At 34.7% G+C, this 144,179-nt stretch overlaps 4 protein-coding genes across 18 annotated transcripts; 3 read left to right on the top strand and 1 right to left on the bottom strand.

The window, feature by feature from the left end:
- The first annotated feature begins 19,225 nt into the window (after window positions 1-19,225).
- LOC18437483 (protein NRT1/ PTR FAMILY 4.5) lies at window positions 19,226-28,183 on the top strand. Its single transcript, XM_011626307.2, has 5 exons — window positions 19,226-19,319; window positions 19,422-19,639; window positions 23,351-23,794; window positions 23,949-24,076; window positions 27,260-28,183. Exons 1-5 carry the CDS (start codon window positions 19,226-19,228, stop codon window positions 28,116-28,118), a joined length of 1,743 nt encoding a protein of 580 aa, XP_011624609.2. The 3' UTR covers window positions 28,119-28,183.
- A 43,302-nt stretch (window positions 28,184-71,485) lies between these two features.
- LOC18437487 (oil body-associated protein 2B) lies at window positions 71,486-76,238 on the top strand. The gene is made up of 5 exons (XM_020669237.2): window positions 71,486-71,562; window positions 71,764-72,085; window positions 74,245-74,327; window positions 74,640-74,754; window positions 75,696-76,238. The coding sequence occupies exons 2-5, from the start codon at window positions 71,806-71,808 to the stop codon at window positions 75,983-75,985; spliced, it is 768 nt and encodes a 255-aa protein (XP_020524896.1). The 5' UTR covers window positions 71,486-71,562; window positions 71,764-71,805; the 3' UTR covers window positions 75,986-76,238.
- Window positions 76,239-80,333: 4,095 nt separating this feature from the next.
- Window positions 80,334-88,026, bottom strand: LOC18437486 (uncharacterized). Its single transcript, XM_088854942.1, has 4 exons — window positions 87,972-88,026; window positions 87,276-87,869; window positions 86,105-86,633; window positions 80,334-80,701 (listed from the first exon to the last, which is right to left on the bottom strand). Exons 2-4 carry the CDS (start codon window positions 87,572-87,574, stop codon window positions 80,549-80,551), a joined length of 981 nt encoding a protein of 326 aa, XP_088711068.1. The 5' UTR covers window positions 87,575-87,869; window positions 87,972-88,026; the 3' UTR covers window positions 80,334-80,548.
- An 18,381-nt stretch (window positions 88,027-106,407) lies between these two features.
- Window positions 106,408-140,560, top strand: LOC18437496 (beclin-1-like protein). Of its 15 annotated transcripts, none has more exons than XM_088864782.1 (9): window positions 106,408-106,546; window positions 106,657-106,902; window positions 108,656-109,101; window positions 110,533-110,657; window positions 117,778-117,826; window positions 126,830-126,901; window positions 129,172-129,318; window positions 138,970-139,119; window positions 140,137-140,560. In XM_088864782.1, the coding sequence occupies exons 2-6, from the start codon at window positions 106,758-106,760 to the stop codon at window positions 126,833-126,835; spliced, it is 771 nt and encodes a 256-aa protein (XP_088720908.1). In that variant the 5' UTR covers window positions 106,408-106,546; window positions 106,657-106,757; the 3' UTR covers window positions 126,836-126,901; window positions 129,172-129,318; window positions 138,970-139,119; window positions 140,137-140,560. The 15 variants fall into 15 exon arrangements, with proteins under 15 accessions (XP_088720908.1, XP_088720895.1, XP_088720902.1 ...); XM_088864744.1 differs by having other exon boundaries at window positions 106,409-106,546; window positions 126,787-126,901; window positions 129,172-129,274; XM_088864753.1 differs by having other exon boundaries at window positions 106,409-106,546; window positions 126,787-126,901.
- Window positions 140,561-144,179: the final 3,619 nt, after the last annotated feature.

Here is a 144,179-nt window from a genome sequence, read left to right as displayed (position 1 = left end):
TCAAACTAAGTAAATATGAATTTTAGCTTGAACAAGTGACATTTTTCGGACATGTAATATCAAAGAAGGGTTTATCAGTTGATCCTTCAAAGGTTGAAACCATAGTTAATTGGAAACAACCAAATAATGTATCTGAAGTTCGAAGTTTTTTGGGATTGATAGGATATTACAAAAGATTTGTTGAATGAGTCTCTCGAATTGCAACCCCATTAACTCGATTGACATAGAAAAATGTCAAATTTGAGTGGACAAAGGAATGTGATGAAAGTTTTCAAGAACTAAATCTCGATTGACTTCAATACCTATTTTAGTTATTCTTGAGGGGAGTGGGGGATTTGTGATTTATAGTGATACTTCACATAAAGGCTTGGGCTATGTATTAATGCAACATGAAAATGTAATGGCATATGCATCCAGACAGTTGAAAGAATATGAGAAGAAATATCCAATTTATGACTTGGAGCTGGCTGCAATAGTATTTGCTTTGAAAATTTGGAGGCATCATCTATGTGGTGAGCAATTTGAAATATACACAGATCATAAGAACCTGAAATAACTCTTTTCCCAAAAAGATTTAAATATGCGGCAGATAAGATAGATAGATTTCCTAAAAGACTATGATTGTACAATCTATTATTATTCAAGAAGGGCTAACATTGTGGCCGACGCTCTAAGTAGGAAATCTACAGGAGTTTTAGCTCATCTAATGATCCACGAAATGAAATTGTTAGAAGAAATAGTAGATTGGCATCGGGCTCCATCCTTTAATGGTGTGGTAAGTATAATTGCCAATTAATTCATCAGATTTGGTTGGCATAAAAGGAGGACCCTCAGCTTATAAAATTTGTAGAGGAAGTGAAGCTGGGAAAGAGAGAAGAATTCTCTATATGCAATAATAGTCTGTTGTGATTCAGAGGTAGGGTTTGTGTCCCGAATGATGAGAGTGTAGAGAAAAATATCTTCGAGGAAGCACATCACCCTCGTTATACGATACATCCTGGGAGTACTAAGATGTATCAGGACCTAAAGAAAACCTTCTGATGAATTGACATAAAAAATGAGGTAGCACTATTTGTACCAAGTACCAACATGCCAGGAAGTAAAACCATAACATCAGAAGCCCGCTGGGTTGTTGCAGCCCTTACTCATGCTAGAGTGGAAGTGGCATCACATTTCTTTGGATTTTATCTCCGGCTTGCCTAGAACAAGTTCAAGACATGACAGCATTTGGGTCATTGTGGACCGACTGGCCAAAGCTGCCCAGTTTCTACCGATCCGCATGACCTATACTTTGGATCGACTAGCCCATTGTATATTAAGGAAATAATGTGGTTACATGGAGTTTCGATCAGTATTGTATCAGATAGGGACACTCGATTTACTTTTAAATTTTGGGCTAGGCTATAGTCAATCATGGGGACTAGACTCACCTTTAGTACCGTCTTTCACCCCAAAACTAATGTACAATCAAAGAGGACCACCCAGACCTTGGAAGATATGCTAAGGGTCTGTGTTATTGGCTTTATAGGATGTTGGGATGACCATTTTCCCTTGATTGAGTTTGCTTATAACAATAGCTTCCAAGCCAGTATTCAGATGACATCATATGAAGCTTTGTATGGAAGGAAATGCAGGTCACCCGTCTGTTGGGCCGAGGTTGGTGAAAGAAAGCTTTTGGGGCAAAAAATCGTCTAGGTAACCTCAGATAAGATAACATTATTTCTAGAAAGTCTTAAAACAACTCAGAGTCGACAAAAGAGTTATGTCAATAACTGACGGAAAGACCTTGAATTTGAGGAAGGTGATCAGGTTTTCCTAAAGGTGTCGCCAATAAAGCGCATCATGAGATTCGACAATAAAAGAAAGTTGAGCTCTCGCTACATCGGACCCTTTGACATCTTAGAGAGGGTTGGAAGCGTCGCTTATAGACTTGCCTTACCTCCCGAATTAGCAAACATCCATAATGTCTTCCATGTATCCTCATTACGGAAATATCAGCTCGACCCATACCATGTCCTGAAATATGAATCTTTATCGATCAGGAAGGACCTGACCTTCATTGAGCAGCCAATTTTGATACTGGATAAGAGGGTGCAAGTGTTGCGCAACAAGGAGATTCCTTTGGTCCGCGTATCGTGGTAATACTATTTGAGAGAGGAGTCGACTTGGGAACGAGAAGACGAAATCAGAGAAAAATACCCCTATCTTTTTCAGCAATCAGGTACACAAATTTAGAAGACTAAATTTTTTTAAGGGGGGAGAATGAAACAATCCTAAACGTTTTTTAACAAAATAAAAAATAAACAACTCTTTATAGTGTGATGGTCCATATAGGCATTGTTGTCCTTAGGGGCCATCACCACTCTTATTCCCTTTTACCCTTTAGCTTTTCCTTTCAATTGCCACGTTCTTTAGTTGACGTGGATTTTCAACATTACATACTTAATATTAGTATTGCACGTCATGTATGAGCTGGAGTTTAATAAAGTAATATAATAATAAGTTTTTAAGAAGTTAAATAGAAAGAGGGGTGAGGACTCTCGCCGTATAGAACTTCCTCTCTCGCTCTCCCTCTTACGACCGTAATGAACTCATTCTCTCTCTAGCTGAATTTTACTGAAAGTTCCCTCTCAAATATTATAGGTATGTGACCTCGTTGTCCTGAAAAATAATCTTTTTAGTAAAAGTGTGATATTTTATCTATTATTAAGAATTTTAAATGTTGTAAATTATTAGAAATAAATTTATTTTTCTTGTCTATTGTTGAGAATTTTAGAAACTGTAAATTATTAGAAATAAACGTGATATTTCCGCTGTTAGTAAAATTGTGAGATTTCCTTCTATTGTTTTGAACATTTAGACACTGTAAACTTCATGTGCAAATGACTTCATTCTCCTATAAAATCATTATTCAAAAAATTGATTGTTCTACACTTTATAGTATTGTCACTACTGTAAGATTCACGCATTTATGTGTTTAATTTTATTTTGTCCATCTAAACGTTATCTATTTCTATGAAATGATAAGTCTCGAATTTGCATTTCGATAAATTGTGATAATTCCGTATTTAATTTTACGTTCTCATAAGAGTTCTTTAATTGATAGTAGACTGTATATCATGTTACATTTTGATAATGCCTTTCCGAACTGCTACCTTTCTGAAATTATTGCCCAAAATGTTTGACTGGCAACTTATAGATATTTCAATGAAAGTGATTGTTATTAATTGCTTCAAGTGAATGCACATTAATGATTTCAATGATACTTTGAATACATGATATTACTTCTTTATGATGTTTAAAGAGTTTTAAAGATAATTTAAGTATAAGTAGACCTATCCGGTTATACCTGTAGGGACTATTTGGACTCATCCGGTACACCGGTGAGGTATGTTTGGACCTAGAGGGATTATTTAGATGTATTCAGTTACACCAGTAGGGACTATTTGGACTCATCTGGTACGTCAATGAGGTATATTTGGACCTGCAAGGATTATTTAGACCTATCTGGTTGCACCGGTAGGGACTATTTGGATTCATCCGGTACATCAGTAGGGGCTATTTGGACTCATCTGGTATGTCAGGTATCCCGATGAGGTATGTTTTGACCTGCAGGGATTATTTGGACCCATCCAGGACACTGTTGGGGTATATAGGTGACCAACTTGGGATGCCAATAGGGTAATTTGTGAAATCCTTTGAGTAATGCATTTCTGTTAAAATGTTTATATGAATTTCAATCATTTGGATTATGTTTAATTGCGCATTTCTGAAAGTGAAATTGTTATCCATAAATGCTTTTGCTATCATTGTTTTTAATAGATCTCCCTTTTTGAAAGTATTGATATCTTCCACCCATGGTTATGTTTGAGGACTATGATGATTGCTTACTGAGTAGCCAAACTCATCAAACTATGGTAAATTATTTTTCGGGTAATTGCAGTCTCATAGTTTGAATGCACAGCAGGACCAGCTTGTGAAGAAATTGTAGTCATGACTAAATTCTCCTTTGTAACTTTTGATTTTGTCCTATCAACAGATGTATATCTAAACCTTCATGTTAATATTAGTTATGAGTAGACTTTGTACAGACTCTTAGAAATGGAAAATTTTGTTTTACAGCAATAAATGGTGAAGTTTAAAATTTTGTTTTATTAAGGATCGACTGTCACATCTCAAGGATTCTAGTGTTTTAAAACTTGTGGTGTGACACTTTAGCTGTAACGGCTGCAGTTAAGTCAATTTTTCCGAATAATAATCATCACATTTGCAAGTGGCACATCATGGGAAAGTTTAAAATACATCTAAGTCATGTTGAACGTGTGCACCCATTATTCCTAGAGGAATTTAAGAAGTGTATTGCAGCCCACGCCGTTGAGTAATATAAGGTAGATTGGTTGGCTATGATTCAGAAATATGATCTTCAAGAGGAAAGTTGGCTCAAGTAGTTGTATGGTTAAAGTCAATGGGTTGATGCATATATAGCTGATAGGTTCATAACCGGCATTAAAACCACACAACGAAGTGAACGGTTCAAACGTCATTTAAAGATGTATGTCACTTCTGGTGCAGGTTTGTAAAAATTCATGCATGCTATTGAAAAGTTGCAAAATAAGAAGTTTATCAAATAAAAAGAGAAATATAGTAAAGATCTTACATACACATGTTCCAAAGATAGCCTTTCTTATCAAGGAGCATGCAACAAAGACATACACTCAGAAAGTAATTGGAAAGCTCCAAGAAGAGGTGGTAAAGTCCTTAAATTGCCTTAGCAAATTAATAGAAGGCAATGCTAAATATACCAAATATAAGGTGAAAGACATTTGCGGCGTGCCAATCCCTCGGACATTTACATTCATTGAATCAGGGAAGGAGTGTACATGCACATTCGGTTCTTTGAGCACGTTGGAATCCCTTGTTCACATATGCTTAAAGTGTTCAACATGATGAATGTATTGAAGATCTCATCTAACTACATTTTGAGCCGGTGGACAATGGAGGTGAAGAAGGGCGTCAAAGACAAATGTGGTGCTAGTAGTTCGATTGTATCTAAATTTCCGAGTTTCATTCGATGTCATGAACTTTATGACCTTGTGAGAATAATTGTAGAACCAGTATTAAGAAATGATGATCTATTTAAAAAAGTGAAGTTGGGTTTTTCCAAGTTAGCTGAGGAGGTCAATGCAACAAGAGAGTCTTTATCGAATACTCATGCACCATCAGCCTCTACTCATTGCAGTATCGCTGAATACGAAGTATATGGCACCATTAGATCAGTCTATACCTCCCCTTTTGTATTTGATCCACCATGTGTACGAGCAGTTAGACGATCAAGGACTAAAAAGAGAAAGCCTTCAGAGAAAACCTTCATGGGAGGAAAAGCTTCTATGCAAAAAATACAGTTGGAGGAAAGGCCACCCACTGGAAGGAAGTGCAAAGTTTGCAATAGGAGTGGACATAACAAGAACAATTGTTCGGTAAAATTGTTTGGGATGTAAGTGCTTGATTGTTTTATGTATTGAACATAATAAATATAATTATTTGTATTGAGCTTTAGTTTCCATTTATCTTCTGATTTACATACTGGACTTACAATACATCTGTCTCTTATAGAGCCACTCAGGATCTTGAACCGAGTTGAGGCGTTGACAAACGTAAGGGATGCAATTGCATGGAGGATATGACAAATTACGGGATTGCATTCGTATGGAGGATATGGCAAATTGCAAGGGCACATATGTTTAAAGGATTTTTGGATAGACTAATTTTTTGAATTTTGGAGACATGTAAATACCCCCTTTTGTAGTTGACTTTGGGGTTTATGTGAATATTCAATATTTATGTTATTTTTTAGGCATGTAAAGGACCTTGTGGTGCATGTAAAGGACAGCATTATCAAGCATCTAAAGAACCATTTGGTGACTCTTTTGTAACATCTGTCTGACCCGTTGGTTCAATAACCCTTTCTCTCTTGCCAATATCTATTGACATGAAATTCTTCATCCATATTTAAAGACTTTTTAGCCTAAGAAAAGTCACTAAAGTCACAAAATTAAAGCCGACACAACTAGCCAAGAAACAAGAAGAGAAAGTAAACTACAAAAAAAGTATTGTAACCTGCCAAAATTGCATATTGTTGCTGGAATTGTTAAAATACCCACAAACCATGGGTATCACAACACACCCGTTGAAGCATAAGCACTCAACCTCACCACCCATACAACATGACACAGGTCTGAATTGAGACTCAAATATTTAAGAGGGCTAACTTAGAAGTGCAAATATCATGAAAGAAAATATATAATAAGACACAAATCTATTATTTACAATCGTGGACTCAATTCTCTCATTGAGAGTCTCTGCCAAAACTTTGCCCATAAAAAATGCATCCAAAAAAGCTGTGCTCTCAAATTAATGATAATTATGTAATCAGTATTCACTGCCTTCACAAAATATCAGCACCCATATCAAAAAACTGGGACAAATACCATATACATAAGAGATCGATGCAAAAATATATTTACAAGTAACGTCATAAAATTCCATTAAGTTCAATAAAACTTTCCAAATTTACTACTACATTGCGGGACTGCACAATGACTGAAGTTTCTCCACTAATTGTGGCCCCTACGTATTGGCTTAAGCTTCTCCAACCTGCTTCATAATATCCCTTTACCTTTCCCAAGGGGACCATCTACATTGCTACAACCACCATCTGGATCGCTGCTCTCAACTCCACGACATAGGCGTCTTCGAGGGCACAACACCCGTCTAACCTCCTCAGATAGCGCTGGTGTAGGAATGGGCTGTGTTGAGATCAGATCTTCTGATCAGGAGCTAGTCCCTCCAATGTCCCCAAATACATCATCACCCTCATTATCATCATGAGGCTCATTTAATGGAATAGGACAATACTTGGATAGGTAACCAAACGCCTCAGTGGCCAATTCCCAATTCTCGGATATGATATTGTCTCTCAAGAGCTCTGTGTTATGGTAGATGTCATCCCACTACATTATAAAAGCAAATGTTAATTAGCAAAAATGACAAAACAATGGTTCTTAAAGCACTTCAGCATAGAGATGTGGGTGGCCTACCACATTGTCTTCACCTTGGTAACCTTGAAGGATTGTATTTGGGAGTCCTTGGTAGGTGGTAATTATGGATAATTAGCCTAGTTTTGAGTCTGTACCAGGCTACATACTCCTCTGATGGCTCATCGTCAGCCATGTCACCCCCTCCCTGACACATATTTTTTAATCTCCTCTCCCATAGTGTGATATCAGTTTGTAGCTCAGATGCCCAGCTCTCAGGATTTTGCCCATGCTTCTCTCTCCTTTGCCATTGCAATGGGGCAACAAGAATCAACTGGCGAAAACGAAACTGGAGAAGGATGTGATCTGGCATGTAACCCTCACATACATGGCCGAATATAAGGTATGTACGACATAATCTCGTTGCACATACCTCCCTCACATACGCTTGATCATGTTCATCCTCCTCTCCAATGTCAGGCTCGTCCTCATATGGGGTCCAAGACACCAGCAGAGGCATTGTAAATTATTAGAACGAAAGGCATTATAAAATATTACAAAAAGAAAATTTATATTGATGTGAACTGGAAAAATTAATATGTAGCAAGTAATTAACAAAGGAGTTTCTTACACAAACCTATTCAGGTTTAATATTATCAAGCTCTTGACGTTGTGTGGGAATAAAATGTCGCGTGTTCACCCATCTTCTAGGAGTAGCCCATCTAAGGGCTCTAGGCAATTATGCTTGAATCTGTTTGGGCTCGGGTCAAAACAGCTTGATGTGCTCATATGCCCAACATTGAAATAGATACGTTTAAATCACATATGTGAATAACTTCTCATTGTAAAGACATTTTTTCATTAAATTAAGCACATCCAAGAATATAAAGCATATAGAAAAATGATGTACGGGTAACAATGTTGCTGAGCCACTCAAATGACGGTGGTTGGAGTTAATGACCTTTGACAAACTCCGAAACAAGAATGCCAGTGCAGTTGCACCCCACACATACCTCTCAGCTACATCAATGTCATCGAATAGCTGCAAGTATATCATCGGCATTGTGCCTTGTGTCGAATCAGAAAATATAGTTATGCCTATCAGATAGAAGAGGTACGCATGGGTATATCGTAGTAAGATCCTCAGATTATATGTCCGAGGCAGCACATTGAATTTTTCCCTCATCCATGTCAGTTTAATGTTTGTAGCATATGTCCCTTTGTAGTTTAGGGGAAAAAAAAAAAAAAAAAAAACCCTTACTTTTCTTCATAAAATCGTGACTCAAAATCGAAAATCCACTACAAATCCACCAAAATCAACACGAAAGTTGTACAATTTCTGAGGAATAACACAATCACGAATAATTTCGCTCTTATTTCATACAAAATAGTGATCTATTTCATCTGTAATTCAAAGAATAGCGGAAAAAAAAAAAACACAGGAAAATCGCAGACCCAACTTGACATCAATCATTTGAACTCGAAAATTCACCTCAAATCGAACAAATTCGATCTAATTGAATAAGTTTTATGATAAATAACACAATAAGGAAACAAAAACCTATAATATTAACAAATTATTTGGAAAAACTTGAGTGCAATCGATTCAATGGTGGAAAATCGATCTTCTTACCTGTTTTTCTGCAACCATGGCTTCAAATCCAAATCTGAGTAGTAATGGACCAAAATACTCACAAGGTATGATTAATTTCTCCTAAGTAACACTCTTAAGATCAATAACCCTCAGATTTTACAAAAAATAACATCCTATTTTGCTTGAAATCAGAGAAATAGCAGAAACCTAAAAAAAATGCGTTGTTCTTCATAAATCCGCCGATTTGTGATCGAAATTGAAGATCAACTCCAATTTATCGAATGTTAAGGTTGAAAAGCTAAATAAAAAAGCAGAAATATTCGATTCACATGCTGAAAAAGCACAATAATTATAAAAAAAAATGCCAAATTTTGATGATTCCATCACACTGTTCACCCGCGTTTGAACAGTGACTTGAGTGATTTACTGTTGGGAATCACCCAGTTTTCTCTAGACACAGGTGATTCCTTGTGTTTTGCTGGAACCGATACAGGTGTACCGATTCCCGAGTCGAACCGGACGTCTGGTTCGACTCACCGACTTTTTAAACACTGCTATAACTATAATTTATACAACAAAAGCATGGGGGCAGGAATATGTATTTATATCATGTTTCAAAAACAATATGCCAGCTTCTCTTAAAATAACTCCTAGCAATTCAACATCGTGAACAAGCTCTCTTGCTCAACAGTAACACGCTGAAGTATCATCAAACAACATATGGATCATGTCCAACAAGCCTGAATAACACAATCAATTGGGCAATGGGAGCAGTTATTCAGTTTTGTATCATGGGTACACTATTAATTTCACATCCAAAACACCAAATAACATCATGTGATCAATATCAGACCCTAAACCTTTTAAAAAAGGATATCAGGAAAACCGATAAAAAGGAACCTTTTAAAGTAAATTGAAATCATAATTACAAGTTTATATGCAAAAAGGGCAAGATTGTGACGACTCATAGTAAAGAGTCTGAAAATGAACATTGTCATATCCCTAAAATAAAAAAAGTAATATTCTAAAAGAAAAAACATTGAATTCCATTGGACAATAACCATAATAGTATTAATTATAATAATAACAACATCAGCTCAAAAATTTTAGCTAATTAACAACTCCTTGATGGATTTTAAAAAGTAAAAAAATAAATACGATCATATACGAATACTCAAAAAAAAAAAAAATGAGAACCATTATTCATTAAGTGCAATGAGGTATAAAACCAAAGGCTCACCAAATTGTTGTTCGTATTATAAAAAATCCAAAACCTTGATGGCAATGATCTCATTCAAACGAATGCATAATGTCCTAAAAAATATTCACTCTCCTATATGTACCTTTTTAAGTATTTTTTATGGTGATTTAGTGAGTAATTTTTTTTTTCTACTCACTGATTTTGCATCTAGCACTGTGAAACAGATGGCTTCATTCACAAATTCCATCTTGGGATATAATCACAAATTTTGGTCTTATTTTAGACATCAAAGAAAATATTGGTGTTTATTCATGATAAGGGTTCGATTTAAATTGTGATAATCTGAAATCACTTAATTTATTTTTATCCAAACCCAAAATTTTCTCTCCCATATGTAGTTTTCTCTTCCCTTTTCTGTGATTATGATTTCCTCTCCCATTTTTGGTGATTTATTAGGGAAAAGCGTAGGGTTTTATTGGAACTCTTCAATTTGGGATCTACTAACAAATGTTGAGTTGGTTTTTCTAGAAAAAAAGGGTCTTATTCTTGATTTGGGATTGTTGTTTATTTAGAGATTGTGGCTTCGTTCGAGCAAAGAAAATCATACAAATGAGGATAAATGCAGGCGATTTCACCATGGAAATATGACGGAAATATGAATTGAATTTTTTTTTTACTCAGAAAATAAAGTTTTCTAATCAAAGTTAGGGTTTTTATTGTGATTTACAGACTATAAATCAAATTAAAATGCAGTTAGTCACCGATTTCAGTACCCTAATTCTGAGTCCAATGTTTCTCAATGTGCTCTTTAGATGTTAGCAGCTGCAACTACTCAGAGACGAGAGCGAGCCACAGCTACTAAGAGACGAGGGCAAGCGAGAGAGAGGGAGCTTCGTAGAGAACACGAGGGAAGAAAGGGGTATGGTTGATATAAGTGATTTAAAAGTTGCCCACCAACTTGGGCAAGTCGACAAGGGGAGTTCGTCACCTCTACGGTGAACCGCCCGAACAACCTGAGTCTCTACAGTGAATCTTCTAGAAAAACGCTCGAATAACCCGAGTCTCTACAATGAACCTTCCAGTAAAATTCGCTACAGTGAACCTTCTAGAAAACGCCTGAACAACTCGAGTCTCTACAGTAAACCTTCCAGTAAAATTCGCAATTTGCTACAATGAACGAGTCTCTACAGTGAACCTTCTAGAAAAACGCTCGAACAACCCGAGTCTCTACAATGAACCTTCCAGTAAAATTTGCTACAGTGAACCTTCTAGAAAAACACCTGAACAACTCGAGTCTCTATAGTGAACCTTTTAGTAAAATTCGCAGTTCGCTATAGTGAGCCTTCTAGAAAAACGCCTGAACAACTCAAGTCTCTACAGTGAACCTTCCAGTAAAATTCACAGTATCTCCCGAACCAGCGTAGTATGACATCATACATTTGTTTTCAATTAGGGGGACTCTATCATGGCGAGCTGATGTCACCACACTGACCATCACGAGACCCCATGCCCCATTCAATTGTTATTAACGTTCTGGTCCTCAAGTCTTTTATACATGTTAATTTTCCTTGAAGTTTTCGATGTGGGATAATTCCCACTGTAAAAGCTTGAAAATATAATATATTCTTTTATTCTGAAGGTTAATGCAAGAGGTCTCTAGTTCGAACCTGGGCAACATTCTTTTTTTTTAAAAAAAATAAAACATACCATCTTTTTATTTTTCTTGTAAAAAACAAATTATTTTTGTCAAAAAATAAAATAAAAGGTACCTAGACAATACCATCTTCTTATTTTTCTTGTAAAAAAAAAAAGAAAATGTATTATTAAAAGTATTTCTTATCAATAAATAAATAAAAGGTAATACAACAAGTATCATGTTTTTCAAGCATGCATTTGAGCTGCGACTATCGTAAGCTTAAATTAGATATGTAAAGGTAATACAATATAGGCTTGAAGCATATTAGCTCTTTTCTTCCCTCTCATCTATGATTTCCTATTGTTAGAATTTTTTTTACTTAGGAATAAATAGTCTAATTATATTTTTTATTTTTATAACATGGTAGTCTTTAACATAAATCTAGGAATATTAATTTAAAGACATGGTTCATACAATGAGGCTATTTGAAATCTCTATCTCTCTCTCTCTACTAACAATATCTTCCACTAAATTTATTTTAGAAACCTAAAAAACTAGATTTTTGAAAAAAAATTGCATTATAAAATTATGCAATGTACTATTTTTTCTTACAATTGTCAATAATATATTTTAAATTAGATGATATTATAAGATATTTTGGATTTGTTATTATTTGTATAGTAAAATAATTTTAAAATGTAAACCAACAATTTCAATTTAAGTATATAATATTATAGTTAGCTAGATTGTAATAATTTTGGATTATAGTTAGTTAGGTTGTAATAATTTGGGTTTTTTTTAAGTGGATTAGGGTTTTCTGCCATTTCAAGATTTTGGTGGCCATTTTTCATCGATTTAATCAATTCTTTGTTGTACTCTATGTATGATGATATACTTCATCCATGATAATTCTATGCTTATCTTTTTGTGTGATATAAATTTAATAGTTAACAGTAGTTCATACGTAGAAAGAACATATCAATATTCACATATTGATGCAAAACAATGAAAGTTCTTAATGGAGTACCCCCATTTCCTATTGCATTCCTAAAAAACAACATTTATAATAAATTTTCATAAATTTTTTCAGATGTTTTTTAAGGCTAAATCCGACTGATTCAGTCGATTCTCGATTCGGATCACTGAGTCATCGATCTGGATGGGTTTTTGAGGTGCCCGATCTGGGGCACCGATCCAATTTTTAAACCTCTGGTTGATATTATCAAGCTTTTCAACCAATCGCTCTTTCACGCACGGGGGTTTTAAATCACTGCCTTACGTTTCGATTTAATTTAACGGATGGTGGATAAGGGTTGGTGAAAATACTATTCCCTATTGCCTATAGGGATTGGGGAAAGTTTTCCATATCTAAATGATTTATTAGATTATAGTGTATTAGATTATATTATAATAATATTAGCGGCAGTTTAAAAAACGGATCGGTGCCCTGGATTGGGCATCCCAAAAACCCATCCAGACTGATGAATCGGTATTTCGGATCAGGCGGAATCGGAAATTTTTGTCTCAAAAAATCTTTAAAAAATCACTATAAATCTCTAAAAATAGTGTTATCTTAATTTCTAAAAGAATTTAGGAGTGATGCATTACTTATTTTCATTACTTTGTAAAAATAGGTGATTATTGAGATGCTGTTTTTCTATTTGGATGTTTGTATAATTAAAACAAATTAATTAATTAATAAAATATAAGACTTGGTTATTATTGTAATTAGTATAATTATTAATTACAATATTATAATAAATGTGATTCAAAAAACAAGGGTATGACCCTCACAAATAAATAAATCTAATATATAATAATTAGTGTGGATAGAAATATATAATTTAGAAATATAAATTTACAATAATATTTTAATAAAATTAAAAATTAAATAAATAAATTCATACTTGCAATGTGAGGTAACTAGTTACAAACACTTCCATATTATAAGATTAAAAAATTTAATTTCCCACATAAATTAGTATCACATCAAAGTATCAAATATTTATTAATTTGTTTTACTTATCCAAAATTATTGCAACTTAAATAATTATAATAATATACATTGAAATTGAAATTGAAATTGTTGGTTTATAACTTTATATTTTATAATTATTTTACGATACAAATAAAAATATAAAATGTCTTATAATATCATCTAATTTAAAAAATATTATTTACAATTATAAGAAAAATATAAATTTACAATACTATTTTAATAAAATTAAAAATTAAATAAGTAAATTCATACTTGCAATGTGAGGTAACTAGTTACAAACACTTCCATATTTTAACATTAAAAAATTAATTTCCCACATAAATTAGTATCACATCAAAGTATCAAATATTTATTAATTTGTTTTACTTATCTAAAATTATTATAATTTAAATAACTATAATAATATATATTGAAATTGAAATTATTGGTTTATAACTGTATATTTTATAATTATTTTGCTATACAAATAAAAATATAAAATGTCTTATAATATCATCTAATTTAAAAAATCTTATTTACAATTATAAGAAAAAAATAATACATTATAAAATTTATATTATAAATAAATTAATAAACAATATACAAGATTTGGTTATTAATAAATTTTAAAAAATTATATTTGTAATGTCGGATAATTGATAAAGCAACTTGAAATAAATTGTAAAGTGGTATGAATTAGTGTTATTTTTCTCTTTTAAACTATCCTCTAAACTAATTTTTTTTAATATCCAATAGACTAGAATTTGTATATATATATATTTTTAATATCCTATGAGCTAGTACTAATTTTTTAATCCTAATTAACTAACTAATTAATTATTAATCATATAATGAATTAATCCCATGAGATAATAGCTTAATAGAGTTTTTATGTTTTTTGGGTAAGTAAATTTAAATTTTTTTGATAAATGATAGGGTGATGGGCACCCAATTATTATTTTTAATAATTTATTTATTTTTTTATCATCTAATTTAATTGCCACCATCGGACGTACAACCTTCTTATTCATGAAGGGCATATATTGTCGTGCGTACACCATCGCACGTATACCATCTCACTGCAATTTATCCCAAGTTAACCAGCATTCTTATTCATGACGGGGTGGTTTTTTAACTCACATGAATGAGCAATGTGGGAAGAAAGAGTGTACACCATCTCACTACAATTTATCCCAAGTTAACCAGCATTCTTATTCATGACGGGGTGGTTTTTTAACTCACATGAATGAGCAATGTGGGAAGAAATAGTGCTATTAAAGAACCCAACCATCGTAAACGATTAAATGTTGTCTGGGGCGCGTGTATGGTATTGCACACTGAAAGTTGTTGCGTGCATGTGGGGGTTGGTCCAGGCTTACGCATGCTACATACGCCGGTACAAGCTGATGTAAGGCCTTTTATTGGGCAACCTCAAAGGCTAGCGTCCCATCATCACCTCACGCATATAGCTCTTTCTGTAATTTTCCTTTTTCGATCGAACACCTGTGACACGCACAGTCATGAGTCCAAGAGTGGGTGGGTTGTTTCCTCTTCTTAACGTCTCCTACCCCTTATTTTTCTCACAAGTAAATAATATATTTTAAATATAAATAAAAGTAATTTCAATTTTAGTATTATTTCATATAATTGAAAATAGAAAAAAAAAAAAGGGATAAAAAATAGCTAAAAAATACAAATTAAGATAGATAAATAATATGGTTGAAATCATAGTTTATTAGCAGAAAAGAATTATTTATGGATAACAAATTACTTGAAAATGTGAAAAAAATTCGTCTCTTTTTCCTCTATTTATTTATTTTTCTTTTAGTTCTTTGTATTTTCTGTCTCTACTTTTTTTGCGCTTCCAAAACCTAAACCTAGTATGAAAAAATATTTAGACAATTTTTATCTAATAGAAGCCCATATCTGATAATGGAACAATAAATTCTTACTTTTTATCTTTATAGCGTAAAAAGTTATTTCAATGGTTAAATGTAACATCATGTGCCATGCACATGTATATTACTAGTATTTTTTACACAAGAAGGTCACAATATTAGCCATTGGATGTAATATTTAATGGATTGAAGTGTGTCACAACATTTGAGAAATTTTGTTTCTAACATTGTGCCTAGTTAATGACACATTCTCAAACACCCGATTTCACATCTAACGATCAATAGGTGTTGTGACCTTCTTGTACTAAAAGTAAATTGTCTCATCCTCTACATTTCCTTATAATAACATATACTATTTTATTAACCGAGTCGGATCTCGATAGGATCCACCTGTACCCATATTTTATCCAAATAGGAGTTCGGATCGAAAGTTTAGATCTGGATCCGAATTTTGGGTCCAAATCTTAGATCCTACCCGGATTTGAATAGGATTCAAAATTCGAATTTTGGATCCAAACCAAGTAAATTCTCAACCCATGTTTATCTCAACTCTAGCAATAATGGTTTTGGATCCAAACTAGGTAAATTCTTAACCGTATACTTATTTCAATTCCGCTATTACTAGTACCCGGCCTAGTGGAGTATTGTGTTAAATTAAAAGATCGTAAAAGTCTTTGCCACATCTCTACCATGAACCTGATCCAATGATGAGTAATCGATACGATATTTTCGCATCTACCTCCACCGCATACCAATCACACCAAGATTACAGTTGTGTATATAAAATTATACTCTATTTGCTCTCAATATTTTATCTGTTAATATTTTTTGTTTTTATTAAGTTGTACCGTGTGCCTTTCCCGTTGTTTATTTGTTCACAAACTGAATGAAAGGAACATGAGATAATAATAATAATAAGTTTACTAATTTTATTGTTTTGATTAATTTAATCTACTTGTCATTACCCCCATCAACAGGGTCCATACCGACAACATGCACGAGCTGACATGTGAGATACCCTACCACCATTAGTATTTTAGGAAAGTATATAATGATACTAGTTATCTTTGATATAACATGGTCATAATTAATCTTGACTATTAGATGAGAAATTAAGAGGTTGTATTTATTCCATTGACTAAGCTTAAATTTTAAAGGAATTTTTTTTGAACTTTATGACACACCCAAACTGACAGATTTCACGTCGGATGATCATAAGCAATTGTGACCACATGTTACTTTTCACCAATGTTAACTCGGAAAGAGCCACTAAAGTGACATTCTTGAATCTTTTTGAGTTATTTCTAATGCTACATGGACACAGACACAGATAAGTTTTATGAGACTGGCTTAAAAAGTAGTTACAGTGGGAGACAGCCCTACAAGTCCAAAGAGTTTTGGCTCATTGTGGTGCAGAGAAGTCATTAGAATAGTTTCATTCAAGCAATTATACTATGTTCCCTCTGGGGCATAGTTTACTTTTATTACCTTCATACTTATTTGAGAAGATTAATTCAATGAGATTTTGAGAACCATTTAAGAATTACTAACTGATTATTCTGAATTTTTTTTAACACTTAGATCTCATCATTTAAAAATTGGATGGTCTCCCTTCAATCTCAATACATTATTTTTTTCAAGTGCGTATGGCGTACAATTAAGATATTTTTTATACTAAAGTTCAATTAAAGAGATTACATATTCAAAATTTGAGATCCTAAAATTAATTCTAGATGGGTTTTTACTCGAGCGAATCAAAGAGGATTAGAATATCTTTGGCTTCCATAATGATCTCCAATTTTCTTGTGAGAAAAAGTGTTTTGAAATTGAGCAGTTATTTAAAACGTCATCCAATCTCTCTCTCACTATCACTCTCTCATATATAGAGCTGTGCAAATTCTATTAGAAAATCTCCTGGCCCTGAAATATTAGTTCTTTACGTCTTTTTCCTCTTCCATCACCCAATCTTTTACCGCAAGTATATTCTCTCATTTCCCCTGCAAACAACAAAGAAACAGGCTAAAATGAAACATCAGGCCAATGAACAAGTAGTTTACTCCAAAAGGAAAGGTCATGCAGGCAGCTAAGGGACGCCAGGATTGTTACTCTCATAATATAATTCACAATGTGTAGGACAAGAAATTTCGTTCTTTTCCCATTGAACTCTTTCCACATTAAAATTTTGAGTTATTTATGCAAATTTTCGCAAAAATTAACCCGGCGGACTCACACCACTTTTTTTTTTTTCAAAGATACCCCTCGGTTCCGATGTTACTAATATCGGACTGATTTTAAATTGTATTTCTTTATTTGTTCTCACCCAATCCTCGGACCGCTTAGTCTAGTGAGGTATCTGAGTTTTAAGACCTTAGACCGCTTAGTCCAGTGAGCGGTCTGAGGTTTAAGATCTCAGACCACTATCTTGCGGCAATAGGGCACAGAACTACCAGTCCGTAGTCCTAAACCTTTGTGGTCCTAAACCTTTGACTGCTTAAACCTTGCTAGTGGTCCGATATTTAGAACATTGAGTTGACTACATCCTCACGAAAAATTAAACAAAAAGGCATTTAAAATCAGTTTGATGTTAGAAACATCGGACCAATAGGCAATCGAAAAAAAAAAAATGCGTGTTGACCGACCTTGCACATAATTTTTATCAAAAAATAGAGCTTTTTCTACTTTCCCTTTTGTTTCGTGTCCATACGTAAATAACTCTTAAAATTTCCAGAACACCCACAATTAGTCAAATTATCAAAAGTAACTTCATATCCATGAGAAAGGGCCACAATGGTCATCTGTTTCCTACAATGCACAATTTCCACAAAAAACCATAGTAAAGAGAGGGATCATCGAGGTCCTCTTCTTTGTTCGTTTACTTTAACAATCACCACTGGAGGCAGTGGGCAAACGTTCGCCAAACGTTAAAGAGTAAAGCAACACCACAAAAGGCCCACATAAAATGTAGTCTAAGGCATCAGAAATTCTTACGATGGTCTGAAAATCTATTTCGAATCCTGATTATGAAATTTGAAGCTCCAAAATGTTTCAAAATATTGTAGATCTAATGATTTTTTAAACACGTGAAATGAATGGTTCAGATAATGTGTTACATGTTACATGATACACTTATTTTTTCATACACTTATTTATTTATCTTTTCATATCCTTTGTTGTCTAGACCGGGATGATCAATTTGAACGTTTTCCTAGATCAAAAATACATTTTAAGCTCGATTTTGAGGTGCAACTTTATTTTTCATTATAAAGCCTTTGCTTTAAATAAACTTTTTCAAATATTTTATCTAACAGGTCTTTGGAGTTTAATGTGTCAAGCTTCTCCACTTGGGTTTCATTGTTATATGAGAGAGACCCTAGAAGCTAAAAGAGCACAATTCATGGCATTCAAAGGCCAAAATGGAAACTTTAGAATCAAATGTGGTTATTTTAGACAATTGAATAATTTCATGGACATCTTAATAACCTGTCATAAGAAACATTGAGATAAATTACCCAAGTTGTATTTTTTACACATTTGGCATATACTTCTTGCTAACTAATCGTTGATTTGGTCTCAAAGATTCCAAGACCCCCAATTTTTAATTTAGGTTTAGATTCTTTTTGTCATAGAACCTCCAATCTATTTATATGTGTATGAGCATTCTAGATTTGAGTTATCATTCAAGTCCATCACCTCTTTCTTAGGGTTCGAACCATGGTAATATTTGCTAATCGTTTAATATTTACAAATCTATGGTAGGAAATATTATATCCAATTTTATTTGTTAAAAAAAAAATTTAATTTTATTTGCTGATCAAAGGGTTGCGGGTACAACCGCTTGTTGTGAAATTTTGTTGCAGGTCAAGGAGCAAGGACTTGCAACCAAGATGAGTGAAGAGGTTGAAGGTAAGGTGGATTGGAAAGGCAGGCCAGCAGCAATGGAGAAGCATGGAGGATTCTCTCCTGCTATGTTCATTCTAGGTGGCCTCTCTCTCTCTCTCTCCTCACACACATACACTCTCTCTCTCACTCTCTCATTATACCTAGCATTCAAACTAACTTATATGTTTTCCTCTATGGCAGCAAGCTTTGCATTTGAGAATCTGGCCACCTTAGCGCTTGCTGTGAATTTGGTGACTTATTTCAATGCAGTGATGCATTTTGGCTTGGCAGAGGCTGCAAATTCGGTGACGAACTATATGGGGACTGGTTATCTTCTTTCTGTGCTTGTCGCTTGCATTGCTGATGCTTATGTTGGCCGATTTAGGACCGTTCTCATAACAGGCTGCATAGAACTCCTGGTTTGTTCTCTTAAAATTCACCTGTTTGTTAGTATTATATTTGTCCTAAGATAAGAGGAACATAGAGGTTTCTAAGGCTGTGTACGTACGCACACGCACACACATATAAAACATAGGTACCATGGCCTTCCCAAACCTGAAGATCCAAATACACAGACAACATCCTTAGTGAAACCTTAACCTATATCTAGGAGGATGTTTTGAATATTAGATGGATGCGATCCAATCTCTTTAGAAGGGAGTTGGGAGTTTTCATACTATTTAGACTGACATTTCAAGCAGTAGTGATTTTTTTTTTTTTTTTGGTAGTTCAGTAGTAAGAATCGAACTTGAGATATGGTGCTCCTAAACATAGAAAAATCAGCTGCTAATCACTCATGGCTGAGTGAAATTTGCTTGCTCAAATCTTGAGGTTGGGGCCACCCAACCCACTCACAGTGGTGCAATTGTCATGGTCAAGTCTAGCATGTCCCCAAGAGCGCATGCGAAGCAATTCTCATCTCTCGCTTTCTCTCCGTCTCTCTAGGTATATGTGTGTGCAATACATCTGTTTGCCTCACCACAAAGAAATTTACGTTCGTACCTGTTTTTTAAACGGTTGTAATGAGAAGGGCTCAAAATAGGCCAAGGATGGGTCCACTAAATTTTATTTCATTTTTTTGACAAATTTCCCCAGTTTGATTTTTTAATCATCAAACCGCTGGGTATCATCAATTGCCCATTTAAACCTTCAGTTTTTCTGAAGGTTTAAGGCAGTCCGATGGTAGCGGTTCGATATTTTTAGCATCGGATCGCATTTAGACCTTAGTCTCTAGCTTTTTCGAAATATTACATGGCTTAAAAAAACAAAAATAATGGAAATTATTTAGTTTCTTGAAGTAATATAGAAAAAATGTGACTTCGTAAGAGTATTTAAATTTTGGATTTCTAAAAACTAAGAGAGCTAAATGGTAAAGCCAAAGTTGAATATTGGATTTCCGTAAAAGCCACTAGTATTTCCCAATCTTGCAGCGTTAGGAAGTAGAATAAGGCAATCCCTTTTTCCATTCTTAAAAGCCTTTTTGGAATAAGATTGAAGTTTCTATAGAGGAAGAGCACTAAATGGAAAAACTGTTAAAGGAAAACCTACTTTGGCCACCGACATTTAAGAAAAGAAGATCCCGATTTGGATTGGAACTAGCCCATCTGGATCTGCAATTGTCAAGGACGAACTGGTTCCTGCGAAATATCACGAACCTATTGGTTCAACCATGACAGGTTCAGTTCTGGCCAGTTCTCTAACCGAAGCAGCCAATTCTTTTTAATTATATTTTCAATTTTTAATGACAAGTTCGATAGATTGTATCACTGATCTGAATCGCCGATTTGTTGAACCAGATTAGAAATTTGGATGCGCGATCCCGGTCACGTATCCATTTTTAAAACCTTATTGGCCACCTTAGTTTTCAATAACTTAAAGAAAAGGACAACTTTCTTTAAAGTTTATAATCATTAATGCAACATTTTAAATTTAATAACGCCTTACCTCATAAATATTTGCCGCCTCCCAACAACCAGATTGCTTTATAGATTATCCAAAATTTAATCCCTTCAATTCCCTTAGATCTTGGGATCGGGTCCAGTGTGTCTAAGTTGCTGGCTTGACAGCGCACCCTAGTACTCTCATTATTCTTATTATTCTTATTATTATTATTTTATTTTATTTTTATTTTATTTTTTGTGTTGTTTTTGGGTGATTCGGCGGGGATGACGAGTCCCTGTCTGTTTTTTTAAATCGTTAGTAGATTTTTAATGCGTTTTTTTAGAATGGATTGGAGTCGTGGTGGTAGCACTATTTGTGAATTAACACGAGCAGGCATAAGGCTAGGTTTGAAACCTATAACATGTTGAAGGTGTGGTAAAGTGCAGACAGCTTATAGGGTAATTAATTATGGACCATAAAAATAGTTACTTATTATGAGCATAACTAATTATAGAAACATTTAAAAATATATATAAGTGAAGTTTTACAGTATTTCACTCATAGTTTATCACCGTCTAAAGTTCATTAAATGACCACATTTGATAGTATTTGGATTTTACTAATTGCTTTATAAATCTAATTAGCCTCAAATTTTGTGGGAGTGTGAGCTTTAGTAAGAGGCATCTAAATAAAATATAAAATAGTTAAAATAATAAAAATGACGTAATTATCCCTATGAATATTTCAGTGATATTTTTGTTATTTTATTTTTGTTAATCATTTTTAATATTTTATTTAGGTACGAGATAGTTAGATGTGCACACAATCCTAACTTCAAATAAATTTAATTTCTAAAAATATTAAAATATAAATATTATTAGATTATCATGGTCGTTTGATGAACTTTAGATGGTGACGAGCCATGAGTGAAGCAGTATAGGAATTCACTCATAGGTGCTTGCAAGTATAATTCATTAATTATATACACAAAAATAGTTACTATGGGAAAAGAAGAAATATAAAATGTACCCTTGAGATTTGATCCCTTATCTCCTACGTACTATCTGATACTAATTATAAAATGAGAAAATATGATAAGATTGTCCACCTTTGGTACAAGTTACAATCACACCTAGCTATCAAATATAAAATCGGATGGCTAGGTGTGTTCTATTGATATGCATAATTTTCAAAAAATATTTTCGCTAATTATATGACATGTTCTTAGAGCGCAAGTTCAAATGTAATAGCTAGAGATGATTGTAACCTTCTTATATGAAAGCAAACTCTCATCGTATATGAATACCTTTGTACCTTGATATTTGCTCAAGGCAATACATTTAGGGAAATACTGTGAGGGAGTCTAGATTGCACAGACAAAGGTTAAAAACATCTCAAGCAATGATATAAATTCCTACAGATTATTGGGTCTGCCCAAAGTCAGAGAAATTTTATTTTTTGTGAACTTAGAGAGCATGATCAATGACACATCCCAAGCTAACCCACTTTTAGATTTGAGAGTATAGGATATTTACCTATGACCACTTCGTCGATTTCATGTTCATCTAATTATTCTAAGACATCTACAAATTTTGAGGTCAACGAAAGAAAATCCTATGTGCAAAATTTATTTTTCCATTGGCTGTTTAGAAATTTTTAGAGTGATTTACGTAATGGACCTTAAAATTAAGTAAAATGCAAAATTCCACTTATATGTGAAAATTACAAAGAAGGTTGATCAATCAATCTGCTGCTTTTTTTTTTTTTCAAAATTGCCCCTTGGTCAACCCAAATTTTTATTTTTTATTTTTAGTTTTTTCATTAGTAAGCCACTGCTACGAGCTTTAAGGAACTAACCTACTAATGAAAAAACTAAAAAAAAAAAAAATACATTAAAAAAACTTTAAAAAATCAAAATTTGGGTTGATTGAGAGGCAGTTTTGAAAAAAAAAAAAGAAAAAAAGCATGGGTTGACCGACCTTTATTGTAATTTCTACATATAAATAGAGCATTTAGTAATTTACCTAAAATTTTAGAGTATGTACGTAAATTACTCAAATTTTTTTAAGTAGGATTATAAACCTTTTTAGTAGGATTATAAGGTGCAATAGTTGGTGACGTATATTAAAACTATTTGTATGCATGCATGTATGTGTATATCTGAATGCTAATCTGCAAATTTCTATTTGGGTATGTGTTGATACATGCATAATTCAAGTAATTTTGATAATATATTTATTATCCAACAGGGATTCATTTTACTAACAATTCAAGCTCATTCCCCACAATTGAAGCCTGCACCATGCAATATATTTGTCCCAAACTCTACTTGTTCAGACATGAACAAAGGCCAAGCTGCAATGTTATTCTCTTCTCTATACATGATAGGACTGGGTTCGGCTGGGATTAAAGCAGGCCTACCATCTCATGGGGCGGATCAATTCGACGAAAAAGATCCCGAAGAGCGAAAGCAAATGTCGAGCTTTTTTAATTGGCTCCTGCTAAGTGTATGCCTCGGTGGAGCAATGAGTCTGACATTTATAGTGTGGATTCAAACAAACAGAGGTTGGGATTGGGGCTTTGGGGCTTCTGCAGTTGCAATGCTCATGGCAGTTTTCATTTTTGCTTCTGGTACACCAAATTATCGTATTCAAGTTGTCAAGAAAACCAATCCACTTATAGAGATTGTCCAGGTACTGTGGTTTATTGAGCTTCAGATTTGATTGTAAGGTATTTTGATAAAACCAACCCCCTCATAGAGATTTATATCAGAGGGTTTGTGGATTTTTTTTTTTTAATTTGGAAATTTTACAGTAAACTTAATTTCTGTGTTGGGTTTTATTGAAGGTACTTCTGGTTTCACTTCGGAACAGAAAGCTACAACTCCCGGAGAACCATGAAGACCTTTATGAGCTCAACAAAGACAAGGAGTCTGCAATAGAAGTAGAATTTCTACCTCACAGAAATATTTACAGGTTTATTTTCAATCAAAACTTAATGCATTATTTGTTACTAGGTTATCCTTCAATAAAAACTTAATCGTTATATATATATAACCATTTATTTTTAACACAAGAAGGTTACAATCATCGACCATTAGATTTGAAATCATATGGTTGAGGTTGTGTCATTATTTGGGTACAAAGTCCAAAATAAAATTTCTTAAATGCTGTGACGCACTTTTATCTATTGGATTTCACATGTAATAGCCAAAAGTAATTGTGATATCCTTGTACAAAAAGTAAAGAGTAATTATCCTATAGGACCCTCCCTTACCCATGTGTGTAGGACCCCAAAAGATCACCATTAAATTTGGTACGAATCTCTAAAAAAGTTATCACACGAGTATCAGACTTGACTTTTTTAGATATCCACGCCAAATTGAATGGTGATCTTTTGGGTCCTATACATATGGGTAGGAGAGGGTCTTATAGGATCATTTCTCAAAAGTAAATAGTCTCATAGTATATATATAAGTAATGATCCTATAGGACCCTCCCCCACTCATGTGTATAAGACTCTAAAGGATCACAATTAAAGTTGGTACGGATATCTAGAAAAGTTATCACATGGGTGTGGGACTTGATTTTTCTATAGATCCATGCCAAATTTAATGGTGATCCTTTGGGGTCCTACACACATGGGTGGGGGAGGGACCTATAGGATAATTTCTAGATATATATATATAGGGAAAAGTTTATATAGAGTTGCAACCTTAAAATGTAGAATCACATATGCACCTCAACAATCTATCAGAAAGGCAGTTTTAATGTTGAAAAACCTTCTAATTGATCATCTCGACATCGAGATGTATGAATATTATAAAAAAAATGTTTTTGAGTCTAAAAAATAGTGCACCTTGCAACACATTATCTAGACTGTCTAGTTTCTAGATTTTCATATGTTTATAGATCTTCTTGATTTTAACTATTTTTGGAGTTTAAAATTTTCTAATTAGATATGAAAATAGTTTTTAAGATAATCCTAAAAAAACTTTACAACAAAATTACATGTTATGATAAAATTTGGAGGTGCACCTTAATTGGATTGTTTAAGGTTGCAACCTTATAGAAACCGCACATATATATATATATATATATATATATATATATATATATATATATATATATATATATATATATATATGAGCAATGATTTCATGCGACTGTTGTATAGTAATATGATGCAACAACCTTAAAAAACCATCTTATGGCCATTTGTTTGATTCAAAAGTTTAAATATACACTCTTTTCATTCTAATGAACAATTATGAAAAAAGAAAAAGTTGAAAACACAGCCTAGAAAGTATTTTTTTAGCCAAATTAATATTGGCCGTTCATTTTGATAAGATGCTTAGATTTAGGCCTTAGAAGAATTTTTTTCATTTCTAAGTTTTTGGATGGCTTTATTATCATTAGATGAACAATGTTAAAAAAAGAAAAAAATGATTTTGAGTTTATGAAGGCTAAGATCTTGAAATTCGCAAAATGAATGGTCTAGATTCGTTTTTAGAGGGGACTCATTTTGACTATATCTAGGCTTCAAATTGAACTTTTTTTTTTTGTGGGGATTGATTATTGAGATGAAGAGAGTGTGTGCAAAATTTGAAGTCATACAAATACCACAAACATGGTCTTTTAGAAGTGCCGTTGCATTATACTATGATACAACGGTTGCATTGGATCATTGGTCTATATATATAGAAAACTCTTCCCAACGCCTATAAGAAAAAATGAACAGTGATTGCACCTACCCTCATCACCATCCAAACTTCCTCATACGATCACAGTTGTCCGGTACTTTTTTATTTTTCATTTTTTTTTTACAAATCCAAATTACTTAAAATTTAGAGCGTGTGTACATTTTACTGAGGCGCACCTAATAAACATATGAAAAAATAATAATTCACAAAATCTAATTTGACCAAAATGCCCCTAAAAATTTATGGGGGTATTTTGATCAATTTATATTTTACGAATTATTTTTTTCATATTTTTATTACATGCACCTCCCTAAGATGTACACACACTCTAAATTCAGATCATTCCGATTTGTAAAAAAAAAATAATGAAAATTGAAATACTACCGGACAACTTTAACCTTACGATGAAGTTTGAATGGTGATGAGGGTAGGCGAAATCACTGTTCATTTCTGCTTATATATATATAGGGCAAGCTTTCTATGCTTTCCCTACAACATAAAAGTTCAATTCTCCCCCTTATCCAACCGTCCATTCTGAATGGAGGGCTAAGATTGCCCCAATCACAATGTCATGTCTTTACACTATTTTATTTTTAATGTTTTTTCTATAAACTATTTTGATGCCAAATTTTGCATGTCCATTCCTCTGTTAAACTCACACTAGCGAAAAATATAAAAATAATATTTTCAATAAAATAAAATGACCAAAATAACCCTAAAAGATTCAACGGGTATTTGGTTATTATATTTTATCAAAAAATTATTTTTAATAATTTTTATAGGTAGGCCCCAATGAGAAGATGGCACGTACCAAATTTCATATTCATACAATTTGTATAAAAAAACTAAAAATAAAATATTTTGAGACGTCGGATCTAAGATCAAACGGTGAGAGGCTCTCTTGATCAGAATTGGACGGCTGCATGGTAGTTGGAGGATAGAACTTCTATGTTGTAGGGGAAGCATAGAAACCTTTCCCATATATATATATATATATATATATATATATATAGACACATACTAAAAAGGAGCTCACCTATCGACACAGCAAAGTAGACAAGGATTTCCAAATTTTTATTTAGGGAAAGTTTCCCTAAAATGTTTTCATATTGCACTATTCAATTTTTGCATTGCTTTTCAAAAAATTTCAAAGTTGAAACTCTCTTTTATAAACTGCTTTATTTTTCTAGCTTAAATTCTTAAGAATACAAGTAGTACACCAAATCATATCATTTACTTTAAAATTAAGTTTACTTGTAATGTAGTAGTGCTCTGGGGAGCTCCTATCAAACTACACTTTCACTCTAAGAAAACAACCAAATTAGACAAGAATATGAAATAACATTTATATATAAATTCCATTTTATAAGTATAATCTTGTTTTGACAATCGTTTTATAAGTATAATCTCTCCAACCAATGATATACCTCTCCATTTTTTATTTTTTTTTTTCCAGATTTCTCGATAAAGCAGCAGTGAGACGAACTAACGAGCCTCTTGAACAAGCACCAAGCCCATGGAAGCTCTGCAGGGTGACCCAAGTGGAACAAGCAAAGATCATATTCGGCATGGTCCCCATATTCTGTTGCTCCATTTTCATGAGCACTTGTTTGGCCCAACTCCAAACCTTTTCAGTCCAACAAGGCCTCACAATGGACACACGCATAACAAAAACATTCAAAATCCCCCCTGCTTCATTACCCATCATACCCTTAGTGTTCATGATAATTCTCATCCCTATTTACGATCGTGTAATCGTCCCTTTAGCACGAAAGTTTACTGGTCACCCGACAGGTATTACGCACTTACAACGCATAGGGGTCGGACTCGTTCTCGCTGCTATATCCATGGGAGTTGCTGGCATAGTGGAAGTTAAGAGAAAAAATGTTGCTTTGAAACACGGTATGATAGATGCCTTGCCGGTATTGCAACCTTTGCCCATAAGCACATTTTGGTTGACATTCCAGTACTTCATATTTGGGATTGCAGACATCTTCACCTATGTTGGTTTATTGGAGTTTTTCTATTCTGAGGCACCCCCAAGCATCAAATCTATCTCGACTGCGTTTCTTTGGTGTTCCATGGGGCTTGGGTACTTCCTTAGCACCATATTGGTTCAAGCAGTGAACTTGGTCACAGAGAGGACGAATGGAGGCTGGCTTAGTGGAAACAATTTGAACAGAAACAGTTTGAATCTGTTTTATTGGTTTCTTTGTGCTCTGAATGCCTTAAATTTCTTCCATTACTTGTTTTGGGCCAAGAGGTACAAGTATAGGCCCCAACCATTTTTAAATGCTGAAGCAGAGAAGGTATGAAAATGTGATATTCATCAAGGGTCTATTCAAAAGGTAGGAATGGATGTGGATCTGTTGTTTGGTTATATTTTGGTGTATTGAAACATTTCAAATTTATGTATGTGATATTAGCCGTATTGAATTGATTAATGTTGGGATATGTTTGTACAGCCAAAGATGTGCTGTTTATCCATTGTCAAGAAGTGATTTGATGAATTTCTTGAGAACAATATCTCAAGTATGGACATACACACTGCACCTTTAGGTTCATGGAATTTGCGGGACTGACTCGTTCCACATGTTCTTTATGACCACATAAAATATCTAAAGGAACAACTTACCCAAGAAAATATCTAAAGAAATAAGAAAAAAATTGTGCAAAACATAAATAAAGGACGAGCAAGTTTGGTCATATAATTACATATGCGTGTGGGCGTGTAGTTGATAACCACCTAAAATACAACACAAATGAGTGCCCAAAGACATTCAAGGCATATTTGATAACTTGAACTTCTAGCTCCGAAAGCTGGAAATTCTAGTTTACCATGGCACTTCTTTATTTGTTGATAGGAAGTGCTACAAGTAACTGGTTTTAGGAAGTTCTAGGTTCTTGAAAAATGGGAACCAATAGCTTCCATCGCCTCCATTGAAGTCGCTTAAGCCCTTTTTTTCTTGGAAGTTCACCTCTTGCTTTCTTTTTCACTTTTGGTATCCTTTCTCTTTCTAACTCTCTCTAATTCCTTTCTTTATCTCATATACTTTCTCTCTCTAAATCTATATCTAACCATTTCCTTTCTCTATCTCATATACTTTCTCTCTCTAAATCTATATCTAACCATTTCATTTCCCTATCTAGATATTCCTTCTCTAACCATGCCCGCTTTCTCTAAAACTCTCTCTATAATGCTGCCCACCCTTTCTCTCTCTAGCTCATCTCTCTTTAGATGTGTCATTTCTCTCTAACCATTCCTTTTGTCTCTAATTATCTAACTCATTTCTCTCTCTAACCATGCCTTCTCTCTCTCTGTAACAATGTCCTGTATCATTTCTCTCTCTAACTCCTCTCCCTTTCTCTTTAAATGTACCCTCTCCTTTTAACTCTTTTCTCTCTCTAACCATGTCTTTTTCCCTTAAATTTTCAATCTCTAACCCTACCTTTCTTTTTAACTCATTTTTCTCCCTAAATGTATCCTTTCTCACTGATCGTGTCCATCCCTCTCTCTCCTCTCTCTCTCTCTCTATATATGTGTGAGTATGAAGCCATAAAGCCTCAATTTGAAGTTTTATTAGATCATTATGAAACATAATCTCGATACTCAAGAACTTTCAGACAGATTATCAAACATGTATTCTAGAACTTCTAGATATCAACAGTTTCAACTTCCAAGGAACCTTAATTTCAAGGTTCTAGGAAATCCCTAACTTCTAGTTACCAAATGTGCCCTAAGGGAGGTGTTTTTATGCAAAACATTTTGTCACCAATTTTCAAAAGAAAAAGAAAAAAAAAGGATTTCGATTAAAACTCCAAATCAATTCCCCTTCAAAGACCAATTCTGAGCTACCTATTTGAGGAAAGAAGGATTTAGGGTTTTATAAGCTAGAATCAATTTTCTATTTTTTATTATAACTATCTACAAGGTGATTCCAAGAAATATATAAAGAACTAACCATATCTCGAATTCGGTAGTTAGGTAAGATCATAGGATCATTTTTGTTAAATATTATCAAATATTATTGCGGTAAACATATTTGGAGCACCATGGTTGGCGTACACTCGAGAATTTAGACTTCTGGTATTTTCAAAGGGTGTAATCGACAAGGAAAACTACCTCGTTTCTTTTGAATGTTAACAAAATTCATTCACTATATTTTTATGCGTACAATGCGCAAAGTGTATAGTTCAAACCCTCAATCTATGCACATACAAAACAAAAAGGAAAATGGTTTGATGTGGCTGCAGCCCTATCAAAATAAGTAAAACCTCACCTTATAATTCATCAAAAATTACAATTCAAGTGTTGAAAAACCTTTAAATCGATCATCTCAACTTGAACATTATGGTAGTGAAAAAAAAAAAAAATTAGGATTTCAAGTTCTAAAAATAGTGCACATTGCACCAAATCATCTAGACCATCCATTTCACCCTAGAAACAAGTGTTCAAAGATCTGCAAGATCTATACCATTTTTTTAGTTTCAAATTTTATTGTCGGTATTGGAAATTAATTTTAGAGCCATCATGAAGATTTTCGCTCCCCAAAGTGCTTTTCAGATAAGGATTTAAGGTGAAGCTTTATTTTGTTTTCATAATGCCTAGGCCCGGTAAAAACTTCATCCAAAAAAAAAAAGGGCAAAATGCAGCAGGCAAGCAAGAAAAGAGAATTGGCATCATCATATTTCATCCCTTTGAACGAGAATGATCCATGTTCAGGCTATCTATGCCTCTGTAATCAATGGATGCATCCTTTCTTTTATTTTTTATATTTAATCAAAGTTACTCAATTTATTGAAAAGCAAGAACTGCACAAAAGGAACTACACCGTCAGACACAGCTAACGAAGGCAAAGACAAACCACTATAAACATGAATGATTGAATAATTTAGATCGTGACTTCACCGCACACATTTTTCCTATTGTGAATGTTGATTAGCCCCCCGATCTCACGAAAATACTAGTTTCTTTATTTTTCTCCTTCTTAATGTTCTGAAATAAAACTTGTTTTTGGATAAAATTGGACTGTATTTCATCCTTTTTTATATCCAGTACCATAGTGTCCCGAGCATTCTTTCACCATTTTACGACATTTTCTTAATCTTCCACCACTACAACTTGTAAAAAGCAACACGTAGTTGCTCTATTATTCCTCTCTTTCTCTCTCTCGTTCATTCTTAAGAAGCGGTGCATAAACAACCATAGGAAATAGGCGCTGAGCATGTTGCTATTTTTAGCAATATGGTATGGCTGTACAAAAGAATATAAAAGGGGTAGAGGAATGAAGGTATTTTTGCCGTTGGGTTGAGCATGCATGAGTTAAGGATTTGAATAGTGAGGGTGAGGGTATAAGTTTTTACAGAGTATATTTTGGGTGGTTGAATGATAGAAATATTTTCGTAATATTTCTTTTGAATAACAAAGCAGGTGTTTCTCTCTCTTAGTAGTTGTGTCATATTTTACAATTGGCATCAGAGCTTCCACAAAACTCTGTAATTGGTATCAGATCGGATTCAGTCATGGGCCATCATGAGTGAGTAGTGAGACGCTGTGAAGCCGATCAGTCAGGGACCAAGCATCTTGGTATTAGGATAGAGTCCGATCATATCAATCACGATGGCGGATTTCGCGAGTGTAATTGGACGGGTCAAGAAACTAAACCACCAAAATTACAATGACTGACGTTCGTGCATAGAATGTGAGGTTGTCAACGGCAACGAAACTGCTACACCAAAAGGAAATAATGCCAAGACGCTGCGAAGATGGCGCATAAAGGCCGGGAAGCCCATGTTCGTGGTGAAGACAACAGTACAAAGAGAATTGTTGGACCACATTCGAGAAGCCACCATACTGAAGGAAGTCTAGGACACGTTGGCAACACTATTTGCCAAGACGAATGATGCTCGATTGTAGTTTTTGTAAAAAGAGCTTGGATCGGTGTCCCAAAGGACTATGACGATCAATCAGTACTTCACAAAGGTGAAGCAACACTTAGTTGTATTTGGCCTAGTAAAGCAACACTCGGTCAGAGGCAAGAGGTACATGCTTACTTTCATCGATGACTATTCAAGGTATGTGTGGGTGTACCTAATGAAAGAAAAGTTTGAGGTCATTGGAAAGTTTAGGGAATTCCAAACAAAGGTCAAGGGGGAGATTGGCCAGAAGATTCGGTGCTTACAACTGATAATGGAGGAGAGTACACATCGATAGAATTCCCAGCCTACCTGAAAAAGGCTAGCATTCAACGCTAGCTAACCTGTCCCTACACCTCACTTCAGGAGTAGCTAAACGAAAGAATCGGCATCTGGCTGAAACATGAAGAAGTATGTTACATGCTAAAAATGTGCGCTTCAGATTTTGGGGAGAGTGTATTAAGGCAACGATGCACATCATCAATCGGCTACCTCAACCAAAATTGGGATTCATCACACCATACGAAAAACTTTGGAAGATCAAAGCCACTGTAATTTATTTTAAAGTATTTGGTTCTACATTCTATGTGCTTATTCCAAAAACTTTGCACAACAAACTAGAGAAAAAGACGCTACGGTGCATATTTGTGAGATATGACACTGACAGGAAAGGATACAGGTGTTGTGACTCTACAACCAACCGATGCTACACATCATTGGATGTGGTATTCTACGAAGCATCATCTTGGTGGATTCCAAAAACTGCAAAAGTATCTGATACTAGAGAAGAACAAAAACTAAAGACCAAGGAGACTCTAGATGGAGAGCATGAGGAACAAAAGTAGGAGAACGAGAAGCACCATAGTTCACCCGTCACACCAAGAAGATCTTCCAACCCATGGAAAGATGGTGTCCACCGGACAAGGACACCTGAGGAGACTTGACCAAGTCAACTAGAAGAGGTCATTGAAGAGCCTCAATTATGATTCTCAACCACAGTAAGAAGAGCAAATCCCAAATACGTGGATGTTGCACTGGTTGAGATAGATGATACACGAGAACCAGTATCATACGAAGAGTCCCATCAAAGTACTTAATAGCAAAAAGCTATGGAGAAAAAATCTTTGCACTAGAGAAGAACCAGACTTGGGATCTAGTTCCTAAGTCGAAAGGGGGTTAAGCCCATCTCTTGTGGATGGGTATACAAAGTAAAGACACATGTCGATGCGTCGATTGAAAGATATAAGGCAAGACTAGTCGCCCATGGTTTCTCACAATTATATGGGATCAACTATGAGGAGACTTTCAGTCATGTGGCCAAAATCACAACAGTATGTATACTGCTTGCACTAGCAACTAGCAAGTCATGGAATTAGGGCAAATGGATGTGAAGAATGTTTTTCTTCATGGAGAAGTAGATCAATATATATATATATATAGCTGAAAGGTTTTGAAAGCATGGATCGACCAAATTATATTTGCAAGCTTAAGAAAGCCTTATATAGACTAAAGCAAGCACCGAGGGCCTAGTATGGAAAGATTGTTGAGTTCCTATTGTAGAATGGATACTCTGTCACACCTGCTGACTCAAGCATGTTTGTAAAAGTCATAAATGGCCAACTATTATATGTTGATGATCTGATTATTACAAGGGATGACACTAAGGAAATCTACCACACAAAGAAGAATATGTCAGTCAGATTTCAAATGAAGGAGCTTGGAGAGTTCAAATATTTTTTGGGTCTCGAAATTGATCAAGTCAATGAAGGACTCTTCTTGTGTCAACAGAAGTACACCAGAGACCTATTACAAAAGTATGAAATAATTGATTGCAAACCAATGTTGACACCAATGAAAACAAATGTGAAGCTAAGTATAGCTGAAGGAGAACATCTCAAGGACCTAGCTATATACATGCAGATTGTCGGCAACTTGATCTATCTGACATTGACTAGGCCTGATGTTGCACATGTAGCCGAAGTAGTTATTCGATTCATGCAAAATCCAAGGAAACCTCATCTAGAGGCCATTTGTAGAATCTTGTGAGATTTCAAAAGTGCTGCTGACTATGGATTGTAATATAAGAAGGAAAAATGTAGGCTAACTGAGTATTGTGATGTCGATTTTGCTGGTGACCAAACGACTTGCCGATCTACTACTGGATATTCTTTCAGCCTCGGATCAACAACAGTCTCTTGGTGCAGTAAGAGATAACCCATTGTTTCCTTGTCGACCACAGAAGTGAAATATAGATCTACAACAATGGCTGCACAAGAATTCACTTGGCTAACACTATTTTTGGAAAATTTACATCAACCAATTGAGAAACTAGTGTCACTTTTCTGCGACAATCTATCACCAATTCGACTGGCTAAAAACCTTGTCTTCCATGCAAAGACAAAGTACATTGAAGTACATCATCATTACATACAAGAGAAGGTTCTAAATGAAGAACTTACCTACAAGAGAAGGCTCTAAATGAAGAAATTACACTGACACCGATTAGAACTGAGAAACAAGGTGCCGATATATTTACAAAAAGGCTTGATGTTGCAAAATTTACCAAACACATATAACAACTCAGCACGATTATAAAAAGGAAAAACAATACAATGAAGTTGGTGCAACTCAGTGTTAAGGGGGAGAATTGTAAAAAGCAACACGTAGTTGCTCATTAATCATCTCTCTCTCTCTAGTTCCTTCTAAAACGGTGGTGCATAAACCGCCATAGGAAATAGGTGGTGGGCATATTGCTATTTTTATGGTATGGCGGTGCAAAAGAATATAAAAGGGGTAGAGCATGTACGAGTTAAGGATTTGAATAGTGAGGGTGAGGGTGAGGGTGAGGGTGTAAGTTTTTAGAGAGAGTATATTTTGGGTGGTTGAGTGATAAAAATATTGTTGTACTATTTATTTTGAATAACAAAGCATGTGTTTCTCTCTCTTAATTGTTGTGTCAGATTTTTCAATTGGTATAAGAGCTTCCGCAAAACTGTATACAACTTTCTCAGTGGTATCTGTTTAGTAACCTCAATGCCATAAGCTCCGGTTCATTTGCTAAACATGACTGTAAAGAACCAGAGTAGTTTGAAATACTACTGCCATTATGAGCCTTGTTAAAATAATACTGCCATTTTTAAGCCACCATAACTTGTTTGTCCTTCTTGTCCTCTAGAAATTCCATTGAAGTTCAGTTGACTCATTCATCAAGCGGTTTCTCGCATCTATCTGACTTTCTTGATTTCCTACTATGAGAAAATGCAAGCATATACAAACTTTTCATTTTGTCTTCTTTTGTTACCCCCCATAAACTCTTTCGATGCATAGGTGCAGCATACGATGGTAGCCATACCATGTCCTTGACTTCTTTCACTTCTTACAATTTTTCTTCTAAGGGGTGGGGTGTTTAGAACTAACCCCTACACCCAAACAAATGTTTATAGTGGATCGCGGTTGCACCTTCGGACCCCCTAGAATTCTTATTTTACATCTCGAAAGAGTTTGATGATTGCACTTTCAAACCACAAGGGGTGGGGTGTTTAGAACTAACCCCTACACCCAAACAAATGTTTATAGCGGATCGCGGTTGCACCTTCGGACCCCCTAGAATTCTTATTTTACATCTCGAAAGAGTTTGATGATTGCACTTTCAAACCACAAGGGGTGGGGTGTTTAGAACTAACCCCTACACCCAAACAAATGTTTATAGCGGATCGCGGTTGCACCTTCGGACCCCCTAGAATTCTTATTTTACATCTCGAAAGAGTTTGATGATTGCACTTTCAAACCACAACAAGCACAAAGTTTTAAGGGGAAATTATAGATACCTCCCTAAAATGAACTTTGCAGACATCCTTCCCCCCCTAATACTTTTAGTATTACATCTACAACCTAAACGTTGTTTTTTCTTGCTTTTACTCCTCCAGTCAAAAAGTGAAAAATATTTAGAATTAAAATACACTTCTCTTCTCTCACTCTCTCTACCTGCCCTCTCTCTCTTTCTCTCTCTACCCGCCCCATCTCTTTCTCTCTCCACTTGCCTTCTCTCTCTACCCCCTCTCTCTACCTGCCCTCTCTCACTCTCCACCCCCGCTCTCTACCCGCCCTCTCTCTATCTCTCTTTCTCTCTCTGTCTACCAACACACACTCTCTCTCTATGTTGCCTGCTTATCCTTCTCCGCCCTCGTCTTTCCTCTTGTAGAAGACCCACTGAGTTCTGATGTCTCACCCCCACAATATTGTTGCCGCCATGCTCTAGCGAGCTGCAACATTTCGTTTGGCTTCCAAATAGGGCTCATATACTTGTTTTTACGATTAAAATCTGACAGATCTTTTGATGAAGATCTCTCGAATTTTAACACCTTAAACTAATAAAATAGATGTAAATAAAGTGGTAGAGAAAGTGGGACTGATCAAATTCAGATCTGAGACCATATTTGCCCAAAAATGAGCAGATCTACTTTCATATCTGTGGCAGAGCCAGTATGATCCAAAGCATTAAAATACGATTTTAAGACAAAGTTAACATATCAAAATAAATAAAAACAGAAATAAAATAATATAAGAATAAATAGAGAGAGGAAGAAATAATATCAAATCGGGCCGGATAGCCCCGGGTTATTGAGCCTTCGAGGGCTCGCCTGTATCAGAACCGGTCCTCTTTGCCTCTCTGATTTGGATGTTGACCAGCAGATCTCTGGTGTAGAAAGGTTAGATCTAAGGTTGTTGTACCCTAAGTTTAGTTTTGATCTAGGGATGTTGTGCCCTATATCTAGGTTTTCTCAAGCTTGGGGGTTAGGGTCTCAAGAGGTTAGGGTTTCTGTCTTTCTAAAGCTCTACGGTTTCAAAATCTATCTATTTCTCTCGGGTCTGGAGGAAAATTTCATTAGTTTTCTAAGGGTTTTGTGATCTCTAAAGGTTGAATATGAATTCTGTGATTTTTTGTAAGTTTTTGGGATTTTTTTGGATTTTTCTTATTTTTCCTATTTTTTGGTAATTTTTCTAATTTCGAGAATTTCTAAGGTTTTTTTTGTCTCTTTTTCTCTCTTCTTTTGGGTTAGGGAGATAAGGTATTTATAAGATTTAATTGGTGATTTTTTCTAAATTTTTTGGATTTTTTTTCGGAATGTTTTTGGATTTATTTTGAAGTTTTAGCCTTATCTAATTAAAGAAAACTTGTTTACTGCATCATCAGATGCGTTGATTGCATCATCAGCCCGCATCTGGCCTGTTACAACCCGATCCGCGGCCTGACAGTTGGGTCTCACAGGGACTAAGTTATCATTTGTTATATCTTTTTATCCGTACGTCCGATTCAAATGATTCTTAGACCGTTGGAAAACTCTTGGGCTCTACTTAAAATTGGGATAGGATTTAGGTAGTTTTAGGATAATTAAATTGGGTCTACTAGGATAATGTGTTCCTAAGGGTTCATAAAACCATAAAATTTGCCATATTTTAAAATGGGGTGTCTACAGTTGCCCCTCTTTGGCACTCCATGTCCTTCGAGGGATAGGTGAGTGGCAAAGAAGTAAACACTTTGGTGTTCCTTGTCCTTCGAGGGGCAAGTGAACGTCAAAGATAGAGCAGAAATTTTAAATTTCTTCTTGAGATCACGTGGTCAGGGGGCACACCAACTATTCGTCCAAGTCATTGCGCTCACCGAGCTCACCCACCTAGGGTATTTTTCCTCCTAAGGTTTTCAGTGTGAGATGTTGGTGAGTTACACAAGCTTGAAACTCGAGTTGGATTTTCTAGCCATACCACTTACCTTCAGGGGTTTGTGTAGTTTGAATTTTTAATCGTGCCATTTTCTTCGATCTCCTTACGGTTTCCTAAAGCTTTCTATAGGAAGAGACATGTCTGGCCAAATCCGCAGTGAGAGACGAGGCAGCAACGCGGTAATCATCATATACGGGTGTCTAGGCTCTTTCGTTTTTTTAAGACTTTTTTAGATTTTTTTTTAAAGTAGGGGGAGATTTGAAATAGAACCCGGAACAAGGACAGGTTATGATTTTAACAAAGAAATTAAAGTTTTTGGAAAACACAGGATATATAGTGAAAATTTTGAAAAAAGAAAGATATTTTGAAAACTAATGTTGGTTAGCAGTTTAACTCCTGCAACTATAGAGCCCTCTAAGCAGTTTAGTGTCATGCAGCGATGGACTATACACCGGCCATTTTACGCCAATACGATGATAGACGGAATCCATTGAATAGAGTGGTTGTGCCATGGATACATCTGACTTTTTTGCATAATACGGGGCTAGACGGTACCTGCCTCGGCTCTTTTACATCGCACGATTTTAATTTTTTTCCATCGAACAGGGTGGTTGTGTTTTTGATACATCCAACCTTTCACGTCATACAGGGATAGATGATACCTGCCTTGGCTCTTTTACGTCGCATAAGTTTGAGGTTTTCCCATTAAAATAGGGTGGTTGTACCCTACATACACTCGACCTTTTACGTCAAACGGGGATAAATGGTACCTACCTCAGCTCTTTTATGCCACACGAGTTGATGTTTTTCCATTGAAATAGGGTGGTTGTGCCCTGGATACACCCGACCTTTCATGCCATACAGGAATAAACGGTACATGTCTCGGCTCTTTTACGTCACACGAGTTTGACGTCTTTCATGTCTCTGCTCTTTAACGTCGCACAAATTTGACGTTTTTCATGTCTCTGCTCTTTTACATCGCACGAGTTTAATGTTTTTCTGAATTGGACTTTGGGATATCATATGCACACACGAGGATGAGCATGCCTCATTTTTCCTCAGGGGATCCAGCCAAGAGAAAAACGCTCCCAAACTAGCCAATATCATCATTGGCGAGGTTCACCCATCTCCGATATGTGGTAGTTGGTAGTTATACTCATACAACCATGGAGTGCCTGACTAGTTTTAAGCCTTCATAACAGACATAGGAAGTTGGCTTCGAGAACGATGCCAGATCGACTAATAGTTTAACCTCTTGCAGTGATGGAGGAAGTCCTTTCTAAAAGAGTTTTAAAAATAGAGGGTTTTAACAATCAAATTGAAAAACACTTTTAAAAGAGACGGGCCTTATAGTTTTGCCACATGTTGCCCCTATGGTGGTCCTTATGTAAGCGTATCGGATCCTTACTTGAATCTTCGAGACAAGGAATCATCAAGTATTTCTTTATCTTCCAACCTCAACTCTTGTATTGCAATTCAATGAGAGTTCTCTGAAGTTTTGAGCGAAACAGAGTCCTGAAATATACGATACCACCCCTAGGTGTTCAGAATCTCTTTGGATTTCCAATTTCGTTCCTCCATCACTCACCTTTCAAAGTTTCAGAAAATCTAGGTTCTTAACAATGTTGCGTCAGGCTAATGTTTATTGACTTTCTTTTAACACCACTTTGACTCGGGGGGAGGAAGATAAAATGTTTAGAGAGAAAAGACTTTGGAGAGTAGAAGGAAGGAGAGAACTTCTTTTTTTTTATCGCCCTGTGGTCCCTTTTGGGTGTTCAGCCTGGTAGCCTTTTTTTCCAACGCTTGGAGTTCCTTTCGGATTTTCAGCCCAGTGGAATTTTTTATATTTTTTTATTGCTCCGGGATTCCTTTTAGGTGTTCAACCCAGTAGCCTTTTTTCCAACGCTTGGGGTTCCTTTCGAATTTTCAGCCCAGCGGATTTTTATTTTTTATTTTATTTTGAAGAGAAAAACAGTTACACAGGAAGAGGGGGAGGAAGAAGAAAAGTCAAAAGGTGCCCCCTGTGTTTCTTTTTCTTTTTTTAGCAACTCACAGTAAGATCATGTAAGAATTCAATCATCTTTCCCTCCTTTAAGTGGCAAGGAGGTTCAAATATTAGTCTTCCTCTGATTTCCTTTAACCCAAGTTGGCATCCAAAATCTCTTTGACAATGGTTGCTGAGTCTCTGTTGAACTTTTCCTTTAAACTGCTCCACTTGAACTTTGATTTTGGGACTACAAATCACTCCAAGTTTCCTAATCCCTCAGCCTTCTGTATGCACAGAGAGGCATATCAGGGTTTTCCCATTAATTGAGTATTTTATGTTACACATTAGGCGTTAATGCCTTTTGAAATATGAGGCGAAGAAGTCTGGTGCAGGTGGCCCTGGTGGTGGGCCCCTTAGAATTTCCAAAGGTTCGACTTCTTTTTATATTTGAGGTGTTGGCCCCTTGTTTGGAAGCGTAATGGGAGACTCTGAGGTGTGACCCCTTATTTGGAAGATGATCCCTTCTCGTTGATCTGGATCACATCAATTTCTAACACGTCGTCCACATCATATTGATCCCTCTTATGTAGGTCGTTAAGGTTGTGGGGTGAAGGGCTTCCTTTTAGGACTTTATCATTTTCCCCCTCACAAGTTATTGTCCCAAAATTAATATTTTTCTTGTCGTCATGGGCTTGGGAATCCTTAGCTTCAAAACCTTGGTTGAGCTTATGGTCAAGTTCATAGTTCTCTTGCGAGTTTGATTCGTTGCCACACACGTGTGAACCCTTTATTGTGTTAACTTGGAAGTACGTGTTGAAGGGTTCATATGCTCTAGTGTGGCTCTCGATGATAGGGATTTCTTGTGTCACTTTTGAGAGTGTATATTGCAGTGGAATTCTATATGCGATACCCCTTTCTTTTCCCCTTTCTTTGGTTATGGGCTTGGAGCTAAGATCATCCTCGCTGCTTTAATCTTTAGATATTAACTCCTGGGTGAGGTTATGCTTGTTTTGTTCTTCATCTACTGGACTTTCCAGTTGATTTCTTCTTGTACTCCAAGTCCTTCGTGGATGGTCTTTGGGTTTGGGTACAACTTGTGATTCTCCTGAGTTAATCAGGTTGACATCAGATTTGTTTGTCGAAGCATCTAAAGTTTCTGGTTTTTCTATATCATTAGCCTCTTTCTTTCTGACACTTATCATGCCATTATCAATGAGGTCTTGAACTCTATGTCTAAAAGCTCGACATTCCTCAGTGTTATGGGCATAGTTTTGATGTCAATCGCACCATTGAGATGCATCACCTCCATGAAAGGAGGAATCTTGGCTTCTGTCTGTAATTCTATGAGCATTGCCTTAAGCAACTTCTTCATGACATCGGTCATAGGCTCATCCATGGAAGTGAATTCCCTTGGTGTAGAAGTCTGCATTCTCCATGTGGTAGAATGAATTTTAGTCTTTCCATGTGAATGGTTTGCATAAGGATTGTTTCTATTGATAATGTTCATTTCTCTTTCTTGAGAGGGTTTTGCGACTGCGGCCTTATCTTCCTTGGCTCGCTCCTACCGTGATACTTTTTCAAGAATAGCGTTAAATGAGTAAGGGACTGCCCCCATATTGAAGAACATGACATATTCTGGAGTCGTGTTCTCTAATGCGAGAACATGACTTTAAGTTGGTTTGGTCGGTCTCGCAGTGTGTAGACCATCTATAAGTAAGCGTTGATGTGTGTCTCAAGATCCCCTTTCCTTGGAAATTTGTTTCTGAACTATGGCATCACAAATCCCACTGGTAGATCTTCTAGGTGTCCTAGAATTTCTTGTACATAAGCTTTAGGAGTTGAGAAATCTCATATTCTCATTTTTTCTAAAGAGTCTTGAAGGTGTTTCATACGAGTGACTTGAGTCGTCATTATAGCTGTGAGCTAGCTCGGTTGTATGGTCTGTTGAACCTAACTTTGTGGTATGTGGCTCGTATAAACTGGTTGTTGAGCCCATGTAGCTGGTTGCCCCAAGGACTGAGCCTGAGGTTGAACTTGAAGTGCCTATTGTCGACTTGTAGACTCACCCGAGCTGAGTTGGGTCAGAGCATACCCATTACTCGAAGGTTGCACAACTTGGCCATGCAAGGAGGCTTGCAGGATAAGATCACCACTTAACTAGGATGGACGACTCAAGCTGCTATGACGACTAGACCTCTAACCTCGGATGGCTAGGTCTACCTGACTCTGACCTTTATTGAATGATCTATCCCTAGGGTTAGGGTATTCTCTTGCCTCAGCACTGGACTGAAAGAGTGAATGAATGTCATAGCTACTGCCAGATGGAGTCTGCCCTCTAGGTAGTCTTGGGCTCGAGTGATGATTAGAATTAGACCTCTGGCTAGTACTGGATTGGATTGGCAGGCTAACAGCCTTAGGATTATTATGGTTTGAGCCAAAATGTTGGAGTTGGCCTAAGGCCCGAGCTTCTAACCTGACTTTCATGGATTGAGTGCGCTGGATGGTGTATCATCTATTGAGCAAGTCTTGAAAGTAAGCATGCACTTTAGGATTGTCTTTATATCGAGTTAGGTCAAAACCCTGATCTTCACTGGCGATGGGTTGCTTGGGTAGACTTTCCCTAGTTGTATATGAACCCACTCGCCTACTAACTGGCTGATTATCAAGACTAGAATGTTGGGCTGCTAATTGACTATCGGGTTCACACGGCTGAGATCGGCTGATTCAAAGATTTTGGTCGGGGCCTTATACTTGTTGTGCCGACTGGATTTGAGGTTAACCCCTATGTCTTGGACGATTGCCCTCAGCCTGACCCCTTGGCTATTCAGGGTATTACGAACCTTATCAACCTATTAGCTCGTGACTTCTAAAGGGTGGTGACCTTGAAGGTGGCTTAGACGGCTAGGTTTGGTTCTATGTGGGTCGAGAGTCGGCTCACTGACACGAATGCTATGGATGATTTGTGAGGGAGCACTGTGACAGTGCCTCTCGGACTGACTAGGTTCTCTGGATCTAAAATGAGTTGGGGCCATAGGGTGAGACCTTGCTTTGCTATGAGCTTGGGTCATGATTCCTAGACTCGGTGAGATCTAGACTCGACGCCTCAGGGTAGACCTAGTCTGACTCTAGGGGAAAAAACCCCCCTAGTCTGACTCTGGAACCTAGACTTGCTAGACTCAATGGATTTTGGTTCAGATTCTGAACTAGGGTAAGCTTAGTTTAGATCTAGAAGCAACTCTATGCTTAGACCTATACTAAAACCTAGACTAAGATCTAGACTAGATGGTGCACGAGTCTCGGCTTGGACCAAGAGTGGGTCTAAGTTTGGAGGGGAAAGAAACCCTAATGTATTTTTTTTTTTTTTTATTTTGATGAAACACAGTTAAACTAATTATGATGAAAGTAGGGAAAATATGATTTCAGTCAAAATTAACAAACTAAAATAAAATCAAAAGGGCAGAAACAGAACAGATCTATCTGAAGCAAAATATTTTTTTTATATTTTTAAAAATTTTATTTTAGGTCAAAAATTTGTCAATAGGGATCCAAAAGTCATTGGAATGGTTTTGGGAGGTCCTAGAAATTTTGTAGGAAACTTGCAGTTGGGCGACACAGGTGGTGTCGCCCAGGCGGCACTACAGGTGTCGCCCAAGCACAGCTGGTGTTGCCCAAAAAAATTATTTTATTTAGTTATTTATTTATTTATTTATTTATTTATTTATTTATTTATTTATTTATTTATTTATTTTTATCTTGTTAATGTCGATGAAATAAGACTACTTTAACCTTGGAAGAAGCAGGAAAAAAAAATATTTATGATTAAATAATTAAAATAAAGTAAAAGCAGAAAGCCTAGATTGAATTGAAAAATATTATTTTTATATTTTTTAAAATTTTATTTTGATATAAACTTTTTTTGTGCAGTCACAAAAGAGACCCTAGAATAGATCCGCAAAGTTTAAGAGGTTTATGAGACATTTGAATAAAATACGATTTTCAGACAAAATTAATAGATCAAAATAAATAAAAACAGAAATAAAATAATAAAAAAATAAAAACTAGAGAGAAAGAAACAATACCAAACCAGGCCAGATGGCCCGGGGTTCCTGAGCCTTCAAGTGGTCGTCCGTATCAGAAACGGTCATCTTTGCCTCTCTGATTCGGATGTTGACCAACAGATCTCTGGTGTAGAAGGGTTAGATCTAGGGTTGTTGTGCCCTAAGTTTAATTTTGATCTAGGGTTGTTGTGCCCTAAGTCTAGGTTTTCTCAAGCTTGGGGGTTAGGGTCTCAAGAGGTTAGGGTTTCTGTCTTTCTGAAGCTCTAAAGTTTCAATATCTATCTGTTTCTCTGTGTTTCTTTCGGGTATGGGGGAGATTTTCCTTAGTTTTCTAAGGGTTTTGTGATCTCCAGAGGTTGAATATAAATTTTGATATTTTCTTTAATTTTTTGGGATTTTTGGTGATTTTTTTCTAAATTTTTAGGAATTTTCTAAGGGTTTTTCCTACTTTTGGTATTTTTGAGTAATTTTCGTAATTTCAAAAATTTCTAAGGTTTTTTTGGTCTCTTTTTCTCTCTCCTATTGGGTTACGGGGAGGGGATATTTATAAGATTAAATTGATGATTTTTTTAAAATTTTCTAGAGTTTTTTCGAAATTGTTTTTTATTTATCTTGAATTTTTAGCCTTATCTAATTAAAAAAAAAGTGGTTACTGCATCATTAGATGTGTTGACTGCATCATCAGCATATGTCTAGGTTGTCGGGCCCGATACAGCCCGGCCTGCAGCCCGACAATTGGGTTTCAAAGGGACTAAATTGTCATTTATTATATCTTTTTATTCGTAAGTCCGATTTAGACAATTCTTAGACCGTTGGAAAGATCTTGGGCTCTACTTCAAATTGGGATAGGATTTGGGTACTTTTGGGGTAATTAAATTGGATCTACTAAAATAATGTGGTCTTAAGGATTCAAAAAATCATAGAAATTGTTAGATTTTAAAATGGGTTGTCTACAACTTGCCTTTCGAATCTAAAGAAATTGTATCAGCTTTGCTTGATCTTGACCAAAACCCATAGAGAAAGAGGGCTGAGGTGAGGTTGTAAGGGAGAAGGGGGCAAGCGAAGATGACGAGCCTGCTGCTGATGAGTCATCAAATTTCATTGAGAAAAAGGGTCGAGGTGGTTGTGATACTAAATATATTGGGAGAAAAGATGTCTACAAATTTCATTTTTGGGGCATCTATAATTTTTCAAGTTTAACGCGTGTGGAGCAGATTGAAAACAAAACCGTCGAACCGCAATATGCTTGAATAAATTTTTATTTCTCGGGCATGTTTGATAATAGAAAGTGTCTTTTTGGAAGTTTAGAACTTCTTAATACTATTCAAGTTTCGTGTTTGATAAAAAAATTGAACTTCAAACAAAACTTCAAGGAACTGTTCAAGTTCCAATCTTGCTTTAAAAAAAAGTTCCAACCCAAGGGGAAACTTATATATATATATATATATATATATATATATATATATATATATATATATATATATATATATATATATATATATATATATATATATATAATATAATATAATAAATAAAAAGCACAATATTATTATTATTATTATTATTATTATATATTATATAATATTACTGTATATATATTATATAATAAAAAAAAAGATTAATAAAATAATTCACGATATAATATATCTTATATAATACAAATATATGTCAATAAAATAAATATAAAATACACTATCTTATATTTTACATTACATTATATATGATATATGTATATATTTTATTGTATAATATATAATATACTTTTTTGCAGAATATATAATATATTTCATTATATATCATATTTTATTTATATAATAGATATTTATAATATTATATAATAAAAATATATATTAATAGAATAAATATAAAATACAATGTATAATATACTATATTATTTTATATAAATATATATTATATAATAAAATAAATATAAAATACACTATATTATATATTATACTACGTTATATATATCATATAAAATATATATTATATATTTGTGTAATATTAGATACTTTTATATATATATTAAAAATAAATATAAAATACAGTATATTATATATTATAGTATGTTATAAATATGAGAAATGTTCCTATAGGATCCTCCCTCACCCATGTCTGTAGGACCTCAAATGATCACCATTAAAATTGGCACGGATCTATAGAAAAGTCAAATCTCACACCCATGTGATAACGTTTCTAGATATCCGTGCCAACTTTAATGGTAATCCTTTTTGGTCCTACACACATGAGTAGGGGAGGGTGATCCTATATGATCATTACTCTATAAATATTATAAAATATAATAGATATTTATAATATATAATAAAAATATGACTAATGATCCTATAAGACCTTCCCACACCCATGTGTGTAGGTCCCCAAAGGATCACCATTAAATTTAGCACATATGTCTAAAAAAGTAATCACATAGGTGTGAGACTTGAATTTTCTAGAGATCTGTGTCAAATTTAATGGTGATCCTTTAGGGTCTTACACACATAGGTGTAGGAAGGTCTCATAGGATCATTACTCTAAAAATATATATTAATAGAATAAATATAAAATACAATGTACAATATACTATATTATTTTATGTAAATATATAATAATAAAATACATAAAAAGGACATTATTATGTTATATATATTATAAATTTATGTAATATAATATATTAATTATATTATATATATTATATAATAAAATAAATATAAAATACATTATATTATATATTATACTATGTTATATATATATATTATATAAGAGTAATAATCCTATTAGACCTTCCTATACCCATGTGTGTAGGACCCCAAAGGATCACCATTAAATTTGGCACAGATCACTAGAAAATTTATCACATGGGTGTGGGACTTGATTTTTCTAAAGATCTGTGCCAAATGTAATGGTGATCCTTTGGGGTCCTATACACATGAGTGTGGGTCTCATAGGATCATTACTCATTATATATATATATATATATATATATATATATATATATATATATATATATATATATATATATATATATATATATATATATATATATATATATATATATATATTTATGTCTATATTTTAGCAAATTCTATTTATATTGCTATTTATCATGAAATAGAAAATCAGACTATGGCAATCTAAATAATATAACAAGAAAAATAATAATATTAAAATAGAAAACGGGGCTATATCTAATATGATCCAACTAGTATAAACAATATTAAAAATTTCAATACTAAAGATTAACTTTATTTGCATAACACAAACTATATATTACAAACTTGTAAATTACACAGACTGTAAATCACCAAGCATTAAAACTTACAGATTACAAATACAGAAGCTGGTAAACAGCTTCCATTCTTCTAGAAAGTAGGTTGGTAAAGAAGCAAGATTATAATCACACATAATCAAGCATAGGTAAACGAAATACAGAAAGAAGAATGATACAGAGAGATGTTACCCGAGAAGTATTTGCTCGGGCTGAGAGAGGAGAGAGAGAATGAGAGAAGTGAGAGAAGATTAGATCAGATAGAGCTCTGATGAGGGAGACTATAAGAGCTCTGGGAAATTTCTTCAATGCCTGAGACTTCGACCTTCTGCCTCTTATATAGAGATCGGACTTCTTCAAATTCTGAATTCTGGTTTGATTCTTTGACAGGTGGTGTTTAAAGAATGGAACATTGGTGAGTGGAGCGTCGGTGGATTCTCTGTGTCGGGTAGGTGGCGTCGGTGGATACACTCTGTCGGGTAGATGGAATCTTGAATAGTCGGTGGACGATGATTATTTTGTCTTTTAGCGTCGGCGGACACTGTAGCTGCAGGGCGGATGTTGACTAATTTGGCTTATAGTGTCGGTCGACACTGTTGCTACAGAAAAAGTTGTCAGATGCTGTCGAGTGATACTATTGCAATTTGTTGAGGTGGAGAATACTGTATTGTCGGCTTATCTTCGGGCTTCCATAGTTGGGCTTTTATTCGGGTTTCTGAGAGAATTCGTCATAATCTTCTTCAGTGTCTTCTTCTGGTTGTGAGGAGGATTCTTTTTCGGCTTCTTTTTCAAAGAGAACTTATTTGGGTTTTCATATTGTGGTAGAGATGGCTCAGGTATTCGTTTCAACTGAATTTTGTCTGGCTTGAGGTTTTCAGCTTTGAACACATCCCACCATTTGATTGAAATATTCTTTCCAAGTAGAAGAATATATTCAAAATTATTAGTATTATTTTTTGATATTGCAAATTTCCATTTTAATATCCATGGTATCTGAAAGATAGCCATGAAATATATATGGTAGTCTACATTGGGATCTTTCCCATTGTATTCCACAAACCTGGCCTGAGATAGTTGGATTTCCTCTGGCAGGATTTGAGATTCTGATCCCCAGATTGACAACCAGTTTCTAAACCATGCAGGAAAAACTTCAAAAACTGGCATTTTGAACTGAATGAACCATGTATGAGAATTTGTATTATTCTGGATAGCAAATACTTTGTGCCAGGCATCTATATATTCTGAATATCGATAAAATTTATTGTAAAATTCATGTGCTTGGAGTTTCTTTGCTCTAGAAAGGTAAGAATTCCATTCACTACAAGGTAATATCCGTCTAATTTGAATTTTGGAATATGCCACAAGCTTAATATTTTTATGAAAATAATGAACCAAAGAGACAGATCCTGTTTCCAGTAATACTGCCTCGTACCATTCACAAGTTTATTCCCATTAGAGGGATTGAGATTTTTGAGCAAGTATAGGCTGACTACTTTATTTGGGTCAAGAACAACATGCTCATATTCTATGACAGCTTCAGCAAGAAATATAGTTTCTTCATATTGGGATTTTTCAGAAGGTGATACCTTCTTAGGAATGGGTGACTGTATAAAAATCGGAGTGTGGGAATAGGAAGGTTGGCTTGAATATTCAGGGTAGTTTATTATAGGACTAGATGGTGAGAGTGGTGGAAAAGTTGATATTGGAGATTCCCCAGAAGGGGATGGAACAATGTCCATGGGAGTTTTGCCTTTGCTTTGGCTAGTCATTTCAATATTCTGAAATTAATATCAATTGTATTATAAATTTTCTATTAATATAAGGAAGTGGCTGATCCCGGTCCCCCCTGCAAAAATTCACGAGTCAAAAAGTTAAGAAGGTGATTAGAAGAGCCTTTTAAATGTTCAATAGTAAAGTCAAAAGAAGAAAGTATGGCTTGCCATCATGCAAATATTTGTTTAGAGACAAGATTTTGAACGTCTTTAAGCAGAACATCGCGTGCTGCTTTACAATCAGTTCTAATTAAGAATTGGGTATTAGGAATGTCACTTTGAAATTTAATTACACAATGAACAATTGCTAATATCTCCTTTTTTATTGTAGAATAATTTTGTTGTGTACTATTCCAAGCCTTAGAGGTATATCGCACAAGTTGTTCATTATTATTTATTTTTTGTTTAAGTATACCTCCTAGTCCAAGTTCCGAATCATCACATTCTATAATTTTAAATGCATCAGGATTTGAAAGAGTTAAGCAAGGTAATTCTCTGGCCTTGCTTTTGAGCCTCTGAACTGCCTTAGTGTGTTCTTTAGTTCATTTAGGAGGATTTTTCTTTAATCTATCATATAAATGTTTAGCTTCAATTGCTAATTTTTTATAAAAGTCGGCGATGTAATTCAAGCATCCTAAAAATTGCTGTAATTTTATTAAGTATTAAATCAGGAAACTTGTCTACAAATTGAATTTTTCTTTCTATTGGGACAATAGTTCCTTGATATATGTTATGACCAAGAAATCTTATTTTAGTTTGACATAAACTAATTTTCTTAGCAGATACAACCAAACTTGCATGCTTCACTGCATTTAAGAATATATTGATGTGCTTGAAATGTTGTTGAATATCCTCTGAAAAGATTAATACGTCATCAATATAAACTATCATAAATTTAATATAAGGATTAAACACATCGTTCATTATTTCTCGGAATTCGGATGGAGCATTCTTTAGTCCAAAAGGCATAACATTCCATTCGAATTGACCAAAGGTACATTAAATGTTGTTTTATACCTGTCTCTTTCAGCGAACTGAATTTGCCAATATCCCGATTTCATATCAAATTTTGAGAATATACAAGCATTTATTAATCTATCTAATAAATCTTTCTTATTTGGTATTGGGTATCTTATCCATTTAAGAACTTTATTTAATGGTTTGTAATTTATTACAAGTCTTGGAACTCCTCATTCTTATTCAGCATTATTTTTACATAGAATGCAACACAACTCCATAAAGAAGACCTTTTTCTTATTAATCCTTTATTTAGTATTTCGTCTATCTCTTTTTTACAAATATCTAAAAGTTTTGCATTCATTTGTATAGGTCTAGCTTTAGTAGGGATCTTATTTTCATCAAAATTATCCTCATATGGTAAACTTATTATATATTTTTTCCTATCCCAAAAGGCATTGGGTAAGTCATTGCAAACTTCTGTTTCTATTTGTCTTCGAAGATTTTCAATTTTTTGTTTATTTTCTGAAAGTAATAATTGTTCTTCTATTATCTTGTATTTGACTTCTATTTTTAAAGAGCATAAAATGTTTTCTTTATTTTCAATCCATTGTTTCATATTATTGAATTCTTTTAATTTTGGTTTATCAACAAATTCAAAATTAATTTTTTGTCCAATTATATTTGATTCTATACCAGTATGGTCTATTATCAAAGGATACAGAAGGCTTAGAAATGGTGTTCCTAAGATTACTTATTGGCTTAATCCTTTGACCATAACGAAAGGTGTTTTAAAGTAATGTCCATTATTGCAAACAGCTGCATTAGATAATTTATAATTTATAATAAGTTTACTTCCATCTGTTGTATTAAGTATTTGAGTAGTTTTATCAAAATATTTACGAGGGACTAATCCTTCATTAATACAATTTAAATCTACATCTGAATCAATTAAGGCTAAAGATTGAAAGTTATAGTCGTTATCAATAATAATCTTTACTAGTGTAAACCATTTTTGAGTAATTACTTTATCTATTAGATTTAAAGAATTATTGCTTTCTATTTCTTTTTGTCCTGAGGATTCAGATTTGTCTTTGATAATCTTTTTGCCCTTTAATAATTTATCAAATTCTAATTCATCATCTTCAGATAAATTTTTTTAAAATTCTGTATGTAATTGAAGAATCTTAATGCTATTTTTTAGCTGTTGAACTTCTCATTTTACTTCCCTAATCTCTTGTCTTAGTTCAGCAATAGTAGGTTCTCTTTGATCAACTTCTCTTTTACCGATTCTTTTGAGTATTTCAGATAAGCTATAATCTTCTGATGGTTTTATTAATGGACTGGGTTTATTTTTTTATTTAGCTATTGCTATAAACTGAGATATTATTTCTCATTTATCATCTGGGTCAGATATTTTATCTATTATATCTAGAATCAAATTCTCTTCTTTAGTAACAATATTGCAAAAACAAATTTTTAATAGATTTTTTGAATCAAAACTATCTGTATTTGAGCTACTTGATTCTGATGTCCAAATTAAGTTCTCATCTTCTATATTTCCTACTAAGAAATCAGAGTCTTGACTAGATGATGATGAATAATGTTGTATATTTTACATTTTATATCTTCATCAAGCATAAGAGCATCTATTTTTTTTTTATTTTGCAATTACTTTCCTAGTTTTCCACATGTATAGCAGATTGGCACTTTTCTTTTTCCCTTATTGTATGTACCATAAAATTTCTTCATTTTTTTCTGTTTTGTTTTTCTTAGATTTCTTTTGTTTTTCTAATTTATTTCTTTTATCTATTTTCCTTTTAGTTTTATGTATTGTATTTGGAGAAGTGTTTATACTATATCCAAATTGTTCATAGAAATCCCCTAGTTCTTTCTTTCCGGTCATTTTCTGCTTGCCTAATTGCTTTCTTAATTTAAGATCCGTGCATAATGTTAATCCTTTTGCACATATTTCAGCAGAAAGTTCTCTTAAAGTGTAAGCAGAATATGGTATTCTTCCCCCATTTCTATTTTTTAGCCTAGTTTTGACTTTTTTCCGCAAAAAGATAGTTTTGACTAAGTGATGCAGAATAATTGGGAAAGCAATTAAAATATATAGGTCTGCTACAAAGACTTGATTCAACTATTCCTAATAAAGAATCATTAAATTGATTATGCCTAGTATCTCTTAAGCAAAAGAATATAGAATTATTCAATCCTAGTCTTGTGAGTGGCTTAACTGCAATTTGTATTAAACCTATATGTAAATATTTATATTCTTTTTTCAGGTGTGATTGAATTATTTTATCCGATAATAGTTGGAAGTTCTCTTGTTCACTATGAACAGATAGACTTTGTTTGACTGTTTTTATCGAATGTCCACATTTTAATTCAAATGTGCCTTTTCTATAGATATCTTTCACTGGGACTTTAAGTATGCTCCAATTTTGGATCTCATTTTCAATATCATCAATCATAAAAAAACTTTTAAGAAACTATGAATATGGTCATGGCTCTGATACCAACAACAAACCAAGCTCTATATTTTAGCAAATTCTATGTATACTGCTATTTATCACGAATTAGAAAATCATACTATGGCAATCTAAATAATATAACAAGATAAATAATAATATTAAAATAGAAAACGGGGCTATATCTAATCTGATCCAACTAGTATAAACAGTATTAAACAGTTTAATACTAAAGATTAACTTTATTTGCATAACACAAACTGTATATTACAAACTTGTAAATTACACAGACTGTAAATAACCAAGTATTAAAGCTTACAGATTACAAATACAGAAGCTGGTAAACAGCTTCCATTCTTCTGGACAGTAGGTAGGTAAAGAAGCAAGATTACAATCACACATAGTCAAGCATAGGTAAGCGAAATACAGAGAGAAGAATGATACAGAGAGATGTTACCCGAAAAGTATTACAGTATTTCAGGTAAGCTTTTAACAATTGCTCGGGCTGAGAGAGGAGAGAGAGAATCAGAGAAGTGAGAGAAGAATAGATCAGATAGAGCTCTGATAAGGGAGAGTATAAGAGCTCTGGGAAATTTCTTCGATGCCTGAGACTTCGACCTTCTGCCTCTTATATAGAGATCGGACTTCTTCAAATTCTGAATTCTGGTGTGATTCTTTGACAGGTGGCGTTTAAAGAATGGAACGTTGGTGAGTAGAGCGTCGGTGGATGCTCTGTGTCGGGTAGGTAGCACTTAGTGTGTTCTTCAATCCATTTAGGAGGATTTTTTTTTAATCTATCATATAAATGTTTAGCTTCAATTGCTAAATTTTTATAAGAGTCAGCAAATTGAATTGCTCTTTCTATTGGGACAATAGTTCCTTGATGTATGTTATGACCAAGAAATCTTATTTTAGTTTGACATAAACTAATTTTCTTAGCAGATACAACCAAACCTGCTTGCTTCACTGCATTTAAGAATATATTGATGTGCATGAAATTTTGTTGAATATCTTCTGAAAAGATTAATACGTCATTAATATAAACTATCATAAATTTAATATAAGGATTAAACACATCGTTCATAATTTTTTTGAATTCGGATGGGGCATTCTTTAGTCCAAAAGGAACATTAAATGTTGTTTTATACCTGTCTCTTTCGGCTATCTGAATTTGCCAATTTCTCGATTTCATATCAAATTTAGAGAATACACAAGCATTTATTAATCTATCTAATAAATCTATCTTATTTGGTATTGGGTATCTTATCCATTTAAGAACTTTATTTAATGGTTTGTAATTTATTACAAGTCTTGAACTCCTCGTTCTTTTTTAGCATTATTTTCTATATAGAATGCAGAACAGCTCCAAGGAGAAGAGCTTTTTCTAATTAATCCTTTATTTAGTAATTCGTCTATCTCTTTTTTACAAATATCTAAAAGTTTTGCATTTATTTGTATAGGTCTAGCTTTAGGAGGGATCTTATTTTCATCAAAATTATCCTCATATGGTAAACTTATTATATATTTTTTCCTATCCCAGAAGGCATTGGGTAAGTCATTGCAAACTTCTGTTTCTATTTGTCTTTGAAGATTTTCAATTTTTTGTTTATTTTCTGGAAGTAATAATTGCTCTTCTATTATCTTGTATTTGACTTCTATTTTTAAAGAGCATAAAATTTTTTCTTTATTTTCAATCTTCTGTTTCATATTATTGATTTCTTTTAATTTTGGTTTATCAACAAATTCAAATTTAATTTCTTGTCCAATTATATTTGATTCTATACCAATATGGTCTATTATCAAAAGATACAGACGGCTTAGAAATGGTGTTCTTAATATTACTGATTGGCTTAATCCTTTTACCATAATGAAAGGTGTTTTAAAGCAATATCCATTATTTCAAACAGCTGCATTAGATAATTTATAAGTCTACTTCCATCTGCTGTATTAAGTATTTGAGTAATTTTATCAAAATATTTACTAGGGACTAATCCTTTATTAATACAATTTAAATCGGCACCTAAATCAATTAAGGCTAAAGATTGAAAGTTATAGTCATTATCTACACTAATCTTTACTAGTATATACCATTTTTGAGTAATTACTTTATCTATTAGATTAAAAGATATATTGCTTTCTATTTCTTTTTGTCCTGAGGATTCAGATTCGTCTTTCATAATCTTTTTGCCCTTTAATAATTTATCAAATTCTAATTCATCATCTTCAGATAAATTTTTTGAAAATTCTGTATGTAATTCAAGAATCTTAATTCTATTTTTTAGCTGTTGAACTTTTGATTTTACTTCGCTAATCTCTTGTCTTAGTTCAGTAATAGTAGGTTCTCTTTGATCAACTTCTCTTTTACTGATTCTTTTGAGTATTTCAGAGCAGCTATAATCTTCTTATGGTTTTATTAATGGACTGGGTTTATTTTTTTATTTTGCTATTGCTATATACTGAGATATTATTTCTCGTTTATCATTTGGGTAAGATATTTTATTTATTATATCTATAATAGATCTTGGTTTGTTGTTGGTATCAGAGCCATGACCATATTCATAATTTCTTAAAAGTTTTTTATTCAAAGTCTATTAGTTTCTACTGGTAATAGACTTTGAATAAAAAACCTTTAAGAAATTATGAATATGGTCATGCCTCTGATACCAACAACAAACCAAGATCAATATTTTAGAAAATTCTATTTATGCTACTATTTATCATGAATTAGAAAATCTATTAAAAAATTGTTTTTGAATTACTCTTACTAAAGAAGAGAATTTGATTCTAGATATGAAATCGGGATATTGGCAAATTCAGATTGCCAAAAGAAACAGGTATAAAACGGCATTTAATGTACCTTTTGGTCAATTCGAATGGAATGTTATGCCTTTTGGACTAAAGAATGCTCCATCCGAATTCCAAAAAATAATGAACGATGTGTTTAATCTTTATATTAAATTTATGATAGCTTATATTGAGTACGTATTAATCTTTTCAAAAGATATCCAGCAACATTTCAAGCACATCAATATGTTCTTAAATGCAGTGAAGCATGCAGGTTTGGTTGTATCTGCTAAGAAAATTAGTTTATGTCAAACTAAAATAAGATTTCTTGGTCATAACATACATCAAGGAACTATTGTCCTAATAGAAAGAGCAATTCAATTTGCTGATAGGTTTCTTGATGTAATACTTAATAAAAATGAATTACAATGATTTTTAGGATGCTTGAATTACATCGCTGACTTTTATAAAAATTTAGCAATTGAAGCTAAACCTTTATATGATAGATTAAAGAAAATCCTCCTAAATAGACTGAAGAACACACTAAGGCAGTTCAGAGGCTCAAAAGAAAGGCCATAGAATTACCTTTCTTAACTCTTTCAAATCCTGATGCATTTAAAATTATAGAATGTGATGCTTAGGAACTTGGACTAGGAGGTATACTTAAACAAAAAATAAATAATAATAAACAACTTGTGCGATATACCTTTAAGGCTTGGAATAGAACACAACAAAACTATTCTACAGTCAAAAAGGATATATTAGCAATTGTTCATTGTGTAATTAAATTTCAAAGTGACATTCGTAATACCCAATTCTTAATTAGAACTGATTGTAAAAAAGCATGCGATGTTCTGCTTAAAGATGAAACAACAAACCAAGATCTATTATATCTAGAATCAAATTCTCTTCTTTAGTAAGAGTATTGCAAAAACAATTTTTTAATAGATTTTCTGAATCAGAACTATCTGTATCTGAGCTACTTGATTCTGATGTCCAAATTAAGTTCTCATCTTCTATATTTCCTACTAAGAAATCAAAGTCTTGACTAGATGATGATGAATTTTCTTCATTCGTTAAAATAATATTGTATATTTTAGATTTTATATCTTCATCAAGCATAAGAGCATCTATATTTCTTTTTATTTTACAATTACTTTTGTAATGTCCTAGTTTTCCACATTTATAGCAGATTGGCATTTTTCTTTTTCCTTTACCATAAAATTTCTTTATTTTTTCTGTTTTGTTTTTCTTATATTTCTTTTGTTTTTTTAATTTTTTTCTTTTATCTATTTTCTTTTTAGTTTTATGTATTTTATTTGGAGAAGTGTTTATACTATATCCAAATTGTTCACAGAAATCCCCTAGTTGTTTCTTTCCGGTCAATTTCTGCTTGTCTAATTGCTTTCTTAATTTAAGATCAGTGCATAATGCTAATCCTTCTACACATATTTCAGCAGAAAGTTCTCCTAAAGTGTAAGCAGAATATGGTATTATTCCCCCATTTTTATTTTTGAGCCTAGTTTTGACTTTTTCCGCAAAAAGATAGGGTAATCCAACGATAAATTTCTCTTTTCAGTGATCAACACCGCTATCTTCTCTAGTTAGTAGTCGAGAGAAAAATACATCTTTATACCATTTATAATGTGATAAGGTATGACACCTTAAATTAGATAATAAATCCTCAGTTCTAGCTTCTAATAATGAGGTATTGCCAACGAAATGAAGAGTTATTGTATATATTAAAGTATTGACAACATCACTTTCGCTACATGGTATATCCTGATTTTGTTCATTCTTTACAATCAATTGCCTTGTGGCGTTTAGGATTTAATTTTTGGCGGTTTCATTCATGTGAAAGTCCCACCAGCCTCGAAGCCATCCTGTAAAACCACAGACTGTGGCTTTGGCTACTTCTTGATCGTGATTGCCTGCTATTTTACAGGCTGATGCATACATTGTCATATGCTTCATAGTATCAAGTATTTGATGGTCGAACATACCATCAATATTCCATTTGACTATAGTTCTACCCGAATAGGAAACAGTATGTGATATCAAATCTTCTTCAAATTGAATATCTACGGGTGTAAGTCTAGTATGGTACAGTTTAACCTGAGCTACTGGTCTCCATTTTGACCCATACGATATTCGTTCAATATTTTGATTTTCTGTAGACTGTGAGCTTTCTTTAAAAGCACTTTCTGTATTTTGAATTGTATTTTCAATTATTGGTTCTTCTTGCAGAGTCATTACTGCTGATTCTTAAAGTATTATCCCTTTTCCTTTGCTCTCTTTTATTTGTAGTTGGGCTAATTTTGAGACTAACTGATTTATAAGTTCTTTATTATCGTCTTTATTTCTTACAGTGAATCTTACAGTGAATCTATTTTTATTTATTTCAGGAGGTGGTTTAAATATGATTGATTTTTCCTTTTCTTCCACTTTTTCATTTGGCTGACTTATTAAATTTTCTATTCTAGATGTTTGTCTGCCTATTGATTTTAAATAAAGATTAGTATAATTATTTTGTTCTATAATATGTGGTAATAATTCCATTCTATCCATATTTTCTCCAGGGGCCATTTTATATGGCACAGCTTTAGTTTTTTGAATGTCTTTAGAATCTGCCGTTCCTTTTATTAAAATAGGCTTTTCTGGAGGGTGTATACTGGTAATAGTTTCTCCATCACTAACCTGATATGTTTGATATTGAGATTCTAAAGTATTTACTCCAAAGTCTGGAATACAAACATTCTTTTCTTTAAGTAAAGTTATTAACCAATCAAAGAAACTTATTGTTTGTTTCTATTTTTTCAAAAATTTATTATATCTCTTATGAATTATAATTATCAATTCTTGTAAAAATTCTTTTAAATACCATTCTCTTATTTTTTGTATTTTGATCAGACATGTTATCATTTCTAAGAAATTCATAATCTCCTTCATCTGATATTTGAAGAGTTAAAACATAGAGATCTAAATCTGAGAAGGGTTCATCAGAGGAACTAGATTCTATGGGTTTACATTCAGGAATATGTATATTACTTCTAGTTCTAGTAAGTCCTTGAATTTTAGGTTCTTCTCTATGAGAGATAATAGAAGTAGATTTTCTAGCTAGTATTTGGCATACTAATTTTCTTGTCATTGTTTTTTCTAATACTGCTAGTTTCAAACTGAAGTTCGACACTTCCATCAGGGAATTCTATCATTTGTTCTGGGTTATTATGAACAGGCGTTTTATATTTCTGATTTTCATTTTGGATGGACCAAGTTTTTGGTAATGCTATTTGAGACCAATTTAGAGTTTGTGGTATTATAGCATTGGACTTTTCAACATTTGTTTGAAAAAATACCGTCTTTCCTTTAGTATCAATTTGCATCACATTAGGATTCAAAGTATTCATTACTTTATAATAGATTCTATATATTAAAGCTATATTCTGAGATCCTGGGTTCATATCAAACCCTTGAGTCTTTAGGTTAAGCGTTAAAACCTTGAGAATATTTGGATCACTAAGTAATACAGAATAATTGGGAAAGTAATTAAAATATCTAGGTCCTCTACAAAGACTTGATTCAACTATTCCTAATAAAGAATCATTAAATTCATTGTGCCTAGTATCTCTTAAGCATCAGTATATAGAATTATTCAATCCTAGTCTAGTGAGTGGCTTAACTGCAATTTGTATTAAACCTATATGTAAATATTTATATTCGTTTTTAAAGTGTGATTGAATTATTTATCAGATAATAGTTGGAAGTTCTCTTGTTCACTATGAACAGATAGACTTTGTTCGACTGCTTTTATCGAATATCCACATTTTAATTCAAATGTGCCTTTTCTATAGATATCTTTTACTGGGACTTTAGGTATGTTCCAATTTTGGATCTGATTTTCAATATCATCAATCATGATTTCTTCTTTATTTTTTATTCTTAGAGTACTACTAGTAGGTGCTAATACTTTATTAGATAGGTTCCTAATAAAATTATCCATCAAGGTTACGGATGAATACGCTTTAGTCAACCTCTTACGTCTTCTACGTCCTTAGCGGCTCTCTCTGGCCTAAACGGACAACTGATTGGGCGGCAACACGTTTCACCTCTCGGACTAACGTTTGGATGGTTAATTTTTTAGGTTCCTATTTAATAAGATACTAGTTTCTACTGGTAATAGACTTTGAACAAAAAACTTTTAAGAAACTATGAATATGGTCATGGCTCTGATACCAACAACAAACCAAGATCTATATTTTAGCAAATTCTATTTATACTGCTATTTATCATGAATTAGAAAATTAGACTATGGCAATCTAAATAATATATCGAGACAAATAATAAGATTAAAACACAAAAACGGGGCTATATCTAATATGATCCAACTAGTATAAACTGTATTAAATAGTTTAATAGTAAAGATTAACTTTATTTGCATAACACAAACTGTATATTACAAACTTGTAAATTACACAGACTGTAAATCACTAAGCATTAAAACTTAAAAATTACAAATACAGAAGCTGGTAAACAGCTTCCATTCTTCTGGACAGTTGGTAGGTAAAGAAGCAAGATTACAATCACACATAGTCAAGCATAGGTAAACGAAATACAGAAAGAAGAATGATACAGAGAGATGTTAGCCGAGAAGTATTACAATATTTCAAGTAAACTTTTAACAATTGCTCAGGCTGAGAGAGGAGAGAGAGAATGAGAGAAGTGAGAGAAGAATAGATCAGCTAGAGCTCTGATGAGGGAGAGTATAAGAGCTCTGGGAAATTTCTTCGATGCCTGAGACTTCGACCTTCTGCCTCTTATATAGAGATCGGACTTCTTCAAATTCTGAATTCTAGTTCGATTCTTTGACAGGTGGCGTTTAAAGAATGAATCGTTGGTGAGTGGAGCGTCAGTGGATTCTCTGTGTCGGGTAGGTAGCACATAAGATGTCGGTGGATGCTTTTTGTCGGATAGGTGGCCTCGGTGGATTCCCTCTGTAGGGTAGATGGAATATTGAATAGTCGGTGGAGGCTGATTATTTTGTCTTTTAGCATCGGCGGACACTGTAGCTACGAGGCGGATGTTGACTATTTTGGCTTATAGTGTCGGTGGACACTGTTGGTACAAAAAACGTTCTCAGATGCTATCGAGTGGTACTATTGCAATTTGCTGAGGTGGAGAATACTGTATTGTCGGCTTATCTTCGGGCTTCCAAAGTCGGGCTTTTATTCAGGTTTCTGAGAGAATTCGTCATAATCTTCTTCAGTGTCTTCTTTTGGTTGTGAGGAGGATTCTTTTTCGGCTTCTTCTTCAAAAATTTGTAAGAGTTGCCTTTGTAACTCTTCCTTTGTAGCTTGGGGATTTCTTTTTCTCATTTGTTGTATATATTCAGAGAAGTTATTTGGGTTTTCATATTGTGGTAGAGATGGCTCAAGTATTCTTTTCAACTGAATTTTGTCTCGCTTGAGGTTTTCAGCTTTGAACACATCCCATCATTTGATCGAAATATTATTTCCAAGTCGAGGAATATATTCAAAAATATTAGTATTAATTTTTGATATTGCAAATTTCCAATTTAATATCCATGGTATCTGATAGATAGCCATGAAATATAAATGGTAGTCTACATTGGGATCTTTCCCATTGTTTTCCACAAACCTGGCCTGAGATAGTTGGATTTCCTCTGGCAGGATTTGAGATCCTGATCCTCAGATTGACAACCAGTTTCTAAACCATGCAGGAAAAACTTCAAAAACTGGCATTTTGAACTGAATAAACCATGTATGAGAATTTGTATTATTCTGGATAGCAAATACTTTGTGCCAAGCATCTATATATTATGAATATCGATAAAATTTATTGTAAAATTCATTTGCTTGGAGTTTCTTTGCTCTAAAGGGGACAGAATTCCATTCACTATAAGGTAATATCCGTCTAATTTGAATTTTGGAATATGCCACAATATTAGTATTTTTATGAAAATAATGAACGAAAGAGACATATCATAGTTCCAGTAATACTGCCTCGTAACATTCACGGGTCTTATTCCCATTAGAGGGATTGAGATTTTTGAGCAAGTATAGGCTGGCTACTTTATTTGGGTCAAGAACAGCATGCTCATATTCTATGACAGCTTCAGCAAGAAATATAGTTTCTTCATATTGGGATTTTCCAGAAGGTGATACCTTCTTACGGATGGGTGACTGTATAAAAATCGGAGTTTGGGAATACGAAGTTTGGCTTGAATATTCATGGTAGTTTATTATAGGACTAGATGGTGAGAGTGGTGGAAAAGTTGATATTGGAGATCCCACATAAGGGGATGGAACAATGTCCAAGGGAGTTAGTCATTTTCAATATTTTGAAATTAATATCAATTGTATTATAAATTTTTCTATTAATATAAGGAAGTGGCTGATCCCGCTCCCCCTTGCAAAATTTCACAAGTCAAAATGTCAGGAAGGTGATTAGAAGAGCATTTTAAATGTTCAATAGTAAAGTCAAAAGAGAAGAGTATGGCTTGCCATCGTGCAAATATTTGTTTAGAAACAAGATTTTGAACGTCTTTAAGCAGAACATCGCGTGCTGCTTTACAATCAGTTCTAATTAAGAATTGGGTATTAGGAATGTCACTTTGAAATTTAATTACACAATGAACAATTGCTTATATCTGCTTTTTTATTGTAGAATAGTTTTGTTGTTTACTATTCCAAGCCTTAGAGGTATATCGCACAAGTTGTTCATTATTATTTATTTTTTGTTTAAGTATACCTCCTAGTCCAAGTTCCAAAGCATCACATTCTATAATTTTAAATGCATCAGGATTTGAAAGAGTTAAGCAAGGTAATTCTCTGGCCTTGTTTTTGAGCCTCTGAACTGCCTTAGTGTATTCTTCAGTCCATTTAGGAGGATTTTTCTTTAATCTATCATATAAAGGTTTAGCTTCAATTGCTAAATTTTTATAAAAGTCGACGATGTAATTCAAGAGTTGTAAAAATCGCTGTAATTCATTTTTATTAAGTATTACATCAGGAAACTTGTTAGCAAATTGAATTGCTCTTTCTATTGGGACAATAGTTTGTTGATGTATGTTATGACCAATAAATCTTATTTTAGTTTGACCTAAACTAATTTTCTTAGCAGATACAACCAAACCTGCATGCTTCACTGCATTTAAGAATATATTGATGTGCTTGAAATGTTGTTGAATATCTTTTGAAAAGATTAATACGTCATCAATACAAACTATCATAAATTAATATAAGGATTAAACACATCGTTCATTATTTTTTGGAATGCGGATGGAGCATTTTTTAGTCCAAAAGGCATAACATTCTATTCAAATTGACCAAAAGGTACATTAAATGTTGTTTTATACCTGTCTCTTTCGGCTATCTGAATTTGCCAATATCCCGATTTTATATCAAATTTTGAGAATATACAAGCATTTATTAATCTATCTAATAAATCTTTCTTATTTGGTATTGAGTATCTTATCCATTTAAAAACTTTATTTAATGGTTTGTAATTTATTACAAGTCTTGGAACTCCTCGTTCTTTTCAACATTATTTTCATCATTATTACAAATATTTCAGCATTAGGATTAGAAGAACCTGTTATATTTGATCATACAATAGAAAACATGGAAAATGCTTTTACAGAAAACCAAATAAACAGTCCAGCAATTCAAAGAATAGCTTATGGAAAAAATTGGAAACCGGCTACAGCCATACCTTATCATCTTAGACCAACTCCAGTAGATATTCAATTTGAAGAAGATCTCATATCACATACAACCTCCTATTCTGGAAGAACCATAGGCAATTGGTGTATTGATGGTATGTCAGAACTTCAGATACTTGACATCATGAAACATATGACCATGTATGCATCTGCATGTAAAATGGTAGGAAACCATGACCAAGAAGTAGCCAAAGCCATAGTTTGTGGATTTACTGGTTGGTTACGAGGTTGGTGAGATTTTCATCTCCCTGAAAATACCAAAAATCAAATATTAAATACTACTCGACAATGAACAATAAAAAATGAACAACAACAAGATATTCTCTATTCTGAAAGTGATGCAGTTAACACTCTTATTTATACCATCACTTTACATTTTGTGGGGAGTACAGGCCTCCTCGAAGCAAGAACTAAAGATTTACTATCCAATTTAAAATGTCCAACCCTATCACATTATAAATGGTATAAGGATGTATTTTTCTCAAGATTATTAACCCGAGAAGATAGTCAATTGGACCACTGGAAGGAAAAATTCATCGCAGGATTACCATACTTAATTGCTGAAAAGTCAAATATTTCCTTCCGAAAATATTATCTATTTTTGACCTTCTCAGCAAATAAGTATGGTAATCCTGCGATGAATTTTTCCTTCCTGCGATCAAATACCGACAAAAGCTAGACCGATACAGATGAATACTAAATTATTAGAATTTTGCAAACAAGAAATTGATGGATTAATATCTAAAGGATTAATTAGACCCAGCATTTCTCCTTGGAGTTATGCTGCCTTCTTGTCACACCCCAAGAATTTACAATACTATTATTCCTGAGATGTGACGGATAAAACATATATACATCTATTGATAGGACAAATTTACAGTGGCGAGGTCTTACAAAGTAAATAAAGAAAGCTAGCACAACAACAGTATCTTCCAAGGTTGATCTTGACTAGCACTCAAAATGAATCCGCAGTTATCCTGAAAAATGTTTACCATAGTTTGATGAGTTTGGCTACTCAGTAAGTGATCATCATAATCCTAAAAATAATCATGATTGAAAGATATCAATATTTTTCAAAATGAGGTTTATTAACAGAAATGCATCAACAGTTTCACTTTCAATAAATGCATAATTAAGTATAATCCGAGTAATTGAAATGCTTATAACACTTTTAACGGCAGTACATAATTCAAAGGATTTCACCAAATACCCTACTGGCGTCCCAAGTAGGTCACCTATATACCCCATCAGGGTCTTGATGGGTCCACTTAATCCCTATCGGCGTCCCAGATAGGTCCACTTAATCCCTGCAGGTCCACTTATACATCACCGGCGTACCGGATGAGTCCACTTAATCCCTACCGGCGTCCCAAATAGGTCCACTTATACCTCTCCGGCGAACCGGATGAATCCACTTGCATACTTAAATTATTTCTAAATCTCTTTAAACATTCGAAAGCAGCAATATCATATACTCAACATATCACTGAAATCATTAATATGAATTTCACTTAAACCATTAATAACAGTCACTCTCTATAACATTAAAAAAATAACCAATCAAATATTTTGGGCTCAAATTTAGAAAGGTAGCAGTTTGTAAAGGCATTCTAGCATAATTGCCAATTTAATATGCAATGAAAAACTCTTATAAAAATTCAAGAATATGGAATTATCACAATTTATGGGATATCAATCCACAAATAAACATTTCACAACAATACTATAATCAATTGCAAAAATGTCAATTTTTTTAAATAATAAGGCAGTCATTTGCACATGAATTTTACAATGTCTAAATATTCAAAACAGTAGAAAGAAATACCACAATTTTACTAAAAGCAGAAATATCACATTTATTTCTAACAATAGACAAGAAAAATAAATAAATTTATTTTTCTAATTTACGGCATTCAAAATTTCTAACATAGATAAAATATCACAATTTTTCTTAGAAAGATTATTTTTCAAGATAATGAGGTCACGTGCGCATAAAATTTATCGCGCCTAAAATTCATGATAATAAGCAGAAATAATTATTTCATTTTATTTTTAAAAAGAGTGGATTATTTTTCTAGACAATGAGGTCAATTACACACAAAACTTATAAAATAAAGATCCTAGACGGAAATATCACTATTTATTAAAAATAGACTATTTTTCAGAAAGACGATGTCACTTACCCACAAATGTTTGAGAGGGAGCTTCCGATAAAAAATTCGGTTCGAGAGAGGAGTTCACTGTGTTTCGACCAGAGAGAGAGATCTCAAAATTTTCTAGGGTGGGAGTGCTCACCTCCCCTATTTAAATTCTTATAACGTATTATTATAATATTTTATTACGCTCTACCTCATACCTGAGGTGTCGCGTTAAGCGTCTGCTTTCAACATACGAAAACCACGTCCGCTAAAGGACGTTGCCAGCTGCAAGCAGCAATTGCAAAGGCTGCAAACAAAAGCAGCAGCAAAAGTTTTAAACCAAGTAAAAGTTTTTGAAAATAGTGATGGTCCCCAAGGACCATCATACTCAAACAGACCATCACCTATTTAAAAGCATCTTTTCTCCTTTTTTTTTTTTTTTTTTTTTTTTTTTTGAAATTTTAGGATTGTTACACTTCTATGTCAATAAAAATGCAGAAAAAAGAAAGCAGGGTACCCAGATTAGTCATAAATTATAAACCCTTAAATAAAGCACTCCAATGGATAAGATATCCTATACCTAATAAAAAAGATTTATTAGATAGACTAATAAATGCATGTATCTTTTCTAAATTTGATTTAAAATTTGGATATTGGCAAATACAGATAAAAGAAGAAGATAGGTATAAAACTGCTTTTAATGTCCCTTTTGAACAATATAAATAGAATGTTATGCCCTTTGGATTAAAAAATGCTCCATCAGAATTTCAAAGGATAATAAATGATGTATTTAATCCTTTTATGAAGTTTATGATAGTTTATATCGATGATGTATTAATCTTTTCCAAAAATATACCCCAACATATAAAAGATATCAATGCTTTTATAACTGCGGTAAAACACTCAGGACTCACCATATCTGCAAAAAAGATAAGTTTATTCCAAACAAAAATTAGATTTTTAGGACATCATATATCCCAAGGAACTATAATGCCAATCGAAAGATCAATACAATTTGCTGATAAATTTTCAGACATAATTTTAGATAAAAAAGAATTACAAAGATTTTTAGGATGTCTTAATTACATGTAGACTTTTACAAAAATCTTGCAATAGACGCAAAACCTTTATATGATAGATTAAAAAAAAATCCTCCTCCATGGAAAGATATCCATACTACTGCTATTAAGAAAATCAAAATAAATCTAAAGAATTACCTTGTCTATGTCTTTCAGACCCAAAAGCTTTTAAAATCATTGAATGTGATGCATCAAAATTAGGACTAGGTGGAATATTAAAACAAAGAGTTAATAATATTGAGCAATTAGTCAGATATACTTCAAAATCTTGGAAACCTACACACCAAAATTACTCTACTGTAAAAAAGGAAATTTTAGCTATAGTACATTGTGTAACCAAATTCCAAGGTGATATTCTTAATTCTTCATTCTTATTCATACTGACTGTAAAGCTGCAAAAGACATTCTTGCTAAATATGTGAAAAATTTAGTGTCCAAACAGCTCTTTGCTAGATGGCAAGCTATCTTATCTGCTTTTGATTTTACCATTGAACATCTTACAGGTATTTCTAATGCGCTACCTGACTTTTTGACACGAGAATTTTTGCAGGGGGGCAGAACAGACCACTCTGACCCAACCGAATTATCTTTAAGACTTCAATTATTTAATAAAAATAAAAATATGGATACCAACAAAGGTAAAATGCCAATGGATATAATCCCAGCCAATTCACCCAATACTTCAGCATCACCAACAAGAACTCTGGTACCATATTCTCCATCTGACCCAAATAGTCCAATGTATCCCATATACTCAAGCCAACCTTCTCCAATATCTCCAAGAACACCGTTATTTTTACAATCCTCTGTCCCAAGAAAAATAACAACCAAATCTCAATATGAAGCAACCGCTTTTATTGATGATATCATTATAGAAAATAATCAAATGGCTGAAGACCCAAATATTCTAGCCAAACATTTGCTTTGCAATAACCTTAATCCTTCTCTTGGTATCAAAACCAGATAATGGTTTGAAATGATACTACTTGAAACAGGATCAGTCACTATTGAGCACTACTACCAAAAGAATTCCAGAATAATATCATATTCCAAATTACAGATAAGAAAGATATTACATTTTCATGACTGGGGCTCTGATCCATCAAGGGCAAAAAGATTAATATCCCCAGAATTCCCAAATAAACATTTTAGATATTCAGAATATATAGAAGCCTGGCCTAAGATTCTCATTGTTCAAAACCAATACTATTCTCATACTTGGTTCTTACAGTTCAAACTCCCAGTAACATACCCATTTCCTAACTGGTTCAAAGACTGGTTTATGATATGGGGACCCAGAACCCAAATAATGCCCGCAACTTTGCAAACATCTCAAGACACTTTCATAAAATTTAATGGGAGCAATCCCAATATAAATTATCATATGTATTTTGTTGCACTATACCAGATACCATGGATATTTAAATGGCAATATGCAATTTTCCCCAATATAACTAATAATTACCATTATATACCATATTTGGGAAAACAAATATCTGTAAAATGGTGGGACGTTTTTGTCTGTCACCAACTTGAGCCTAATAATATTATTCTCAAGCAAATACCACTAGATAATATATCAACTTCATCAGACAACCCAAATAATCTCTCTGAATATATATCCATGATGAAAAGAAAGAACCCACAGGCAACAAAAGCAGAACTCGAAAAAGAGCTACAGAAGATATTTTCAGAAGAAGCTGAGACAGCTCAAGAAGAATCAACCTCAGAAGAACCAGACTTAGAAGAACAGTCGGCCCATGGGATGTCACAAAAACCATCTCTATACTGAACATGGCCCGACCCGAGTAGCTGCCACAGCACAAGATTCCTTCTTATCGACAACACGTCAGCAATCAAATCCATCCAATAGTGAAGATTCCATCAGAAGCCCACCTGTCACCACGACAAGACATAAAGATACAACACCAACATAAAAGACAAAAAAATGAACAGTATAAAGTCAAAAGTAAATAGTAAAAGTAGATTCCCAATCTACTTTTCCCTGACAGCATCAAATCCAGTCGCCACCTGTCCCGACCAAAGTCATCTTCTCCTTTACAGCTCATCCTCCATGAATGAGACATTCCAATCCGCCTAAATAATTTTGGCATCCGCCATCTATATGAGGAAGACAAAGGCACTCCCCAAGATAGGGTCAGACGGAGTCTTCTTCTTGCTCTCTGCTATGCTCTTCTCCCTCTCTTATAAACTTTCTTCTCTCTCTCATATAAGCTTTCTCTCTGTACTCTGCTCTTCTCTGTTTATATATGTATATGTATATGTATATGTATATGTATACGTATACGTATATGTATATGTATATGTATATGTATATATATATCTATGGAAAATACTACACAATGCCTATAGGAAAAAATGAACAGTAATTTCACGTACCCCCATCATCGTCCAAAGTTCATCATGCGGTCACGATTGTCCGGTAGTGTTTCATTTTTTATTTCCTTTTTTATAAATTGGAATGACTTAAAATTTGGAGCCTATATTTATCAAAAATAGGGAAATATTCGAAAATTATAAAAAAAACATATTTTACATGAAAAACATTGACCAAAATACCTCTGAAAAGTTTTGGGGATATTTTGATCAATTTATTTTTTGCGGATAATTTTTTTTATATTTTTATTAGATGCGCCTCAGTAAGATGTACATAACCTCCAAATTTCAAGTCATTCTGATTTATAAAAATAAAATAAAAAATAAAATACTACCAGACAATAGTTACCGCGCTATGAAATTTGGACGGTGATGAGGGTAGACAAAATAACTATTCATTTTCACTTATAGGCGTTAGAAATACTTTTCATATATATATATATATATATATATATATATATATAGTATATCATATATTATAGTATGTTATAAATATTATATATTTATATTTAAATTATTATCAATGTAAATATAAATATAAGATGTTTACCATATATCCCAGGAGTTATCAAACAAAGAACTATCAACTTCTTAACTTCTCAGGGAGACTATCAAACACAGAAACCATGAACTTCTTAAATAACTTCTAATTTATAGTTCATCAGGAACTTCCAACTTACAGTTCATGAACTTGCTTCCAGTTATTAAACAGGCCCTTATTGACGTTGCCTCTAGATTGGTATTTCCAAACCACCTAGGTATTGGTTAGTTCCTTACCACCCTTACTAACAAAATTTTAAAACTTTGAAAACTAGGTTTGTTGGGAGGTAATACTTTCAAAGTAAGGATAAAATTGTTGAAAAAAAGTCAAAAATTTAAAACCTCAATGCGATATGACCTGAAATATGGACATATACATATAATAAGGTCATTTACTGTAAAATCAAATGGTTGGGGATGTCATTGACCGGGTAAAAGGCCCAAAATAAAATTTCTTCAATATTGTGGCATTTTAATCTATCAAATTTCATATCCAATGATGACTAGGAATGATCATGATAACTTTCCTATAGTGTACAACTTTATTTTTTATCTACGTATAAATTTTTTGCAAAATTATTTTATAATCACTTTCAAATCAAGGAAGATTATGTCTCTACCATCTTTAAATATTAAGTGAAATCCACCTTATATACTATTTTTATTTTTTTTAATTTTTCCCCTTAGTCAGATGATCTGAACATCAAACAACTTTTCCTATTTTATTTTTATTTATTTTTCTAAGATGTGGGGTTGTCCGTCTGGCAGACAGGTTGGGGTATATGTATGATGTTTTGATATGTCTGATATTTCCAATATTGGACTATCCTAAAGTTCGGTAGTTTAATGTCCGAAATGTTATACCACCCTATAGCACTTTTGTTTTGTGGTCGTCCCGGTGTTCAAAACATAAGACAAGTCTCTTAGCATACAATCCTAGAGCAGTATAATGAGGTTCCAATATTGCTAATATCCCACTATCAGCGGGGTTTTTGTCATTATAGAAGTTCAAATTATTGATGGTCCAATGTTAGCAATATCGGACCACCATTTAATTATGACATCAGATGTTCGTAACATCACACCATATGCTAAGAGACCTATCCGATGTTTCGAACATCGGATCGACCATGCTATATAGGGTAGTACAATGTTTGGGAATTACCCAACTTTAGCGCTAATCAATGTTGGAAATATTGGAGATACCCCTAATTGTTCCCAAGCAAGACGGACAATCCTACACTTTGAAAAAAATTAAAAAGCATAAAATAAAAAAAATGTTTGATATTTGGAACATTGAATGGAGGAACAAAATTGACAAAAAAAAAAAAAATAGTGGGCATGTTGGGTGGACCTCCACGTTAAATTTACTAAAAAATATGGACCTCTACTTAATAAACCTATTTAAATATGGTTAAATATGAGTACATATGTACTTTTTTAAAAATTGATTTTATATATATATATATGGTTAATTTATCAAAATATTTATTAGAGATAAAAAAATTAACATTTTATCTGTATTGTTTGACTTAATTTCAAATACCTAACAAAATACATATGATTATGAATTAGAATGGTTGCAAAGATATAAGATATTAAAGTATATATGTCTAATAAGTGTTACCATAAATTTTTTAAGAGAAAATTACACATATATCCGTTATATTCATTGTTATAATGATAATAATACCTTTTAGTTTTCAGTATTACAGGTATATCTGTTTTTTTAATTTCGAAACGATTTAAAAAAAAAAAAAAAAAAAGGACGGACTGCGTATTTTTTGTTCTTCAAAAACGAAAATCGTTAAATATTTCAGTTTTTCAAAAACCAAATCTAAAAAGTTATTGATTTTTGAAAATCCGAATTTATAGCTTCGATTGGCAGGAGTCCAGCTCTTTGAGAACCAGGTTCTCACTCATGGTTTCATCAATTGGGTTATAGTTATTGCTCTCATCAATGGCGTTGAGGCCTCTCGCTATTGTTGTAACTCTCATTTGATGAAGAATCAGAGCACCCAAAGCCATGGGTGAGAGAGATTTGGGTTTCGTAGAGAGAGAGAAGGAAGACGAGGAAACTTTTATAAAAGAAGAGCCCCATGGACTGAGAGTGAAGCCTAAAGTTAAGGGAGTTGTTAATATACTTGGTTGTCATGCCTTCATTTCTTGATGACAAATGGTGCTCGGAACTGTTGCATGGTTATCTTCATAGCCTGTGAGAGCTATTTTTGGAGAGAGAAACAAAGAGAGAGGGACATTGACGTTATGGGGAGGGGGATGGAAACTTGAAACTCTGACAGAGCAAAAGAATTTTGCAGAAACCCACATGTAACCAGAGGGAGAGATTTTTTTTCGCATAGAGATTACTGTTGGTTTCAAATTCAACATATAGAGGAATTGGGTTTTTGAATAAACAAGTTTAGGTTCATTTTGGGTTTTGAAAAATCGAAAATAGATGGTTTTATTTTTTTAAAAAAAAATAATTCTAATAACAGAAATTTAAAAGTAATTTTATGATAATGGCAGAATTATACATTTTTTTTTATTTTTTAATATATATTTTAATAAATTGGTGGAATTGCCCAATCATTGAATAACTGAGCCGACCAAACCCATACTCTTTTTTCTTTCCAAAACAATTTTACGCCATAACTTAATTTAATTATACAAATGAATTGGATTAAAGGGAGCACCATTTTGTGATGTAAACCTGTCCAAATCCTGAGTGTTGTGGTACGGTTTCCTATGCCACGTTGGTTCCATGCAACAGCCAAGTGTTGCAACCATGCACACATGCACCAAGGTGCTTCCTCTCCTCTTGGCTATATAATAATACCATTTTCAGGTCATGTCAAACCACTTGTGTTTAGATTAAAGGGAGGCAGCCTCTTTATCTTTTCCTTTAAGAGGTTTTAATAACAACAGTTAAGGTAATTAAGCTTTGTGTTCTTAGTATAATAAGGTAATTAAGCTTTGTGTTAGTATATTTAAGTTGATCTGGTCTCTTTGGGTGCTCATTAATATTGTAATTAGGTTACCTAATTTATGTTCAGTAAGAAGAATTGACAGTAGTGACAATGAGGTATTTGTTTCCTCAGTAGTAGGCAAGTTAATTCTGTTGTGGTGTGTAGAAAGAGGAGATACAGCAGTTCTAGGCATAGGAAGGCAACAACATGGCTTCGAGCGACATGCCTCGAAGAACAATGCCTGCTGGAGATGTGCCGATCCCAGGCGAGCCCCTGTCGGTTGAATCTCAAGTGTTGGAAAGAGGGGCACAAATGCTGCAGTCGTTGAAGCCCGTGAAACAGATCCAACAGCATGTTTGCAGCTTTAGGCTTTACTCACATGACCTTACGCGGCAGATTCGTGCGCACCACTATGTCGCCCGTGTAAACCAAGACTTCTTGCAGTGTGCTGTCTATGACTCGGACTCTTCGGATGCCCGGCTCATTGGTTAGTTTGTTATTTCTTTTCTTGGGTGTTTTCAATGATTTTTCTTTTATTTGTTTTGATTCGGAGAGGAGTGTTTCGGTGAACTTCGATGAATGGATGAAGGGGTGGTTTCGGCCATTTGGTGGTGGAAGGGAGGGGTTGACAAAGGAAGCAGCATTTGGTTATTGTTGATGATGGGCAGTCTGGTACCTTGTGATTTTCACTTGGTTTGGGGGTGTATTTGATTCAGAAGAAACCACTCACATGGTCCAGACTAACAGACCCTTAAAGCTTCACCTTCATCACTTGTCATGGTCCAGACTAACAGACCCTTAAAGCTTCACCTTCATCACTTGTCACCCAATCAAACGGTTCCATGGTTTGATTATGCGGCAGGGAAGGTTTGTTAGGTACAATCAAATATTGAAATTGTTGGAAATAATGGGCGTAGGAAAAATTGGGGCAATAGAGAAGTTTTTTTTTGAGGAATCCACAAACAATAAGAGCAAGATCTCCCTATTTTTCAGGTGCTTTCTTGAGATGATATTTGCTCTTTAATATAATTATCAGTGTGCATGAGATTCTCTGGGTAAATTTGTTCTTGGGATGTTTGAGGTTATATTTTGCAATTGAAAACCAGTTCTATTTAGAGAGAGAGAGAGAGAGAGAGAGAGAGAGAGAGAGGGGGGGTTCCCTTACCATTTAAGTGGGGAAAGGTTCCCCTACCATTTGAAAAATGGAACTAAAGCCTGCAATCGGCGGGGGAGGGGGGGGGGGAGGTTCCCCTACCATTTAAGAAAGTGGGATTGAGCTTGATAAGCACTAATGCATTATCTAGTTATAACCATTGCAGGATCATCATTATCATCATCATTAGATTTTTCCCCATTCAGGGTTGGGTCCGCCATTTTGCTTTATTAAGGTTCGTCTTGATGTCTTCTTACACTACTTTCAACCATTTACTCTTTATCCTTCTTGAGCCTTCTACTTGAGTCGATTTATCTCCTAATAGATGTTGTATTGAGTCTGTGATGTTCATTACCAACCCACCTAAGTTTACGATTTCTCACCTATCACCTATTGGAGTTACACCTAAGTTTTTTTAAATATGTTCTTTCTAAATTTTATCCCTTCGTCTTGCCACTCATTCATCACAACATCATCATCTTCACTCATCTCGGTATGTTGATTCTTAACCACCCAACATTACGTCGTCTCAACCATCCTATAGAACTTTTCATTTAACTTTATTGGTATTTGGAGATCACATGGATTTTCAGTAGCTTCAATTGCACATCTTTCCATGTGATCTTCAAAGACCAATAAAGACTGCAACCGAAGTTACATGAAATGGAAAGATGTGCAACCGGTAACTTCGATTGTACATCTTTGCATTTCACCCACCCAGAGTTTTAATTCTATATGCAACATCTTTTTCAATTTTTCTATGTTTCTATATTACAAATTCAAGATATTGAAGGTATGCTCTTTTTGGTTATTTTTTATCCGTCAATCTTAACTATTTTTTCGTCTCTACTCATATTATTATTGAACTTGCATTTCGAAAGAGTTATTCTAGTCATTTATAATCATAGGTGGATTTTGTTTTGAAAAACACTCTGTATTCCTACTAAGCAAAAACACTTGACAAAATATTCCTACTAAGCAAAAACACTTGACAAAAATGAATGCCCAATGAGCCGTGAATCTTATACGGAAAGTTCAAGTTCATGAAACTGAGTACGAGTACAGTCGTCCCTTGTTTTGCATCTAAGGGGGATCTGGTGCAAGTGAAGTTACCCTGGAGAAACTTTCCCATGGCGTTGGTATACCCTTTTAATTGACCTTGCACTCATGGACATCTTGGAGAAATATCATATTGTAGCAAAAAATAAGATGTGCTCTCCAAGTTATTCTAGTCATTTCAAACAATCCCAGGCAGTGGGTAATAACTAGTGGCACAGTTATTACAGGGTACCTTAATTAGCTGAGGGTCAAGGGCCCTCAAGTCATTTGAAACAATCTTAGGCAGAGGTCATTAGCCAGCGGCACCCTTATTGTGGTAGGGTACCTTAATCAACTAAGGACGTAGGACCTTCAGATGACTCGAGCAATAGGGGTTGCTTTTATTATCAACATTCTCATTCTTCTAAAATGGTGCTTATTGAATTATTATACAGGCGTGGAGTACATTGTATCTGACCGGATCTTCGAAAGTCTGCCGGATGAAGAGAAGAAATTATGGCATTCTCATGCCTATGGGGTATGTATGCATCATTCGACATGGTTTTATATGTAAATTTTTGTACTTTATCTGGGTGAGTAGTACTACTACCAAAGAATAGGAATGAGCACGCTTGTTGAATAATGAAGCTTCATAGAAGTGCTGTGTTCTCTCTTTTTCCAGTTTAGAAATCTCTATTAACACACACACACTGCAGAGTAAGAACATTAGTATTGCTTAGATACAACCAGGCAATTATTATATTTCATTGCAGTCATTGCAAGATATGTATCTTAACGTTAATGTTTTTATTCCTCATTGAGATTTTAATTTATGCAAGTTTGCCGGCAGATAAAAACGGGATTGTGGGTGAATCCTAGAGTCCCTGAGATGTTGCAGAAGGCAGAGCTGAGGGAAATGGCAAAGACTCATGGAAAGTTCTGGTGTACATGGCAAGTGGATAGAGGTGAAAGCTCTGTTTCTCATTACTTTCCTGTTTGTTTGCCTTCTCTGATCGTGAGGCCTTTTGCAAGTTTGAATTCCTTTGGAGCTATCAGCTTACTTCACCAACGCTGCTTTTATTTAGTTATTTACATTAGGGTTTGCAAGCTATGTTGGGCTAGCATTTTAGTTTTAAACAGTGTACTCGGACTAGTCTGAGCGACTGGACTCGGCCAAGCAACTTGAAGGTTGAGTTTCGAAGCTGTGTATAGCTCGGGGATATTTAAAAAATTCAAAAATTTTTCTAAAGAACATAAAATTTGTTCGGATTGAGCTGCCAATTTTTTGTGTGTGATCGTGTTTTTTTTATATTGTTGGTGAGTTTTTTTTTTTTTTTTGCAATAAATCCCTATTTTCGTATGTCACCCATTTTTGAATTGTTAAAACTCCAACTGTAAATCTGTTTTCTAAATCCATTTTGCTGATACTTTCTAAGCTCATTTGAGATTTTCAAGGATTTTTTTGTTTTATTTTTCTTTTAATACATTTTCCTTTTTTTCAATTTTTGGTCATTTTTCACAATTTATTGAGTGCTTTTCATCCCTGTGGCTGAGTTATCCGGCATGGCCCTTGGCTGAGGAGTTTTTCCTGACACTGGTTTTAAGCATTCTAATAAAAATTCGACAACCATCCGTCAGGCATTATTTACCTCTGAAATGATGCATATACAACGGAGGATGGTTAATATTCAAAAAAAGAAAAAAAAAATGTTCATTAGGATTTGCGATTTCACTGTGTATTAAATTAAGATTTTTGATTCATTGTATATTTAAATGTATCAGTACTTCTGTTTTAGCCTCTCTTGGTTTCACATATTCACAAGTAATCTCACCATTTGAAAACAATTACAACCAAGGAAAACAATATTAAAAGCAAATAACATTTTCTCTCTAAAACTCGAAATAGGGGACCGGCTCCCAATGGGTGCACCCGCCTTAATGATGTCTCCACAAGCGATGAACGCCGGGTTAGTAAAACCCGAGCTTGTGAAGGAAAGAGATGAAAAGTACGGGTTATCAAGTGAAGAGCTCAAAGAGAGCCGAAAGGAGATCGAAGAACCCGAGTGGATACACCCTCTCGCAGACTATTGGAAACAACATCCCAAGGGCTTTGCTACCGATATAGTCGAAGCCGATATGGTCACAATGCCTGGTCAGCCAACCCCTACTAAACCTGCTGGGATGGCTTTAGTTTGAGACTTGAACTGTGGTCATAAAGTGTTTCACCATGTAAATAGCAGACCAAGCAGGGTGGAGAATTAAGGTTCTTGTGCATGATACTTGAAGACTGATACTAGGTCGCCTGGAATGTCTAGTTTTATGGCTTATTTTTTCTTGTGATCTTTTATTTGTGGAACCATACTCGTGCTTTCAGATAATTTGTGTGTCTAGAACCTTCTTTTTTATCTTATATGTGAAATATGTGTGGCCCATAATGGATGGTTATGCTCGCGGGTGTTCATTGCATGATGATCCATATAGTTTCCGGTTTTGATGATTTCCTATCAAGGTTGTCTCATCCCGGCCGGCCTGGCCTGCCACGCTTGGACCAAGGCCAGCTGTGGCCGGGCTTCCTGCTTGAATAGGAGCCAGGACGGGCTTGGACCAAGCCGGCCACGGCCACGGCCACGGCCAGGCTTCCCTCTTTCTCTGGGAGAGCTTTTTGACGCTCTTATGGGAGTGTTTGGGAGTGCTTAAAGTGAGCTTCCACAGGAGCATTTTAATACAGGTTAGGGATAAAAAAAATGCCCCTGGACAGCCTTTTGTATTTGTAAAAATTGGGGAAATTTATCTAAGTCACCTAAAATTTTAATATTTTAACTCGCATTTGTTAGTTTTAATTTCAAAGTACCTATAAATTTTTTTTGAAAATTTATATAAATAAGGTAGGGAGTTTTTGTGAGGTTCAAATTTTTGTAAATTTTTTCAGGTTTTTAAAAAATTTTGCATTTTTTTTTTTTTTTTTTTTTTTTTTTTCGAGCTTTACAATTTTGGTTTTTGTTCGTCTGTTCTTCCGTTTATGACCACCGGGGATTCTCAGTTTTTGGGGTATTTTGAGAAGAGAGATCGGGGAGGGAGAGAGAGGTCGTAAAGAACGAGAGAAGGTGGAGGGAGAAGTACAAGCACAAGGGCCTGCAAACCTAGCACGGATTTAAATCTCGGGAAAGGTTTTTATACTTCCCTTTTCCCCTATGCTTTTTTTGCCATTTAACCATAATTTTGATAGAAAAAACCCGATTTTAGATCCGATGTCTCAAATTATTTTATTTTTAATTTTTTTTATATAAATAGTATGAATATGAAATTTGGTATGTGTCATTTTTTTATTGGGTGTAGTTATAAAAAATATTAGAAATAATTTTTTGATAAAATATAATGATTAAAATATCTTTTAAAATTTTTAAGTGTATTTTGGTTATTTTATTTTATTGTAAATATTTTTTTAATATTTTTTACTCGTGAGAGTTTAATAGGGGATTGGGATAGGGGATTGGGTGTTCAAAATTTGGTGTCAAATATTGTAAATATTTTATTAATATTTTTTTGCTCGTGAGAGTTTAATGGGAGATTGGGCATCTAAAAAATAGTTAATAGAAAAAAAATTAAAAATAAAATAGTGTAGAGACGTGACACTGTGATTGAAACAATTTTAACCCTCCATTCGATAAAAGAGAGAAACTATAAATTTTATTTTATAAGGGAAGTATAGCCTTTAAATCTCGACGTCCCGTGCACTGGGGAAAATAGCGTTGCATTTTAGCACCGCAAAAATCCATTCTGTACAAGGGGAGAAATATGAAAAAGAAATGTTAACAGTCGTAAAAAGAACCATCTATTTTCAAAGTTTTTTAAGTGCTTGATTTACATTTTTTTAGAGTTTTAATTAGGGATGAAAATGTAACTTTGGTCATGGGATTGATGTTGAAACTGTCTTTTAGTAAGGGTTTTTCTTATATTGATTGTGTGTGACGTTTGACGGTGAGTTTTAATATACGGTTTGTCTAGAGTTAACTAACTCTTTAAAATTTTAAAAAATCAATTTGTACCTGGTGGTATTCTCAAAATTTTTTGAGAAAGATGGGAAAATATAAAAATAAATATTATGTTTGTTCTTTCCTGGGAGATGCACTCGATGATTGCAGTGAATTTTCCAGCACTACACTGCCTGCGCATCAAACCAGCAACTTGAGAGATTTCAAGTGGAGGAATGATGACATCAAACGGCTGGGGCGTTGAGAAGGCGTGGTATAACAACACAAAACAAATCAAAAAAGATACTAAATGATACTAATGAAGAGAATGTGCCGCGGAGGCAAGCCTTAGGAGCAAATATGGGTTTCAATTGGTGGACATATGACAAAAAGCTCTAATTACTAATCCGTTAAGTTATTACTATCATGTTCGTTTTTTTTCTTGTCAAAACAGAAATTTAAAAAGAAAAGATGACTTTATTTTTTTGGTTACTGAACAATTGAATTTAAAATATTTTTGATTGTTTAATCCAAAATGGGCCAATTTCAGTTTTTGAAAATTTAAAATTTTGTTATTCAAGAACATAATTTTTTTTTCTCTTGTGGGTCTGTGTATCCTCTCTCTACATTACATGGGTAAAAATAGTTTTTTTAAAAAAACTCCCTTTTTCACCGAGGGTCCTTGGGTAAGTTGATAATCCCTAAGATTTTTATTAAATTTAAGAATTTAGGGGCTCAAACTAGTTGTTTCCCATTGATTTTATGGGATAACCATGACTTCAAAGAGATAGAAAGAGCGTACGCCACAAGATTTCTTCTAATCTTCTACTCTCATAATCCTTAAAAATTTTCTAAGAAATTTAGAGGCTCAGTTGTTCTTCTTTAATTTTATGGGATAATTATGAATTCAAAGAGGTAGAGAAATTACACCACAAGAGAGAAGACATTTTACGGTTGTTGAGACAAAAAAGGTAAAATCATCTTCTTCTTTTTTCTTTTTTTTTAATTTCTGTTTTTACCTTTTTTTTTAATTTCTGTTTTTACCTAAAAAAATTTAACACAGTAGTAATAACGGAAACTATTTGATAGAATCGTAATAACAGAAACTATAAAAGATATATATTTAAATTTTCTTAAAAAAACCCGAATTCAAGGACTCAAATGTTCTAAGGGAATAGCTCATTGCGTACCTCTGCTCATTAGGTACTGCAGGAAAAATGATTGGAGATGGGAGGACAATAACCTTATGGTTTTAACAAATGCCCTGGAAATAGTCAGTGTTATCAATCAATTTCCAGAGGTGTGTAAGAAAATCAGTGACCCAATAGCCATGGTCCCTCTACATGGGCACGACAAAAGGTTTGGTCAATTGATTGCCGCTATAGAACGCTGAATAACAGCTTCATTGAAGCACTGTTAACATGTCAAAGTGACTCTTCCATCGGCTCCCTATATAGAATATTACTCGGTGACAGAGCCCACATTTTCAACCCTCCGGCTTCTAAGGCCTGCACCCTCTCCGACCTACATAAGGTTCAGGCCATTGGACGACTGCTATGCCAAATGAAGCTCCTAACTCTAAGCAATTTGAGAAAACGAGAGTAGATTCTGCCATGTTTAATGTCGAAGAAGATGAACAAGGAGTGCAATCACTCACCTTTTCCTGAGCTGCCCAGCAGTGAATAACCTGTGGTATCGGGTATCAAGTCTAGTTAGATTTCAGTGAACCATTCAACAAATGCTGTGCAGCAACTCTTTGAAGAGTGGATGTCCCCGCCAGTTTCAACGATAAGTTGCATCCTAATAAAATCTCTACTGTTTTCAGTACTTTTGACACTTAAAATCGGAGGCATTTGCCAGACCAGAGTACGGAACAAGTAAATTTGAAAGGCGTGATTTTAAGCACAGCAGCAGAATGGGCTCGTCAAAAGAATGACATAACTGACAAAACTTGGGATTTGATTAACTTGAGCAAGAAAACGAGTTAACCAGTGGATACCACCACCACAAGGAAAAATCCCATCAAATTTTGATGGAAACTCACTAGGAACCCTGGCTTGTTAGAAGTTAGGGGTGTGATTAGAGATAACAGCAGTCAAATTCCAGGGTCATTCTGAGGCCCTGCTGGCAATTGTATTGCTAATGAAGTTGAATTTAAGGCTCTTCCTCAAAGGCCTTAAATAGCCCACCAAAGGGAAGTCATTGCAAAGAGGAGCCAATGGTGCCTTGGAGGCTTGAGTCCAGTTTTTTAACAAATTAGAAATCATCTCACCCAAGATTGGGACAAGGAATTCAGTAACTGCAATAAGGGAAGTAATACCAAGGCTGATGCCCTTGCCAAACGGGGTGCTTGTCAACCAGTTTTTATTGTGAATTAATGTACAGACCACTGATATTTCTATATAATTGTATGGTTCACAAATTAATGAAATTGAGATAAGTAATCATTCACAGGAGGAAACAAAAGACAAAGAAAACAAATGAGATGGAATTTGAATAACAGAACAAGGACATGATTTCCAAAACATATACAGCAAGAAAAAAAACAAAAGGGGGGCTTCTACACGGTCTAGTGATACACAAAACCACTTTCTTGGGGTCAATGCTGCAATAACAAAGTTGGTTTACAAAAGCAGTAAGACCTCATGAGTTTTCTACAAAGATATGCATATAACAACATGAGTATGTGCATGTGCTAGTCGAGTAAGAAAACTACAGGGGCGCAAGTAAGAAAAATACAAGAAGATTCACCAAAAGGATGGAAAATTAATTAATAAGCACAGAAGATTTAGTCTTTAGGCTTAGCAAGCAACTTCTTGGGCAACTTGTCAAAAGGTGTAGTCTTTAGCAGAAATAGCCTCGCAGCTCTCTCCTGGAGGGTACCTCCACATTTCAAACCCCGCGCTTGCAACTCCAATTTCAACCTCTCCAGACCTAATACCTGAAATAACATGCACCACACGTCAGTTTCTTTGTATAAAGCTGAGAACCCAAAATTTTCAAACACAAAGTTCGAACATGCAAGACCGAAAATAATGCTGAATTTTTTTCTATATTTTGGGCAAAAAAACATGTGCTACATTCATTAACTGCATATTAACCTCCAATCAAATTTCCACATAAAAAAGCCCAATATCCTAAGGTCCTGCCAAAATCATAAAATAGGGTCAGCCTACCATATCGAGTGGGTATATTAATAGTATACCATAACAGAGGGCTGTCAACTGCCATGACAAAAAGGTGAAGACCAGCACCATCCACATGGATCACCTGCTGAAAACCTTAAGGAAGTACAAGACATTAGCCAAAGTCTACATGTCTAGTAACAGCCCTCACCCTGACGCAGAACCCTTAAAAACACTCTCTAGTGTCCAATCATTCCTCTTTTATAGATCATCCACATTATCTTATGCGGGACAGAATTATTCTCCTTTTCAATTTCAATTTTTGTTTAATTTCAAGATATGCATACATTAATCTTAGTCTTAGGACTATTTTTGGGGTTTTTTCCTAGTAACTCTAGAGTTTTTTATATTTTTAAGTTTTTATTTTACTGTTTAAGGATATTGTTCATGTACTGCTCATGGTTGTTGTTCATGTACTGCACATGGTTATGCATAGGGATATTTCTGGAATTTTAGTATTATTAGGGGTATTTCAAAGTCCTAAATGTTTACTTACGTCTCAAGTTAATTTTTGGGTTTCATATACTTATAAAGGATTGGATGTCAAAGTTTGGAAGACTTATGTTATTGGAATGGAATTTATTTTATGAAAGAAGAAAATTCTTCTCCAATAAAGCAATGTTCTTTCTCCGATATGGTTGATTTTACTTGTTTAAAGTTTAGGAAAATGGTGGATTTAATTTTCCACCTTTCCTTTCTGCATCAAATGGTATCAGAGCATATGGTTCAAAGACAGTTAGAGATTGCGATGGTCGGTCGTGGCGGTCTTAGCCGTAGGGATGCCGATCTGATCCAACTACACGAGGAAATCAACAACTTGATAAAGAGAGTTACAAAAGTATGGCTGCACAAGCAAGGCCATCAACAACGTGCCCTAAACAAAGAGGAATTTATTGAGGATAGATCAAAATCTTGAGGGTTTTTATGGATAATGGTGCGAATTAGAGTTTGGGTTTGAGTGGTAACGGACTGGTAAGATGTAAAACTACATAGATAGGTTTGATGCACGATGGCATCAACGGAAGCTTAATTTTGAAGAAAAACTCGAGTACCACCTTTTTTACCTTCATGCTTCGCATAGAAAGTCGAGTGAAGATGAAAGTAATAGAATACCTCTACATGGGCGACATCGCTTTAGGATTTTCTATTTGAAGGAGGATAATATTGATTTTGATGCAAGTTGCATCCAGAATCAGCAAGTTGTGGATTGGGATTCACCACCAATCTTTGACGCAGATGAAGTACAGGACCTTGCAGGATATCCTATCTATGGTAAAGACAAAAATTTGGCGGGTGAATTGATCCTTGAAGAAGAAAAAGATGAAGATTTCAAGAATATCAAAGAGGACGAACATTTAGGAGATTTAGGGCAATAGAATCAGAGTAGTACAATGGAAGCATGCTTGACTCAAAATTTGCAAATTGTGGCCCTAATTTCAAAGAGTAATGAAATAGATGTCGAGAAAACTTTTAAAGACCAGAAAATTGGATTTGAAGTTTCTATACGATTTTCAATAAGAGCTCAAGGATAGTCACAATTAATAAATTTGCATTGATTCCTCGATATGCATATCAGGATCCGTCTCTTGAGAAATTCTTTTTACCACCTATAATCCTTGAGCAAACCAAGAAGAAGAAGGTTGAAGAAGGTGGTTTTGATGCTCAATTCATCTTAGCACACTTCAAAACTTGAGGACGAGTTTTCTCGGACCAGAGAGAATGAGTGGAGTTTTCTCGAACCAGAGAGATTAGTTGGCTTTACCTTGTGTTATGTTATGCATCATAAGTGGGGTTCTTTTTTTTTAGGTTGCTATTTTTTGTGATTGTAGTATATTTATGGCTATATTTGGCTATATTTATGGCTATGTTTGGAAAATATAACTATGTATGGCTATGTCTATATAATTTATAATGCAAAATCATAGATTTATAACTACCTAAAAAAAATTATTAATTTATAAAAAAAACCCTGAGCCCCCCCCCCCCCCTCTTTTTGTTTACACAGTAGACGCCCAGGCAGTTGGGATCCCCGACCACCTGGGCGGCCTCACCTGTCCTTTTTAACATTGACATGGAAAATGAAGTTCAGAACTCCATATCACTCTAGTTAAAACTCCATATCACTCTAGTTAAGAAGTCCATAACACGTGCATTTGATTTTATTTTTTTTCGTTCTGATTGTTTAACTGTAAATGTCACTTCAACAAAGAGTGTCTGAACGAGTAACGCATAAAACTACACAAAAAATTATAAACATTATGAATCGCTATGCTCTTCTTGATGTATCATGCGCAAATTTGATAGGGTTCCCTCCTTGCTAATCCATCTAGACCATTTGCTACTCTCCAAACATGATTGACAGACACGATATTCCTCACTTCTGTACACATTATGAATCTCTATGCTCTTCATGATGTATCATCCGCAAATTTGATAGGGTTCCCTCCTTGCTAATCCATCTGCTCGACCATTTGCTTCTCTCCAAACATGATTGACAGACACGTTATCCTTTCACTTCTGTAGACATTATGAATCTCTATGCTCTTCATGATGTATCATGTGCAAATTAGATAGGGTTCCCTCCTTGCTAATCCATCTGCTCTACCATTTGCTACTCTCCAAACATGATTAACATGATTGACAGACATGATATCCTTTCACTTCTGTTAAGATTTAGGGAAAGATTACACCAATGGACGGCCAGATTGCCCATGAGATATGTTTTTTGAGTTACCTTACCCCAGCAAAGGACCCCCAAAGCGGCACACAATTTGAGACCAGTAGACAGGGCATTTGCTTTTGCCTCCGTTTCATGTATATATCCCAATGGGCCTTACAAAGATTAGGCATTTGCATCTCTTAGCTCCCAGGGTGCATCTGCCTTTTATTGAAATTGTTTCAATTACACTACAGTAGACAATCGTGTATTCATATTTTCTCTTTTTTCCTGTACTAGTGTTAATAATGTATCCTCGTTCAAAATATTAATAATACATCAATTTCCAAAAAAATAAAATAAAAACAGAAGAGATTCATAGCTCAACCAAAAAGCAGTGTATTAATGAATGAAAACCGTCTTGATTTATTTTCTAACCAAGCAACCATTGCTTAAAATAGAGGATAAACAACCTCTTGACAACCTCAATGCACTGAACAAGTGCAATCCCCTTTTCAATTACATCCTCGAAAATAAAAAGGCCCATCAATCAACCTTATAAGGAATCTCGAAACAGCCCCTTTGAGACAGTCTTCTTATAAAAACAAGACCATACATATACCCAGGAAGTGTTTCACACACATTTAGTACACCCCGACCATAATCCAACTGTAAATCTCCATCTTCACCTTCACATCCACAACTAGCAGTGTGAAGCACATAACAATCCCTAACCTGTCTAACTGGAAGCACCTCTTTACCTCCCAAATGAGACAATAACAGTTGGAATTCATAACTCCTAAATTTAACTCTTCCCTAGAGGCTTTTGCTAAAACATGGAGAACAATAAACTAAATGAAATGAAGAAATGTTGGACTTGCTTTGGGAAATTCATCCCAAATAACTATTTCCCACTGAGAGCAACAGATTAGAAGCCACTATTTAAATTTGTTTCACCAAAAGGCTGCACCACTACATCCCCAGTTAACATCCTACAACTGAACTACTCAAAAGAAAAATACCTCCCTGGTTCTTTTTTCTCATAATAACTCCTTGACATCATAAACAGAACCAGCTTACATCATGGGAGAACACCTTTGCTGATTGCCCCAAATAGCACACCTTTATCACCAAAACATATGGAAAATTGGTTTACACAACTTCTTCAAAATTCAGTCAGCTACAAGAGCAAGTGTATATATGGTGAGAAATCCATGTACCACTGTAGTATACACATATACCCAACAAACCTCAGAAAAATCTCTTAGAAAGTCTAAAATTCGAAAACACACTCCAAATAAAAACTATAAATTATCCAACTAGCATGAGCACATGCACGCACCCCTTGCCCCTCTTTCGTTGCATGAATATCTTTATAATAAATCATGCAGCCACAGACAAGAGTCGTAGTTGCCCAATGAATAATAAACTTATGTTTACCACATAAAACATGAAACAGGTCCCCACTTTGCAACAAAACCATTACATATGATCACCTTTAATTTAAAGACTTGTATGGAAACCAAAAGATAATGCATAAAAATGCAAACTACTCAAAGCAAGTGACAAAACTACTACGAACGGTTATAGATCTGTGATATAACCTTTAAAAATCAAATCAGTCCCAATGCATTTTCTCTACTTGAACTAAGAAGCCTCTATCCATGATACCAGTTTGGAATCGAGATTCCTAAGCATTTCGAATCAAGAATCATACCAGTTTGGAATCGTGATTCGACCCAATATGGAATTGAGTTTCATAGCCATTTGGATTTGAGTTTTGATCCATCTCGTGATCGAGATTTGTAACCCCTTAAAATCATGCATCAAGTAGACATGGGGTTCAGAATCTCAATTCCATAAATGACAAAATCTCGACTCCATATTAGTCGATTCCAAATAGGTCGGAAACTCGATTCCAAAGAGCTAGGAATCTCAATTCCATCTATGTTTTGGTCGAACCTATTTTGGTCGATTTTCGATTCCTATAAAATAGAAATCTCGTTTCCACGATTCCTCTTGTATAGATGTTGATTCCAAAAATAAGAATCTTCTAGCCGATCACAATTGCCTAAAATGAATTCAGAATCGTTTCCAACAACTATGGGTTGTACAGAGAAACGCATAACTGCAGGCACGCACACAGACACACATGTATGCACACAAGCGCGCACGCACCCGCACACATTGTGTTCTATATATCCTGATTTAGAAATAATAGTCCTCCAACTGTCAAGATAAGATCCCCATAAGAAGAGATCTAAAATAACAACCAATATTAGAATAAAAATTAGGATGTAACTACTAAATACCAACATAAGAATTCAAAAAGATGTCATTTCTCAGATTGGCACATTTGGGGGGACTGGAATTAGAATTCAAAAAGATGTCATATCTCAGATTGGCACATTTGGGGGGACTGGAATTCATACAACAAAATAAATTGACACACAATAAGAAGTCAAAGAACATATGAAATAGACTGCTCCTTATGAATCCATACCTCAATATCTGGAGGTGCATTGAAATTGTCAAAGTTCAGAGGCATCTCTGAACCACGAGCACTCGTGCTCCCATTACAAACATTTTCCTTATTTCCTTCCAAGGCTTCTTCAAAATCACAAGCATTTTCCTTATTTCCTTCCAAAGCTTCTTCAAATTTATCTTCCCTGTGAGCATTAATTTCCCCAACCAAACAGCCCTCAGCAACAACACTACCTGAAAGACTAAGCTCATGACATTCATCAATACCCTTGGCAGAGTTTTCTTCTGTCTCTTCAGATATAACCTCAAGAGAATTGAGTGAATCATTCTCTGTCAAATCACTATCCGAGGAGTCATTCTTCAGGGACCGATAGGATGATGAGCAAGAAGCACCACTGGTTGAACGCATTCCACTAACTGAAATATCGTGACTCGCACACTCTTCCTTATTGAAAGCCTCTCTTTGAGTAGAACATCCTTCATCAACGACTACAGACTTCCCATCCATGTCATCCTCGTCATCATCTTCTTCCTCTTCTTCAAGCATCCTATGATCATAGTAAACATTTGACATGGTCAGAACCAAATAATTTTTGAACATTTGACATATAGTAAACATTTGACATGGTCAAAACCAAACAATTTTTGAACATTTGACATGGTCAGAATCAAATAATTTTTGAACATTTGACATGGTCAGGCCCAAATAATTTTTGTGCATCACCCTCTAAGTTTAAGGTGTGAATGTGTGGGGAAAAATTCAGTCTCTACGTTGTTTAATGTGTGGAAAATTGTTTCATGCATAGGGGATAGCATTTCTATATTTATGGTCCCGAGGTATAAAGTATCGTCCAAATGTTTTCTACATAGAATTATTATTTTTAATTTTTAAAATTTATTTATTTATTCATATCCATGATCTCATGTCCTTAAAAATTAGGTCAAAAAATCCATCTCAAAAATAGATTTTTTAAGAAGTGACTCATTTCTACATGGACTCATAGAAACCATGTCCTCAATGTATAATATCTACATAACTGAACCCCAAGTGTGATTGTTAGAAGAAGCCTTTATTAAAAATAAAAGCAGGACAAGAAAAATTAAATCAAGACAGAATTTAGCGAGAAGGGGGAGTAATTCTGCAAAAATCAACAATGGTAAATCTGAAAGTAGGGTTTCCAAAATCTTACCAGAGCTTTAGCTTTTTTGATCCTGCTTCTAGTTCATGCAAAACCTTACGCTTTCCCCCCTTGCATAAATCAATCGACGCCTTAACAGCCTCATCTACTTCTTCCATAGACTTTGCAGTTTCCTCCCTATACTTCTCCAGATAATTATCCACATCCTTCCCATTCTTCTTCTTCAAACTATTCGACTGCTTCTTCAAGAACTCCTCTGCAACTTTCTCAAGCCTCCTCTCCTCTTCTTCAGCCTTCCATTCCTCAAGTTTTTTCTCTGCATTCACATGACGAAGCCTCCTTCCACTCATATCACGGCAGGCGTCAAAATTGTTGGTCTTCTTTTGGCCAGCCTTGGTGGCAGCCCCTCTCAAAAGAGATCCGAAACCTCCCTTTCCACCTCTCAATCTCAAGAGGAGGGTACAAGAAGGGAACAGGCCATTGATCGATGAAAGCAAGCTAGTTTCAGAGATTTCTAGGGCTCCAGCCACCAACCTTTGAAAGGGAACAGGGATACCAGTTCTCTCTCTGATTAGATTCTTGAGGGATGAACCAGTGATTCTAGGGTTTTCGATCTGGATACATCTGGTTTGGCCGTCCAATAACCTGACCAGAATTTGATGAGTAGCCATAAAAAGTGGGGATGAAGCCTTCACAACAAAACTGAGGTCTGAAGCAGTTAGAAATGTGAGAAACCCTAGAACGAACCTGAGGTATGAAGCAGTTAGAAATGTGAGAGAGAAAGTCGATCCGAAGCCCCGACAACGAAGACCGAAAGAGGAAGGAAAAGAATAAAAGAAGGAAAAAGTTTATAATAAGGATGCAACAGCTGAGAGAGAAAGTCCTGGCAGTCCGAAGCCCTCACAACGACAACGAAGACCGGAAGAGGAAGGATAAGAATAAAACAAGGAAAAAGTTTATATAAGGATGCAACCTTTTCATTTATAAGATAAATGATGTATTCACTTTCCCTCTCACGGATAAGATAGAAGCACTGCAAAAATGGATAAAGATATTGAATAGTACATGGTTAAGATATTGAATATTAAATTGTTCGTTATAAATCGAAAATGGATAAAAATATTGAATAGTAAATGGATAAAATATTGAATAGTAAATCGTTCATTATAAATCGGGAACTACGGATGTACCTCAAAAATAGATAAAGATATTGAATAGTAAATAAATAAGATATTGAATAGTAAATCACTCGTTTTAAACCGTGATTTTAAGCGGATATGACGTCATAAGTCGGTTCGGCTGGCATAAATCGTTATTCTAAATGACTTCATAGGTAAGATATTTTGGTAATTTGATTTAAAAAGGTTTCATGCAGGTATACCACTTCTCTCGATCAAGCTCATGGTAAAGCTATTGAATAGGTACTTATTAAAGTATGTTTGATTCTTTCGATGTGAAATTTGAGGCAAGTGATGTAACATTGAAATGTTATTTAATATAAATTATTATTGTATAAAGGTATTTAACATTGAGCGATTGGCTATCGTGGTTTTCAATTACATTTCTTATAGGGAAGTTTCAAGCTCGATGCTATTTTGTGATTTTATTTTTATCTTTAAAAAAAGAAAAAAATATATCATACAAAAAAAAACAAATAAAAAGAAGAAAATAATATCATCAAAAAAATAAAAAATATATATATGTTTTACTTTTGTCTTCAAAAAAAATAAAAAAAATAAAATAATGTAATCAAAAAAATAAAATAAAATAAAAGGTACTTTCGCAGCATCATTTTTTTTATTTTCTTGTAAAAAAATAAAAAGTAATACAACAAGCAAAAAAAAAGGTAATACAACATCTTCTTTTTTTTTTCTTGTCAAAAAATAAATAAAAGGTAATACAACAAGTATTTCTTGTCAAAAAAATAAAAGGTATTTTTTAATACAACAAGTATTTTTTAATACAAACTAGGAAAAACTGTTCTAATTATAATTTTTATTTTTATAATATGGTAATCTTTAACATAAATTTATGAATATTAATTTTAAGATAGGGTGCATACAATGAGACCATTTGAAATATCTCTCTGTTTCTGCTAACAATCTCTTCTACTAAATTTATTCTAGAAATCTAAAAAATTAAAATTTTGAAAAATTAAAGTATTATTTCAAAAATTGATACACATTCTAATAATTTCTACATTGATAACCAAATATTTATTTATTTTATTAATTTATTTGGATTTATAAATCATGTAATGTACTATTCTTCTTACTATTGTCAATAATACATTTTAAATTAAATGATAGTATAAGATATTTTGAATTTGTTTATATTTATATAATAAAATAATTATAAAATATAAACCAATAATTTCAATTTTAGTATATAATATTGTAGTTAGCGAGGTTGCAATAATTTTGGTTTATAATTAGTTAGGTTGTAATAATTTGGGTTTTTTTTTAGGGGATTAGGGTTTTCCGCCAATTCGAGATTTTAATGGCAATTTTTTCATCGATTTAATCCATTATTTATTGTAATCTATGTATGACTATATACTTTATCCATGATTAGTCTATGGTTTTTTTTTATGTGATACAAGTTTAATGATTAACATAAGTTTTTACTGGGAAAAAACATCTCAATATTCGTAAATTTATAAAAAATAAATGAAAGTTAATAATGTAATACCCGTATTTCTTATTGGGTTCATAAAAAACAACATTTATAATAAATTTTAATAAGTCTTTTGGATTTTTTTAAGGTTTAATCTGACCGATTCGGCTGATTCTCTATCCGGATGGGTTTTTGGGGTATCCGATCTGAGGCACTGATCCGTTTTTTTAAACCACTGGTTCAAATGTGTTCTCACTAGACTTATTATTTTTTGTTTTTAAAACTTATTTATTTATTCATATTCATAATCTCTAGATATTACATTTCCTTAAAAATTGAGGAAAGGTTTCTATACTTCCTCTACACCATCGAAGATCTATGCTTCCTCTACCATCCAACCGTCCAATTTTGATAAAGAGAGTCACTCATTGTCTGATCTTAGATCCTACTTCTCAAATTATTTTAGTTTTAGTTTTTTTTATACAAATTGTATGAATATGAAATTAGTACGTGCAATCTTCTCATTAGGCCGCACCTATAAAAAATATTAAAATAATTTTTCTATAAAATATAATGACCAAAATACCCCTTGAAATTTTCAAAGGAATTTTGGTCATTTTATTTTATGGGAAATATTGTTTTTATATTATTTTTCTAGTGCGAGTTTAATAGAGGATTAGACGTCCAAAATTTGGTGTTAAAATTGTTAATAGAAAAAAAAATTAAAAATAAAATAGTATAGACACAAGACATTGTGATTGGGGCAATCTTAACCCTCCATTTAGAATGGACGATTGGATAAGGGAAAGTATATAAGTTTTATGCTGTAGGGGAAGCATATAAAGCTTGCCCTAAAAATTAAGTCCTAAAATCCATCTCAAAAATAGCTTTATTAAGAGGACCGCATTTCTACATATGTAGACTTGGCCCCATAGAAACAGGATATTAACCAAGTTTCTATGCAGCCAAGCCGGCATATGTAGAAATGCGGGCCTATAAATAAATCTATTTTTTAGATGGATTTTTGAAGTTAATTTTATAGGACATGTAATGTCTAACATAGAGATCATGAATGTGAAAAAATAAGTAAACTTTAAAAACTATAAATAATAGTTCTAGTAAGAAAATATTTGGACCATTAGCTTTCATTGTTTTTGGATGGAATACCTACTTGCATCCATCTTTGAGATAGATGCTTTACACTTTTTGGATCGCATATGTAGTCATGCGGTCTAGCCCGCATGAAAAAATTTTCCTTTAAATATTTTTATCTTTTTATCTTTAAAAATTAGGACAGATCTCTACCGCATATTGTAGAAATGTGGCTTGGCAATGAATATATTTTTTAAATATAATTTGGTCCTAATTTTTTAAAAAATATATAATATGTGACATGGAGATCACGAATATGGGCAAAAAAAAATTTGAAAACTAGAAATAATTATTATATTAAAAAAACATTTGGATCGATAGTTACCATTTTTTTTAGATGGACCACCTATTTGCATCCATCTTAAAGATGGATGCTTTATAGCTCCGGACTGCATATTGTAGAAATCCGGTCCCGTCCGGGAAACAATTTTCTTAAAAATTATAAATATTGTAATAATTTTCCTTGATTTTCAAGAAAATAACCTTATAAAAGATTTCTATATCAGAATCTTTGCGCAATATTTGCAAGCTCAACATAATTTTGTAGACCCATTAAATCACCAACACTATGCTTTCGATTCAACTAGTGATTTAAAAATCGCCGAGTCATAATGGACTCGGGCAATTCGACATGGGAATCGGTCACCCCGTGTCGATTCCATTGAAAAACATTGTATTGCCCGGTTCTAGAGAATAAACGGCGATTCTCTACAGTGAACCGCCCGATTCATTGTTCAAGACTCGATGAATAGTATAAAACATAAAAAATCATCATGTTTTGGATTGTTTTGATCAATTATTGGAACAAAATCAAATCTTACAGATTTGGATCTAACTTTACAGCCTTATTGAGCATTATAATTGACCTCAAAGTTCGAATTTAAATAAAAAATTCATGGTTTTGTGAAGAACACATGACGTGTTTAGGTTTTCCGCCATTTCATCGATTACAAATGAAATCACAGTTTTTAAGTCAATTACAAGTCAATTTTGGATTTGAAGTCACGGTTTCAAAGAACAGGGAAGTGCTTCGTATTTTTTTCCATGATTTAATTGATTCCAATCGATTTTTAGCAAATATTTTCTTTATATCATAGGGTTTTAGTTCTTTATAATGTTATTGACCATAAATTGTAGCCTATTTTCTCCTTTTTTATCGATTTGTGGTGGATTTTTTATTTTGAGTCATGGCTTTCTCAAGAACAGTTAGGTTTTTTTTTTTTTCCCTACCAAACTATAAATTTTAGACAAAGAAAATCACCCTTATGAATTATTTTAGAGGGTTTTTGAAAGTAATGTTGTTCTCCATATGATTTTGGGTGTAATTTGTGGGATTAACTATTTTTTATTGCTCGATTTTTTAAGAAATGGAGTTGTGGCTGCTTTTTTAGAAAAAGAGTTAAAAAATCCGCCAAATGGAAATTTTCAGCCGAATTAGGGCATTATTTTGAATGATTTTAGAGGGGTTTTGAGGATAACAACGTTATTCAGACGATTAATGGTGTTATTTGCGTGATTAACCAAAATTTGGTGATCAATTGTTTGAAAATTTGTGATTGTTGGTGTTTTTCAATTTTTTTTGAAAAATCATGACCAAGTTTTGATTATCGTGATAAATTAACTTGTATTTTCCAATTTTTTTGTTAAATTTTTAATGCAATAAAATTTTTGTTGATATATAAAATGTATGTATGTTCTTGATACATCTTTTATAATTATATTATCCTGATACATGTAGTGGCATTGTGAATGACTATATCATTGTAAATATTATTTTGTTGCAAGTCTACTTGTAGTGGCATTGTGAATGACTATATCATTGTAAAAAAATAAAAAATTGTTAATACTATATCATTGTAAATTTGTTTTTCTTGATTCTAAGTTTGGCTTATACGTACTCTTTTTGTCTATAATGTTGCATAAATAAAAAAAATTTGCCAGTAGGAACTAATTCATGCTTTTCAAAATGAATATTTGTTACGAATCTACATGTAGTGGCATTGTGAATGACCATATCATTGTATTTTTTTTTTTTTATTGATACTATATCATTGTACGTATTTTTTTTCTTGATTTTAAGTTTGGCTTATACATAATATTTTTATCTATAATGTTGCGTAAATAAATTTTTTTCCCAGTTGGAACTAATTCATGCTTGTCAAAATGAAGATTTGCGACGAGTCTATATGTAGTGGCATTGTGAATGACTATATCATAGTAAATATTTTTTTATTGATACTATATCATTGTAAATTTATCTATAATGTTGCATAAATAAAATATTTTTGCCAGTAGGAAGTCATTCATGCTTGTCAAGATAAAGATATATGGCGAGTCTACATGTAGTGGCATTATGAATGACTATATCATTGTAAATATATTTTTTATTGATATTATATCATTGTGATTTTTTTTTTCTTAATTCTAGGTTTGGCTGATACATACTATTTTTATCTATAATATTGTATAAATAAAATATTTTTGCCATTAGGAACTAAAATATTTTTACCAGTAGAAGTGTTTTGCATGAACAATAAATATAACTTCATTAATTACCCCTACACATTATCACTACACATGCTGATTATTTCTTATATTAAATTGTGAGGTTAATTTTTAACCATTTACATCTTAAAGCAATTGAACCATGGCAAATTCTAGAGAAAACCTTGCATGGCAGCATGGGTCAGACATGATCTCAACAAAAAATATATAATTATTTGTAATTAATGTCAAAAGTGATTAGTAGTGGGGTATATAGGTTTAAGCAACACTTGGCAGGGGTTAAGGGAGATGTTTCTGCATGCAATTATGTCCCTAGCAATATAAGAAAATATATGACTGTCATTCTCAAAGCTACCAAGGGTAAAAAGGTTGCAAAACAGATGATGGATGAGGAGATAGTTGGCTTATATACGCCATCGAGTGGGATTGATCCAGAAGAGCAATATAATCATGACTTGAAAATGGCTACAAGATTGAGTTTGTACGAAACGTACCAGAGGAAAAGCGGGTTCGGAATGCCTGGTGGTTATGGCATGGGTATGCATGGCAAACCCAACCCAAACATGCATGATGGGCCCAGCTCAAGCATGCATGGCTGGCTCGCCTGAGCATATATGGTAGGCTTAGCTCAAGCATGTATAGCAGGCTCAACTCGAATATGTATGGAAGGGTTGGTGGCAATATGTATTCAGAGGCACCGGACGTTGAGAGAATTGTTCATGGCTTATCTAAGAGCACTAGTATTGCAAGTCATGGTCGCATAGACCCATTTCTCTCAAAGCCCAAGTCACAACAGATGACCCTCAAAGGCATGGTGAAAGGTACAAGTAACATGTTGGGCATATATGTTGGTAAATAGTTATATGATAAAAAGATCCCCTTTGATGCAGCCAATAACCCATATTTCCTAGCTATAATCAACACAATCCAAAGAGCTGGGCCCAGGGTAAAACCCCCGACTGCATATGAGCTTAGTGAGTCGATCTTGGATAAAAAAGTGAAAGAAGTTAATGAGTGGATTGAAGAATATAAACAAGTGGCCAAGAACAGGCATTGCACTCATGAGTGATGGTTGGTTGAATAAAGTTAGCAAGAAGGAATATCTTAACTTCTTAGCCTATTACCCAAAAGGTACAACCTTATTGTCTAGCAAAGACGCCTTAGGGAAACAAAACTTCTTGGTATGACTATATAACCAGATAGTGGAGGAGGTGGGAGATAAACATGTGTCTAGTTTATTACAGCCAATGCGAGTGTTTGTATTTCTGCGGGCCGTGAGTTGATGGATAAGAGGAAGCACCTAGTATGGACCCCGTGTGCTGCACACAACATCGATCTCATGTTAGAGGTGATCAGCGATATCAAAATTGTGAATGAGACTCTAGAGGCAGCGATGTTCGTGTCAATATTTATATATAACTACTCTGAAATCTTATTTTATTCATAGAACAATCTAAGAAACAAAAGATAAACAGGTCTGCCATAACTCGCTTTGCAACAGATTATTTGGTTGTGACCTCCATTCGAGAATCAAAAGTTGCATTGAAGATATTGTTTACCAGCGAAGAGTGGTCAAACGACCACCTCTCGAAGTCTGAAAAAGGGCCAAAAGTGGAGGGCATAGTCACATATAGGAGGTTCTGGTCTCGATGTTCTAGTATCGTAGAGGCCATTGCCTATTTGGTCACGGTGTTAAGATTGATGGATGCTGACAAGAACGCTACCATGGGCATCCTTTACGAAGGTATCGAGATGGCTAAATCAGCTATTAGGAAGAAGTGTTGTTTTGCTAGTAAAGTGATTAAGATTATATAAATAATGTGGGGCACTAAATTGAGCTGCCTAATTCATTATGTAGGTACATATATATTTATATCTTTATAATGTTTAATTTCAAAATATTTTTTTAATGTGCATTTAAATGACATTTCTTTATCTATATATTTTATAGGTTACTACTTTAAATCAAAGTTTTTCTATTTGACACCTGAACATCCACACAAAATTATTGAAGGGGTCAAATACATTATTACCAGGCTGGAGAGAAGTCATCGAAACCAGGTAGCGGCAATACATGAGGTAAGATTTAATATTTGGGTAAGAGCTTCATTGAGTTGTTATATTTGTGTGGAATAACTAATGCACTAAAACGAAATATTTTGCTTTAGCTTTCTATGTATAAGGATGTTGTAGGATCTTTCGGAACTAGACTTGCCAAGAATTCTCGAACGAAGATGGATCCAAGTTAACCCCTAACTAATATTTTGTTCTTTTATAAATTTAATCGTATGAATTGTTCTTGCCCTTACAATGCTTTTTATATTTTAATCCAGCTGAATGGTGGGAGATATATGGTACCGATGCACCTCACCTAAGGAGGATAACAATGAAGTTGATCTCACAGACATGTTCTACTACTGGAGTATGTTCCAATGGTTGCACACTGCAAAGAAGAATCGACTCGTTTCCGAGATGCTTCATAAGCTAGTCTACGTTCATTACAACTTAAACCTCCGAGAGTGATAAATAAGAAGGAAGCTTGTAGACTACAGGTCGATAAACTTGGATATAATATTTGTCACTGACACAACAAAACAATGGGTAGTAGAGAAAGATGAGCCAATGTTGCATAAGAGAGGGCTCCTTGAGGTTCTCGATGAGAAAGATCATGAAGAAGGTGATGAGACTCGCCAACATATTCACATTTCGTCGAAGATGTCAGTGGCATTGCACCTAATGAGGGAGAGTGAGAAGGGGGTATAAGGGAAAATGAGAAATATGATGATTTTGAGGCCACCCTATCCCAACAGCAAGAGGGTAGGGGCGAGCACGACAGTGTAGGTGAGCATGAAGGATGGATAAATTTTAGGGATTTTGGATTAGGAACGCAATAAAACACGAACACTTAAGAATTTGGGCATAGTCAGGTGCCCACTAATTTGGATGATTCGTTCCTAGATCGAGTTAATGAATTATCACACGAATTCAATCATACACCAACGTGATCAAGATGAAGAACAACATCGTCTTTCATTTTGGTATTAGGTCATATTCTACTAATTGTATGCTTTATTGTAGTCAATATATGATGATATACTTTATCCATGATAATTTTATGCTTCTCCTTTTATGTGATATAAATTTAATGATTAACAGTAGTTCATACAAGGAAAGATATTCGCAAAACGATGCAAAAAAATAGAAGTTCTTAATGGAGTACCCCTATTTCTTTTTGGAGTTCCCCCATTTATTATTGGATTCCTAAAAAACAACATTTATAATGAATTTTCATAATTTTTTTGGATTGTTTTTAAGGTTGAATCCGACCGATTCGACCGATTCTATATCCGAATCGTCGATTCACCGATCCGGATGGGTTTTTGGGGTGCCCGACCCGGTGCACCGATCCTTTTTTTAAACTATTAGATTCACCTTACGTCGAACCTTGTCGAACTTGGGAAACAATACTCTTTGCATACACGAGTTTTAAAGAAAACTCGTGTTTTTAGATGTATTATAGATAGAAAATTTGGAAAAAGTTTATATACAGCCGAGGCTCTAAACAATCACTTTAGAGAGCACCTCAAAAATTTCACTAGAAGAGGTTGATTTGAAGTTTGAATATCCTCAAATTGATCATCTCGACATCAAGATGCACGGACATGAAAAAAAGTTAGATTCCACGTTTGTGAAATAGTGCATATTGTAATGCATTTTTTTTACCATTAATTTTCAAGATTTCCATGTTTTCATAGATTTGCTCGATCTACACTATTTTTTAAGCTTTAAATTTTATAATTAGATATGAAAATATATTTTAAGGATATCGCAAAGATTTCCAATATTGAAACCATATTTTTCTACATTATTTGAATGTGAGCTTTACTTTGATTGTTTAGAGCCTTGGCTCTATACAAACTGCACCCATAAATTTGTTAATATATATATATATATATATATATATATATATATATATATATATATATATATATATATATATATATATATATATATATATATATATATATATATATATATATATTTTTAGATAAAATAAATTTTGGTGAAATATATAAAGGATACGGTTTGTATAGAGCTGAGGCTCTAAAGAATCGAAATAAAGCACACCTTGAAATGACTTCGAGAAATGTGGAGGCTTCAAATAATGTCGAGAAATGTGGAGGCTTAGACATAGGTTCGCGCAATTTTTACAAAACTTTAAAAAGTTTGCAATAGCTGGTGTACTTTATTTGACTAATAATCACTCAACATGGTTGGTTGTATGTTCCTTCACATACATGATGTTTCACCGAAAACTATAAAAATTCAACATAGAATTCTTTTAAAAACTAAAAATAGAATATTATCTAAATATCTAAAATCCATCACATTACAAGTAGATCATTAAATATTGAATCCATAATACTATTAAGTAGGTCTTTTACTAGAGGAATTAAGTATATAGTAATATAGACCACATGAGATTTTAGCTAAAGTTTTTATAGCCATGAAGCATGAGTTATACTCTATATCATAATGCATGTTCTTTAATTGAACTGCATCTATTCAATCCAAACATGCTTTACTAATTATTTAAATTGAACAGAAAATACAAATAATATGAAATAGGGAAAATTTCATATAGAACCCTAATTATTCATATTATTTCATGATAAACTCTCCTTCCATTTTTATTTCAAGCGACATAAGGAAACTCCTAAAGATTTCACCATACCCTCTCATATCTTATCTTCCTCGTTTATTGACTTTTGATCATAAAAATTAACCCCAAAAAATAGTTTTATACCATTTCAACCTAAAAACTTTTTTAATAGGTGGAAAGGGAAAAAGATGGTTAAAAAAGTTTTTGAGTTGAAATGGTATGAGGAGGTTTTTTGTGGCAAATTTTTATGGTTAAAAGTCAATTAAAGAGGGAGGGAGATAAGAGATGATGGGGTATGGTGAAATCTTTAGAAGTTTCCTTATGCCACTTGAAAGAAAAAGGAAGGAGGGTCTACCATGAAATAATATGAGAAATTAGGGTTCTTTATGAAATTTTCCCTATGAAATATATGCTACGATCAAAGATATAAGCATAATTCTTAGCCCATAATTATTTACCTAATCAAACACCTAGTTATAAACCAAAAATTAATCTAAGTAACATAAGTAGCATAAAACCTGCTTTTATCTACAATAAATAAAAAACTTCAATTATATAATTAAAATAAAAAGAGCCGCATATGCTATGGAACAATCATCATGATAATAAATTAATACTTAGTAAATAGAAATGCAATACACAAATATATATATATATATTTATAAAGATCTATAAAAGCAATAATGAAAAAGGAAATTCTAAAAAATATTTTTAATGTAAGCATATGTGAGTTAGTCCCCATTAAATGACACTGTAAATAATAAAATATAAATAAATCTAATTCTCATCAAACACCCAATTTATCATATAAACAATAACATTAAGCCACATATAAAATGAAATAGCAAAAAATAAAGAATCTAAAACTACAAATAAAAAAATCTGAAAATAAAGAATCTAGAACTTAAAAACACAATAACTTAATAATTTGAAATATACAAAAAACAATAGGGACTACTTATAGGAAAAAGGTATATTAAAATATTGAAGGAAATATACTAAAAATGTGAAAAATAAATGTAAAAATAAAAATATATCAAATAGAACTTGCCATATGATAGGAATTCTCAAAAAGAACAAAGCTACCAACCTCTTGGTCTAAATCAACCTACATCAAAAACGTGGTTCAAAAACAACTAATCAAATCAAAACTATTAATATGATAGGAAAGTTAGGAAAAAATGAGAATTAAAATAAAATCAAAGAAAGCCATATTAGTCCCATAATTTCATGATAAAAAAGTAAATTGCATACTCAAATATCTTCATGAAGGTCCCTTGGAAAAAAAGATACCCTACATCACCTTACCATTCTTTTAGAAATGCAACAAAGAAAGAATGCTCTTCGTAAAACATCTCATACCCTCCATCTTTCTGTCCATCTTTATCCCACCCCCTCTTTGAAAATTCCCGAAATTGATGAGCCATTTAATATTTTCTATATTGCCCTCCAGAACAATAGTAAAAATACTATATTTTAACTACAATAAATTTTCTTTTAAAAAATAATCCGCTCCTTCCAAATCTATCGAGATATCCATGTCTTACGTTTCCCTATCTCTACCTCAAAACAATCAAGTTAGAGAGATATTTAACTTTGAAAATAAGAAGTTAATTTTTTTTTCCATTCAAAAATTTAAAATTTTCAAATATGTGTATTATCTCTATCTTCCTAAACAACGCATTCAAATTTTTAAAATTTTGAAATGTGTGTATTATTTCTAGGGATGGTATATAATAAGAACATTTATCTTTAATACAAGGTTAGTCACAATTATTTACAACTATCCGATGTGAAATTTGATAGCTTGAATCTCTCACAGAGTTCGAGAAAATTAAATTTGCAGTTTGAGCTTGGTCAATGGAATAATTGCAGCCACCCAATTTCACATCCAATGATCAAGATTAATGTGACCACCTTATGCCAAAGGTAAATAGCCCCATTCTATATTTTCCTTTATTTCTATCTTGGGAAAACTATGTAAAAATCCGTTATATTTTACGTTATTACTGTTACACCAAATAGCTTTCGTTATTACGAAAGTGTCCGTTTTTTATCTTCTATAATGCTATTTTACAGAAAAGACAAGTTTGCCCCTTTTCGGATGTTCAACATCCGAATTTCTAATATTTTCGGATCTTGAACATCCAAAAATAGCTGCAGCTCCAACAGTGTATTTTCCCATTTTCGGATGTACAACATCCGAAAATTTTCGAGCCAAGTTTTCCCAGTTACTAGCGGAAAGTTATTTATTTTCTTTTTATGAAGTTGGGAAAAACACATCATACCCATTTTACTGTCTCCTAATACTGTCCACAAAGTTGAAGAGATTGACTCACTATTTGGACGTGATTGGTATTGTTCTTACTCTTGCCTTACTGTTGATTAATTGATGTTTATTATCGATTGTTTTATAGGATATTATGTTTTGTTATTAATATTTGTTGTGTATTTTTTATTAATAAATGAAATTTGTTTTATATTGATGAACTTGTTTGTTTTATATAATTATTTGTTGTTTTTATCATGTTGATACATTGTATTCCTTGTTTTGGCTAATAATGTTAAACTTGTTTGTTTGTAGTTTGTTTATTTTGTGTTTATGTGAGTATTTGTTGTTTTCTTTTGTTTAATGTTTATTAGTCACAATTTTAGTAGTACACTATTTCAATCTATTATGTAATACTCATATTTTATGAACCCTAAAGTAGTTAGAAATATCCCAATTTTTGATAATTTTTTTGTATTGATTTTTTGTAACAAAAATTTTGTTATACATTTAATACAGTAGTTTTGACGATGGCTACTGAGGGAGTGCAACTGGTATTCCGATATGGGGATCATTTGAGACAAATGCAGATGACAGATGTGTTATTTATAAAGGAGGAAAATTAAATATGATCAAGTATAATGGGAATAGTTCCTTGGAGGAACTAAAAAGGCATTTTGGAAATTTAACCAAGTATGATCCAAGCAAATTAGCTATTATGTACCACAACACAAGTCTATTTAGTGGGTGGGCTTGATTTGATTAATGTAAGTGATGATATAGATGTATCTTTAATGTTTGTAGAGAATTCTTCGAGAATTGTAGTATATATTGCCACTACAATAGAACCACAACAAGAATCTATTGCTGAGGGCCTATCTTCAAGGAATATGTATATCTACAATTTATTTTTCATTTGTAAATTGCTTTATTTTAATATTATATATGCAGAAATTGTTGCTTCATCTTACAATCTATCTTTTGTCAATAGTCGGCGTAACACTGTACCTGAGTAAGATCAAAATATTCAAGTGGCATCCAACCTTGAGCTTGTACCCGAGCGTGATATGGAGGATATTGAACCACTAGATAGTCCATGTAGAGGAGTTGGTAATGAGGTTCAATTGAATGTTGGGCAATTTTTTTAAAATGTTAATGAATGCCGGCATCATCTAGTTGATTTTACAATTCACAACAATTTTGTTCTAAAGTTTGACAAAAGTAAATTAGGACGGGTGTGGGCAAGTTGCAAGGTAGAGGGATGCACATGGCAAGTGTGGTGTTTACGAGTTGGTAGTACCGCATACTTTAAAGTAAAGTCTACAGTTAAGGAGCACACATGTAGTGGTCCAATGGAGATGGTCCATCAGCCACTAGCTCGTAGTGATTGGGTTGCAAAAAAGATTAAAGGTCACGTTCTTGACCAATCAAAAATTAAAGCAAAAGACATTGTAAAGGATGTTCAACGTGATCACGGGATCAGGCTTCCCTACACGCAAGCTTGACGGTGAAAAGAGGTTACTAGAGAGATGATAGATAGATCACATAAACAACAATACCATGACTTCCCCCTGTATATTAAGAAGATCCGAAGAACCAATCCGAGAACCGAAGTTCGCATCCACACAGATGAAGACAGTTTCAAACGAGTATTTATTGCTTATCATCCATGCATTATGGGTTTTGTTAATGAATACATGCTACTAATTGGTATTGATGAGATATTTCTAAAAGGAAAGTATCAAGACATATTATTGTGCGTCATCGTGCTAGATGCAAGTAACGGGCTCTTCCCATTGGCATTTGCAGTGGTTGAGAAGGAGAACTACCATAGTTGGTATTGGTTCTTTAGTATATTGAATAAGTTATTGAATGTATATCCTAATCTGCTTGTCTTAACCATTATATCAGATCGATAGAAAAACCTGTCAGAAGTAATAGAAAAATGTTTTCCCACATGTTTTCCATCATTTTGCATGTGACATATAGGAGACAACTTCAAGGGCTTTATGAAGAAGTCAACAAATTCGAAAGTATTGTTGATGCTGTTTTGGAAGGCTGCTCGTAAAGCGACCATTGGTGGGTTTGAAAAAATAATGTTTGATATACAGCGTGCCGACCCAGAAGCATATGAGTGGATTAAGAATATTCTCCCCAAATTTTGGGCAGATGCCTATTTTCCAGGGCCTAGATACAGTCATCTTACCTCAAATATGGCCGAGTCTTTCAATGCTTGGATTTTATCTGCTCAAGAGAAGCCGATCATTACAATGTGTGAAGAAATAAGGGCACAGTTGATGACCAAGTTTGAAGGGAAGAGGGAGTTAGGTAATACTTGGTGCGGCATGCTAGTATTACTTTACCTGCTAAGATGAAGGCTCTATTTTTTTACACAGTTATATCCGTCATGGATACGCAATTTGAGATCCACTATCTTAAGAAGAAGTACACTGTCGATTTAACACATTGGACATGCAGTTGTAGAAAATGACAACTTCGTGGCATTCCGTGTGCCCATGCCATTGTAGCATCATTAACCATATGCATTTGGATCCCATTATGTACTGCCTTAGGTATTTCACAGTAGAATGCTTTAAAAGGGCACTTAAAACTCCCCTTGCGCCTGTCCCAGATGATATTGAGTTGACAAGTATTTACAACTGGAAAATGTTGTCACCAAGGACTACACGCCTTCCGGTAGGCTAAAAAAGCAACGAAGAATATCCGAGATGGAACATCCGATCACCAGGCCTTTGAAGTGCAAACGATGCGGTGCTATGGGTCATAATAGGAGGACATGCAGAGAATCGATAGAGTTAATTACTTAATGTTAATATTCTAAATATTGTGTTGTTGTACTTGTTGTACTTTGATGTTGTCATAAATCTTGATGGAGACTTTGGAGCCCCTACTGAAAGATATTTTAAATTGCAAATAAGCTATGTTAATTTGTAAAGGCTTCATTCAAAAATAAAAAAGTTGCATATAGATGAGAAATGTGGGGCATTCATAGCAACACGACTACTGGAATTACAATTGTGCATCAGCTTCATCATTTCACAATTTGAGTTAACAACATAATTGTTTGATATTAATAGCATAATTGATACTTCACATGCTACTAATAAGTTGATAAAGCAGTGACATATAAGTGATCACATGCTACTACAAGCAGTGACATAAACAAAACTGTTTCGGATGTTGAACATTCCAAAATATCAAGTGTTAGGATGTTGTACATCCGAAAATAATTTTGGACGTCCAACATCCGAAATTGTGATATTTTCGGATGTTGTATATCTGAAAATATCACGGCAAACATCCAAGGACTCCCTGGATGTTCCCAGTATTATTTTCGGATGTTAAATATCCAAAAAGGTCAAGTTTTCGGATGTTATACATCCGAAAACGTTATAATTTCCGATGTTAGACATCTGAAATTATTTTCGGATGTTGACATCATCCAAGAACTTGATATTTTCGGATGTTATGCATTCGAAAATATCACTGATTACTTATACATATGAAGGATGAGTTGGTCTTAATGCTCATTATGAAGTTTTGGTCTTAATGTCACTGGTCGCTAATACATGTGAAGTATCAGTTGATCTCACTGGTCACTTAAACATACCTTTTTAAATCATCGACTCTAGACTCAAGCAAGTAGTAGATAGATTAATTTAGCAGCAAATTTTAGTGTGAACTAGGGAGGACCATCACTAGGATGGCCATTAATTTTGAAGCAAATTAGTGACTAAATCAATAGCCATTAATTCATATTTTACAACTTTGAAACGTTAAACATTGTTACTGTTTCTATTTTTAAACATTATTACAACATCGACACCTCATATAATATCATTTGAACTTCGCAAGTAAGAAAGTAGAAAGGCTTAACCAAATTGTACGTAACAAAGTTCATTGAACAAATTGGGTGGGTCAAAATGACCAATACATTACATCGCTCAAAATGAAAAAATCAATTGTTCCAATAAATTCAAATGAACAAAATTACAAGGGTCAAGACCCCATTACATTCGTCGCCTTCTCTTAGGCTGATATTGTTTCTTTCGCGTGTTATATCTTCTGTGTTCTTCAACTACTGGTTGTGCGGATAGAGCTAGGTCTTCTATAGCCCGACTATTTTCACCCACTCCATCATGTCTGGCCTTGTCAGATACACCTTCATCATGATATTCACGTTGTAAATTTTCCATCATGGCTTCTATGTCATCCATATCCACAAGCATAAACTTAGACAATGTTTCAAACGTGTTGTTAACGCGATTATACACTTCAGGATTTCATTTTTGTCTAAGTGTAAGTGTCTTTACTAATATGATTGTAGATGCCTGAATTGCACTAACCTGTACAAACAATATTACCTAATTAATATATTTAAATAATTTCATGGAACTAATAGGTAAGTACCACACTATAAGAATTTGTAAGTCAATATAAACATACCAATTGATCCTCATAACCTCGAGGTCTCATTATATATTGTGGTCCATGAGTAGGAACCGCATCTTCTTCTTTTTGTTTACGAGGTTGCAATATGTCTTTGGGTGGATTAGTGATATTCTGTACTAGAGGATGAGACACTAGGTTGTACCAGACCTTGTACTCCTCTGAGGACAATCCATTGTCAGTATATTCTTCAATTTCAGGCATCATGCGATCATGGCGAGTTTCCCAGCGTTGGATTTTGTCTGCATTTACAGTTCGCCAATCTCGTTGTCTACCTTTTCTGCTGGCCCTCTTACCAACAACCAAGGGATTTTTAGGAATGCCCTGTTTAGCTCCAAATTGTCGGCGTACTCGATTTGGCATGTACAGCTCGGCAATATTGTCAAATATAAACGTTGTTATGCACATTGCAGTTTCATATGCCTGCTGCCTATCATCTGAAATGATCGTATCAGGCTTGAAATAAGGATTCCATATTACCTGTTATATGATATGCAATCAGTCAATAAAAATAATTACAAAGACTTAAATACATTTGAAAGTAATCAATATCAAATTATACACTGACCTCATTAGGTTGGAGGTTATCAAATTCTTGTCTGATGGGATGTATTAGGTTATGTGGATTGCCAAGATATTAGCTCAGCAACCAAACCATTAAAAACCAAGTCATTCAATAAAAAAATTGAATAATTCGATTTATAGATAAACGAATGATTTCATCAAAAAAGAAAAAATTCAATTTAATTTCAAGCAACAATTTCAAGCAATAGCAAAGAACAATGCTACTTATAATACAAGCAACAGATTAAATCCAATGATATGGTCACCTATCATGCTACTTATAAACATGAGCACAACCCCCAAATTATAATAGAAAATACGAGCGAAACCACAATCCGCAAGAAACACACCCAATAAGCATAGACCCAATTATTCGATTTATAAATAGATGAATGACTCCATCAAAAAAGAAAAAATTCAATTTAATTTCAAGCAATAGCAAAGAACAATGCTACTTATAATACAAGCAACAGATTAAATCCAATGATATGGTCACCTATCATGCTACTTATAAACAGGAGCAAAACCCCCAAATTATAATAAAAAACACGAGCAAAGCCACAATCCTCAAGAAACACACCCAATAAGCATAGACCCAATATTAAGAGTATAAACCTTTGAATTAAAAAAATATTTACAGTTCTACAGAGACTACAAAATTCCAAATTCTCAAAACCCACAAATTTTAAAAATCTAATTCAATCACAATGGAGCGACAAATTAATTCAATCTATACTAACTAAATTCACAAGAAATAACTACTATGCTCGAGTATAAACTGTAACCCAAAATCAGGTGGCACTCTAAATTTAAAAAATCGACCCACATACCTTCATTCTGTAAAATGGCTTCAAAATCCAGGAAATGATGTTTGTCAAAGACATACAATGTTAAAAATCAAAATCTATGAATTATTTAATAATATTTACCAATGAGATATCAAATAGGCGCACAAAAGAACTCACATATCATTAACACTGAACTAATGTTCAAATACGCAGAAAACATACTGGCCGAAGTTAAAATTTACAATCGTGCGATTTTCGGATGTTCAACGTTCCAAAATCCCAAAAATTCGGATGTGTAATAATGAATCTTTGAGCTTCATATGAATTACGTCATGATTTTACGGAGGAATTCAGGCCCTCTCTCTCGCTGCAACTATTATTAACCGTTTGTTCTTTATTATGCAGAATTCCTATGAAGAAGAAGCTATGTTTGCTTGCTCTCTGTAACTTTAAATAGTTCAATTCTCCAAAAAAAGAAAAAAAGAAAAAAAAACATTCATAGGGAGATGAGTCCTGACAAGGGCGGAGGAAGGAGCCTTCCAGTGGATACTAGCCTTCCAAGATGGGTTTGCCAGAATTGCCGCCATCCATTATCGGTTGTAGGGGTCGATTCATATGCTGATAAGTTCTTTGGTGATCCTTCTCGCTCAGGTTAGTGTTAAGCGTGTTCTTGTTTCTTTATTCTTCTGATTAATGTTTCTGAAGAGGGTTTAGTGTCTTCAACGTTGTGAATCAGTGTTGAGAATTTTTTTTCCTGCTTTCTGCCCTTTTTGTCTTATGAATTGTTTCAGTTGTTTCTATGCATAAAAGAAAACCGTATTGCTTTTGAGAATTGATGGCTCCTCATTGGGATTTTTTGATCCGTGACAGTTATTTCATTAGCGTGGCTTATTTTATTGTGGAAAACGTCAAATTTGTGATGATTTGTTTTATTTTCTTGCAATCTTCTGCAGTCCACTGTTTCGTAGGTGACAACGTCAGAAATCCTTGGTATTTATAAATCTATTCTCACGAACATTTCCATGGTTATTGCTATGATCGTTTCACGATCCTATATAAAAATTGTGATCCGGACCATCATTATCACTCTGGTGTATTACCAGCATGCATGTTTCAAATATTGAAAGGAAAATAAATGGAATTTTTGAAACTGTGGTGTACTTGTGACGCATTACATCCATTGCGAAAAAAAATGCTATCACATGTAATGATCGATAATTGGATGAAAAAAGCAAGAGAAAGAAAGTTTGTACCCTGTACTTATGTAGTTTTGAATATTTTGAGTCGGTAACTAATCTTAAATGGAACTGGCAACAACTTATTGAATAGTATCCGAGATACTAGAAAAGCTATTTTGTTAGGGTTGGGCATAGGAGTGAGATAAGAATTTGGAATGCGTCGTAGTTGTTATGAATTTTATGTGGTTAAGTATGGGGAGGCTGAGGTTAGTAACATATCTTTTAGAAAAGCTAGAGTGGTCTTTTACTATGCGAGGGTTGTAATAGAAAAGTGTGAGGGTTGTAATGGAAAAGTTTTAAGCTTTATCGATGAAGTCTTTCTATGGAGCTTTATGTGGATGCAAAGAAGGATCTTCATTATCTCAACCTGTTTGGTGGATCTTGTGTTTATTGTTGGTGGTAGTCTTTGGGCAGTTGGTTTTTACTGTCAACCATCTCGATGAGAAGGGGTTCAGGGTTTACAGTTTTCCACTTTTTGTTTCTTGTGCAAAAAATAGAATACATTGTGAGTGCATCCTTCTTTATGGCAAATTATCATATGGGGCTTGGAATACTTCGTCGGTCTATATCAATGGGCTTCTGTGAAGCTCACTTCTTCATGTCTTTGTGCCATTTCCATGAGTATCTTTGCTTCTTTTGAGGTGGCAGTCATTAGTTATCTTTTGGGTTTTTTGGGTAAGTTGTTGTTCCTATTTTCTTTTTGGTTATATAATAAGGAAAGTCATATTTCCAGATGTATTAGGGCATCATTAATGTTTGTAATTTCTTAGAGTCTTGGGTAGGAGGATTTTAGGTGCAGATGAGAGTCTGAAAACCTATGTTATCCTTCTATATCAAAAAATGTGAAAACCATTGGTTTAGATACATTATTTGATTTCTTCCCGTTCTGAGTATGGTAAGATTGGGTGCTGTAGGCCCAAAGCATAGTTATATAGTTCATGATGGCAACCGGCAAATTACAAAATAAATCAGTATTTAGGATATTTTGCACATGACTTCACATATGTAAGCTGCACACTATGAACTATAAGGCTTGAATTAGAGTTCAAATTACATAAATATGGACAGTGACTAAACCAACTGTACATTGGCCCCCTAGTGCAATCGCTCTAATCAGTGTGTGCAAGGTTAAAAAAGATGCTTATACATATATTGAATATATGCAGGAATGCAAGCTTCCTCAATGCATGGTGCTGGGAGCATATTGGGATCGTGTAGAATGGACAATTCATTTGTCGTGATGCCAAAGCAAAGAAGTCCTGGTTTTCCTCCTCGTCCTCGCAGTTCATCTCAGCAGCCTGGTAATCTTGCTGTTTCAGGAAGTATGAATCCCCCTGGTCAGTATGTTATGCCCGAGAGACTCTCTACTACTCAAGGTGCAACCTCTACAACTGATAGCCATAGCAATAAGGCCATGGAAGAATCCTTTGTGGTGTTGCCACCAGCTGCTGCTTCTGTGTACAAAGTCGAATCTTCACCTGAAGGTGGCATACCACTTTCACCACCACCTGGAGGGGGCCCTGCTAGCCCTTCTAACATGAGCAATGCTGGGTTTAATTCTAGTATTACCGTGTTGAAACGTGCATTTGACATAGCCACTGCCCAGACACAGGTACTGAAATTGCGGTGGTGACATGTTGATTCTCTTATTGATGTAGGCCTTGCTATGAATAAGCTCATTGTTGTGGAAAAATTGTATATTTAGCAGCGTTTATTTATACAGTGTTTGCAAGTGTTTATTAATTATTTTAATCATTGTCATAGCCTTTTCTCAATTAATTGGGTTCGGCAACACGAATCCTGGCTTGCCATTCTGCTTTATTAAAAGACATACTCTCAATGAGGCCAAATGCCCTAGCATAAGCAGATATTGTTGGCTCAGGATTCATGATAAGTTTCGGCAAAATTTTACATTGGCTGCGTACCTAACACAACAGCCTTTTTACCCGAGCATGGGACGGGTTAAGGTCATCAAAGTACAGTTGGTCTCTGTGGGTTCTTGTTTTGGTGATTTGCTGATTTCTGAGTTTTCTATCGATTCAATACTAACACCCCCAAACTGAATGGTTTCGTCATACTGCTATTTGTGTTGTACTATAATGATTTTTGATGATATCTCTCTATTATGAAATTTGCAGCTTGGAAGAAAATTTTGGTTTTTCTTTCTTCTGTATCGGTAAATGAGTAAGTGCTAATAGAAATGGTTCCTGACAAGGAATGGTCATTCTTTTCATGTGCAGCCAACATTAGTCTAGTGATGTCTGATTTTCCTAAAAATATTAAATACCTCCCCATTTATTATAGAAATATTCCTTTTTTATAGCGGTTGATCATTACTGTAGCTTGGTTATTCTTATGTGCCCTTACGGACATCAAGTTTGTTTTAAGTCTTAAATTATCAAAAATTTCAAAATGCTTCACTATATTTATTGTATGAAACTTGCTATCTTTTGGTAATAGCCTATTAAGGTAAGTTATTCTTACTTTTGTGCCCATTATTTTCTCATGGTCAATTACGTTAGTGACATTAGATAATTCCTCTAGGGAATGGCTTGTTCCTTTTGTCTGTATCCTTTTATAGTCCTTGTGGTTTTGTATGCTAAATTGTTTTGCCCTTCACTTGTATGAAGTGCATAACTCTTGCTTATAATGTCCCTCAGAACATTTTAAATCATATTTTCTTGTTTTCAAATTGTTCTGCAAAATTATTGGATTTGTTATTTCCATTTTTATTATGTCGATTGAGCAACCTCTATGTTTGGAGTGCATGCGTGTGTTGTCTGATAAGCTAGATAAGGAGGTTGAAGATGTTAATAGAGACATTAAAGCCTATGAAGCTTGCATTCAACGCCTTGAGAGTGAATCGCATGGTGTTCTCAGTGAACTGACTTTCTTAAGGAAAAACTAAGGGTGCTTAATGTTAGCTGACATGTTTTTGAGCTGTTTGTACATTCTTGTTGCTCTTGTTGATTTATGCATCTCAGTAAAGGGTTCACCTCTAATATCAAGGTTTGCATGTTTTCATTCCTTGATGCCATTGAAGGTTGAAGAAGAAAAAAGAAGGTTGGAGGGAGCAATTGAAGAAATTGAAAGGCAATGTGCAGAGGTGAATGCTGATCTTCAAGAGGTGGAGTTGAAATCAAAGCGCTTCGAAGAACTAAAGAAGAGGTGTCTGCTCTGCCTAAGTTTTTGCATAATAAATTAAGTAGCTGCCTTTGTTTTTTCTTGCTTCTTAACTCGTACTAATTGAATATTGGGATGTTATTTAATTAGGAATATACTTGCTACTGATATTAGGCTATGCTTAGTTGGAAATACATGTGTTATAAAATCTGTTGCAGGCGGGAATGTACTCAATTTTATTTATTCTGTACTTAACTCTTTTTATGCAAGAAACCCTTTGAAAATTGAATATTTAGAAGTCACGATGCAACAGTTTTTGTAACCACAACAATTTAGGTTTGGATCTAACATGCTTTGGGCTTTTGTTATCATCAAGGTTTGAAAACTCGGCGATCCGGATTGGGAATCACCTGATCTGGATTAGAAATCGTTCATAGCCATCCGGATCCCTTCATATATCGGGATCCAGACGACTCCCCCTAGAACCGGCCAGGTTAGACTGGTTCTATCAGAAAAAACCGGACACGTCACTAGTTCACATGCTGACAATTTTCAATGCAAAGTTTGCCCCGCGTTTTAAATTATAAAAAACTCCATCATTGCTGGTCTCACATTGCTGATTTGACTTAAGGGCTCATTATTGCAAGCCCACTTACCCAAACTTGTAGTCACGTGGGACACTTATCATATGCTCCATGATATGTTTATACCATCTTACAAAAAGCTATAGGTTCGAAGTGGGATTAATGCACCCCCTCCTTCTGTCAAACTAAACCCCCTTGCCCCGTCAAAATGAAATGCCTTGCCCCATGTCCTCTCTCTCTCTCTCCCCCCTACTAACCTCTCTCTCTCTTCTCTAACAACCCTTCTCTCTCTCCTTGGCATCCATCTCTCTCTATATATATATCCTTCTCTACAAATTAGTTCCCCCCATGGCCCCTCTCTCTCCCCCCTAACCTATCTCTCTCTCTCCTTGGCATCTATCTCTCTATAAAATTTCACAATTATGTATTCCATATAGCCTTCATTCTCTAGCTGACCCCAATTAATTGGAAAAAGTTTATGATGATGATGATAACTTCTTGCTCTCTCTCTCTCTCTCTCTCTCTCTCTCTCTCTCTCTCTCTCTCCAGAAATAACAATCATTTTTGTATCAGTTGTGGAATTTAGTAGTTGCTCTCTCTACAAATAGCAATTATTTTTGTATCAGTTGTGGAATTTAGTAGTCTCTCTCTATAAATAACAACTATTTTTGTATTAGTTGTGGAATTTAGTAGTCTCTCTCTACAAATAACAATTATTTTTGTATTAGTTGTGGAATTTAGTAGAGAGAAAGAGAGAAATTTAAATTCCACTAAATGGAAGCTTCTTTCTATTAAATTTCTTAGTTAATACAATAATAAAATAAATAAATTGAGTTAGAGAGATTCCTTTTATTGTCATGTTGTATTTTAAATTTTTTGATTATAAAATGAATTTAATAGATAATAAACACTCAACATGAGACATGTTCTCAAATATTTACATATTTAAGACATAATAATGAAAAAAATAATGCAATTGCAACTATTTTTTTTAAAAAACCTAAAAACTAGATTTTTGAGAAATTGTAGTATTTCTTTGAAATTTCTTTTGCTTGAAACCAGCCGATCCGGATTGCCGATCCACTGTTTCGATACGGTTTTTGGGGTGGCTGATCTGGGTCACCGATCCTTTTTTTTAAACCGTGGTTATCATCATCCAGATTTGCTTGTTTATGCATTATGAGATTTCTGACTATATTAAGAAAGTAGCAAAAGAAGTTTTAGGAGAGAAGGAAAATAAATTTCGATAAGGAAACTTGGTGGTGGAGTGATGAGGTTTACAAGGCCATTAGCAAAATGCGATCATGTTATAAAACTTAGCAATGTAATAGTTAACAACTACATGAAAATAATGGAGCCCCTTTCGTTATCCTGGAACCAGATCTACGCCGTCTTCCCCAAGCCCTCTCCTCCCCCTCGTCGTGCCCCTCTTGCTCGCTTTCAGCCTCACCGAGTAGTTCAGGCTACTTCTTTTGCAGAAGTGGTGGCGAAGAACAACAAACTTCCTGAAGTTCTCACTAGCTCTCCCCGGATTCCCACTCCTCTGGTTTCTCCTCGACAGTCTACTGTGAAGGATTATCCTCTCTGTGTTTTCGTTCCCCAGTTTTTTTCGGCACCGCTCAAATCCAAGCTTGAGGCCTCTCTGGTTGGTTCCTTCTCGCCAACGTGAGATGATATTAGGGGGATTGAGAAGCTAGCCAAAATCACTTGGAAGGAACCTAATATCTCTTGTACGCCGCTTTCGGGAGGGGAAATTCTTTTCTCCTTTCCCTAACCATAACTAGCTCAGCTTGTGTTAAACGTAGGTCCTCTTCTCTCTTTTAAAGGAGCCATTGCTCAGCTTCGTTCTTGGTCTTCAAAGGCCGGGTCTTATGCTAAACAGAGAGTCTGGCTCACCCTTGATCATATCCCATTGCATGCCTGGTCCACGGATACTTGCAAAAGCATTGCCGTTGTCTGTGGGGATTTTGTATCAATCCTTTGGAAATCCTTGGAATATCTTCCCCTTGTGTCCATTCGACTACTGTTGGAAGTGCTGGATCAAATACCCTCCAATCTCTGGTTGAAGGTTGAGGAACGCTACTTTCGGATCGAGCTCTCTTGGTTTCCTGCCTCCCCGCCTTCTCCCCATTTTTTTAACCGTCCTTCTTCCCCCAGGGAGAGCAGTAAGGAACTCTCTCAGTGGACCCTGGTTAAATGGAAAAGACGTCGGAAAAAAGTTCTCAGACGGCAGGCCGAAGTTTTTCTGGTGGTTTCCTCTTCTCCGCCTGGTTTCCAGCTACCCAAGGATGCAAACAGTCACCTACCAGACGAGACAGGTGCCGTGTGTCAGCCGACCTCTCCCATCCCTTTGTCCCACTTCCAATCAGGGCAAGTCTTTGGCGGTGAGGGCTCGGTCAGGCATGTTACCAGCCCGCCCCATTACTTTCTTGACCCTCCGCCCAGCCCCGGTATTCCCTTTACCCTCGGATCCCCCCTGGCCTGAGTTTGAGGCCCTCTCTCTCCCCACCTCTTCGACCCCCTTTTCTCCCCCACCGACAACTGGCACCTCGAGCCCCTCGCCGCATACGCTTCCCTCTCCACCTGGCAAGCATCCTCGCCAGAAATCTTTGGGAGTGACACCTGCCCCTTGTTCGCCTTGCCCCTCGCACCATGTCTCACCTATCATGCCGCCTTCCCTTTCCTTCTTCGAGACATCAGGGGACGCGTGTGACTCCACTGACTCTAGCTCTTCCCTGTCCTTTCCCGCCATCCCGCTTGCAGCTCCTCCCTCTATCCCCGCTTCTTCCTCTCTGCCCTTGCCCTCTTCCTTCGCCCCCTTCGCTGTCTCTGCCCTCCCGGAGACGGCTTCCCTGCAGACCAGTGCTCCTTTATCCCTACCCCCTCCTGGCTTCACCTCCCTCCTTTTCGTTCCCTTCCCTCTTTTCCCTGACTTCACGGATAGAAATCAGTTCCCCTTCGGTATAGCCTCGGTTCAAACCTCTGACTTGTCCCCCATGGAACCAGACGTTGCCTCTGGCTTGCTGTCCCCTCACCTTCACTTTGAGCCACATATCGTGCGGATCTGCCATGTGCGAACCTTGCATGTTCGCTATCCCCCCCCTTATCAACTTTGGTCGGCAGATTACTCAACAGTGCATGTCCACCATTACCTAGCTTATTTCCCCCCTTCGACCCCAGTTGTAGCCCCTTCTCCCCTTTCTACCCTATCCCCCTCTGATTTTTCACCCCCACCCCTCCTGTGTTTGGGTTTCTTGATGCTTCCTCCCCTTCTCTCCCTCATCATGCTCCTTTAATCCCTCTCCTCTCCTCCCCTCCCCTCCCCTCGACCCAACCCCCTACCTCCCCCTCCTCTTCAACTCTGAGCTTACCTTCCCCCATTCCCACTTCTCCCCAGATCTCGGCCTCTCTCGTCTCGCTACCCCCTTCTTCTGTTGAAGAGACTCCCCTTGCGACTGCACCTCCTACCTCTGTTGAAGAGTTTCCTCATGGGGACACTTCCACCGAAACTGCACAAGTTGCCTCTTCAATAGTAGCATCTAGCTTTCATCACGTCGATTCGCTTGCCACGGGTGATGACAACAGGGAAGAACGAGACAGGGACCAGGAAAAGATGAAGGAAATCTACAAAGTTATGGGTTTCGAACACAATGGACTAGAGGGACCTGCTCACCTCTTCTTACAGGCTGACGCTCATAGTCGCATGAAGGTGAGATCAAAGGGATAGAGGGAACCTCTCAACCTCTTTCCTCTCTCTCTCTCCTAATGGTTGTAACTCTCCAACTCAGTGGGATCATCCGTCCTCGCTCTCGAGAAGGTCAGCCAGATTGACCTCCTCACTTGTTAGGAGGTGCGAGTTAGTTCAGAAAAGATGAGGGGTAGGCCCCAAAAGGAGATGGTTTGAAGTAGAGAGAAAATATATGGGTATTTATGGCCTCATTGTGGGTGTGGCCCTTAATAGAGCATAATGGCGAGCTAGGATTCATGTAGCCGATCCCAAATAGTTAGAAAAATGCGATGATGATGATGATTTTTTAATAAACATTTAGACTCCAAAACGAACAATTAATTTTTTTTTTAAATTTACTAGCCAAATCTCTCCGTAGAAACTAGATGGTCTATGACAAACAAAGCGGCAAAACTATATTTTTAGTTCATTTCCAAAATTACAATAATGTAACTTTAAAATTTACTAGAGCTTAGTGGGTGTTCTTGAACACTTTTTTCTGCTTCCAAGCTTTTGATGTTCTGGCCATCTTTGCTTGTAAGGAATATTGTACATGAAACAATTTTTCTAATGAAATACTTCTATTATACTTAATGGTTGAGATTTGGTTACTTGATGTATTTGCAAGACATTATTCCTTGAATCAATATAACCGCATATCTAGCGAGCTTTCGTAGCAATGCCTTAAAACATTTTCTTGAACTTTCAAATTTTCAGGTGTTTGGTCTGGTACTTACATTATTTAATCATTTTTCAATGTTGTTTTGCATTTCTTCAACATTGCATTTTGTTGAGGTCGGCGCCTTGGTGGGTCTGGGTGCCCGCCTAATGCTCCCCCCCGGCAAAAATAAGCTACCTAAAGAAAAAAGGAGCTAATGCCTATTTAAGGCCTTTCTTTCTCTCTCTCTCTCTCTCTCTCTCTTATGGGCCCATGTACTCTCTCCACATATTAGAAGAAGAAGAAGAAGAAGATGGCCTTCAACTGTTCAATGCAAGGCCTCTCTCTCTCGCTGACACACATACACATACACACTCAAAGACACATATAGACCCATATACTCGCTCTTTACATATAAGAAGAACAAAAAGTAGAAGATGACCTCCAAGTGTTCGATGCGACGTCCCCCTCTCTCTCTATGTATTAGATGAAGAAAAAGGAATGTCCTCCAAATGTTCAAGACCTCCCTCTCACAAACACAGTTCCTTATGCTTTCTCTCTTTTACTCTACATACAAGATAAGATACAAAGAAGATATTTTTAAGTATTTCATGTGAGGCCTCACACACATACTTGTGCACGCACACATAGACACAACAAATGCTGCCCCCCCAAAGAAAAAGGAACAAAAAAAAAGACTGCCTCTTCTCTCTGGGCAGGCCGCCTTTGCCTTTTTGAACATTGCCTTTTTCTTGCTTGCTTTGCATCTCATTCGCAAAAAGCATCTTCAGAAGGTAGCCGCACCCTGTCTGGCAATGACACTCATGAAGAATCCATTGAGAAGGGTGGTGGGTTAGATGGGGATCATTGGGTTAGGAATTTCTTATAGGGGTGGGGTCCTGTGATTTAAATCCCATATAATAGTGAATAATAATTATCAAAAAAATTTAAACTTCAATTTTTGGATTCTTCTAAAAGCAACGCTGCACCTAATAGGAAAACTGTAGATGCTGAATAATGGTTGTCAGATTGTTGGACAAATTTTATTATGGGTTCTTCATTATGAAAACCTGACGAAGAATCCAACACTTGCTGCAAAGATTGTTGAATTTTTTATGTCAATAATATTGGCAGAAAGTCTTTCACTGCAGAATATGCTTGGTAAAAGTTTGATACCTGAAAAATGATGAAGTATTGGATTCGTTGTGTTTTGGAAGAATTACATTTCACTCATTCTGTGGATCATGCGATGTTGTCCAAGGAGGTCCTCGTAGATGCCCTTCTCCAACATGCCTACGCAGAAGGATCCACCTGATTTAGCTGTCCACTAAGAAGCCAAAATAGTGAAGATATACTAGTAAGTGATTTATCTTGATGTAGTTCTTGGAGCAACACATAGAAACTCTCTATCTACAAAGTTTGATCATGGGAGCACTTATTTATCCCTTTGTTAAATTTTGTCCAGTTCATTATCACTACTTACAGCTTGTGACCCTTAAATGGAATCAAATGTTAGATGAGCCTCGTTCATGTGTGGCTTCAGTCATGATTAGGAAATTGAAGGGTTGCCAACCAAGTAACTATGGCTTGTGCATTATACACATGAACTTTTGTTAGTATTTTGTAGAAGTTATAGGTGAATCTCATGTTGACAACTATTGATAAGAAAGACCAAAATGGATAACTAGCTGCTTTTTCGATTATTAGACATTTTGGCCCATATGATATGATAATCACCTTCAGTTCCTAGGAGTAAATAAGTCCAACCACCACAAGACTGGATTTCCACTTGCAATATGTATTCAGTACTCTCTTTATTTTGGGTAAGTGTAGTCAGTACTCTCTTCATGTCCTTTATATGCATAAAGTGAGACTTTCAATTGCAAGTCATCAATCCTTCTTTTTGCTATTAGTTTTTATCCTTAATTATTTTCAGAATTTCTTATTTTCCATTTCGATGAGATATGTTATGTCATATTAATGGTGTTCCAAAACTATTTTAGTTTTATGGATGACTTCTTTATCTGTGTATGCTTGTTTTCGCTCCATTATTGTGAGGCCTTCATGTTTTTCACCAGTACTGTTTTCTCTCATGATTTTTTGTTTCATTGGCATTTGAATGCATTCAAATTCTTGATGATTTCTTCTGTTGGAATATTGTGACTTTAGTAATTTGTCCATTTCTTGTTTTTAAAGGTATTGGCATGAGTTCAATGATTTCCAGTTCCAGCTTACAATGCATCAGGTATGTTGTACTTTAAAGGTTCTCTGTTATGCATGGTTGTCCTATATTAATCATTTGTGGAAGAATATCTCTACAGATATGCTAGAAAAGTTTGGGTAGAATAAAGTTGCGACCAATGTTCAGAAAGTGGTTCCAAATTTGAGAGATTCATCCTTGGGCTTGGAACCTTAGAAAGAATCAACTAATACATATATAGTATAGCCAAGCGGATGGGGAAATCATAGAATTCAAAAGAGGTAAAAAAGAAATTATTCACAGAAATTAACCATTAACAAAGATGCATGAAATAAAAGATAGGATTTTTTTTATTTCCTTTTTAATTCTTTTCCTTATGTTCCAAAGTACATCATTTTTTGCATCTCGTATATTATTATTTTCCTTAACATAATTTTTTGTGAGGGGGGATCCATGAGACAACCAAAGAATTTTAATGTCCAACTAGCCACCTTTTGAAGGTTTTCTTTTCCTCTCTTTTTTATTTTTATCACCTAGAGGACTTGGGCAAGGGGAACCTCTATCACCCTTTATTTCACATTGGCAGCTGATATGTTTAGTCGCGTTGTTGACATACCCTTAAATTTGAGCTGATTGGGGATTTCTCAGTGACCTTGAGTGGTTCTCGTTTTACTCATTTTAGTTTATAGATGACACTTTGGTTTTTATGATACAGGCCACGTCTCAATAGAAATATACGATTTATGTGTTAGAGGGTGATTTCAGGGCTCAGAATTAACGTCTGGAAAATTTCCATGTTAGATGTGGTTTTTGAATAGATATAACCTTATGTGGCTTGCCAGGTGACTAAGATATTAGTTCGTATGTTCATAACTTTATACCTCATGTTTCATCTTCTGTTTACTTGTAAGCCTAAGAAGAGATTATGAGATCCATTAATTGGAATGGTGGAAGGCAGATTACTCTCTATAAGGGAGGATTACACTTAGTGGTTCCCTTCTTGCTGATTTGCTGATATACTTTATACATGTAGTCCAGATGCTTAATAGTGTCACCGAGAGATTGAAGAGGTTGCAATGTGAATATTTGGAGCAGCTGTTGGAATCTCGTAAGTCGCTACTGATTATGTGGAAAAGAGCATGTAAAAAAAAGAGAGTGGGGACTGGGAATCATATGGTTGAGAGATGTTAGTGGGCACTTCTAGGAAGGATTCCATGTGGACTGGTTTGCAAGGAGGAGGCACTATGGAAGGATGTCATTCTAGCTAAGTACAGTTTATTGGATTTAAGTTGGGGGACTAGAGGACTGAGAAAATAAGCTAGTGTTAGTGATTTGAGTTTAATAGAGTGGTGGAGGGTGAGAATAATTCATGCATTGGATTTAGCAGTGGGGATCAGAGTTAACAAGTCAGTAAATATCAATATATCGGCTCACCATGAAATAAAAAATAAATCGGTTTTATTTTAAAAAGTCGGATGAAAATACTGGGTCAGAAATACAGATCCGAAAAAATCCTTTATGTAAAAATGTCGTGAATACATCGGATTAGGCTAAAAAAATAGGAGTGGGAAAAATAGATAAGTTTAAAAATTTTAAAATTCCAAAAAATAAAAAAATATGCCAAAGCCAACAATAAGTAATCCATCCATGAAAACTTTATTAAACTAATATAATTAAGTCAATCAATTTAGATGTCTCATTAATATTATCCCATCATCCAAAAGTTAATACAAAATTCACTTGATAGATTCAAGATTAAACATAAGGCATGGTAGAGTCATCAAAATTAATAGAAAAGTTAGGTGTTTGGGAAGGTGTAAGCCCCAAGTCATGTTGTCATGCATAATCATCATAATCATCCAAAATATTTCGTCTCTTTGAAAACCTCTTTTGGTAATGAACCAAGCTGTTCAAGATTAATTGCATTAAAATGATGCTTTCATTTTTACGAGATGCAGTCATCCTCTTCGAGTTCCCTCTAATGTAAACCAAGTCGGTTAACATAGTTGGTGTCAATTTATTCTTTTTTTGGTTTGTGTTCCTTAAAAAACACATCAATTTCTTTCGCACGTGGATGAGCTACATGGTTGGCTTAAAATTTGAATAGCAACCATTCCAACCAGTGGAATGCTTTTTCCACATACTTCCTACCAAACTCCTACATTATGAGAAAGTTTTTAGCCACAATTCAAGATAGACTTATAAGTGGAATAAAATTTGTTTTCTTAAAATAATGACAAAACTAATAATACGAGAAGAAACTTACGAGGATGAGCTTTTGACAATAATTCCATTGCAACACCATCAAATACATTTAGATCCCGCGTAAGATACTTCAACAACTCTGAAAAGAATACATTCTTGTGCTCTTTCTGGATTATTGTATCCGAAATCAAGGCAATGCCAGCCTTCACTTTAGTATTGTCAAGTTTAACAAACCCACGACACACTAAAGATGAATTAAGAAATGCGGCAACAATTTGAATGGGGTGAATTATATTTTTCTTTCGCCTCTTTGTAAAATTCTTCAACAATTCAAGATATCTTGACTCATTACCATTACAATTTCTCTTTAGTGCTTTCCTTGCCTAAAGTACTGGTTCATATAAATATCCCATGGTTGATCCCTCACTATCAACCAAACGCAGCCTTTGATAACAGGCCCGAATGTTGTGATTATATTTATCACATCATTCCAAAATTTAGAGCTTTGAATTATTTCTGTGATTTTTTTTCCCATTTTTACTCTTGTTATAACTTATAGCTCTCTATTTAGATGATGCAACCATCAATCTTAAATCCTCTTCTACTTGCAATATAGATTGAACCAACAAAAAGTGGTAAATCCAGATTTACCATACTTTTTCAATTTTCTTCCAATTGTGTGCTTTCTCATTAAATCTAAAACAATGGTATGCGGATACAAAAAATCCACTATCAACTTAGCATCCTTAATGATATCTTTTACCTAAGTGGCATCCTTCTCAATGTCTTTTGGAAGCAAATCTTACCTATGAGCAACACACCATAGTTTATGAATATGAGGGAGTTTCGGTTCTGTTAGATCACCAGTAAATACATAATTTGATCAATTGTTAGCCATAAGTTGAACAATATTTTGTTGTCTCTAACTCAATGCCTTTAAGAAACATCTTTTCAAGAAATAATCCAAATTTTTTATGTTCAGATACCTCAAATACATTTATAAAAACTGACCCCTTTGGACAAGAAGCAACAACATTGAGGTATCCGACTAGAGGTCTGATATCAAACTGCATCCTGATTGAACCCATGGCTCTTTTATTGAAGTTACAAATGCATCAATTTCCATCCTAAGTTCTTGTACCAATTTAGTGCGAAGAGATGAGTACCTTGTGAATGCGTAACCATCATCAAAATTGTTACATGCAGTTGCAAATGAGAATTGGTAGTAGAGGTACCAAGTGATGCATTAGAATTACCTACGCTTATCGAACTTTGATCAACATTTTGAGCATATGATGTAATTTTGTTCTTCTTCTTTGGGGGCTTAAAAGATTCCTCATGTGTCGCTCATACAGCCAAAGCTTGTACATCATCAAGTACTTGAGGGCAAGATTTTAGTCACAGAGAGAGAGGCTGTGCATTTATTGACAAAGAAGTTGCCTGTGCATTTATCATAAATAATGTTGCATTTAATGTTATCGATGCACAATCATTTGTTACTGTGATAAATGCATGTATCAATTTTAGTGTTGGTTACACATTGCCAAGTTATTCATCTCTTCGCACTAAATTGGTACAAGAATTTAGGACATAAATTGATGCATATGTAACTTCAATAAATGAGTCATGGGTTCAATTAGGATGCACTTTGATGTCAGATCTCTAGTCGGATATAAAAAATCGGTCATTCCTCAATTGTGTTGCTTCTTGTCCAAAGGGGTTAGTTTTTATAAATGCATTTGAGGTATCTGAGCAATGAAAAACTAGATTATTTATTGAACAGATGATTTTTAAAGTTATTGAGGAGTTAGGGCTACAAAATATTGTTCAACTTAATCACTGACAATGGATCAAATTATGTACTTGTTGGTGATATAATAGAATCGAAACTCCCTCATATTTATAAAACACGGTGTGCTACCTATGGGGTTAGATTTGCTTCTACAAGATATTGATGAGGATGTCACTTAGGTAAAAGGTGTCATTAATGATGCTAAGTTGATAGTGGATTTTTTTGTGTTAGCATATCATTATTTTAGATTTAATGAAAAAGCACACAAATGGATGGGATTTGAAAATGTATGGTATAACTAGATTAGCCACTAACTTTTTGATGGTTTAATCTTTATTGCAAGTAGAACAGGCTTCGAGATTGATATTTGTATCATCTAAGTGGAGAGCTATGAGTTATAGCAAGAGTGAAAATGGCAAAAAAATCACAAATATAATTCAAAGCTCCAAATCTTGGAATGATGCGATAGATACAATCACCACATTAGAGCCTCTTATCAAGAGCTTTGTTTGGTTGATAGTGATGGGTCAAGTATAGGATTCTTATATGAAGCAAGACAAAGGGCAAGGGAAGCACTAAAGAGGACTTGTAATGGCAATGAATCTAGATATCTTGAATTGTTAAAGAATTTTGAAAAGAGAAGAGAAAATATCATTCACCCCAATCGTGCTGTTGCTGCACTTTTTAATCCATCTTTAATGTGTGGTGGGTTTGTTAAACTTGATAATCCTGAAATGAAGGCTGATATTGCCTTGATTTCAGATACAATGATCTAGTAAGAGCATAAAAATGTATTCTTTCAGAGTTGTTGAAGTACCATACGTAGGATCTAAATGTATTTGATGATGTTGCAATGGAATTATTGTCAATAGCTTTTCCTTGTAACTATCTTCTTGTATTATTAGGCTTTTTAGTGTATTTAAAAAATAAATTTTATTTCACTTTTAATTGTATCTTGAATTGTGGCTAAAAAATTTCTCATTATGTAGGAGTCTAGTGGGAAGGAATGGTTGCTATTCAAATTTTGAGCCAACCATGTAGCTCATCAGCGTGCAAGAGAAATTAGAATGCTTTTGAGGCGACACAAACCAAAAAATAGAATAAATTGACACCAACTATATTAACCAAATTGGTTTACATAAGAGTGAACTCGAAGATGATGATTGCTTGTCGTGAAATGAAAAGCAAGATTGTAACGCAATTAGTCTGGAACAACTTGGTTCATTGCCACTTACCCAAAAAAAAGCTTGGTTCATTGCCAGAAGAGATTTTCAAAGAGACGGAAAATGAAGAGACCTCCATATATGATGATTGTGATGATGATAATGCATTGATACATGACTTGGGGGTTTCACCTTCCCAAACTCCTAACTTTTCTATTAATTCTGATGACTCTACCATGCATTATGTTTAATTTTGAATCAATTTAAAGAATTTTGTATTTAATTTCGGATGATGGGATGAGAGTCATGAGACATCTAAATTGATTGACTTTATTATATTATTTTAGTAATGTTTTCATGGGTGGATTACTTATTGCTGACTTTGGCATATTTTTTATTTTTTAGAACTTTAAAATTTTAAAATTTTTAAACTTATATGTTTTTTTCACTTTGATTTTTTGAGCTTAATCCCATGTATTTGCGACATTTTTACATAAAGTATTTTTTTGATCAGTATTTTTGACCTGATTTTTACATCAGACTTTTTACAATAAAACCGATTTATTTTCAACTTTATGTGAGCCGATATATTGATATTCCCTGACTTGCTAACTATGTTGTGGGTAGCAAACATGTTAATGGTTGTTAGGGGGAGAATGAATCACTAGAACACTTACTGGGCTGATTGACTCATTGTTCCTTTGGTATGATGATGTGGTCATTCATCTTAAATTTTTGTAGATTGGCTTGGGAGACTCCCTGATTAGTGGCTTGTTTGATGTTATGCTCCATTGTGCTCTTGGGGACGGCTTGTTTGTTAGTGCAATTACTTGTTATGAAAGCCTTTTGGGCGTATGGAGATAGTGTGATAGGCATCTTTAGTGGGGAGAGAGTTCATGAAGTTGTCTTGCGAGAGAAGATTCATGAATAGGTGATTGTCTGGTCTTTGAGTCTAGTTAGGATTCTATTGTCATTATTGGTGCCCCATAGATTTATGTGATTTTTCCTATTGTGACAAAGGATTGTTTCAACTTTTTAAGCACAGACCCCAACACAAAAAAAAAAAATTATTATTTGAAATTTAAATAAATAGACTCCCTTCAAATGGACTCTAAAAGAAAAATAAAAATTTAAATAAAATCATTTTTATTTCTTCTTCTTTTGATAGCGATTTGATCGCTCCAGATAATCGAGCACGATAACTTTAACTGCATTACTTTTTTTTCTTCATTCTTTTCAAAATTTCCTTCACTTTTGATATCCTAATTCTTTGAATGTATCTATGACCTCCGTCCTCTTTTATGCCAACGGTTCCTTCTACCGTTATGTTCCCATTGTGTTTGTCATGTAATAATTTTTGAAAATAAACTCTCCACCAATTGTTTACCTCTTTACCAAGACCTTTTGATCCTCACTCTAATACATTTAATATGGTATAGATCCATATACTTTTTCTTGCTTAGTTTTGCTAATTTGAAGACATCTTTTTCACCTTTTCTTGTTCCCAATTTACTGTATAGATTATCATATGCCTTAAGTTTAACATTTACGTCATGTTTGGAGTTCCATTTTCCTTCTTTGACTAATTTATTCCTAAATAAGTCTATTTTCTCATTTTGTAAATTCCACGACCTAGTTCTTGGATACCTATTAATTTCACCCTTGATCTTCTATGTCGTTATATAAACGCGCATAATCACGAATCTATATTGGGTAGTCAAACTCTCTCTTGGGATAACCTTGCAGTCTTTACATTATGGTTGATCTTCATTCTTAACTTGGAAGAAGTCTATCTGGCTTTTATATGATCCACTTTTATAGGTTATTAAATGTTCATTTCACGTTTTAAAGTAAGTGTTTGCTATTGCTAAGTCGTAGGCCATAGCAAAATCTAGAATTGTCCCACTCATCTCATTTATTTCACCAAACCCATATCCCCCATGTACCCCTTCATACTCCACATCACTATTTAAGTCCCTTCTTAAAAAGGTTCTCTCTCCATTTGGTATGTCATGGACGTCCTCCCAAAATTGTCTCTTCCCCTAATACAAGTTTAATTAGTAGGAGTCTATCACCTATTTTGTTGACATTAACTACTTTATCTTGTAAATCTTTGTCTACTATTATGCCTTCGCCATTTCTAGTACTATACTTTCCTGTATACCAAAGTTTATACCCATCTATTTCTTTAGCCTTCTCTCGTTTTGGTTTCCTGTAGACAGGCTATGTTCATTATCCTTCATCTCATTTCATCCATTATACTTTTACCTGTAAGCATTCTTACATTCCATGTGCCTAGACATATCCTATTCTTTTAGAAGAGCTTTTTTACCTGCGCTCGTCTAGAATGTCGCAAGAACCCTTCCCTATTTTTCACTGTAACCAGGCGACGTGCGGCGCGTCGCTATTGGGGAATGCCCTAGCTAGCCCTTACTCATTTTTCACTGTACTCGGGTTCCGGCACAGTGCGTCGCTTTTGGGGAATGCCCTAGCATAAGCAGATACTGTAGGTTCAGGGTTCATGATAAGTTTTGGCAAAGGTTTACGTTGGCTGCCTACCTAACACAACCCAGCTCCTTTACTCAGCGTGGGATGTGTTAAGGAAAAGTTTAAGGTCCTCACCCTTCTTAGGTTATATATATATATATATATATATATATATATATATATATATATATCGTGGATTTTGTTAAACTATTACCTCTCAAGGAGGATTCTCTTAGCCTACACAACATATGTTGAACACTTATTATTACCCTTGCTTTGATATAAAAGATCGTTTTGAGGAAGGGTAATTTTTGTTATCAGTGATGGGTAGAATAGATATTTTTATAAGATGATAAAGGTTTTTTATAGTTGTTGTGAAGGAATTAATGCTCTATAAGGGTGATGTCACACCACATGGGGATTATGTCATTCTATGTGATATGTCACGACCTACTATAGTTAATAAATACTTATGTTTCTAATTTTTACTTTATCCTTGATTATTTACTTAAAATAACATTATGAAGAAGTTACTATATTGTGGATAAGAGTATCAAGTATCCAAAAATGTTGATTAGGTCAAAGAAATACTCCATGAGAGAGTAGCCTAACAAACACACACACACACATGCACATATATCGAGATATAGAGAGAGAGAGAGAGAGAGAGAGAGAGAGAGAGAGAGAGAGAGACCACATAAAACCTTGGATATCGTGGGTAGACTATTAAAATTGAGAAAAGGGATTATCATACCCAGAAAGTATTCAAATCTGCAAGAAGCATCATATGACGTAGATTAGTTCTCATTCCATGACTTTTCATGGTGTATTGCATTGCATCAATTATACTTTTCCTTGCAGCCTCAATACTCGTTTTCTCCACCTCAACAATAGAATTACTAGTGGTATTTCTCCCGCCGACTCCTGGTGTGCCCATTACAGTACCTTTCGCTAGCAGATACAAATCTCCTTGCTCTAATGGGCACATCAGGAGTGGATGGGAGAAATACCGCTAGTAATCATAATATAAGCAATGTAATTATATTGAAAGTATAGTTGTGTTTCTAGCTAGCTATAAATTAAGAAAATCATCAATTTGGTTGTTATCTTGGTCTTTAAGGTTGGGACCAAGATTCCTAACAAAAGGAACTGCGATCCATGCATAGGGGATTGAAACCCCAAAGTTTAGAAATCGAGATCCCTTGAAGATCCTTTTCTGGGAGTTCCAAAGCAAGTTTCTGAAGCAGAATTGCCACCTATGTTGAATCAATAAATAACACAAAGGATGGAAAGAATTAGGGCAGTATGGGCTATGCTTGTATTTATTTATTTATTTATTTGTGTCAATTTTTCTTTAGGAACTTGGGGTGGTGGGATGTTCCTTAATTGTGTGGATTGCAGATATAGAATCAAGATTATTCCAATGGGAAGTTACCCACGGATAACGGACAGCAACAACAATACATTTGACCTGTAAGTAATGGTTGCTGATCTTTGCAATGGTCACTTGGCTTTAAATGTCATAATTACTTGGGATTCAAAATCCATCATATAATACCTGATCATGTGCCCTTTGCAACTTGTATTTGCCTTTGGAAGAATTTAATCATTGATTGACTTAATTTTTAATTCAAGTTTCCCTCACACAAATAGTTTTATTTTCGCTTACATCAATGCTGCCTAAGTGAATTCACATGGAGCTTGTCAACTATTATTATTTTCTTCTACTCTTCAAGTCACATAGCCACCGTGAATCCTATATGATTGATAAACTGATTTCCTTTTAAGTTTCCATCTTATTACTGCTTCTCACCAACAGCTGAAACCTGATTAGCAACTATTGTCTCCCTGCTCAATGCCCATGGCCCCCATTGTTTCTCACAATGGTTTTACAGTCGGGATAATACAAGCTGCCTTCCTTTTGATTTGTTCCTGGTATTGGCAAAATATTAGAAAATCTTTGTATACCTGACTGGATAATGATAACAAGTTGTTCTATTAGTTGAAATTCCAAAATAAGCGGTTGTTGTTCTTTTTTGCAGTCTATTTTCATTTTGCTCGGTGTATCTAATGAAGATTGATGACTTTATGCAATATTTTAAAATGTGGGATGTGGCTCGATGCGTCGAGGAGGCCGATGCGGTTGCATCTCCCTGATGTAGTCAATAAATATAAGAAAATTCTAAAAAATCTAAAAATAAAGGTTAATGCATAAAAAAAATATGGAGGTGATTTATGTGATATTAGATATTTATTTTATTCATTAACTCCAAAAATATCAGCTGTCACGGATTCGGTACCCGCTATCCCTTGATAGATCATAGAAGACATTAGAAAGTAGAAATTAAAAACTTGAAGCTAGTTTCATACATCATTCAACAACCGTAATCACAAATTTGCAACCACAAACTATAAAGTTACAAAATACAAACTAAAAGTCCATGAAGATTAAAGAGTTCCAAAGTATCACACCCAAAAAAAACAAATATCGATTTCTTCTTGGTCTTTTAAACCCTCGATTTGTTGTTAACTTTGCTAAAACTTCCGCAAATGAACACCCAAAAGAAACAAATCCACAACCAAAGATCAACCAATACGAAAATCTAAGAATTTCAAAAAAATAAAATTCCGCTACGCCTTTTTTTTTTGATCGATTTGATGAAGTAAACAGCCACAGAATAACCCCCTAAACCCTTTTCCCCCTTTTTCGGGGCTTAAAAAGTAAAAATATGCACTCTCAAGTGACTTTTTTTTTCACATCACTCACTGGTCACATATGCGGGCTATGCGGGATGCGGTGCCTATGCGGGTGCATCCCTCGAAAGTGCATATGTGGCCTCATGCGATGCGGTTCCCAGCGCATAATGCAATATGCGGCCACATTTTAAAACCATGCTTTTATGTGAATTTACCTAGAATGAATCAAAATTATTCTTCTGTTCATTTGCTTTTACGTTCCTGGCAATACCCAACATCCTGCTGATAAAATAGTTGACTCCCAAAGAGCAAACTAAATGGAAAAACTAGTGTTTACTTGTTACATTCTCAAAATGAGGAGGAAATCATAAAGTTATTCTTACTTGGGGATCCCATCTGTCCATTAAGAGTTCATTTTGACGCCTTCCTTTGAGAATGAAATTGGATTACATCTATTGACTGCACATTCTGACCTTGCCGGTCGACACCCCCTGCCTATAGTAAAAGCGTGCCCTCCAACTTTTTTAGTGCACAATAGGTGCTGAGCGTATCGGTATGGACTCATGGGGTTTTCAGCCTCCTTCAGTTGATGGAAAACACACTTTGCTATGCTGTTATCATCATTTCCCCTTGCGGGTCTTCTTTCATCTTTTAGATAATCTTTTGAATGTCTGGATGATGAGTGGATTTTTTGATGAGATGATAATCACAGACATACATTTCGCTTTTTCAATTTTGATTGGTGCTCTCATGCAGGTGTAGCATGATAGTTTCTATTTTAGAAATAATTTACATGCAAGAAATTTTTTTGTAGCTTGATAGTTTCTATTTTAGCAATAATTTGTATACAAGAAAATTTTTCTCCCATGTTCCTTAACTCTTTTTGATCATTAATAGTAATGTTTTTAATAAATTATAAATTTAGAAGAGCAATCCATGTTGAGTGTAACAAGAGAGATGCTTAAACCGCATCAAATTGATCTGAAAAATTGATATTGCATCTCTTGAAACATCTTCACTAACTCATGCATTTGCATTGGCATTAGCTATCCTGAGATCATGAAGTAAAGAGAACCCATCCAGAAGAAACATTGTCATGAACCTCGACAGCTACGTGCGTCTCATGGTTACTGGGATCTTCCATCTAAGGTGGTGTTCCTGCTCTTAGACACATTTCTGCGGTTTGAAAGCTGGTACACATTCCCAATGCATTCCCATTCTCTTGTCTACATGTTCCCTTGTTGTCTTGGAAATTCTCTTTAGCTAAAGTTAATCAAGGTCCTCCCCCTCTCCCGTGGCAGGTTTGAATAAATTTTGGATATTAAACAAGGGTTGTAAACTGGCTGGTTCTCTCCCCAAGACAGAGTCTCAATTTTGCTTACTGTTAAGGAATAACCTGCTCTCTTTTCGCATGTTCCATTTCTGAACCTACAAAATGCATCAAAGTTAATTTTGGGTTTTGAAGAAGGGCAAGAAGTGGGCTCCCTATTTTCCCATGATAGAGTATCCTTTTACTTATGGAGCCTTTGATTTCGCATAGGAAGTATCTCCAAAAAGCAATGGGCCTTTAGACTGACATTATTGCCGTCTCCCAGGGTTCCTTAGTAAACCCCTGATCCCTCTAGGCCCTGCATTGCCCCTTTGGCTGGTTCCTAGTCACTTGAGCTAGTCTAACTTGGATTCACTGGTCCATGTGAACTCTATAACACGAAATTGCCATAATGAGGCAGCCAGAGTTTTGGGGAGCACGATGTTAATTCCGGAAAGTGAATCTTCTGTTTCAGATCCTGGCCTTGGTAGAACTTGTCTTTGATTGGGTTTTTGATTGAAAAGAAGCCGAAGCAATCTCAATTGGAGCCATTCAATCTCTAATCGATCTTTTTTATAGAAATAGCACTCGATCAAAGGGGAGCATAAGCAAGTTCTCTCTGTGACTGATGGGAACTTCGAATCTGGGGCAGGAGCAAACTCATATTAGGGGGGAGGGGGGGTGCAATGGGAATTGTCACTTGCTTAAATTTCCCTACCTCGGGAGCATAGGTTTGCTTGTCTAGGAGCACCTTTAGAATTCATGTATTATGCAAGGTTTAAGGAAACAAATTGGTGACTTGGATCCGCTACCCCAAAAACTAGGTAGGATCGGTGGATTGGCAATCTGGATTGGAAAATCGGCCAGATCGGTTGGTTTTGGCCTGAAAAAAGTTTAAAAAACTCACCAAAAATATTTGTTTTTTGGGTTTCCAAAAAAATTAGGGGTGGTGCATTATGAAGTTTCATTATTTTGCAAAAGCATGTGAATATCGAGATGCCGTTCCCTTGTTTGGATGTCTGTTGACTATTATATTCACATTACTAGAGAAAAACAGCTTACAATCATCATGGATATGCATACAACATTGAAATATGACCTATACGTAGATATTGCATTATGACTTTCATTATTTTGCAAAAACATGTGAATATTGAGACACTGATTCTTGTCTTAGTTTTTATTGATACTAATTTTGATATAGTAATTTTATAAAAAGAATATTATTTTTATAATTCTCAAAAAAAGAAATTTATGCTTATTTTGTGATTTCAGTGAAGAAACGAGGGAGAATAATATTTGTATAAATAAAAAAAAAACGCAATACACAAACCCATTTGTTGCATCATGCCATCTCACAAAAGGAAAAGTTTTCTCTCTTGTAAAACTCAAAGAAAGATCTAGATAAATTGTCTTCAAATGAATGATTCACAATTCGTCCTTGATTTGGATCTTTTTTGAGCTCTAGTTTTGTTTTTAAATTGATTGTGGGTGATCATAGATGCTCCAAAAATTTCAGATAAAAATAATTTCCGTGGAGGATAATACGCTTACAAATTTAAAATGACTGACAAAATTATTTACAAATCTATTTAAATGGAGGTTTGCCCAAACGTAGTAATAGGCAGGCTCACACTTTTCCCCATTGCTATGCTTGGGCGAGAGAGAGAGAGAGAGAGAGAGAGAGAGAGAGAGAGAGAGAGAGAGAGAGAGAGAGATGTTTGAGTTCTTTGTATTTTTTTCTTTGTATTTTTAACATTATTTTTTAATTATGGTAACTATGCAAATTTTAACTTTGCATTGGTTTGTAAATTATTTCAAGTAAGAATACGTAATTATCATGTGTTTCTGTCCTAGATTCTTTAGATCATGAGTTATATACAATAGTCTACATGCTCCATTTATAGGATTGGTTCTCTTTCAAGTGTAGGTTTAACTTCCATTTTTTTCCTCTCTTAAAGTTCAGTTTTATTTTATATTTGAAGAACAGAGCCTGGTAAGTTATTTCTTTCCTCTTTATAGGCTCTTGTTCAACGAATTATAAAGTTGCTTGCATCTTTTTCTGAATGTTTCATTTAGGTGGATTATTTCCAAAATTTGGGTTTATAAGAAGAGAACTTAGGCTTTTGGGATCAATTGTTGTGCCTTGTAACACGAAAACCTTTCTCTATTTTTAGCGCTTTTTCTCTCTCTATCCCCCTTTGCATTCAATTTGTTAATTAGATAAACAATTGAATGGTCTATAAACGTCTTGCTTGTGGGTTTAGGAGAGAGAGAAACTCAGGCTTGGAGGGAGAGCGGGAGTCAAGAGAGAGATCTTTGCTTTAGAGTTAGTGATTTTGTGAATCACAAGAAATATCCTTGATGAAGCCGAGAGACATGCTCTTACAAACAGGCATATAGGCTCGCATGAATGCATAAGATGGTGGTTATTTCATGTGATGGAGGTGGGGTCTCTCCTCTTTAAAGAGGTGGGGCTTAACAAAATATTTTAAAAAAAGAAAAAGATGAAACATATTAAAAAAAATTGTTTAAAGGAGGTGGGGCCGCCTGCATATAGTAAAATATAAGTAATAAAAAACAAATGTGGGAATTGAGGAATTTGCCATGTTTCCTTGTAGAACCGGGCAGGTTTTATTAGCTGATTCTCTGACAGAACAGGTCGGATCAGAACCAGCCAGTTCATAACGGGGGGGGGGGGGGGGGGGGGGTACGATTCAGTCGGTTCCCGATATTTAACGGGATCCGGATCGGCCACTGATTCCCGTTCGGATTGGCCCGTTCCGATCTGGATCACCCATGTTTAAATCTTTGGTATTATGTATACATATTATATATGTACCTGGAAGCGCTTGCCAGGAACACTATAAAATAGGCTAACTTTTATAGTTATATACTGCTGCACTATGGAAGTTTTTTTTTTTAACATGAATGCACTATGGAAGTTTCATAGCAAGAGGGTCCCATAAAGAAAATAATTGAGATTGTTGGGCCATGACAAGAAAGGTAATTGAAGTTTATCCTTAAACCATGATATCTTTTTGATGTTGTTCAAAGCTCGCTTCCGGCAATTCTTGAGTTGTATAGAAATACCAGTCCGGATTGGTGATTTTTTGAACACTGGTTTGATCGATAATATGTGTTTTTGTTTTATAAGATTTTCAGTTCTGATGCATTCCATTTATAATGAGTTTATTGCATTGTAATTGTTTTGAGTGTTTCTTTTGAGACATTTGTTAAAAGCTTCAAAGAAAAGATAATCTTTTGATGTTGTTCATGGAACCTTGAGATCTGTCTTTGATATCCTATCGATATGAGACGTGTAATCAACATATACAAATACATGCACAGATGCAAGCTGTTATAATTAGTATTCTAGTGACTCTAGTCAACTTTATAATTGACAATGTGAGTAATTATATATCAATTATCACGAGGAAAAAATCATCGAATCATATATATGACATTGTGAATCATAATGCCATGTTAAATGAGATCAAGATTCCATGGTAATGGATCAAGATCCCATGTAATCTGCAGTGAGCTCCCAAGGAGGATCAACTCTGGGAACATGGATGCATGTTCCCAGAGCATCACCATTCCCTTGGGATGGTGCTCCCCATAACTATGAGCCAACCATGCCATCCTCAACAGCCAAGATGCATATAAGCCACTTCTGCGACTGAGCGTGGAGTCACCCAAGCTAATCCAAATAAATCTCAGATAAATACCACATCATTCTACCCACGGAACGAGTCAATAATTTAACCACCCTGTGTCAGCCTATTCTTAACACATTATGCTCCTATTGGGAACATTCAATCTTCTACTTTGATGGTGATCCATAGTCAAGGTGCTTTCTCTCCATTTGGGCCTGCCAACCAATGGTGACATCTCTCTTTGATGCTGGTATCTACCAAACCAATAGGAAAAGAGGCTCCAGTAAACTATACACAACTGTAACTTCACCTGTCCACGGTCCATCCCTCACCTAGTTTCACAGCCACTTCCCTTAGAAGTGCTTTATTCACCTCCTTAGCCTATTACTTCCCAATCCTCTTACCCTTTTCGGTTTGCATAAACTTGTGGGATTTACTACTTCCTCTCCAAAGAAAATTCCACTGTATCAGGGATGGTGGGAGTACTGGGAATTTGAGATGACCATACCTCCCACCCCTCTTGGTGTTTCGGAAGTTATCTTTCCTGCAACTGGTTTTATTTCTAGAATATAGACTTTGGCCAGCTCTTTTCTGAAGTACTAATGTGAATTATTCAAGATATCTTTTTTTGAGTAGAAATTATTCAAGATATCACTGTAGTGATTGTGGCGGCCTGTTCTCAACTTGAACGGTGAATGGGAAATCTTTGCTTTTCCTTTTTCGCTCTGAAGTTTCTAAATTCCCTCTGTTTCACACTTAACCCTTTTGTAGATCTGGGATCTGCAGCGTCTGTTATGTTTGATGTTGATGACCAAGATTCATCTTAGCCTTCATAAACGCCTAATTTATCTTTGTTCCAAGTAGTTTTTCTTAACAATTTTTGCTTCGTTCTCAATGTCCCCACTAATTTACCTTTATTAAAGTTTATGAGCAGTGATCAGAGATTATCATTGTGAATAAAGTGAACCCTCATAAAGAACTTTATAGAATGTATTTTGAAAATCTGTTCTTCCCTAGGGCCAATTACTATAGTACCTCTTAAATCTGATAGGTTTAATTGTAAATGCATGGATATTCTAATTGTCCTTGCTATTATATGATCTAGAACATTGCCTACAAATTTTCTTTGGTGGCTCTTTTCAGAAAGTAGTAATATGAATCATTCAAAATATCACCTTAGGTATTGTGACAGCTTGTTCCCAGGTTGAATAGTGAATTGAAAATCTCTACTTTTCATTATATATATTGAATTTTTCTGAATTAGAGCTGGGTGGGTGATGCGGAGAAGTGCTTCTGGAGTTTTATATGATCGTGCCTTATCAATGAAACTGAAGGGGAAGTTTTATAGGATGAAGTGGAGATAGGCGGGGGATGTGGAGATGGGTAGGCGAATTGGACATGTGCTTTTGGGATTTTATGTGATCACTGCATACGAATAAAACTGAAGGAGAAGTTTTCTAGGACAGCCTTAAAACCAACCATACTTGTGGGATAGAATGTTAGGCGGTCAAGAAACAACATTATCGATATAATGAGTTTAGTTGATATGAGGATGCTGAGACGGTGAGTGACAAGACAAGAAATGATAGAATTTAGGGAATGAATGCATTAGAGGGACCTTAAGAGTGGCTCTAATAGGAAATAAGATGAGGAAAAGTAGACTTGGGTAGGAATGTGCAGCGTCGATCTAGAATAACACCAGTTAGGAGGGGCAATTTGGTTCAAGTGGAAGGATCTAAAAAGGCAAGGGGAAGATCCAAAAGGATATGGATGGAATCTTGGAAGTAGTGAGAAGAGATACTGTGACTTATGGTCTGATTGAGGGTTTGGCCCTTGATAGAGTGGACTGACAAAGAAGGGTTCATGCAGCCGACCCCATATAGTTGGGATAAGGCTCGGATGATGATGATGATGATGATGGTGATGGTGATGGTGATGGTGATGGTGATGGTGATGGTGATGATGATGATGATGATATCAAAGTTTTCGAATTCCTTCTGTTTGACTCTATTCTCAAATTTGTTTGATGGTGGTGACCAAGATTCATCTTACTCTTGCATAAATGCCTAATTTGTCTAGTTTCCATAACAGTTTCTGCTTCATTTTCTATGGACCCACTAATTTACATCAATTGAAGTTTTTGAGCCGTTTTCAGAGATTGACATTATGAATAAAGAGAAAACTCATAACGAACTTTGTAGAATGTGTTTTTGTTGATTTGTTCTCCCCCAAAGGGTTACCTCTTAAATTTGATAGGTTGAATTACAAATTTGTGGACCCCATTGTCCTAGCTATTGTATGTATCTGGAATATTGATTACAAATTTTCTTTGGTGGATTCAAAACTTTATATTACGGTGGCATGGCTAATAAATCAAAAACCAGCTAAAGACAAATAGTAGAAAGATAAGAAATTCAGAGGGATGGAGCCCATTATACTATTAAACTAGTTTTATACATTTCGTGAGTGTTTTAAAAACACATGGCTGGGCAGGTGGCAGCTCCAAGTTGCCTCACCAATGCCCTAGTTTGACTGATCTAGACTTGGACCATTATCACATATTTGTTCTATAAGACTTGGACAGACTGGGGTTGTCAGAGTTAGTGTTTTAAAAAACGCTAGGGCGCTAGGTGGTTGCCCAAAACCTCAGGCACCACGAGGTGAAAATTGCACGTCCTGTTAATTTTGTATATTTTTTTTCATTTATATGCATTCAAACTAACTTTCTCCATGCAAATATCTATGCATGAATGTTGAAACACATCGACACTTAAAATAATTGAAAATTTAGTGAAAAAAATAAAACACATAAACAAGTCCATGTGTGTTAACCTCCAACTATCGAAACCTAATTGAATATGGCATGTTTCATACTGACACATCAATATGATCACAACTAGACAAGATGAAATACAAAAGCGAAGTATAAAACCAATGGCCCAAATATGAAATACGAAAGGATGGACTACTCAAGGGACAAGACAAAAAGTCTTCAAATACCTTCACTAGTACCCTAAAAAATTCCAACAATGAAGAGTTAAGCGTATGGATGTTTCTTGAAATCTCAGTTTTTTTTATCAATAGATTTGGAGTCTTAGATTCCAATTTTTTTTCACTTCGATTTAGAATACCCCCAATATCCTTTATGAAACAATTGTGGGTCAAAAATGACTCGAGGTAGGGGCACTTTATTCTAAAAAAGTGGCTCGTACTTGGGGCCTGCCTAGGACTAGGTGCTGGGTGCTCGCCTACGCATCTGCCTGGGCTACCTGGGCGGCCACCCAAGTACTGGTGCCCAGGGAGGAGGGCTGCTTGGCCCTCGGCGTGAGCCTTGAGGTCCTCCGGGCGCCTAAGTGTCGGGCAGACCGTTTTTTAAAACAATAATCCGAGTTAGGTGCATCTGAACTGGTAAGACACCAGCTTTGGGTGATTCGGGCAAGTCCAAGTGGGGACGGGAATTTTTAAGCATGGCATTTAATAACAAACATCACTAAGTGACATTGATATCTCAATTCTAAAGTCAATGATAAGTTGTCAAATTGAATACATTGTTGATCACATCCCCATCATTATTGGGATCGGGAGAGTGGTCAAATCCTGGATTGGGATCGGAATCTCTGGATTGAGAGATGCACAAAGATCAGTGGGGTAGGGATCAAGATCTGTACACCATGAGTTAAAGGGATCATGATCCCAATGTGAAAGGAGTACGATCCAAATTTGTTCAAGATCAAACGATAAAGTATATGGGATGGAGGTCCCATCTAGCTTAGAATCGAGACTCCCCAAATGGGGTACTCTAGCTCGGGAAGGAAGTCCATTGAAAGATGTGATTAATGTTTTTTCTGAATTAAAAAATCATAGTGTCATTAAATACAAAAAATACTGTTCTTTCCACCAAAAAACGAAAAAAAGAATCATGTTTTTAGAATAGTTCTTAATTTTGTTTAACATTGGAGTGTGTTTCATAAGTGAGAAGTGAAACTGAAAACCCAAATGAGGATTCGAATTTCAGTCCTCAGATGTGAAAGCAGCTCTAGTGTTTTCAGGAAATGCGGTATCCTTGTTTTCCCTCGTTTGGGTCCTTTCACATATTTGGGATTTGGCATGCGATTGGTCAAACCTCTTTAGATTTAGGGGGAAAAAATGGCCTAGAGGCAAAGGAAGGGTCAACTTGCAAAAATGGTAGATATGGTCAACGAGAGGGCATTAGAGACAGCTCAATTGCATAAGGCTTATAGAGTTTCCAGTAAGTGTAATGAAAAGGATTTAGGGTAGGACATAATGCTACTTTTGCTCATCTATAGGTTCCATAAAGTAATATGACAGCATCTTGTACGTTATGGTGTTTATGTTTGTGATTATGTTTGTGATTATGTTTGTGATTTACAAGTTCGAAGTTCAAATTTCAAGTGTCAAACCTTGGTTGCCATTGTGGGCATTGGGACTGTTTCTCAACTTGTTGATCTCTATACTGAAAGCCAATTCATATTTCAAAATTTTTTAGAGAAATATGCTCTTGCACAGAGAGAGAGAGAGAGAGAGAGAGAGAGAGAGAGAGAGAGAGAGAGAGAGAGAGAGAGAGAGAGATTATGGTCTTGGGAGTTAGAGAGAGGATGGTTGGGGGAGTGGGGGCGGGGAGAGGGGGCGGTTAGTGCATGAGACTCGAAATGTGCTTGTGATCTTCAGTATAATATTGGACTCTACGTTCCATTTACTCATGGACCCATGATTTAGATGAGAGGAATCCGGATCCCTTAACCAGGGATCTAGAGCCTCAATTTTGCGGATTGAGATCCCCAAATTCAAAAAATGAATGGAATCAAGATCTCTTATTCTGGACCACAGGATTGAGCTTCTGGATTTGGAGTGACCACTTTTTTGGGAGATCCCCTATGAACGACACATCAAAAAAGTGGGGGCCTGACCCTCCTAGGCATCGGCCTGAGGTGGTCAGAGGGGGCTAGATGGGGCAGCCTGGCCGCATGCCTGCGCATAGTATCTGAGCATAGCCACCCTCCTTGTTTCACCCCTATCCAAGGGTTGAAAATGCCCTTGGGTAAAGAGCATTTCAGGCTATTTTCCTCTCTTCTAAAGGCACAATATATTGGGGGTGGGACTCCTACCCGAAAACACACAAATATACTAGTTTTTTTTGTGTTAAACACATTAAAAACTAGTGTTTGGTGAGATTGTTGAGAGTGCAATTTTTTTTTTTGTTCTTAATTTTGAAGATTTTGATTCGATCTGAAGGTGATTGGGTTGGTGTTATAACATCAAGGAGGGTTAAAAGATGTGCTTTTAAGCCACTTAAGTGTCAAATGTTTGTATCAAACCAATGTCCAACACATTATGGGTTTATCAAGGTTAATTTTTGCATTTTGTTTTTCCCTAGAACTCCAATCCCCTAGGTACCCTGCCCCATCCTTGCTGTCTTGGGCAGCCTCATGGAAGAGGTAAACTTCCTAACAGGGCAAGGGGGGTGCCTAGTAGGCTAGACCCCCCTGGCCGCCTAGGCACTGCCTTCAATATGCCAGTTAAATCCACATTTTCTAAATTGTTGTAACGTAAGCATTTTGGCAGTTTCTGTATGGGAAGAGCTGTTCTCTATGTGTCCCTTTTGTAGAAGTGGACAATATTTTATGTATATTTTAGCAAGGACAATTACATTGTCTTATTCATGCTTTTCCTTTTTATTCATAATGTTTCTAACTGTGATCATTGCTTGTTTGTTCTCGAGAAAGATGAATGTGATGAGTTGACAGCTTCTACATGTTAACTTTATATCAGACTATTCCTGCTGCTCTAAGGTTAACAGTAAGTTGGAAGCTGTTTCACTGTCAAGAATCACTTACTTGCGCCTCAATTCTTTCCAGGTTTGGTCCAGTGAACATATTTTGGAGTTCCCGCTATGACACAGCAATGACTTTGTTTTTGGCTTGCCTCAAGGATTTTGCAGAGTTCGCAAATTCTATGGATAAAGAAAGCGGCATACCGTTAGAAGACTGCTTTAAGCTTCCTTACAAGTACACTTGTTTTTCTTTTCTTCGATTGTGTATGTAAAATTATCAAATATAGCTAATCTTCTTTCTATAATTTTCTGTTTTTTTTTTTAATATCTAATGGATATCTTTATTTATTATTTTCTATGACAAAGGAACTCATGATATGGTTGTTTTTGTTCAGTAGGCTTTTTTGTTGCCTGATAACTTTCAAGCAAAATATATTGTAACCAAGTGCTTGATGACAATTCTCTCATAAAACAATAGTGCTCTATAACACCTAACAAATCGAGTGATTAGTTACATGTGTCAAAATTTATGGTTTCATCCTTTTAGTTTTATTCATAATGTTGATCTTCACATAGTACTGTTGTTCACATTGTGAGTTAAGATGGAATTTGAGTGTCTCGAGGTCGGGTAACTAAAGTGAGGGAACCCACCATCCAGAAAATCCTCAATTTGGATTTCCAGTTGAGCTTGTCCAGATTGAGGTAGGAGTCCCGGTTGAATCAAAATGAAAAGATTGAATTATGAATAATTTGTCCATTGTGCGGTACACAAAACTTAGAGACAGATCTTACGCATGTAATAAAGAGATAGCTTGGGAAGCAGAAATTACCTCCAAATATGTATATATGATGGCTAGGGCCATATGTACAATCCCTAATGTGATTTATATATCAATATCAGAGGTTCTCCTTTGCATTATGATACAACAGCGGATTGACATACTCTTGCGCAATTCTCAATATTTAATGCATGTGCAGCATTAGGTGAACACGTACCTATTGCAATTACTGGACATTCATAGACTCTCTTGTCATCCCATTCATTCATTTTCTCTTTAATCATAACCTCAACATTATATTTTTATTGACTTTCATTTTATTTTCTCGATGTCTTTCCACGATCACCTTGAATTTCAAATCATCTTTTTCAGCTTTATCTTATTTGAAATTTGACGTATTCTCATGATGCTTTCTAAATAGCCACTAATTTGATTAGGAATTTGAATATCAAACTAAGGGATACATATGGCAGGATTGAAAATGACAAAGTGGAAAATTACAGCATCATTATGAGCTTCAACAAGCCAGAGAATTGGACCAAGGCCCTGAAGTACCTGAAGTACACTTTGTGCAACCTGAAATGGGTTCTCTTCTGGTTTGTTGGCAACACCGGTTTCCAGCCTCATCGAGACCCTTCAGTAAACTTTCTCTCTACTCCAAAACTGGTCCGACTGAAGATTGAATCCGAGTTCCCACAAACACCTGAGATCCTTGCATTTAATATATTTTGAATATTTCATAATACTTCAATGTAAATACAACGGGCGCTTATGTGTTCCCCTGAGCAGAATAGATCACTTCAGTCAATTACATGATTCATTGGTAATCTTAATATTTTTCATTTACCATGGCTGCCTTATCCGTAGTGGTTTATAAAAGAAATAAGATTATCAGTACATACATTCTTGAATGGAGCGTGTACTGGTGTGGATTTGCTTAGTACTTGAGATAGATGGGTTGGACTTTGTTGACCTGCTCCCAACTTTTTAACTTCTCATATGCCCCCATCCTCTGGGATAACTAGAAGCAGGGATACCCTGAAAACTGGAAGTTCTAGGTCCTTGGAAACTGAAATTGCTAATACCTGGCAAATTCTACAATACTTGTTTAATAACCTATCCGGAAGTTCTCAAATACAAAGATTGGGTTTGATGGTGATCTAACAAACCTTCATAGAGATTAGGCTTCACAGATTCAGAGAGAGAGAGGACATGGTTATAGAGAGTGCTTAGAGAGAAAAGAGTTAGGAAAATGACATTTAGTGAGCGAAAGGAGCTAGCTAAGGAGAGAACTTAAAGATGGGAAATGGACTTGGTTAGAGAGGGAAAGGACTTATGGATAGAATAATCACACCTTTAGAGAGAGAATGGAACTAGTCCAGAGAGAGGACTTCAGGAGTGAGAAATCACCTAGAGAGAGAGAAAGGGTGCGGTTAGTAGAAAGAAAATGAATGAACGGGGATAGAGAGTTAAAAAGAGAAATGGTACAACCAGAAAGGAAGGAGCTAGATTGGGTTATATTAGGCAAAGAAGGCACATTTAGATGTGTAGTGAGAGAGACAGAGCACAATTAGAGAGAGAAGTTAGAGAGAGGGCACGGTTACAGAGAGAGAGAGAGCACATGAATGGACAGAAAAAGGAGTGAGAGAGAGAGGATGAGAAGCAAAAAAAAGGCGAGAGGGGAACTTCATTAAGATAGGATATGCCAGCTTCCATGGAATATGTTATGATATTCTGAGAAACTAGAACTTCCTAGAGTTAGTTTCTTGTGGCCACTAAACTGACGATGACTCTTGTTTAGTTAAAACCGGTTTGACTGCAAATTGAAACAATCGGAACGGATGTTGAAAGATAAAAAGATAACAAGAATAAATTTAAAATATAAAATATATTAAAAAACGATCAACTTTGTTTAACCAGTCTGAATGGGTAAAACTAACTGGTTTGACAGGCGACATCTGGTCAAATATTGGTATCAATCAATTTATGGTGAAATACATATTTTTTTTTGGACCACATTGACCAAGGCACCAATTGTCAATTCAGTCTGGTGCTCCGATGTTAATAACTATACTTCCTGTGTTATAATAAACTGAAACTTCCAACTACTAGAAGTTAAGTTATTATGCACCCTTAGGGCATATTTGGTTCGCATTAAAATGATTTTTTAGAAATTATTTTCTTAGAAAGTAACTAAATTCTTACCTTCGGTTCGTAACAAAAGTAAGTATCCATAAAAAGTGTCCAAAATCTAAGAAATTGGAATCATACATATGTAGATATGATTCCAATTTCTATAAAATAATTGGGTGTCTGGGGCTGTCATCGAACCAGGCTTGGCCCAAAAATACTTTGGCTAGGCCTCGTAAAGCCCGACTAAAAAAAGTACCCGAAAAGCTCGCCTGCTCGAAAAGAGAGATTGGAGCCCAGCCCGTGGCCCATTAAGGAAATTTAAGACATAAAATTTATTTTAAAAAATATTGGGTCTTTAGAGAGAGAAAGAGAGATTGGATTTTTAGAGAGAGAAAGAGAGATTGGGTTTTCTATAGAGAGAATGTATTTTTAGATAGAAAAAAAAAGATTGATTTCTAGAGAGAGACAGAGACTTTGGGTTTTTAGAGAGAAATAGAGACTAGATTTTTAGAAAAAGAAAGAAAGATTATGTTTCTAGAGAGAGAAAGAGGGATTGGGTAGAGATAAAAAGAAAGATTGGATTTTTAGAGAGAGAGAATGGATTTTTTGAGAGAAAGAGAGATTGAATTTCTAGAGAGAGAATGGATTTTTAGAGAAAAAGAGAGATTGGGTTACCAGATAAAGAATGTGTTTTTAGGGGGAGAGAGTATGTTTCTAGAGAGATAATGGATTTTTAGAGAGAAAGAGAGATTGAGTTTCCAAACAGAGATAATATGTTTTTAGAGAGAGTAAGAGAGATTGGATTTCTAGAGAGAGAATGGATTTTTACGCAGAGAGATTAGGTTTTCAGAGAGAATATGTTTTCAAAAAGAAAAAGAGAGATTTGATTTTTAGAGAGAGAATAGGATTTTAAGAGAGAATGAGAGAATGGGTTTTTAGAGAGAATGAGTTTTTAGAAAGAGAGAGAGATTGGGTTTTTTGAGAGAGAAAGATAAATTGATTTTTTAGAGAGAGAAAGACATATCGGGTTTTTAGAGGGAGAATATGGGTTTTAGAGAGAGAAAGAGATCTTGAATTTCTAGAGAGAATGAGTTTTTAGGGAGAAAGAGTGATTGGGTTTTAGAGAGAGAAAATAGGTTTCTAGAGACAGAGATAATGGATTTCTAGAAAGAGAGATTGGGTTTCTAAAGAGAGCGCATGAATAGGTGTTTAAAGAGAAAAAGAGATGGGTTTTTAGAGAGAGAAAGATAGATTGGGTTTTAAGAGAGAATGAGTTTATAAAGAGAGAGATTGAGTTTTTAGATAGAGAGACGATTTTTAGAGAGAAAAAGAGAGGTTGCGTTTTTAGAGAGAGAATGAATTTTTAGAACGAAACAAATAATGAGTTTTTAAAAAGAGAAAGAGTGATTGGGTTTCTAGAGAAAGAGAATGGGTCTTTAGAGAGAGATCGAGTTTCTAGAGAGAGAATGAGTTTTTAGAGAGAGAAAGAGATATTAAGTTTTTTGAAAGAGAGAATGGATTTTTAAAGAGAGAAAGAAAGATTGGATTTCTAGAGCAAGAGAATGAGCTTTTAGAGAGAGAGAGACTGACTTTCTAGAGTGAAAGACATGTTTTTAAAGAGAGAGATATTGGGATTTTATAGAGAGTAAATGAGTTTTTAGAGAGAAAAAGATAATGGATTTTTTAGAAAGAGAAAGAGAGATTGAGTTTCTAAAAAGAGATTCGGTTTTTAGAAAGAGAGAGAAAATCGGTTTTCAGAGAGAGAGATATTGGATTCTTAGAAAAAGAATGGGATTTCAGAGAGAGAAAGAGATATTGGGATTCTAGAGAGAGATTGTATTTTAGAGAGAAAAGGAGATATTGGATTTCTAGAGAGGGAATGGGTTTTTAGAGAGAGAGAATGAGTTTTTAGAGAGATGACGAGAGAATAAGCTTTTAAAAAAAGAAAGAGATTGGGTTTCTAGAGAGAGAAAAAGAAAATTGAGTTTTTTGAAAGAGAAAGAAAGTATGAGTTTCTAGAGAGAATGAGCTTTTAGAGATAGAAAGAGAGATTAGATTTCTAGAGAGAGAATAAGTTTTAGAGAAAGAGTGGTTGGATTTTTAGCGAGATTGGGTTTCTTAGTAGTCATCTTATAATGGGTAACTTTTAAGATATTGTATTCATTAGATAATTTTAAGTGCCTTCTCAATAATATCTGTAATAACAATTAAAAGTTAAAAATGTTGTTAAAAAACAAAAAAACAACTAAAAGTTAAAAATAGCTTAAATTCCAGATTTCAGGATGGTAGAATCCCAAATAGTTTACCAAACAAAAAAAAACAATTTCATATGAAATCTAACATTATTACCAAACATGAGAAAAAAAAAAAGCTAAGTGAAATT

This window comes from Amborella trichopoda, chromosome 1 (assembly GCF_054954075.1).
Source record: "Amborella trichopoda isolate Santa Cruz 75 chromosome 1, AtrichopodaSantaCruz75HAP2 v2.0, whole genome shotgun sequence".
NCBI lineage: Eukaryota > Viridiplantae > Streptophyta > Magnoliopsida > Amborellales > Amborellaceae > Amborella > Amborella trichopoda.
Note: the sequence above shows the minus strand (reverse complement) of the source record. Positions and strands in the feature narration are given on the sequence as shown.

Bases quoted from the DNA above. Each gene is read 5' to 3' on its own strand.
- LOC18437487 (XM_020669237.2), top strand. From the start codon at position 71,806: ATGGCTTCGAGCGACATGCCTCGAAGAACAATGCCTGCTGGAGATGTG. The intron at 72,086-74,244 runs GTTAGTTTGTTA...ATTATTATACAG, and splicing joins TTCGGATGCCCGGCTCATTG to GCGTGGAGTACATTGTATCT. The intron at 74,755-75,695 runs GTGAAAGCTCTG...AACTCGAAATAG, and splicing joins TACATGGCAAGTGGATAGAG to GGGACCGGCTCCCAATGGGT.
- LOC18437496 (XM_088864728.1), top strand. From the start codon at position 106,758: ATGAGTCCTGACAAGGGCGGAGGAAGGAGCCTTCCAGTGGATACTAGC. The intron at 109,102-110,532 runs GTACTGAAATTG...ATGCCATTGAAG, and splicing joins TAGCCACTGCCCAGACACAG to GTTGAAGAAGAAAAAAGAAG. The intron at 117,827-126,786 runs GTATGTTGTACT...ATTTTTCTTTAG, and splicing joins TCCAGCTTACAATGCATCAG to GAACTTGGGGTGGTGGGATG.
- LOC18437486 (XM_088854942.1), bottom strand. From the start codon at position 87,574: ATGAGTGGAAGGAGGCTTCGTCATGTGAATGCAGAGAAAAAACTTGAG. The intron at 86,634-87,275 runs GTAAGATTTTGG...CTATGATCATAG, and splicing joins TCAAAAAAGCTAAAGCTCTG to GATGCTTGAAGAAGAGGAAG. The intron at 80,702-86,104 runs GTATGGATTCAT...ATGTTATTTCAG, and splicing joins ATGCACCTCCAGATATTGAG to GTATTAGGTCTGGAGAGGTT.
- LOC18437483 (XM_011626307.2), top strand. From the start codon at position 19,226: ATGAGTGAAGAGGTTGAAGGTAAGGTGGATTGGAAAGGCAGGCCAGCA. The intron at 19,320-19,421 runs GTGGCCTCTCTC...CCTCTATGGCAG, and splicing joins TCCTGCTATGTTCATTCTAG to CAAGCTTTGCATTTGAGAAT. The intron at 23,795-23,948 runs GTACTGTGGTTT...GTTTTATTGAAG, and splicing joins CACTTATAGAGATTGTCCAG to GTACTTCTGGTTTCACTTCG.